General features: G+C 40.0%; 1 protein-coding gene and 1 long non-coding RNA gene across 4 annotated transcripts in view; one reads left to right on the forward strand and one right to left on the reverse strand.

The window, feature by feature from the left end:
• The first annotated feature begins 463 nt into the window (after positions 1 to 463).
• On the forward strand, positions 464 to 68,310 carry LOC110079719 (gamma-aminobutyric acid receptor subunit pi). Of its 3 annotated transcripts, none has more exons than XM_020794999.3 (10): positions 464 to 619; positions 13,923 to 14,002; positions 26,630 to 26,733; positions 34,207 to 34,274; positions 36,042 to 36,259; positions 38,443 to 38,525; positions 48,990 to 49,127; positions 55,322 to 55,474; positions 57,306 to 57,499; positions 67,130 to 68,310. In XM_020794999.3, exons 2-10 carry the CDS (start codon positions 13,947 to 13,949, stop codon positions 67,436 to 67,438), a joined length of 1,323 nt encoding a protein of 440 aa, XP_020650658.1. In that variant the 5' UTR covers positions 464 to 619; positions 13,923 to 13,946; the 3' UTR covers positions 67,439 to 68,310. The 3 variants fall into 3 exon arrangements, with proteins under 3 accessions (XP_020650658.1, XP_078247392.1, XP_072851473.2); XM_072995372.2 differs by having other exon boundaries at positions 565 to 947; XM_078391266.1 differs by lacking the exon at positions 13,923 to 14,002 and having other exon boundaries at positions 492 to 619.
• A 74,759-nt stretch (positions 68,311 to 143,069) lies between these two features.
• The window catches only part of LOC144588401 (uncharacterized), a 3,844-nt gene continuing 2,734 nt past the window's right edge, over positions 143,070 to 144,179 (reverse strand). Inside the window, exon 2 of the long non-coding RNA XR_013543945.1 lies at positions 143,070 to 143,318. This is a non-coding gene — a long non-coding RNA (uncharacterized LOC144588401). The remainder of the gene's footprint in view (positions 143,319 to 144,179) is intronic.

Below are 144,179 nucleotides of genomic sequence, written 5' to 3' on the forward strand. Positions count from 1 at the left end.
GCTCCCTGCCTGCGCTCCTGCGCTGCTCAAGGGATGTAACAAGAAGCCGACCGGCCAGCAACGGGCTCCGGGCGACGACTTTTCCTTCTTTCGTCCCCCCGCCTCCCAGTCGTTGAAGGAGGAGCAACGCTCCCTCCCCTCAGAGGCGCGGAAAGGGAGAACGCGGTGGCGGAAAGACCAACAACGGAGACCACACGGGCGCCCTAAGCCCACTCCAACTTGGGTCCCGTGCGCCTCCGTTTTCCCCACCCTCCGCCCTTCGTTTGGGGGGGTAGGTGCGGGTGACTTTCCCACGCCACGTCCTCCCGGGGGCTTGTAGGTCTGCTTCTTCGGCCCAGGGACTGGCTTGGACCGAGCAGATGGAAGTTGCGTCCGGGATGTCAGGCCGGGCTCCCCCGCCCCTCTCCTCCCTCCCCGCGCGCTCTCGCTCTCGCTCTCCCGGGCGCACACGGCGGCACCGAGGCACAGGCGAGTCGCCTCGCCGCAGCTCCGCGCGCCCCTGAACCCTTTGCTTCCTGAACTGGGACCGTCGATCCGGATTCCTGCCCCTCCGGCTGGTGATCCACCTCCCTTCCCTTTCCTAAAAGGAGGCAACATGTCCAAGGCGTCCGTTTCATAGGTGAGTTTCACTGCCGGCTTTCCCCCACTCCCAGTTCGCTTCGGCGTCAGGGTGAGATTGGAGGGACGACGCGGCGGTATGCGTGTTTACGCGGAAGTTTGCTCTCAGTTTACTGCTGCAAGATACAAAATGATGATATTTTTCAATATCAAGTTTTGCGGCGCTCGCCGTGGAGCCCTTTATCTTCTCTCTCTCTCTGTGTGATGGGAAAAGAGGGTGCGTCGATTCCAATGCAGCCCAGCGCCTATGCATGTTTATTTGGAAGTCGGTTTTACTACGTTTAAGGAGATTAACTTTCATGTTAAGTCCCTACAGAGCAACAGTTTTGGTAAGTTTATATTAGTTCTGTGTTGTATTGTAAAAACAATAAAGGCAGACAGCTAAATAAGGGAATGTGGTTAAAAATCATATGGTACACTGATGATATTTCTTTTGCAAATGGGAGAAAGAAAAGTCGTAATCAGTGATGATCTGAATCATAGCGTCTTGCGTCGGCAATTATATGACATTCTAAAACCATAAATACAAGCAGAAATTAGCAATCAGAAAATTCCTGGGTGTCAGAGTCATCTGATGTGAACGCACAGTTTTGAAAGAAACGGAAAGCAGAGTGAACATTTCTAGACATGTTTTATATGAAAAGTTTTTTGTCATCATCATCTTTATAGATGTCGTTAAAAAGAATCATTTCACAGCCATTTGAAATTGATTACTGGAATTCTTTCATTGCTGCATTAGTATCGTAATTGGCTCCCCAGTGTTAATATTCAGGCCATTGTTTTACCAGCATTAAGTTCTTTCTTCAGCTCAATGCCTTCTAGATGTTGGACTACTACTCCCATAATCCCCAGCCACCATGGACAATGGGAATTGCGATCCAATACCTTAAGTGGGCACCAGTTGGGAAAGACTTAAATACAACAATAACCTAATCAGGATGACACAGACTCTGTTAGTGTTTCAGATACATTCTGAATCCATAATTAAACAACTTTGTTAATTGAACCAAAAATCACATCTCGAAATCTTTTCGAAAGAGGAGTATGTGGGGGGGGGGGTGGAGGAGAATCTGAACAGGTGGTGATATATGGAGTGGGAGTTGTAACATGGTATATACAAAGGCTATGCAGACCTGATAGTGATGCAGACTTTATATTGCACCAAGGGCTGTTGAAACAAAGAAATACAGTAACGTCTCATTCTTCCATTTTTAAAAATATTAGACAAGGAGGTTCACTGACATTTTAGTTTTCAAGCATGAGACAGGTTTTCATGCAAAAGACAATGTACCCTAAAGGAATCCACTTGCAGTTGTCACGCTGGTGACATTTTTATTTACACACTGTTATATTTTTGTGCGCCTTGTGCTTCAACTGTTCAGGTCAGCCATTTTTATTCAGAAGGTATATCTCTTAGAGTCCAATTCTAAGTGTGGATAGCTCAGTGGTTTCAGTGCTGGGCTGTGGAGCCAGAGGTTGGGAGTTCTGTTCCCCACTGTGCCTCCTTGACAGGAGCTGGGCTGGATGATCCGTAGGGTCCCTCCCAGCTCTGTAAGTTCTAAGATGATAATTATTATTACGTGCCAATGACTTTTGGTGCATATTGGATTAGTTGAAAACCACTTAAAGGTTTATGCAGATGTATTTATGGATGCAAAAGAACATGCTTTCCACTTCTCTCTCACTTCAGTATGTCTAAAATATACTAGCTGAAAACATGTTGCAGTAATCTGTGCTCCTTACCTGCCCAGTGTTTTAAAGCCACCCATTTCTACTATTTTTGGCTACATAATTAGAGAGCTCAGTGGCTTAGATCTCTGGCTGTGGAGGCAGAGGTTTGGAGTTCAGTTCCCCACTGTGCCTCCTTGAGAGAGGCTGGACTTGATGATTCCTAGGGTCTGTTCCAGCTCTGCAGTTCAAAGGTGATGGTGGTGGTTATTCCAGTGGAACAGGGGTACAGTACACCCAATCATAATGTTGTTATTTTGCCCAGATCTCTAAAGGGGAGGCGAAGAAACAAGCAACCCACGACAGCAATGCCAAAGGAGACAAGTATCTCAGTGAAACGTTTAAAATATAATGTGTGTGCTAAGCTGATCCTCAAACACTTTGGTTCGCATAAATGCTGTAAAGAACTGTCTGCCCCACGTTCTATATCATTTATTCTGCTTTTATTTGTCAAAGGGTGGGCAAAAATTCTAAGAAGGTGATGAAAGCCATTCAAAGGACAAAAAAGCTTTCGAAGCCTGCAGGAAACGATAATGGGCAAAATCCTCAATCGTGGGAAGGGCAACCTTGCAAGCACTTCTGCCTGGTTAGCAGGCCATCTGCTAGAGTGCAGACAGACAGCAAGTGAAACTGCTTGAAGACCTGCTCTGATATACGGTTGTTCCTCAATAGGATTTTGGCCAACGTGTTCCAAATATGGCAGCTAGGCTACATCCTAACCAGAAGATTTTACTAATTTTAAATCAATTCCACCGGCTTCCTGTCCGTTTCTAGTCATAACTAAAAAGTTAGTTTGCAGTTAACTTTCAAGAGTGGCTTGGGGCCACCTTGCCCCCATTTGAACATTATCTGTTAACATCATAATCTACAGCAGAGGTAATGTCAAGAAATACCTGAGTGTTCTCAACTATCAGATGTTAGGTGGGAGAGAATTGAGGTCACATCCTGACTTTAGAGGGCACACCCCAGGATGGCTTGCTTTCTGCTTGCTTAAGTCTTCTTGTTTGCCCAAGCTCTTGATGGTAGTAGTAGTTGTCTTCTGCTCTCAAAAGTCTTATTTGTTACTACGCTTTGAACTGTTTCTGTATTTGTACAGATTACTGTTAAATTCTAATTTTTTCTAATCATCATTTAATCCTGCTCAGTGCTCCACTCCAGTTCCTGCCTTTTGCAGCTTTAGCTGGCATTGCTTTTACAGCTTATCTCCATTTTCTGTAAGAACAAGATTTGCTCTTTTATTTTCTTCCCCTCTGTTGGATTCCAGTTTATGTGGCATAGCTTCAGATTTCTTAAATATACACCATCCATTCACTGCCCGTGTTTATCATTTATCTCATGTGCTTAAGGGCTCTTGCTTGCTTGTACTGCCTTTTGGCATGCTAAATACAGTCGCTGTGTAGCGTGCTAATTCCATGCAGAGAAAAGGGAAATTGAATAGCCATAGTAGGACACATGCTTTTGTCTCTCCAACGACGACAGAACAGTGATTAGCATTTGTCTTACTGTTTCACTCTTCCTTTAAGAAGGTCAGGTTAGGATACATGAGTATATTCCATTTTATCCTCCCAACGTCATGACAATGAAAGTTGGTCTCATCTACTAACCCAAGATAACCCTGTAGTAAATGAGTAGATTTGAATCTGCTTCTGCCAGGTCAAAATCCAGTGCCATATAAGGAGGCTTTCTTATACAAACATTTAAGTCCCTTGCCACTCCTGAACTCCCTCAGTGATAAGGACAGACTATGGAAAGTCGCACCATGACTTCAGGGTCTTTTTTTTAAAAAAAGCTACATGTGTTTGAGCACAAAATATGCTGCTTGACACCTGAAAGGTGTGCCCTTTGAACAGATGTGGAGCAGAGATGAAACCCATGTGTTGTATTGGAGATAGAATATTGGAATGGACATGTGTAACAACCTGAGCATGCCAGGTACTTCAGAAACACTCTAGGGTTGTTGTGGAAAAATGTAGGAATGCAACATTTGAAAGATGTCTGTTGAGACAGAAGATAGGTAACTCTGAACTATGACAGAATCAGGGCTTCGCTGGACTGCAACACCCTTGGTTCTTCAGTGTTGGGTGTGCAGACTAGGTGTGATGGGAGTTACAGTTCAACATTTCTCCCCAGTGTCTTAACTAGATCACCAAAGTGTAGTTGATAAGAACCATTGATTCCCAATGGAGGAATTTATACAGATACAGTACTAGTTATGTGCAAGGACCGAAGTACATGTTGTGTTCATCTGTATTATTTTTTATTAGAGTTGTTTTAGAAAAAACTTTCCAATTGTGCAATAGAAAAATGTAGTCTATATTGCCAATTTCAACTGGTATAGACTCACCACTCAGTGGGATTTAAATGAGTGTTGACATATCATTGTGTAATTGCTTCAACAGGTCTACTGTCTAGTTGAGTTTAGCAATAGGATACTCGCTTCTGTTTCCAAAGTGCTCTTCTAGACTGAATAGACCTTCCAACCAATATGAAAGAATTCTCATAAGAACACAGGGAACTGTCTTATACTAAATCACACATTGAGGGCATCTAGGACAACATTGTCAGGAACGATGGATTGATGGCAGCTCTCCTGGCTTTCAGGCAGGAGACTTACCAGCCCTACCTGGAATTGCTGAGGACTGAACCTGCGAACTTATGTGTGCAAAGCAGGTCATCAGTCCTTGACAGTCCTTTCCAAGCAGTCTGGAACATTAGAAGGCACTCCACTCCAACATTCCACCTCCACACCCCCATTAAAACTCCTCTTTGCCTTATCTTTCACTTGAGTTGAGTCAGTCTGTTAATGGTTGCCCACCACTTCACAGCAGGTTAGCAATACATATTAAAAGCCATGTTCAGTAAATTGAGTGACCAGATTTTTCATCAGTTCTAGCTAAGATGCTCCCTAACCTAGGAGATAAGCCTCTTTGAACTCAATCAGATGTACAGAATGTTTGAGTACACTTCTACAGAATTGTGCTGTAATCCACCTGTAAGAGGTACCTAACATTTACTATTGTTAATCATGCCTGGTACCTCAGCCAATATGGGCATCAGCTCATTCTTGTCAAGATACTTGTTCTGAGTGCACAATGAATAAGGTCAGAATACTTGGGGCTGTGCTTCCACAGTGAGTTAAATATGTCAACTGGAGTTTGCACATGTAGTCCTGGAGCTCTAATCAGCATTCCCACTGCACTTTGGGAGTGATACCAAAAGTAATGATAGTAAAGTTTGGCCATATTACCCAGAAGTTGTTCATCTGGAGAAGTCATCCAAGAGGCTTAATCCCCCAAAATTATCTTAGCAAAGAACATATATTTTAGATAACAATGGGTTCAATGCAACAAAATGTTACAGGGTGATATGCTCTTCTTCAATGTTCCAGTTAGTCAGTTCTGTTCTTCTTTATCCCATTGCACCATACTCTCTCTCTCTCTCTCTCTCTCCCTCCTTCCCTTCCTTTTTGTCCCAACACAGAATTCCTGCCCATTGAGCATGCTGAGTCCTCACTGGATTGTTTTGTGATCCTTCCTCCTGGAAGACCTTTTTCATCACGGGTGGATGGGGTGATAGGTTAATTAATTTATTTGTTGGAAGGGAGTACTTTTAACAAACTTTGTAGAGCTCATAGAAACTTATGTAGATAAATAATCAAAATACTGTGATAGGTACAATGTGAGAGCAAAGCTTGCTACTGTTGCAGAATGTACATTCACAGCAACCAATGTATTCAAGTTTTTACACCCATGGCTAAAATTGCCTTTGAACCTCTTTGCATCATTGGATGGAAAATGGAAAGAGGTGATATAAGGAGACCACAAAGCTGATCCTGAGGCCTGTAGTGATACACTGCAATTTTAAAAAGGTTTAATGGAATAATAGCATTCTAATCAGCTAGGATGCATAGATTGTTGGTCTTTGACCAGAGAGACTTTGGCTAAAATAGTATCTCACCCTTGAAAATTCATTGGCTGGCCTTGGGCAAGTTTTGTGTCATAATCACTGTTCACCCTCTTCCGATTTCAGCTCTCAAACATCTGTTCTGGAGGCACAGCGATGATACACATTAACTGTGCATTCATCTGTCTGCTAGCATACACTTCTATGACTCACTTTTTAACCATATGCAAACAGACAGCATTTTCTTAATTGTTGATTGAGAATATAGGAGTTCATTAACAGATTCAGAATATTTTCATAGGTAAGATTTCCTTTATTAAATGCTTACTTCAGTATGGTTTCTAGAATGAACGTGAAACGCAGTGACTTTCAGGTCATAACACTCCTTTGATTTCTCTTTCATCAGCAATGTTCAGATACAGACATACGAATTCCAAAAAGGCATAAAAGTGATTTGGAATGTATTATCGATAGATATTCGAAGCGATACATCAAACATAGCAATATTTCCTGTTACCAGGTTACTTCTTTTTAAGTGCAAATACCCCCGCTGATGTTGTTAGGTTTTTAGTGTAAAGAATAACATTTCTTTGCTCCTTCTAAAATGTTGCTTTGGAGAGATCATTTCCGGGAATGTTTTGGATACATTTGCATTTTAAGTTATTTTTAGAAACAAGAAACGAGTTAAAAACTAGTAGTAACAAAGTAGTAATATCCTACTCTTGAGATAACAGGTAATGGCGATGAGAAGGCTTTCAAATAGTACGTGAGTGGTTCCCAACAGAGATGGGAATGGACTACTGGTTTGGCAGATTTATGCTGATTTGTCCTTTGGTCGAATAGGTGTTAAGCAGTTCCCAGCCTCGCTCCCTCCATCAGGTGCCCACTCAGAGGCAGTACCCCAGCTTCTCTGGCCCGCCTTCTCTGGGCACTGCCTCTGAGTGGACACCAACCAGAGGAGGCAAGGCTGAGAACCACTGGACACCTGTTTGTCCAAAAGGTGAACTGACACAAACTGCTGAACTGGAGGTTCATATCCATCTCTAATGGGTCCCCAGATCTTCTTGGAATAAAATACCCAGAAGCCTTCAATATTGGCAGTGCTGGCCAGGATTTCTGGGAGCTGCAGTCCAAGAATATCTGGGAACCCAAGGCTGAGAAGCAATGAGTTACATAGTGAATCACATTTGAAATTTTATATTCCAAACTCTGGACAGATGTGGAAAATAAAAGGCACTCGTTGTTGGTGCCAGGAGTATAAGGCCTGCAAAACCTCACACAAGGCTTGGTTGTTGTTGACTAATCATCATACACTCTCGGATATCTATTAGTACTAATGCTCATAGCAGTTTTAAATTTACTAAAAGTCCTGCAGCTAGCTCCCATCTGAAGGATATGGAAGGGTGCTTCTTCAGATTTAGAGGACTAAATTAGAGAGATACACTTATCGCTTTTGGAGGGAGGGAAGGAGAAATGCTTCCTCAGATCTGAAAGATGTCTGTCATAACATGACAACTTTTCTCACCTATGTACCTTTCATGATGTGTTTTGTGATTTGCAATTGGAAGGCAAATAGGGGTTTAATTTGCAAGTCTGAGGAGGAAGTCATGTTTCTCTAAAGGCATCCTATTGTGGGTGGAAAAACAGATCAATCATAGGGAATTGGCATTTCCCTTAACATTTAATTTGACTTCTACTCATCATGGCAGGTGACAGGTGCACTGAATAACAGCACCTGCTGCCCGCAAGACAGACTTACGTAGATTTTGAGTATCTCTGTCTGCTAGACTGGAGAGTTCTGTATGGGCATCATAATAACGGGAACACCAAACCAGCCACCATTACATCAAAAATCAGAGAAGAAAATGGTTAATTTCTTGATGTAACCTGTCAGGCTGAGGAGGTGACGATCTCCCCTTTTTTTACTTCACTGAACCACTCTCCATAGTTTCTGATTTGTTTTCTTTCAAATGAGGACAGTGCATAGGAGGGAGGGAGAGTTGTGGGAAGGGAAGAGTGCTCTGTTTCCCCTCCCCTTTCTCCAGGCCCAGTGTAAGACATTTTGCTTTCTGAGGTAGAACAGCAAGTATCCACTTCCCAGTCAAGGAGCATAATAACCAGAGTCGAGCAGGTTATTTTTGGCCCCCGAATCAAAAGATCCCAGAAGCTCCTTTTCCCATTACTGGTAGTATAAATATCATTAAAATCAAATAAGAGTTCATCCTAATGGGAGCTCAGCAGGGCAGCCAATGCTGTGTGCGTGAACATGAACCCTTTCCAATGGAGGGATATCAGACATGACTTAAGAGATCTGTCCAGAGGTTATTGTATTGTCACTGTTCTCGTAAGGTTCTTGAATGGTATCAAGACAGGAAGGATTTTGACCAGTGTTACATTTTCCCAAGAAGAAGATACAGAACTGCTGCTTGTCATGTGGCAGGTAAAGGCCCAAGAGCTTTGTAGTTCACAACATCTGGAAGGACATATGGGAGTCAGGGAGGGATGGTTTATATTGGAGGTTAATGGGAGCAACCCTAGTTACATTGGAGAAGATGAATGTTTTTGCATGTGGAGGAATAGCCAATGAGATAAGTGCCCTCACTGGTTTTCATAGACCAACCTTTACTGTCCTTTGTTGACCCTCCTTCAACCTAGACTGATGATATTCTTGGGGGTTGTGGATATCACTTTCTTTCCCATTCACATTTCCTTCTTGACCTTCTTAGAGACAGGACGGGGAGACATTTTGCCTTTGCTCTCAAGAGGTGAGGGGACAGCCATGACTCCTGTCTCCTCCACCTTAGTTGGAACCAGGGTTCCTTTTATCTTTTCTATCTCAGTGTATTACTAATGTTCATACAATAACAAATGTAGATGTGCTTTTTGTATTCAGAGGTATTCTCTACTATAATAAAATTATTGGTGATCCTGATGTGCTGCCAAGTTGCTTCTGACTTTTGGTAAACCTTTTCAGGGTTTTCTAAGTAGAGAGTACTCAGAAGTAGTAGTCTTTTCCTGAGGGCACCCTGGTATTTTGCAGCTTGTCCAACACTACACAGGCTGGCTCTTGTCCTGGGATGCACAGTAGGGAATCAAACTCTTAACCTCTGGCTCTGCAGCCTGATACCTAACTCACTGAGCTATTCTATTATTCAGGTGCTGAATCCACATGTTAATTTAGCTACTGCTTGGTGCTGCTTGTTTTGCTAATGTTGCAATAAAGATTCTCTGTGTTGAACTGGGAGCAGGTGGAAGGCATCTTGGCCTTGGTTGCAGAATGTTTGGTCTTGGACCTGGCTGTTTCACATTCATCAAAGTGCTCTTTCTCTTTCTTTCTTTCTCTCTCTCTCTAGTTCTGTCTCTCAAAAACTAATTGCAATTAGAAACTAGCTTTGTTTGAGTGTGCAAACATAAAAGCCTTGAAGCAATATTTATTAGGAGAGAGGATGTTTTATTGCCCTCTAACTGTGAAGCAGGTATCTCCTTATATTCTGCCTTCACCCTCTCATGTACACATATGCAGGATTATCTATATTTTCATCCTCGGTTACCTAGAACTCCAGGCAGAAGCCTCCATATATTAACCTCATTACTGCTTCCTTTCAGGGTTGTTACCTGTTTATTTGTTTTCTGGAAATGGCACAGTAGCTACTGCCTAGATTCTGGGCCCTAGAGCAAATCTTACTTTTTAAAAAAACTACACCTGCTTCTTCAAATAAATAACACAGTCAGTAGCATTAGTGTAGATAGTAGTGGTCAAGTAAGCAGGTCACAAGGAATACCATTCTGCCCCAGCGGAGAGGCTGAAGGATGGTCATGTTCTGTCCAAGAATGCCCAGCTAAACAGAGCCTCCCTCCCCCCCTTGCCCATGTATGTCTCAGCTGTCTTTCTGAGCTGTGCTTTTGGTAGGCAAGATTTCAAGTGCTTTTAGAAATTAGAAGTTGGCTGACTGGCATGCCAGGAGCGAACTTGTCAGCCAAATGAAGGCAGCAAAACTGCAGCTCCAAACGGAAAGCAGACATGACTTCTGGCTTGCTCTCATCAATTAGTTATATTCAGAGAGTGAATCTGGCAGTTGGAGCTGGAAGTCCAGTTAGTCTGGATGCCTGCTGGGTTTATCCCCCCCCCCTTGCTACTAGAACATCTCTCTCAATTCTACCTGTTGTTGTCATAATTGGCCAACATAACATATTTATATCTTCAGTTTTTCTCCCTACTGTACACTTCTTTCCCATCCACTCCCCTCAACTGAATAAGAAAACAACAATGGTAGCCACTGTTACAGGCAAGGAAGAAATTAGCTATATGACTATTACAGTACAAGGTTTTTGTATCTATGTTTCCTTGTGGAAATGTCGCAAAGCCTAACTTCCAGCAGTTCTTCCAGTGACATTTCTTAGAATCAAGCAAAATATATTTATTCAGCCTTTCAGGGATTATAATTTGGCTTCATCTCCTCACATTTCAAATTATAAGCTATAAAAACCTTGCCTCAGAATAAGGGGATTTTATTTTATTTTGTTTCATTTTAAGGGGATCTTCCTTCCTTCCTTCCTTCCTTCCTTCCTTCCTTCCTTCCTTCCTTCCTTCCTTCCTTCCTTCCTTGTAGGTCAGAGTTCAATCCAGAGTGACGGCCAAATATTTTGGAGTAGGGCAGTGTTCCAGAATCTTCCCTTCCCAGATAATTCAGAGCTTCCTCCCTGCTTCTCTGTTGTTGTTTTTTCGTGGAAGGAGACCTTATGACCTAATTAAGAAAAACATATGGAAAGGCTGAGGATTTTAAAAGTCAGGTATTTGGTGGGAGGATTCTAGTACTGGCAGCTGGACGTTCAATGGAGATCCTGCCTGCCCAGGACTAGTCTGGACAATACAAGGATTGTCTTTTGTGTCCTGCAATCAAAACAATTTTAATTCAAGTGATATACCTGCTAAGGAGTAAAGGCATGAATACCTGCCCAGAATAGACCTTTGGGTGGGGTAGAAGGCCAATAAAATAAATTAATAAAATAAATACCTGCTGTGAAAAGGTTCTAATTCTTTCTTCCAAGCACTTTCTGATATGTTCCATATTACCAACTGAAATACAATTATGTTCTGCTGTCAGCCCATCAGAGGGCTAGGATCCTATATAAGGTCTCTATATGTGTACCTCATAATTGGTGTAGCTGAACCCTGCCCTGCCTTGTGGTATATATGTGTGGGTCTAGAAATTCCCAGCCAGCCATGATTCAGAGAAGAGTATGGAGTAGTGGGGTGTGAGGCATTGAAGGACAGAGCTACATAGGCCCCAGAGTCTACCCACAGATATAATTGCCGTTCAGGGCAGCTTCTGTGCATGCAGTGGGTAAATGTGTGGGTGCCATCCATTTTGTCCTTTGCCTTTCAATGTATGAGGTATCATGAGGCCAAGTCCCTTTTCCTCAATAGCGTTGTTTAAGTCTAAGCAATCTGATGAAAGGTAGGAAAAGCCTGCAAGACATCCTACCAGATTCTTGCCCTGAGCCACCAAACCCAGAACAAACCATAGTGAACTTGACTCGTGTGGAAGACTGATGGGAGGTTGGAGGATCATTGTGGTGTAGTGGTTTGAAGGCTGCACTAGGACTTGGGAGGCCTGGGTGCAAATCTCCACTTGGCAGCAAAACCCAATGGGTGATTTGAACCAGCCATGCTCTCTCACCTTGACCTATTTCACAGGGTTTATGTGAAGTGGGGATATGGAGAGCCATGTATGTTGCCTGTAACTCACTGGAAGAAAGTGAGATGTAAATGTAATGATAATAGTGCAATCCCATGCATGTGCAAGCCTCAGTGTACTGCTCAGGGCCTCCTTCTAGCTATAAATTGTATAGGATTGCCCGCAACTTGGATAAATGTGGCAAGGGATGAAGTCTTTAAGTTAAAAGATCAATCAAAACAGCTTGGCAGTGATAAGACCCTGGCAGTAAAGGACCTTCTGCAGCAGTTCCAAATTTTTTGACCTTCAGATTAAAATAGCTCCAAATTATTTCAATGCTGCCTTATTTTTTTTTTTTACTACTATTTAGCTTTCAGTGTGTTCCTTTTTTTCCATTGTGATCAAATCTGGGATATTTTTGTTGCTGGTCAGTCTATGCATATTATTAGTCGGGTAGTTAAATATACCAGCCCAATGTAGACTTGTGTTTCTCAGTTACATGAGTGCCAAAAATGGTGATGTTACAGAAAGAGTAGACAAGAGGGAAAGAATTAGTGGCCTTCCAAATGTTGAAGCACATCAGCTGTCATAAGTTTTAGCCAGCATTTCCACTGGTGAGGAGTCATTCGAGTTGCAGTCCAACAGTATTGGAATGACGTCCTGCTCTGTTGTTTTTTGTTGTCAGGTTGCCTCTTAATGGCAACGCAATGAATGAGTGACTCCAAAATGTCTTATCATTAATAGTCCTGCCTTCGGCTTTCCCCATCATTGTCTTTTCCATCAAGCACTGTCTTCTCATGGGATGTCCAAAGTACAATTGCTTCCGTTTTGTCATTTCTGCATCTAGAGAGAGTTCAGGTTTGATTTGATCTAGGACCTTCTCTTTCTCGTGGATGTACACCTTAACACAGTAAGGGGAGTTGAGTATGTCAGTGAAGCTGAGAGCAATGCTGTGGAGGAGACCAAACTCTATTATGAGTCTCTGCTTTTAGCACAGTCATCCAAGGTGGAATGGTCACTGCTAAGCTACCAGGCTAAGATGCATCCACCCTCTCTAGAGTAAAGGCTACATCAGCAGAAGAGAATGGATAATTCCAATGGTGATGGGGTCAGAGAAACTTCTGGAGGGCAGCTACTATGCAGCAGTAGTAGAGAAAGGTGACACTGGTGGAAGATCTTTCACAACGGCAGTGACATTCAGGCTAACTTTTGTTAATATTATGCAGAAGGCAGCAGTGGTAAACCACTATTGAGTATTTTGGACCTTGAAATCCCTGTAGTGGAACCCACATTTTTGCTGATGGAAGTGTTTACTGCTTCTGAACTGACAGGAAAAAAGTCCTGTAGAAAGGGAAGACCATGGGACTTAAGGGCCACCCTAAATGAACCAGTGATTCCATATCTAGAAGCAATGGTTCCTGAAGAGGAACACATTCTCTCTTTATTCAAACAGGAACATAGCTCAGTCTTCAATGGGCAAATTAGGTTGCTTTGGTTTTGCAGCTGGTGAATTTTTACATAGCATAGCTTTGTATGTTTGATTTCTCGGGCACCTTGCATGTCTGGAGGGGTAAGTACTCATTTAGCTTAACATGTGATCTGGTCCTAAAGGTGAGCGATTTTGAATTACACTGAATTACATTTCTTTGTCAGAGCGAGAAGCTACCCAGGTTTTCCAGCTTGTCTGAAATAGGATTGCACTCTGCTGGCAAAGCGTTTACTTTTATTGCTAGCATGATTGCATGGGGCCTATATTTCTGTTGTCACTCAAATAAAATGATATCTCATGTGTTTAAGGGCTGGATATAAAAAGACAAAACTCTAAAACCTGATCAGACCCTTCTCCTCTGAACTCTATCTGGAGTATATTAAGGTGTACAGTTTCCCAATGATGCTTTTGAAGATGTCCTGGATATCTTCAGGTAATCTGTTAAAACTGAGACTTGTATTTCTCACAGTATTACAGAAGTAAGGCTTTGCTTCATTTTCTTTTAGGAAATAATAGGATTTTTGGAGCCAATGATGTGCATCTTGAACTGGGGTTTCAAAGTCCTTTTTCTAATGATATTATGCAGGTAAGAAATGCTGTATACATACTATATTATATTATTATTCTGTGCACGTGGGATGGTTTTAGGTGGTCTGAAAGAAGTTCAGGAGGGCATTTCAAGATGATAAAACAACATAAATCATTATATAGGTAAATCAGCCCTAATCCGATTTTATCAATGTGATGATACCCTTGTCTATGCAGTGGGACTTAGGGCTTGTCTAAACAAGGGGATTTGGAGTGGTTTGGTTTCCATACCTTTCTCCTCAGTTGGGGCTCTGTTGGAGATGTGCTGCCTTGTAGGGGTGGAGCCCAAGGAACTGAGAGACCCTCCATGCCTTTTCTTTCAGGTGTTATTCAAGGAGCTGGGTTGACTTCCCTTTTTTTGTTAAAAAAGTAAGAGGCCTATTGAAATAGCAATGCATCAGCCTACCATGTATTAGAATTGTGCTGCATTAGTTAGGGAAATATAGATATAACCATCCCCACAGGCTATCCAGCGAGCTAATTAGGATTGTGCTGAATTGTACCAAAAAGAATGCATGCCGTAGTGCAGTGGCAAAAAAGGTGCACATCAGTTCTTAAAGGGACAGGATGGATCTCTCTGAGTAGAAACACATGTGGACACTGTCATTTGATTTGAACCAAATTGATCCATATATCGAGCTAGATGCGAGTCTGGACAGGCCCTTAGTTTGGCCTGTAGCTTTGCAGCAGGCAGTAGCCTGTTCCCATCTCTGCAACTTTTGAAATCAGCTGCAGCCTCAGCTTGCCATGGTCCTTCTTGGAGTACTCCCTACCTTCCTCTCGACCTCTTGAAACAAGGGGGAATCTAGATTTGTCCCACAGCAGGCAGATGTAAAAAGATGGAAGACAGGAGCCAGGAAAAAAAGCAGTGGCACAATTCCACTCGATGTGTGTGTATGAGGTGGGTTTCTTAGAGAAAATGTAGTTAGTTCTATAGGCGCCGAACAGTTTTATTATTTAGTAGGAGAAGTGTGCTGAAAACTCAGCGTGCCAGTTCAAAAAGGAAGGTCAGGAAATCTTTTTTCTCAACCACCAAGGTCATAATTTATTCCAGGAAACTGGGTGTGGCATTCAGCTCTGCTCTCACCTGTCTGTCACAGCTGGGCAGGGGAACCTCAGCCAATGAGAGGATGGAGGGTGGTGCAGAAGTGGGAGGAGCTGGGTTATATAAGGTGTGTGTGAGGAGTTTGGAGAGATCAGTTTGGAAGATGAGTGATTAGAGAGATTGACTGAGAGTGAGAAAGAGCCTGTCAGTGAGGGAAAAGTCTGTGTGAGCTAGTGTCTGATAAACAGTAATTGACAACTTGATTCTATACCTGTGATTTACTACTTTTATTTCTTGTAATCAATACACCTTTTATTTGTTTGAGAGAAACCCTTGTCCTTTTGATTTAAAGGATAGGTTGGTGGCAGCAGTTTTTGGTGAGGGGGTAGTGAGCACTCTTATAGGCCTGGATTGGTAGAGGCTTGAGAGTGGCCTGCTACACTGGGCACTATTTTTGAGGTGGTGGAAGGCTCAAGATTAGCATGCAGGCCATTATGAATTTTGCCTTCCTGCAAGTGCATTTTTACACTTGTTTATTTATTATTTATTTATTTATTTATTTGATTTTTACCCCGCCCCTCTAGACCATGTCTACTCGGGGCGGCTTACAAAAAACAAAACAGTATAAAAATATATAAAATCATAAAATTACATATTTCAATTTAAAACAATTAATTTAAAGAGAGGATTACCAAGATGGAATAGCCAAAAAAGAGAGAGAAACAGAGAAAAAGACTTAATTGACTGGAGGGAAGGCCTTCTTGAATAACCAAGTTTTTAACTGGCTTTTAAAAACACCCAGCGAGGGTGCCAGCCGAATTTCTGTTGGGAGGGCATTCCACAGCCGAGGGGCCACCGCCGAGAAGGCCCGGTTTCTTGTTTTTTCCTTCCGGGCCTCTCTCGGCGTCAGACCCCTCAGCCGCCCCTGCTGGCTATATCGGGTGATCCGGGTAGATCTGGGTGGGAGAAGACGATCTGCCAAATATTGAGGTCCCAAACCGTTTAGGGCTTTATAAGTGATCATTAGCACTTTGAAGTCAATGCGGAAACGGATGGGCAACCAGTGCAAAGCAGCCAGGGTGGGGGAGATATGCTGGTGTTTTCTCACCCCACTAAGGAGCCTGGCTGCTGCATTCTGGACCATCTGAAGTTTCCGCGTCAGCCTCAAAGGCAGCCCCACGTAGAGTGCATTACAATGGTCTAATCTCGAGATTACGAGCGCATGGACTAGAGTAGTGAGGGCCCCCCGATCAAGATATGGTCGCAGCTGGGCAATCCGCCATAGATGAAAATAGGCAGAGCGGACCACGGACGCCACCTGGGTTTCCATGGTAAGCGCCGGGTCCAGATGTATTCCCAAGCTGCGGACCTCACTCTTTGCGGCAAGGGTCGTCCCCCCAAAGGAGAGGGAGTCACCTATGCCGCTGACAGAAGGGCCGCCCACCCTCAAGACCTCCGTCTTGTCCGGGTTCAGCCTCAATCCATTTGACTGCATCCATTCCAGTACAGTGTCCAGGCAGCGCTGGAGGGACCGGACGGCATCCACTGAAGTTGGTGTAAAGGAGATGTAGAGCTGTGTGTCATCAGCATACTGATGACACGATGCCCCACACCCCCTGATGACCCCGCCCAGCGGCCTCATATAGATATTAAACAGCATTGGGGAGATGATCGACCCTTGTGGAACCCCACAATTGAGATTCCACGGGGCCGAGACCCTCTCCCCAAGCTGTACTCTCTGGGGGCGGTCCTCCAGGAAGGAGCGGAGCCAGGCAAGTGCCAGGCCACCGACTCCCAACTTGGAGAGCCTCCCCAGGAGGATACCGTGGTCGACGGTATCAAAGGCAGCTGAGATGTCGAGGAGGACCAACAAGGACATGTTGCCCCCATCGGCCTCCCTCAACAGGTCATCCAACAGTGCGACCAGTGCCGTCTCTGTACCATAGCGCGGCCTGAAGCCCGACTGAAATGGGTCCAGAGCATTGGTTTCGTCCAAGAGCGCCTGAAGCTGATCTGCCACCACCCTCTCAACCACTTTGCTGAGGAAGGAAACATTGGCGACAGGCCTATAATTGCCAATTTCATCCGCCGCCAAATTTGGTTTCTTCCTAATGGGCCTAATGAGTGTCTCCTTGAGGGCGAGGGGGACCTTGCCCTCCTGGAGAGACCCATTAATTATTGCAGTGGCCCATTCAGTTGTTACCGGCCTGGCTGCTTTGATTAGCCAGGCCGGGCAAGGGTCGAGAGAAGAGGTGGTGGCCCGACAGCGATCAAGCGCCTTGCCTACCAAATCTGGTGTTACAGGCTGAAAGGAGTCGAGAATAACCGGGCAGGACGGAGCGCTGGACATCTCTGCTCGATCCATTGTATTTAAAAAAGGAGAAAGGTCACGGCGGATGGCCTCCACTTTGGATTTAAAAAACGCTGCAAATTGGTCATTTGTTGTGCTAAATAAATGATAAATATTTATATATGCTATTTGATGTTGTTAAACTGAATATTACAACAAAGCCCAATAAAACTGATTAAAGTGTAAAGGAATTATGTCAAGCAGAGGAAGGACCTCACAAGGCCCCATTAAATGAATGGTATATAAAATGTTATATATTGTTACACAATTAAGGGCAAATGTCTATTCATAATGGCTGTTTTGCATTCATCTGAAGAAGCAGTCTACAGCCCACAATAGTAACAATAACAACTGTGTGCCATCAGATTGTCCCTGACTTGTATCAACCCTTTCGATAAGATTATGTAACTCCCCTGCAGAGCAATCTTGTGAACTTTTTACAGTTGATGTCAACAAATATTTGCAATTCTTTTGTGCCTGAGCACTTCCCCATGGAAGCGCTCAAGTGTGATAGTGCTGCTTTAGAAAGAAGACAGTATCTAGCATCTTTCTGGCTACTCCTTTCCCCTGCAGCAAAACCCTATTATTTCTGAGCTAAAGATGTGCTGCCTTGAGTAAACATACCTATACCCAAGACAGCAAATGACTAAAAATGAGATCTGCACATTAAAGGGACTGTCTGAAAATGAATTCAATTAAATCTCAATTTTCAGACAGTTGTTTCACTGTGTGTCATAGATCTCATTTATGGCACAGATTATGTTAACAGCAACAGAAATTCAAATTGTGTTGCATTTAATGATGAGATTTCTGTCTGATTCTTTCTCCAAAGAATTTTGGGGCTGCAAGTGTAGTTCTTTCCCAATCCCTTTCTTACATCTTTCACTATCCTAGGGTATGAGGTATGTTTTAGTGAGAGGTAATAATCGGTGGAAGAACAGCTGGTGAGCTTTATGACTGGAGGAGCCCTTGAATGTAAGCTTTGATGGCTGAACAACTAGACTAGATGTTCTCTTTTTACTTTTCCTGAGTGCTTCTTGGTTTGAATTCACTGCGCCAGTTGCTATAGAAACATCCCAAGGTGGCTCCCTAATGCATTTGACTATCTCATTTGGAAACAAGCAAATCAGTTCAGTCTTGCATTCTGTGGCAAAGCAGGATGTGGGCATGGAAAACCCCTTTGCTAGGTACCAACATGAGCTTCAGTGAAGAAATGTGTTCTAATGCATTGTTTACCAGCCAGCTATTTTCATAAACTATGGGAGGTATGGTGTGTTGTTTTTTTAAAAACACCAAATTTGCATTCCTGCTAACAAGGAATGTAATCTTATCTGTATTTTGTGATTGGGAATATAATCCCTCCCCAGACACCTTTTGGGAAGGGTTATTGGGAAAACAATAGGCAAGGCAGCATATTGAGTAGATCCTTATATGTTGAAGATAGCTTGGAAACAACATGTTAGAAAGAACATTCTGCTACTTCTTTGGGAAATTGAGAGCAACCTAAATTTATTTGTTTAAAAATAAGTTAGCCATGAATAACACAGTTTCTTTCTAATGTAAGGAGTAATGTTTAGTTACTATTTCTAAAATGTTTTTGGTGGGATTTGTCACCATTTTTGTATATTCTGGCATATTTTAAATAAACAGATACATCAACAAATAAAAAATTAACATATTGCTCTATATAGGGAATAACGAGTTACACCAACATATTGGCTTGAAGCCAATAACCACAAATAACAAGTGATGAATTGCTTTTTTTAAAAAAAAATAAAGGTGTAGTGGATAGAGTTGAAATCCGTTTGGCTATGGAAACCCACTAGGAAGGGAAACTGGTGAAACAACTTAAATATCCCACTTATCTTAAAAGCCCTATTAGGGATGCTGTCAGTGATTTCTGACTTGTTGGCGCATAATTAACAAGAGTCCTGTTGCTTATTACTAGAGATGGGCACAAACTGCTGGTTATACTGGTTCGGCCTTCAGACAAACAGATGGTTATAGTGGCACTTCCCAGCTCCACCCACTCAGAGGGAGCACCCAGAGGAAGTGGGGCAGGGAAGCTAGAATGCTAGCTCTGAGTGGGCACCCACAGGAGGAGGTGGGGCTTGGAACCACCGAACACACGTTCATCTGAAGGACAACCCGGCATATACCGCTGAAGTGGCATTTCGTGCCTATCTTTACTTACTACTGCATGTGGGAGGAAAACCACAGAAATAGCCAATTAATGTGGTGCTGGTCCTGTGTTAGTCCTGTGGCCACTGTCTGACCAATTACTTGCAGCCACGTCTGTGATTTCTTTTCTTTGTATAGTAAAAAGCAAAAGGACCAGCTCCCTTTTCCAAGCCCTAGTATGACATCTACTTTTGTTTGTAAAGCGGGTTTTTAAAGACCAGTATTGTTATTGCAGGATAGCCTTTGTCATCTGGTGGTCGGCCCAATTCAAATATAAAATAAGAGTGATGAACACTTGGCCCTTCGGATGTTTTGGACTTCACCTTCCAGAAGCCTCAACAAACACTGTTGGTGGTAAGGACTTGTGGTAGAGATCCAAAACACGTGAAAGGTCAAAGGTTTTGTGAAAACAAGGGCATATTTGCACATTCCCATGATGTGCATCACTCATTTTGCTGTATGTGTGGACATTAATATACTTTTGGATCATTCTTTGGTTGCAGGCTCAGATTTTGCAGCACTGAAACAAGGACACAGGATTACTTAGAATGATTCAAAATGACATTTTCTGAATGTACTAGAGAAATCAGAAGTCTTGCAGCACCTTTAAGACTAACTCGTTTTTATTTTTCATAAGCTCACTTCTTTGGATAAATTGGTGGGGTGTGAGAGATGGAAGGTGCAATTGACCTCATGCTGTACTGATGGTATTTGCAGAGGCAACTAGCTGGCAAATTTTGTGGTAAACTTCTGAATTTCTTCCAGTCTGTGATACATTTGCAGCATTTCTGTGACCAAACTGTGTACTAGACATTTGAATTTTTGTTCATGTGTTGTGTTATGATTGCTTTTGTTGCCACTCCTCTGCAGTGTGTGTATTTCCTGAAGTACTGTATCCATTTTTTCTGCAAGGAAGACATTCTTTTCTTCTACTGTTATACAGGCACATAAAACAGGATCATTGTGGACATTCCTCCACCCATCAGGACTTAGCTTAACAATTTTACCCTCTATAGCTGTTTCACATTTCCCCATTTCTCCATCATACACTTTATCCAGCAGTTTGAATGCAATATCTGCTCTGCTGGGTGGACTGTATCCTGGGCTCAGTGACTGAACCATATTAATAAAATGTGAATTTTCAATCAGATGGGAAGAAGAGTTTGCCACATAAACAAACTGGGCATTTGTAAAACCAATTAACTATTTTTCTAATCTGCTGGTTTTTAACCACAAACCTATCAATGGTGGTTCCTAGATGGTTGGCTTTTTTCTTTCTTTTACATGATACAGTGGGGTCTCGACTTACGAACGGCTCGACATACGAACGTTTCGACTTACGAACCACTCTCATAGGAATATATGGACTCGACTTACGAACTTAGATTCGAGTTACGAACTCTTTTTTCCTTTTTTTTTAAAGCTAAGTCATCTTAGGTTAAAAGGAAAAAAAGAAAAAATATCCCCCTCTAGTGGCAGAAGGCGGAATAGCAGCTTCCCATTAGTTTCTATGGACGAAAAGAGCAGATACGGATTAAATGGTTTTCAATGCATTCCTATGGGAAATGCAGATTCGACTTAAGAACTTTTCGACCTGAGAACTGCCTTCCAATACGGATTAAGTTCGTAAGTTGAGACCCCACTGTACTATATGGATCCGTAATGAGATGTGATTGAAACACATCTCATTTATCCTGAACAGATAACTCTGAAGCTGTAGAACAGGAGGATGGTGATCCTGAAGGTGGATAGTTTCCAGAATCCTTTACGTCGATGATGGATTCCCCTAAACAAAAAAGTCAATGCTTGTTGCTATTTTATTATTATTATTTATACCATCTTTGCTTATGTAGTATTACGCATTGTATTCATTGCCACTCAGTATTGCCAAAAAAAGAGGAATATTTGCTTGCTTCAGCTCTTTATTTCTTCAGAATGACTGCATCAAAATGACAGTAACTTGTGGTAATAATAATAACAAATATAATTTTGCTCAAACATGATAGTTCTTCAAGGCAATCTTTAAGAAATATGATGAAATTAAAATGTTTGCCAACCTGAAAATCTTGCCTGTTCAGACATGTCCCCTTTTGCCATCTTCATCAAGAGCACTTCTAATGAGGTTCTTTCATTCAGGCCACCAGGCCTTTCATTTCTTTGTTGCAGTGTTTGCATTTTGCATGCCTTCCTGCCTTGCCCATAGGTAGAGGACCTTCATTAAAATATTGCCAAACTGGATCTCTTTTATGACCTGCTGTCATTACAGTGGTGCCTCGCTAGACAGTTACCCCGCATGACAGTTTTTTCGCTAGACATTGACTTTTTGTGATCCCTATAGTGATTCGTAAAATAGTGATTCCTATGGGGGAATTTCACTGGACAATGTTTGGTCCCTGCTTCGCAAACCGATTTTCACTAGACGACGATTTTGACGCCTTCCTCCGCGCTTGCAAAACAGGTGTTTTCGGGACCTAAGTTTCGCAAGACAGCGATTTAAACAGCTGATCGGTGGTTCGCAAAGCGGCTTTCCTATGGCCGATCTTCGCTAGACAACGATGATTCTTCCCCATTGGAATGCATTAAACAGGTTTGAATGCATTCCAGAGGGGAAATGCTTTTTGCTAGACAATGATTTCGCTAAACAGCGATTTCAGTGGAACGGATTATCATCGTCTAGCGAGGTACCACTGTATAGGTTTTCTCCTCCATGGAAAAATAATATGATACTGTACTGTAAACCTCAGACTATGTAAAAAAGAAACACCATCAAAGTGGAGCATTTGACTCAGAAAGTTTCACTTTCATTTTTAATGCTTGTCTTTTCTCTCTTCGCACTTAGCTTCTTGTGAAGATTTATTCCACTCCCAACAATCTTCTTCTATTCATTGACCTTTTTGAAATTTAGCACTTAGGATGTAAGGGTTTGATTCTGTCTAAATAGATTTGCCATGGAACAATGGGAATTTTTCAACTCTGTATGTTTATTTTATAACATTTTTTTGTGCTGAGGAAGAGGCATGTGATCTCTGCAGACATAAATTCACAGTTTTGAGATCTGTAAAATCAAGCATCTGTGATAATACCTCTGAGATGGAAAAAGTGTCCAGTAATCTTACAGAAACGCCTGGAAGAGCATGAATGGCTTAATGGAATTCATTCACCAAAAAATTTAAACATTGCATGAATATACCGCCTCAGACTACATAATTAAAAATGAATCCTTATTTCATGATGGGCTATTGTCACAATAGACTAATCCTTATTTTACCTTTGTATTATAAAGTATCTTAAATAGAAAACTATGTTTAAATAGATTTTCCCCTCAAAAAGCATTTTATTAAAAAACCCCAATTTAAATTAAAAATATCTGATTTAAATACAAAATCCAATTTTTAATTATTATTTCTTAAATTATTGATATTTATCCACCCTGGCAAACTATTTATGTTTCCATGGTATGCATGTACATGTTTATATGTTATGGAGAACTTTGGAAAATTGACCCCTCTTCCCTAGCACTGTGTAACACTCGTATAAATACTTGTAACACTGGTTTTACAATGAAAAGAGAGCCAGGGATTGGCATAGGGTGGGACTGAAGGAAGGTGGGTTGTGAGCTGTGGTGTGGATCCAGCTGCATCAGATTGAGGGGCCAATGTTTTGCATCACAGCAGTCTCCAGTCTCCATGTGATTACCTAATCTGAACAAATACCTAAAATAGGCTGCTAATCAAGCCATGGCAAAGTACCAAAAGAAAGAGAGAGAGAGAGAGAGAGAGAGAAAGAAAGAAAGAAAGAAAGAAAGAAAGAAAGAAAGAAAGAAAGAAAGTTTTCATATGCATATACCAAGGTTTATGAAGCTGGGATTGAGCATAAGGGGTATACATCCAAACCAGGCCAGTTTATGCTTCTGTAAAATCCCCCATCTTGTTAGACAACTAACAAAGAGATGTGAAGTGCTGAAACTGCTCCTGATGTTTGAAACCAGACTCCAAATGACATACTCATAGCTTAAATTGTTCTAAACCCCTCACGTTCTTAAAATTGTTTTGTATAGTTTTGTAACACGCCCTTAGACTCTGTGATATAGGGTAAGCTATGTATTACGATACGATACGATACAACCTTTCTCAATTATACTACATTCAGAACTCAGTGAAACTGGATTGAACTATACTGAGCATAATGTGGATCAATGCTAATGTTGCAATCCTATCTATGTGTCCATGGGAGTAGCCCCTGTTCACCTCAGTGGGACTTACTTCTGACCATACATGGAATTCTATAGGTAGCAATTTTACATTCAAAAGGCAGATGTGGGTGGTGTGGGAACTTGTTCTTTTTTCTCTCCCCTTCCAGAGACAAAAAACTACAAGGCTACCTGTACCACCTATTGGTGAAAAACACCTTGGATTCCATGTGATAAGAATTATGTAGAAAGATGAAAATGGGGTTATATAAAGTGATCTTGGTTTATGGTCTGTATACTGATCCTTCTTTCAATCTTTTGGACAAAGTGTATGGTACCCATTTTAAAAATGGAAGCCTTTTGGCCTTTCGCATTGGAAAGCCCGCTTCCAGAAGAGCAATTGTGAATACAGAAGTAACAAGGGGAATATGCTCAACCCTGCCTTCCCATACTATCATCACCCTACTCCAAAATCCCCATTTAACTTCTCAGTTGCTATTTGGAAGGCCAGTTTGGAGGAGAAATAGCAAGTGGGACAGGGTTAAGTACTCTTCTCTGCTGCCCTGATACATGGGCACTCATTACACTTATTTCATGCTAAGGGAGATGCTCTCTTCATATCTGTTTAGGGGAAATCTAGAACCATTCCTTGCTTCTGACATTCCAGTAAAGAGGGGTGGTGCAGAAAACTGAAGTCGTGGTTGAGCTGGTATACATTAAACCATGAATAAACTGTGGCCCTTCAGATGTTTTTCTACAGTAACTCTCATTAACCTTCCCAGTTGGCTATGCTTGTTAGCCAAAAACATCTGGAGTTGTCTACCTACACATTAAAGCTTAGACAGAGCAACAGCATATAATTACAAAAATTCAAGATTGGTTTCACTGTTTTCTGTTTAGTAGAGAAACTGCTCACTATTAGAATACTGTGTGTCATTTTCTGGAGCACCCAGAGGTTCTTAGTTCAGGAAACCTTTGCCATGCAATTTGTGGGTCAAAACTGTGAATGTAGTTCAGTTTGTGCAAAGTTCTAGTATGAGCCAACGTTCAGATCCAACTCAGTTCTATAACATGTAGATTAATAACAAAGGAGAAAGTATATATTCCACTGTGAATAGAATAGTAGAATATTCATCTTTCCTTGAAATAACAAAAAGCCACTTTACATATGGAATTAAGGGGGGAATTTATACGAGCATGTTTGTTACTTGATGACATTAATGTGTTACACCTACTTTATAATAACACAGTACTACAGGCAGAGCTTTTGTTATCAGCTCACTTCAGATAATATCTTCTACGGAGGCAGTGAGTGTACACATTGGTCTAGAAGCAACTGAGTCACTGATAAATGCTACACACAGAAGAATCAGTCCTGCAGTGTAGTGCAGGCCTATAGCTGATGTCATCATTGGCAGCATTCTTGAATATTGTCAGAAGATTTCTAAAGCATAGCAAAAAGGTGTAGATGAGCACCATGACCACATATCCTTCCTTTTTCTCTTTTTCTTGTCCCTTGGCTTCACTGGGAGGAGACCAGTTTGTTCCCTGGCACTGCCACCGTTCCTCATTAAGATCCAACTAAGCAGTTCTGGCTTGATTCTGATTGACAGACCAAAATGATAAGCCAGGCTTGCACTGAACCTTTGAAATAATAGAATCATAGAATTGTGGAGCTGGAAGGGGCCTATAAGGCTAACCTCCTGCTCAGTGCAGGAATCCAAATCAAGGTAGATCTGACAGATGGTTGTCCAATTTTCTCTTGAATGCCTCTAGCGTTGGAATGCTCACCACCTCCCAAGGTAATTGGCTCCATTTTTGCACTGGTCTAACAGTTAAGAAGTTTTTTTTTTCTGATATTCAACTGAAATCTGGCTTCCTGTAGCTTGAGTCCATTATTACGTGTCCTGCACTCTGAGATGACTGAGAACAGATCCTGCCCCTTTCAAGTATTTGAAAAGTTCTATCTTATCTCCCCTTGGTCTTCTTTTCTCAAGATTAAACGTGCCCAGTTCCTTCAGTCTTTCCTCATAAGGTTTGGTTTCCAGTCCCCGGATCGTGCCTGTTGCCCTCCTTTGAACTTGCTCCAGTTTTATAATTGAATATACTCTTCAAATAATCCTTTTGTTCTAACTTTTGTTCAGTTTATGGGGGCTGGGAGGAGTAATATTTTAACCATTGTGGAGAAATCTATCGTTATGGAAGGGTGAATGAATCTTTTGCTTTCAATAATGTTCGTACTATTTAAAGCACTCGATCCCATTTCTGCATCATTTTGCACTTATTTTTTCTTACGTAGACATGAAAATCAATATTTATTTTTGTAAGTGGTTACCTTTAATATAGTATTTCCTATAATATCAGCTCTTTTGCACAGTTTTCTTCAATGCCTCCCTTTTAAAAAAATGTAGTTGAAAATTTTAAATTGAATTTTTTTAATTTTATTTTTGGAGTGAAGGTATTCATCCCAGTATTCAAGGAGATGCAAAAGCTGAAGGGTAATGGTGTCTTGGTTTCTATCTTAATTCAGGTAGTGCACATCAGGCCAGCTTGTATTACAAATGCAAGCTGAATAAATGTTTCCCATCTTCCTGTACCATGATCCTCACAATGTCAGTGACAGAAAACTGAACCATATAGCTATTTGTGTACGTATAACAAATCTGGGTAAGCCATAAGACTGATAGATGATAGTGCTGAAAGATTTTATGTTCTTATTTAGCAGGACATTCTGGGAATGATAATTTTGGTATCCGTAACTACTTGTAAACTGGAACCCCCCTCCCAAAGAAGCTTAACTTTACATCTGCTGCAATAGCCCTTGAGTAATCCTTCTGTCCTTTTTTCACCCCATGATTAGGTTAACAAAAGTCTCTCCAGCTGCAGGAAAAGGTGACATTCTTCCTCCAACCATACAGAAGATTATGAAGGGATATAACAAATATCTACGGCCATTTTTTGATAGTAAGTACAAAACTGTTCTAGCAGGGACAAGCTCTTGGCAGCAGGTAAAGAATGAGAAATATCCCAGCGAGAAAAGCTTTCTTGAACCTCTCTTCTTGACCGCATCATGCCATTTTGAGAAGTTAGGATGAGCTATATCATGAACAGCAAAAATTGTAAGGTACAGGAACATTGGGTTCTACCTCTACAAGACATAATGGTGAGACTCTATATCTAGCTAAAGTAACAGAGTGCACAAGCTAACCAAACTCAGAGCAAGCATAGAGTCTACACTACAAGGAACATATTCTTTACAGAGGGTCAGGCACAGCACACATCCCCAGCTACTTGGGGGGTGGTTCTCTGCCGTTGCCACACTGCTGAGTATACCATCTTGGAGGTTTCTGCATGATGCTACTTAAAGAGAATTAAGTAACCTGCTGTCTATGCTACAGTGGGGTCTCGACTTACGAACAACCCTACTTGCGAACAATTCAACTTACAAACCCGCCCTATAGGGGAAATAAGGACTCGAAATACGAACTTCCCTCGAGTTATGAACAGGAAAAAAAGTGCCCCCTCCCTTCCCTTAGAGGCTTCTGGAGGGGGAAAAAGGGTCAGAAACTTAAAAATAAATAAAAGAAAGTCACTTACCAGGCCTTGGTAGCCCCCAAACAGCAGGAAAAAGAGCAGGAAACAGCTAAAAGCCCACACCAGAAGGGAGCCTGGCAGCCATTTTGTGCTCCCCCCCCCCCCCGCTCCTGCACCCTCCTCTCTCTGCCTATCAGCTGATGGGCTGGCTCTGAAGAGGCTTGGGAAGGCTTGCTCAGCACTTAAAAAGCCTGCCTGTGTGTCTTTGTGCTGAAAAAACCAGCACAACATGCTTTAAAACATGATCTAAAATTGGCTTTGTTGAAAAAAAAAGTTTTCTAAAGTGCTTTGCAAACTGTTCCCTGCCTTCCTCCTCGTTTCCTGAACCTAAGGGGAAAAAAAAAAAGAAAAAATATCCCCGTCTAGTGGCAGAAGGCGGAATAGCAGCTTCCCATTAGTTTCTATGGACGGAAAAGAGCAGATACAGATTAAATGGTTTTCAATGCATTCCTATGGGAAATGCAGATTCAACCTACGAACTTTTCGACCTAAGAACCACCTTCCAATACGAATTAAGTTCGTAAGTCAAGACCCCACTGTATATTGAACATCATTTTGGGATGTGAAACTGATACCTTCACAGCCTTCCCACACTAATAATTACATGTTTTATAAATTGCATCGATGGCTTTACATTGGTATCCAGGCAGTATTAGTGGCTCTTAGTGCACTATTACAGAAGTCATGTTGAAAATAATAGAAATGCTGCTGCACCAGAGGTTCCTCTGTTGCTTTCTGAAGATTAATCCATTGAAAAATATTTTTATTTAGACTGGAGGAAAATTAATTCAGCTGTGTAGTACGAGCTTCAAAGAAGCAATTGCTACATGTTTTCCCTTATGCATAATTATGTATAATCAGATTTCATATATGCACATCAGATGTTAAGAGTTGCACATTTTTGTGTCATCTGCTGGGTTAGTAATTTATAGTGACATCTTTATATTAAAGTAGGTTACTGAACATCATTTATAGTTACTACAAATCAAAGGAATGCACTGAGCTTTGCATTAAACCCCTCCTTTTAACAATTCTGAAAAAAGTAGAGACAGATGTTTTGGTGCCGATGTCTCTACCTCTTGTTGCCTAGGGAGACAGATGCTTTGAATACCAAGAATGAAATATGGAGCATCTAAACATGCCACATGATGAACAGGGTACCCCTCAGGGCATGAGACTGTAGCTGAATTAACTTCCAAAGCTGTGGCATTCCCGACTCCATTGAGCAAATTTTGAAACTGGAACTATATGCCCTTCCCCACACTGCTCAGGTTCTTATCACTACTCCCTGATCACTCCAGACTATTCTTACATAAAAGGAACCATCTAGAAAGTGAACTGTTATGACACGCAGCCACTTGTTAGCCAAAGCTGTTTATATTGCCTGCCATATTGTTAAAGCTATTATGTCAGATATTGAAACAGAATGCTATGTGAGAGATTAAATATTTTATCAGTCCTCTTTTTGCTCCCAATTATTCAAACGTGGTATAGATGAATGATAGTCTCCAAAGCATCAAAGGGTTGTGTGTTAATATAGCTCTGTACTTACTACTTCACTAGTGATCCTCTGTCTGGGTTCTGTTGGAAAGAGGCAAAATGTGTGTTCAGGATAAAATATCTGAAGCTGGATACTTAGGGTCTGTCTGTCTCTTGCACTCTTTTCGTTTCCTTTGTTCCTCCTCTTGAAAATGCTACGCTAACATTGTTGACTAGACTTCTAGGGTGAGAAATTTATCTGCACAGGAGCATGCACCATGGATCTTGGAGCTACACCAGTGTAGTCTGGAATGAATGTCATTATCTTTCCAGATGAGCGAGTGAATTCAAAGGAAATGCCATAATAGAAAAAGAAGTTGGCCTCAGTGTCAAATCAGTTGACCCCCACTTATCCTGGAACTAACTCCCCACATAAAGACCCTATACTCTTCCTGGCTTGAGGTTGCTGTGCTGATGTCCTCTGAGTCCAGGAGTATGGCTGAGAAGCTCTAGTGATGTCACAGTCCTCTGTGTGTCTCCAGAGCTGGTATAACAACAGCAAGTCATCTTTTGATTGTTCCACTGGAGGCAAAACCAATCATACAGGTTGATCTGGAGTCCTATTTTGATCCGAGTCTGAAACTGGCTATTGCTGAAGCTATATTTAAGATACCATGTGTAAAATCTCAAGTCTAAGTGCCTCATGGAGCTGTCCAGGGTGCTGCCTGCAACTTGAACATTTCCTTGTTGGAAACTAAGAATAGTTTTGTGCTAGTGGAGGAGTGAGCAAATTGCAGGGTTGTTAAATCCCCTCCACTTGCTTCAGATGGCACTGGTCCTATGAACTGAGGACCTCCACGAGATCCTGTCATTATCAGCCCTTCTCAGGTCTGAAACTGAAGGCTGATTCAATAGTCTTATGTTCTCCTATTGGTTCAGCTTTTTGTAGCAATGCTGTCTCTTCTAGTAAGTTTTGTCTTCACAAAGTAAGGCCACAGTCACACCAGAGAAATGTTCTCCACTTCTAACAATACTTTCCATATCTCTGTTTTAATGCATCACGGTCACATGGTGTATATATATATACCTGGAGGAGCGTCCCAATGTGTTTTAACATTACTGATTCATTTTCTTTAATTTGAATTGTTATGGCCGGCTACACCATGGTACCAATTTATTTTCTCTCTTGTTTTATGTGGCACTGCAGCCCCTTAACTTTAATTATATGTATTATATTATATACGTATATTATCTCTCTCTATAAAATTAAACAGTACAATGATATGTTGGGTACTGTTTCCTGATGGGTAGATTCGCCTCTGTTATGTTGGCACCTTCTGAAGCAATGCATTGCACTCAATAGACCCAGCACCCTCACTCTGGGTTATTCCACTTGCCAGACAGTAGGCGGAGTGATGTTACACCCTACCAATGCTTTTAAAGCAGTTGACATAAGTTTACCAATGTATCGACATTCTGGCCACAGAATTTTATTTATATTTTTAAATTAGAGAAGGGTAGCCGCAGCAGTAATGGCGGCCACCTTCACATGTGAATTTGCTTTAAAAAAGTATTGATAGGATTGTACATTTATGCCATACCACTAAGGAATATATCTATCACATTGTGTTGTGTCTGCAAATTTATGCTACAATCTAACTTGGGTGTAAGTAGGGAACAATTCAGCTGTGTAATCACACCCTGTGTCACAACTAAAGTAGGGCCTTTTGAATTAATAGAACTTCTGGAGGAGCTGATATATCAAATCCCCACTGATTTCATGGGCCAATTCTGGTTGTGATTTCCTATGTTGAACAAAAGAGTTTCAGCTAATATGTCAGAAATGCAATACCCTCAGCTTAGTTGTTTTAGGCTGTCCTGAGAGTTCAGCCTTTATTTATTCAAGAACTCACTTCTCTATCTTTCTGGTGTAAAACTCTCTTTCAGCACCACATTTTGAAAGAGTAATTTTTTTAAAAAATTACAGTGTAATAATTCAGTTTAAGTACAAGTGCTGTTTTATTGCAAAATTGAATGTTGATGTGAGTTGGTCGATACGTATTTATTCTGTATTGGTTTTATGCCATGGACAAGCAAAGTAGGAAAAATAGATGGCAGGAATTCTCTACTGCCATCTATTGGAAAGAAGAAGGAACGACTTCAGAAAGGTCAGAATGATGCAGGGGCTGAGGATCTTGGGATCTTGTTTTTGTTGTAATTTTTCTTCCTTTTGTTGGACCTTCCAAATGGAGGAAAAAGAAAGCAGATGTTGCTTGCATACTTTATTAGACAAATGGGATTGCTATCAATTAAAAAGAGTCTTGAGTAATTGCATGTTTAGTCTATCTTTAATGTATTGCTCAACGCTAGCTATGTTTGAATGCAATGATAAGTTATAAACTGAATAAATAAATTATATGTTAAATGCTGGCTGGATAACTCAGTGAGTTGGAGTACTTGGCTGTGGAGCCACATGTCAGTAGTTCAATTTCCCGTTGCGTCTTATGGGAGGTGAGCCGACCTGTGTAGCCTCAGGCAAGCTGCACAGTCCCAGGGTTGTAATCCACATCTGAGTACTCCATACCTTTAAAACCCTACAAAAAGATAATCATAAGTTGTAATCAATTTGATGCCATGTAATTATTATTGTAATGGATATGGAAATGGATCTAGGCAAGCTCTAGGCATATGCATTCACTTTCCCTTCTCCTCCATGGCAGAGCACCAATGAGGACCATTTGCTTTTGATTTTTGATTAGCTATAGTATCAAAGGCTGGGGAATACGTGAGCCTCCAGATATTGTTAGACTGCTTCTCCCATCATTGCTGCTTTAACCTCTGCCACAGCTGGGGGCTGACTGCCCTTTTCATAAATATAATGTTTGTGATGAAACATAGCTTTGTTTACTTTGGTGACAGTACAGAAACGATGTGTCACAGCACTGACCAGTGGTGTATGTGGGTACAGTATCTTAAAACTGCTAGCTATAAAACAACAAACAGGGTTTGTAAATCAAAATGCATTATATTTAAAAACACACCTATAAAATATTGAGTTTATAGGTAAAGAAAGCAAATTATATAAGAACAATATCTCATGCTTTTAATTTCTGCTGTATATCATCCTAAACTCTTTATTTTTCTTCTTTATAGTTTTGAACACTTACTGTCCCATAAATAGATAGATAAGTACATTGACACAAGTACTAACAAATGCATACTTTTTACTTATAACTTCTTCAAAATCATTCATTCTCATTCCAATTCCCAAATTCTGACTCCCAAACTCTGACAGCACGAATTGACTCTGTCCTTCACACATACCTGTGTATATAAAACAGAATCTCTCCAGCTCAGAAGCATACAAATGAATTAGTTTGCAGTTCTATTCATAAAACCTCCCAGCTGCCTTAACTGTCACTCCAGGCACATAACCCACATACAGGTGTCAATCAGAGATGGGCACAACTTCCACTGTGCAGTGTCACAGGTGCGGCATCTTCCCTCTGACCACTACCTGGCCAGCTACCCCACTCACAAACCTTTGTGCACTGCCCAGGTCATCCTCTGTCACCAGCTGCACAGTTCTGGAAGGAGCTCAGGCTGCCCTTCCCTGCCTCCTCTAGCAGCTGACCACTGAAGTTGAGGGGGGTGGGATGGGGACTCTCCCTGTGTAGCCATTGAGTGGTTGGCTGCCGGAGGAGCTGGGAAAGGGCATCTTGAGCTACTTCCCAGACTGGGCAGCCAGTGAAGGAGGACAAACTAGGCTGTGCTGAGAGGCTTGTGAGTGGGGCAGCCAGCCAAGGGGTGGTCAGAGGGAATGTGGGGCAGCTGTGGCACCACACAGTCTGAGTTGTACACCTCTAGTGCCAATCAACTCCAGTTACTTAGCTGGCAAGCCAATACAAACCTATACACCAAATATATATACAGTGCAAAATCACCCCAGATGCTAATGTTACTACCCTTCTGGATGTAGATATCAACCAAGATGTGAAGTGTTTTTGCCATGAATTCATATCCATCTTCCAACATCCAAGTTATTTTGTTCTGTCATAATTAAATGTCGCGGGGGCACTCAAATCTTACTCAGCCTTAAGGTAGATTTCTGTGACTAAATTTAAAGAAGCTCTCTTCTAGAATAAGAGGAAACTCTTTTTAAAAAAAAAATGCAGCAAATGATGTAGCAGATCAAACACATTTTCAGATTTACATGATATACCCAGGAGCAATTGTACCATCAACTGACATCTGGAGGAAACAGAAGGATGCAATGCTCTGAGGGAAGGGGACCCTCACTGCATCTCTGCCAATTTTTTTATTGCTGCCATAACTGCAGGGAAAACACACACACACACACACACACACACACACAGAGAGAGAGAGAGAGAGAGAGAGAGAGAGAGAGCTTCTTAAAAATTAATTTAGAATATCCTTGCTTAAGTTGCCGCAAATATGAAGGAGGAAAAAAGAGGCGGCCTTTAATAATATTTATTACAATAAATGGCCACAATATAGCTTTGGTTGCACACAATAAATTCCATATCACAAGTTACTGTCATTTACATTAAAAGTCCATTTAACAAGTTCTTCAAGAATTGATAGGGTCCAGATTCCAGCTATACTGACGGGATAGTGACTGATGAGCAGATCACTCTTGCTTATTTGGATCACCTACATTCTCCCCTGACTTAATTATTATTCGATTTTAGTATTGAAATCCATTTATGCTAAATTAATGTAATTTGAATGTACATTTGAGAAAATTGACAATTAATATTCTTAATTTACATTCTTATTTCCTAATGGGCAAAAATATGATCCTGCATTTTGCCTCTGTAGTCTCAGTGTTACGGGAATTTCTTCTGGTTTTCTGTCCAGGAAGTCCTGCTCTTTGAGATAGCTAATCCTTAATCAGTGCATCCACATTGTATTTTTCCTGTTTTTTTAATTTCTGTTGTTCCTCTTTTCTGATCCTGCACAAATCTCTTGGATATAAAAACCTTCCATCTTGGAAATCCATCATGTAACTGTGACAGTCTGCTTTTCCCTTCAACTCCATTTGGTCTGCCAGCATATAAAAAGTCAGATACTTTCAAAACTTGATTAGGAAAATCCTGAAATCTTTAAACGAGGTTGAAAAATATAGGTAAGCACTCTTGTTACTGTGCCTGGTAGGCAGAGTTCTAAACTCTTGTTTGGATTAAGCATAGTCTACAACTTCCTTTCAAGCAGAATTCAGTTACAAACCATCTTTAAGCTACAGACATCTTAAATATTCTTTGTTGCTTCAACCCCAGCCCCACCATACAGGTGATTATGTATTTGTGTTAATTTGTGTGTATGTTTGTGCATTTATTTCAGATGGCCCTGTCTCAGTAGGAATGAGCATGGATATCGCAAGTATTGATACAATATCGGAAATAAACATGGTATGGCAATTTTTGAAAAAGCATCTTTTTCTTGTTTCACTTCCCTGTTGTATTAGGTAACTCTAATTGGAAAAGCTTCCATTTGTCTTTTATGTCCAATACTTATCATGTGCCTTGACTTTCAGAATAGGGATACCGTGGTGGAAAAAACAAGAAATTTACCCCAAGACCTTGAGACAGTGGTGGAAATCCTCTTGCGTGGCATAACTGGAGTAGGCCTGTTTGATTCAATGGAACTTAAGTTGGAATTGACTCACCAAATCCCCACTGATTCAGTGTGCCTGCTCTAGAGTGACTTACTACATGAAGCAACAGGATTTTGGCCCATGTGGACCATTTTAAGTTATGATCCTACAAATCAACTGTCATGGCAGCCCTAACTTTCCATCCTGTGTTGATTGAAGGAAATTAGGCCCTAATGCTGGTGGCTCTCCACTGACCGTTGCTTGCAGAGTGAAACTCTGCCACGTGGGGCAGATCCTGTCAAGCTGGAGGCCTTACGCAGGCAAAAAGCTAACAATTCCTCCTGCATAAGTTCCTCTGGTGGCTTGTACAGCTGGGGAAGACTCCCCAGGGAGCATTTGGTGGCAAGATTAGAGCTGGCGATAGGCCCACAGCACCCAGAACCATTAACTGAAAAGGGGCCCGATCCAAGTCCTCACCTCTACCAAAGTGGAACTTGTGTCCTGTTTTAAGCAAGATTTAAAAAATCCCTTCATTAAATTCATGCATCTTCTACCCTAGCCACCCACTTATTTATCCAAAATTTGGTAGCTTTTTCCATCTTAAAATGGCCTAATAAGAAATCAGATCACATCAAATTCTGTGAAGAAGCCAAGGTTATAGCCATCGTTATGCTCCCTGTTTTGTCAATGGGAAGACAAAGCTTTGCATGTCTTGAAGCAGAGTTCTGATTCAGAGTGAAAAAGGTAACCTTCTAAATCAGCCCAGTCTCTTTTAAACCCTTTCCAAAAAAGAGACTACACTAAATCTTGTCTTCAGTGCAGAAACCCACTAATGTTTCAGTGGCTGGTACTGCTAAACCGTTCACGTCACTTAAAACATTGAATGTAATAGTGTAGATGTACTTACTTTGCATGGTTTGTTTGGAATTTCTTTGTAGATTTTCTCTGTAGCAGAAGTGTGTGGGACAGCAAAATGTGAAGAACAGATAGCTGGTAGTTATATTTAGACAGGCTAACAAAATAAAGAGGGGAAATGCTCCTGCTGAGGAAGTAAGTTGTTTATCTGATTCCTCTTTCAGCTAAGAGATACCTAGGGCTCCTCTCACCCCATCACTACAAATATTTTTGTATTTTCATCCATACACTAAAGTGCTTATGGTCTTTCTTTTTAGTATTAACACTGTCATTCTTTAGATGCAGGGAATAACGTATGTTGAGAGAGCTGACAGAAAAATTCTGCACATATTTCTTCAGTGGTCTCAGTTTGTGAGCATGCATAGGGCCAATCCTTAAATGCCAGATTCTGTGAGGGAGTACAAAAAATTAGCACTTGCAAAGGAGGCTGTCAGTGATTGTAGCCTGTGTGCAATGATATCACACAGAAAATGTGATAGTTCTATGCCACCAGCTAGATTCAGAAAGATATGTGCATTAAGCAGGTTATACTGAACTATCATCAATGAATTCACTCACTGATGAATTCACTCTACTGTAAGAAGAGGTTTTTTAAAAATACATTTGGCCAATCAAAGAAGGAACAACTTGCCTATTTCAATTTTTTTAAAATCATCTCTTTTCCTAGGATTATACTTCCACTATTTTCCTGAGACAGCGATGGACTGATGAACGTCTTTGTTTTGAGGGTAATAAGAGCTTAAGCTTAGATGGTCGCCTTGTAGAAATGCTTTGGGTACCGGATACCTTTATAGTGGACTCGAAAAAGTCTTTTCTTCATGATATCACTGTGGAAAACCGTCTAATAAGGATATACCCCAATGGAACGGTCCTTTATGCAATACGGTACGTTTAAAGCTAAGATGGTGCTTTCTCGAGAGCTTCTGTCCCTACTTTTGAAATTGATATTAATGATTCATTACCATTTTCAGTTTGTTTCCTCTTCTTTCACTGGATAAGTCAACTGCAGTTGTTATTCTAAGGCAGTGTCCCTCCCAAATATTGGTTCTGTATATTGGAGCTCTGACATGCACATGAAAACCTGCCCCTGCCCCTAAGGGCTACACTAGATTTCAATTTCACTTTGTAATTAATGGGAAAGCTTGCTTTGGGTAGAGCACTTTGTTCTGGTCCTGCTCTCTCACTCTCTCTCTCTCTGTGAGGGACACAGAATGTCCACAGTATAAAACTGTAGTTTTAAAAAGACCAAAATCTATCCACACACCATCTCTTGCACCCTGTTTTTCTAAATCAAGACTTTACTGCCTGCTTAGTTGGTCACGAGGCACTATTTTATTTAAAGTTGTAAACATGCTATATGAGTGATAACATCAAGGCGGAATTATGTCAGGGGTTCTCAATGTGTGCACTGTAGCAACCTGCAGCCCTCGCAGCTCCCGGTGCGCTGCCAAGCCGGCCAGGAGCTACACAGAAGTTTCCATTTGTTTTTTCTCTGAGCTGGGCCTGCTGCGGTTGCTGCTCTTCTGGCTCCAGTTCTGGCTCCTTTGCTTCCTGCTGTACCCCACACCCCTTGCCACTCCTTCTGCTGCCACTGCTCAGAGGAGCCACGAGTCCAAAAAGGTTTGGGAGCCACTGAATTATGATATCATAATGATGGTACAGTACAATGGTGTCAGATAGGCAGTTGGCAATACCATAAAGCTAGTCTGGAGAGAGGACAATGTTTCCTGATGCCAGGGCAGAAACAGACATTGCAGACAACCTGTTAAAAGTTGAAAGTGTATTAGTGTTGGAGAAATCTGACTGAGCAGTCTTTTAGGTTTGAGAACTCAGACTTGGAAGGAATTTCTTGCTTAAGTGCCGAGGACCGATCACAGAGAGCAATTTGGAGACTCCAGGCGATGAAGGAACCCCTGCTGTGACATTTGCTGCACAATCTTTCCTTATTTCTGCCCTGCTCAGAAGAAGCAAACACTTTCACACCTATTCGCAGCTCACCTGAAAAACCACCAAAGGAATCTCATCTTTTGCAACTTGAAGCAGCTTTTATGAAAAGATAGAAAGCTATCTATGCTATTTATGCATGCATTGGCAGAAAAACTGAACAGCTGCACGATATATATAGAGAGAGATAATTTTTTTAAATCATTTAATTGCTTCTTTTTAAATGTCAGTATTTTCAGGAAGAGGCGAAAGCTGTGCAGAACAAATAATAATAACAATCACCTCCTCCTCCACCACCATCTTAGAACTGCAGAGCTTGAAAGGGTTTGATCTAGACATTATTGATAAAGCAAGAGCCAATGTCCTTGATGCTATATTTCCATGCAAAAATTAAAGGAACAAAGAATGGGAAGGGAAATGAAAGGAGAAGAAAATGGGGAAAATACATTTGCACTCCATATAGGCTTAGTAAACAGTAGGTTGTTGAGACTTGGGATATTATATGTTAGTCGTGTGCAGCTCCTCTGTTGTTCCTTTCTGTGTCTACTGAAGATATTTTTATTTCAGTACTCCAGTTACTGTTTACTACTCTTCTTCTTCTTCAACATCTTTATATGTTCACTGGTTGCCACTTTTATGTTTCATTGCCCAGAATTCTACTGGTGTTTGTGTAACTGGCTGTGGCTAATTGTAGCTGAGATGCTGGAGCACCTCTTAGTTGTGCATTCAGGCATGTGACCAGGCATGACTTGGCACCTCATCAGTTAACTACTATTAGCCATGACAGGTTCCAGAAACCTGATGCAAACTCTAATAGGATTGTGGCCATCGTTCGTCTTATATTATTTTATGCACTGTAATTATTTTAAATTTTTTCATTGCTTTTGTTGTTGTGTTTTCACAAGTCATCCAGCTCATTCTGTAGAGCAGCAGGCTACACATTAATAATTCTGAATTTCTCCCCACTTCAAGTTTTGTTTTCACAAAACATCAACTGATCTTTTCCCCCAGCCATATGTTTTGATTTTTTAAAAAAATAGCTGAAATAAGTAGGATAATTTGTTTCTATTTTTGATGCACAGTATTATGCATAGACAGTAACCATCTGTACTTTGCTTTTAAAGGATAACGACAACAGTTGCCTGTAGTATGGATTTGACTAAATACCCTATGGACAAACAGACGTGCACCTTGCAACTGGAAAGCTGTAAGTGATTTTATTGCTTCCGCAAGGGGGTGGGGAGAAGGAGAACTTGAATCTCTTTGCTGGGATACATTCATCAGGCAGAGGATGCTGTAGGCAAGATCCCAGATCCCCTTCTCCTTTTCTCCCGAGCTCTAGTGTCATCAGTAAGAGTTGGTGGTATGGTATGGCTGTGGCTTAAGATAATGCCTTGTAGTCGGGATTCCATGCTGTAAATAAGCAGCAATTATGCCAGTTGCCCAGATAATTTGATTAGTTTGCCATACCAGTAGAGGTATCCAGTGAGAATCTAGGTGATCCGCGTGGTTACCATTTTGTATGCTTTAGTACTGCAACTAAAAGTCTGGTCTCATAGTAGCAGTTTCTTGGCAATAGTCAGACTTTGGGAGTGATGCTTGAAATGCCCCCCTCCCCGAGAATACCTCTGTATATGTGTTGTTGTTGTTGTTGTTGTTGCTCTGTTCCTTGTAGTCCTGTACTGCTCAAGTAAAAAATGAACAAACAAACTGTTCCCCACTGGTAATACAATCAAATATTCTTGTGCAGTACATTACAGTATAATAGATTGTTGCTGTTTCCACCTGGCATTTAGGCATATGAAGCCGATAGACGCTAAGATAATTCAGACAGAATGGGGAACAATGTTATGGACCCAAACCTGCCTGAACTGCAGGCTTGTGTGGATTTCTCCCTCTCTGTTAGGACAGTATGAGAATGGAATCAGTTACCTTGGGAGGTGGTGAGCGCTTCAGTGCTGGAGGGATTCAAGAGAAAATTGGACAACTTGTTTGTCAGATCTGCTTTGATTTGGATTTCCTGCATTGAACAGGGGGTTGGACTCAATGGCTTTATAGGCCCCTTCCGACTCCATGATTCTATGATTCTCTCCTCCAGCACGCTACAGCTAATCCAAAGCACAGTGCGAGTTTTCCTGCTTTAAGCTAACCAGAGTTTGATGTTAAGTCTAAGCATTGGGCACTGAGGCTACTGGGAACCCAGACCTAAATCTGGTATGGTGCCTTTGGTAAAATCGGGGTTTTCAGTCCTTTCCCCCACAGTGCTTCGAAAAACACTGCTCTGGAGGAGATTTTTAGGACATGATGGAAGGGGCACCACAAGGCGGTGGCGGAAGATTGTTTTCACTTGCGGGTGCTGTCTCTGTGGCAATAGTGTGTACTTCCTTCTGTGACCTCCACGTGGGGAAATGGCATGGCCTGAATTTCTTGCAAAACCAAGATTAAACCTTACTGGTCTGGAGGCAGTGCTTAAATGAGTTTAGGTCTTATGAGAAAAAGTCAAGCTAGTGTATGAGATGATGAGAGAAGGAGAAGCTCACTGCCTTTTTTTTCCCCCCTGCTCCAAGAAACTGTGGTTTGGGAGTTAAATCTAATCTGGGCATCAGAATGTCTCAGAGAAAATAGTAGATTAAAAAGATGATGAAGTATTTAAAGCAGAAAAGCATTTCTTTGCTGAGTTGCTTACATAATCCCTTCGTGTGGAAGGAAGAAGTCCAAAAAGGGGGTAACTGGATAGCTTATTGGCAAGGTCCCATATTCATATTGTAGATTTCACAGCCAAGCAAAATAACTTCAAGTACTGTTCTTGGCTGCCATCCTGTGCACAGCCAGATGGTGGCAGTCCCAGTAATGAATGGGAAGTGAGTGGTACAAATCCATGTGGGATTAGAGCTGTAGTCATTTAAGGCAAATGTGCATCCTGCTTCTTCCCCATCCCCCGAGTGTCATTTCTAGGCTTTTGACCTTTAGATCAACCTAAAAATCCCATATTTTGTGACAGGTCCTTCTTTCTGTCAAGCAATGTAATCTTGTATTACACTAGCATGTACTGTATTTTGTTTTTCACTAGCTGATAGTAGATGAGTGTGCCAGCATAGTCATAATTTTTGCCCTCACTCAGGCAAGTAAAAGTTAATTACACAATATAATTCAAAAAGGGAGCCACACATTCATTTTGTGAAAGCAAACAAATATTTTTCCTTTAGAAAGTGTAAATTCACTCCAGTTCTAGTATAATCCAGCTTCTTTATACTTAAAATTCTAGACAGGTCAAGAGAAGATGAAGGTTGTTGATTAAAAAAAAAAAACTCAGTTGATTACCACCACCACTACCATCCTGAAATTGACCAGTTTTCTAAGCATAGCCATCTAGTGGGCAATATAAAGGATGTCCAATATAATAAGGAAAGCTTCAAGTAAGAAAGAAGTGAGCAAACAGTGTATCCAGTTAAATGTTGAGTTGCTTTCCAAACATTGAAATATCTCTTTTGAAGTAATTTGTTCCATAACACATTATAGTGTTTAAAAAGTAATCCATTACTCACTACATGATTCTAAGAATATGTTTTTACATTGTTTATTACTTTTCTGTCCCTTTTCTGACACCACGCTTAGATTTAATAAAAGCAGGGGATAAAACTTAAAAAACTCATGTCAAAATGCGACTTTATCCTCAACTGTCAAATTACATCTGAAGTCTACCTTGGCTATGCCTCACTTTTTAAAAATCCACCCAATAATTCTAATCCTAATCTGCCAGAGAAAAGTTCCATGGATGGAGATTTCTTGCTACCAGTGTTTGGGCTGGCTATGGGCCTCAAGATCCTGTCAGAGAGCTGGGGGTCATTGGGAGACAGCAGAAGATTGAAGGCTCCATGACGGGGCCCCACACCTGTGACAGATAGGCTAGGGCTGGTGTTAAGTATTTTCCTAGCCAACGAAAGCAGTGTGAAGGGTTAAAAAAGAGAAGAGAAGCATATTAACAGCAGAATTCTACTTCTATCCTCTGGGGATATTAGGACTTATCAGCCTCATTTTTCTTGCATTTCTCTGAATCCCACTGGCAACACCTTTTCTCCTGTTACCACAGTTCTGTATTAGGCTGCAAGACTTATTTTTGCCTTTCTGTGTTGAAATTTGTGTTTACTTGTGTATATATTTTGCATGGATTTTTCTTAAAGTATACACTTTGGTGCCTTTTCCCATTGAGTAAAGCCTGATTGTGGACACTCTGAGGACGTGCTTTCTTGTATGCATTTTTTCACGTAGTTTTATGCACTTTTTGCTTTGCCAAAACGCATCATAGATTTGCAAGGCAAAAATCTACTTGGTCTCCAAGGCAGTCTGAGAAGCCTGTTTTGGTAGGAAAATGTGAATGTAACAAATTATTTTCCGTTTATACATCTCCCATTACCCTGGCAAGCATTTGGAAGTCAGTGGATGATCTTTAAGGTGCCACCAACTGATTTTGTTGTTGTTTTTATCCTTCTCCAGGGGTATTTTTAATCAAGTGGAGCTATATCATTATACATAAAGAGCAATCTTGCCATGAAGAACTGTTGCATTAATTAAATAGAAAAGCAGGTCTATGTCAGTGAGTTTCACAAGGTCTTGCTCTCAGAGAGAAACCAAGTAAAACCCCTCCCCCCACATTTGATTTCACAGTGTGAATTTTTCTTTTCCCCTCATAAATTATTTGAGGAATATTGTAGAATTTCTTGAAAACTTTATCATCCTTTTTTTTTCTGGAGGAAATTTCAAGCTACATAGGATTATTACAATTCTGGCAGAATGATAACTTTCCTGTTTGAGATTTACTTGGAAAGGGCCAAAGAAAAAATGAGTTGCACAGGATTGTTACATCTACTGCACTGGTCAGAATTTGGCAGATTTCTGTATAGAAAAATGGGTGAAAGATAATTTTAATATTTAACTTATTGTGTTTTTTAATTGTGTTGACTTTAATGTTGTTAGCCGTTTTGGGTCCCTTGTTGGGAGAAATGCGGCAAATAAATAAATAAATACAGTGATGCCTCGCTTAACGAGCACTTCGTTTAACGACAAATTCGCTTAGTGATGGCTTTTTCAGAGCGATCTTGCGCTCCATTTAACAATGTTCCCTATGGGCAATTTTCACATAGCGATGTTTGGGACCATGCTTCGCATCGCGATGACAGTTTGGATCCCCCTGTTTCGCTTAATGATGGTTTTGACAGTCTCATGTTGGCTGTTTTTTATATGTTTAAAAATGTTTAAAAATGTTTAGAATGCTTGAAATCATAAGTGCACTTAATAAACCCTTTGTTAAACTAATTTGACTTTGTTCCAACTCTTTTTAAATTTGTTGTAATCCCCCCCCCCCCCCATTGAGATGTATTGAATAGGTTTCAATGCATTCCAATTGGGGAACTGCGTTTCGCTTAGCGATGTTTCCTATGGCGATTTTCGCTTAAGGACGGCAATCCATTCCCATTGGAACAGATTATCCAGTTTTAAATGCATTTCTATGGGAAACCGTGTTTCGCTTAGCGATGTTTTCCCATAGTGATGCATTTTTTGGAACCAATTAAAATCGTTAAGAGAGGCACCACTGTAAATGAAAAATGAGACCAGAGTCTTATTTCTGAGGGAAGACAAGACACTCCATTAATGCAAGGGAGAATCTTAGTAGGAAACCTCAGCAGGATGAGACTTGAAAAATTGCTGAGAATGAGAAACATTGTGTGTTGTCATCATATCTCTGATGTGCTTGCACTTAAGGGTTTAATGTAGTTTTCCACTGAAATAAATGGAACAGCCTTTGGGTGGCAGAGCATTGGCAATGCACATGAGCGCAAGATGGCCCTTTGATTTGGAGGGAAAGTAATCCACTCTGTGATCTGCCAGTCTCCAAAATTGTATTCCGTGACACTTGGATAGGCAGCAAACATGCTACAATAAGTAATCTGTAATTATTAGAAGTAATTGTTATTATTTTAAAAAAATTAATTAAAGCTTGCTCTTAGGTGATATACAGTGCATTCTACATCAGCAGTTTCTACACAGATCAACAGAGTCCTGTACTTATGCATTTCCCACAGGATTATCATTGGGGAAGTAAAATAAATAAACCAATCCCAATGCACCTGAAAACAAAGGAATGATACCATCTGTCACTCCAAAACTACACACAAGTGTTTTCTGATTAAATGAAAGCAAAATGTAATAAAATGATCAACGTGTGTCACATGATGTTGGTTGCTTAGCTTTCTAGGGCACTAGTGAGAGAAAGAAGGTCAAGGGGGGGGTGAAGGAAACCGATTATTGCATCCATAATTCTTCCATACTGTTCTGTCTCTGAGTGTCTCAGCATGGGGCAAAAGAGAAAAAAAGCTAATCTTCCTTTTAAAATAAAAATAAAATAAAAATTTTTAAAAAATCTTATTCTGTTTTAACAGTTGCTGACAGATTAGCAGTCTCCCCTTTTAGAAATACACTGTGCATGACAGTGAAAGCTTGCAAAAACATTGTATATGTATGAACAGAATTTCTGGTACTTAAGAAACGTGTTAACTGGAAACAACATGCAGGTTGGTAATACTGCCAAATAAAAAAGTGGATTATAACTGGCTTGGGAAGGACCATAGCTAAATCTGTGCCGCCTCTAAGTGTACCACTTGATATATGTACTCAATATTGTAGCATTGAATGCAATGATAACTGTTGGGGGCTAATCTCTAAAGTGACAGCAATAAATCCCAGTGGCTTTCGGTGGAAATGTCACAGAACCTCTCCTAATTTTACACATGTCTGCAGTAAGCAGAGTTTTTGATGTCTGCTCAATGCAAATGCCTGCTGAGAATGAGAAAACAATGGCTCATTTGCCATAGTGTCTGCGATGAAGGCTTGAGTCTCAAACCCATAATTAACAACAGAAGCAAAATCTCATTGATTTCAATGAAACTGTCATTTGCAATTTCAGGTGAAAACAAGATTTGTGTGGGTAGTTTCCGCTAGTTGTGCTATTATTGCAGGTGCAACTGCCTCTCCTTTTCTTGTAGGATATAGATGAAGAGTACAGTATTTTATTCTGCAAAGCTATATATAATAATACTGAGGCACAGTCAAAGGCAATTTTTAAAATAAGTGTGTTTAGCTTATTAATAACCATAGCACACTCTCAGTAGCAAGACACTTTACAGATATGCATAAGAGAAGTACAACTTACAAACATTTTTTCAAATCTTAATGGTATATCATTCACCTCAATGGTAGCTTTTTAGTATTCTCTATGTAGCAGCAATAATAATATGTAACATTGCTATCTTTGCCCACAGATTATATCACTCTTCATTCATATTGCCACCTACAAGCACTGTTTTCTTTTTCTTTCTTAAGCAATTAGCAATAAAAATGAGAAAACACAAGGAAAAATAACAGCATTTCTTTTTCAAAAAGTCTGCTTCATAAATTGTATACATAGAAAATGTAATTGTGCCCCCTTTAATTACTGTCTCTCTAGTTATCTGACCAAAGCTAGATATTACTTTTCTTACATTTAAAAATACATTGTATACCGTATTTTAAAATAATTTAAAATATACACTTAAAATCATTTTAGACAGTTTAAAATAAGATATGGATTATTCATTGAAACTACACCTGAAGTTGTGCTACGAGTCCAAAGTGTGAAGAGACAGTAAAGGAGAACCTCCTCAAAGAAAAACATGCTGACCAAGGAGTTCCTTCCTTGAAAACCTTATAATTAAGCATGTAAGGTCTTGATCATAGAATGTGGTTACATAGTGCTCATTAAGTGCTATGTGTAGATATCTGTTGTTGTTACGTGCTGTCAAATTGCCTCCAACTCATGGTGACCCTATGAACGAGCAATCTCCAAAATGTCCCATCCTCAACAACCCTGTTCAACTCTTGTAAACTTGAACCTGTGGCTTCCTTTAGGAAATCAATCCATCTGGCATTTGGTCTTCCTCTTTCCTTACAGCCTTCAGCCTTTCCCAGCAGGGGAGTTTTTCCTGTTGTGATTCACGCAGCCACTACATTGTTGTGAGCTGGTAGCAATAAAGACAGTGGGAAGAAGTTGCAAGGCTGGAAAATACTTGTTTCCAGTAATTAGTTCCTTTTTTTTTTTTTTTTGGCGCTCAGCTTTTATTAGTATGACATCTACAAAAAGAATTTCAGAGTATGGACTTTATATTGCCCATGAGTCTAAAATTGCTTTGTAGCCACAAAGGGGATTAGTAGAATATTTTTTAAAAAAAAACCTATTCATTTTCACAGCAGAATATTCTTTAAATTCCGCCTCCTTATTCTGTTTGTCTTTGCCCTTTGGGATTTTATTTTAAAGGAAAGGGATTAATAAAGCAAAGCATGCTGCTTATATGCCCACCCCATAGCACTTAAAGCACTCTCTGGGCAGTTTACAAGTTAATTGTGCAGGCTACACATTGCACACACACACACCCAGCAAGCTGGGGACTCATTTTACAGACTTGAAAAGAATGGAAGGATGAATGAACCTTGAGGTAGCTACATGGGATTGAACCCTGGGTCCTGAGCACAGGTTTGGCTTCAGTACAACAGTTTAAGCACTTTCTGTTAGCGCATAAAGCTGACGTCTCTGGAGCAGAGTCTTGTCCAGTCCAGGCAGTCCAAATAACTCACACGTACACAGGCAGCTTCTCCCAACACCAAAGTATATTTACAACATATACAGCAATTCCACTGCCAGCATGACATCAAGCAATGGATCAGTCGTGGAGATACATCATCAGTTCAGCTTCACATATATATACTTATACATAATAGCATATAACTAATCATAGCAGATGTTGCATCATCTATGATTTGGCATATGTTGCATCGTCCATGACTCAGCATTACTCAGCATTCTTGCACACCTGTACAATCATGGATGCTCATTAATACAAACTTTGTTCTGCCAGGTTAGGAAATTAATCTTGACACTTTCTTTGGCTTCTGAAGGTTTAAAAGTATTCTTCCTTTTTCAGTTATTTGCAAACAAACAGTAAACATTTAATCATCTGCTTAATGTGGCACTTTCAAACATCAACAGAAATGTCATGGAATCATAGTATAATGGAGTAGGAAGGGATCCATAAGGCCATTCATTATGGATTGCAGGAATCCAAACCAAAGCAAGTCTGACAGATGGCTGTCTAATTTTCTCTTGAATGCCTCCAGCTTTGCAGTGCTCTACCTTCTGAGGTAATTGGTTCTGTTGTCATAGTGCTTGATCAGTTAAGGTTTTTCTTGATATTCAGCTGAAACCTGGCTTCCTGCAACTTGAGCTCATTATTATGTGTCCTGCAGTCTGGGATGATTGAGAACAGATCCTGCCTCTCCTCTGTATGACTGCCTTTCAAATATTTGAAAAGTACTAGCATATCTTTCCTCAGTCGTCTTTGTATTGCAAACAGAAATCCACGCTCCAGGCTGCGAAGTATAATGGTAGTGATATTTATATTCATGATGAACATTTATAGCAGCAGATACCTTTGCACATTACAGGAAAATGTGCCACTACAACAACATGAATATCAGTGGATATCAATAGATATGAAATGATATGACAGCAGATCAGATTTATTTTAGGGGGAAGTATTTCACTGCAAAGTAGGGATGGAGAAAGTGTGGCCAGATAACAAATCCCATCATCCCATCAGATCTGGCTGTGCTGGTGAGGACTGATGGAGCAATCCAGTAGCTCCTTAGAGAGCCAACCACTCACTAACCCTGCTGTAAAATTAACAGTATCAAAAATGACACTGCTCTTTGGGAACAAGGGAAATGGACATTTTATCAGAAGTGATGAAGGACTTTGTATGAAGAGCATACAGTGAAATGAGAACTTAAATCTGGAAGGCAGAAAATAGTAAAAAGAGCAATTTAGAATTTTGATATGGCAATATGTATAGAATGGATGTCAGTATGTTATTGTTTCTCCTTTTCCCCCTTAACTTAAATTCCCTTTTTCCTTTCTGTCACCCCTTGTTAAAAATAAGTTTTTTAAAAAATGACACTGCTCTTTGGAGCTTTAGCACTGAAGCATCTTCATTACAACAAAGCTGTCTTCAGCTGATCTGTTATATGGTTTAACTAAACACGTGAGGAGAGGAATACATTAGCCATGTCCCTATCGGTCTTTGCTGCCCACTCTCTGTGAAGGTTCTCTGTGGGATGTGAAATCCTGGAAAATCAGGGTTTCTACATGCATAGCAGAGGCTTTTCTCTTCAAAAAGCCTGGGGCTAATGTGCATCCGGCTCATGTGTTTATTTGAATTGGACAACAAAATGTTTGAATGTTACTTTACTTATTCAACTATGCTATGCTGAGGACCTATAGCATTTGGTGGTGGCCCTGCTATGACTGATGAAATTCAAGACACACTGCGAACTGGAAGGATAAACCTGGAGAACTGTCCCAGCCCATCGGTGGAGTATTCCAATGATGCAGCTGTTCTGGTGGAAAAGAAAGGCTGGGAGAACAGCCAATATATAGCAAAGTCACAAGTGGGATGTGGGTAGCACAGGGGAGGAGAACACTTAAGGTTTAGGGTTACTTAGGACTATTATTTACAGTTGCCCTCGCATTGATATCTCTCCAAACCACATTGCCATGTAAAATCACATTATACGGTGTGACTCAGAGCTAGAGTGCAAAAAAGTTACTTTGTTTAAAAGAACTTCAATTCTCAGCCAGCACACCCATTAGACAATACTGCCTCTGGAATTCTGGGAATGGCAGTCAAAAAAGTACAGTAACTTCTATGAGCTGTCATCAGTTTAATCACAGCATACCACCACAAGCCATGTATAAACCCCCTGCCCCCCCCCCGAGACCACCGTCTCTCTAGCTGAAGAATATTTGTCCCAGTTTTTCCTTCTAAATTTCCTAATTGTTCTTCCATACACACAACACTTTGGAGGGATAGTGGGGTGGGGAGACAAATACCACATGTGTTTTGCTTCCTGTTTAAACCCTCTTTCAGATGGCCATTTCTCCACGGGAGTCAATAGTTCTTATCTAGTATACTGTGACCACTCATTTATGAACATGCCTTAGTTCAGTAAACCATCTACCTACTCCTTCCGCCCACCAGAAGTGATACCTTTCAGTCAGCAAGCTCTCTTGTTCTAAATTCACAGTAATTCACAGAACGAATGTAAATCTTCCACAAGGATGTCTGTATGCTCATATTACTGCCATGCATTTCTGGTCCACTGAGGTTTCTCCAGTGTAAATCCTGTGCCTAATTTTTTTACCTTTCCCCTCAACTGCACATTGATTCACTTTCCAACTGCACAATTTCACCTCAGCCCACTCCCTACTGCACACTTGGCGTTCAACTGCACATAAAAATGAAACAAAAACAGCACATAAACTGTTCACTCATAGCCATAACAATCTGTTACACAGCTGTATAAAGCACGAAATACCTAGTTTCAAAGCTGCGTCTTAAAATATTCTTCCCTGTTGTTTAAACATCTGCTGTAATCCTAATCTTGAATTCTCTGGGCAACTCATAAAACCAAGGGAGGTAAATCAGAGCTTCATTAGAGTAGGTAAAATGTAAGACAAGTTATGTGTACACATCAAGCTAAACTTTCATGTGTAATCAAATATCTTCTTGTTGTCTTGTCCAAACAGGGGGTTATAACATTAATGATGTCATGTTTTACTGGACAAGAGGAAATGATTCTGTTAAAGGCTTGGATACTCTTCGGCTGGCACAGTATACAGTAGAAGACTACTATACCTCTGTCTCTGAAGCTGTCTATGAAACAGGTAAAAACATAAAGCTTTATCGAAATCCTCTTCTGTTTTTTGCCTGGGCTGGGCAAAGCACAGCCTGTGTTCCCCAGGACCTCAAATGCAGCTTGTAATACCATGAAGGGTTCCCAATCATCCTGTTTCAAATTTCTTAATCATCCTGAAAAAGTCTCCTTGCGCCCTCTAGGAGGTGTGGGAAACCATCCCCCCCCCCCCCTCTCTCTCTCTCTCTCTCTCTGAACATCAGAATTATGGAGATTCTTTTTCTCTCTCCCTATCCTCTCAATTATTTCATCATGCGTCATTGTCTAAAAGGTACACAATACAGTAAGCAAGCTCTGTAGCCAGATGGCAGGCTGCCTGAAAATCCTAAGTGTAAGACCTTGAGTTTGTGGAAGAAAGTCAGGATATAGATAAATGATCCAGTAAGAGGGATTAGATGAACTACACAGTGTCCCTGCCCTCCAAAAAATTGCCTGACAAGTACATGTTGTATGCTGTGAGTAACTGTAGTGCATTTCAAGTTTGTCGTAAAATTCAGAAATTACCTGGATTGTGAATGAGCACATTTGTGCTACCAAACAGTTAACACTGACAAAGGATATTTCTTTCTAAACCCATTTATGTTAGTAATATGTTCTTTTATTATTATTCAAACAGAACCAATACAAACTCTCAAGGCCAAAAATATCCATATAATACGAAATACACTCTAATTGATCAAGAATAAAATCAATTAAGGCTTTGAAACAACAAAAGACCAATCTGGAGGTCATCAGTTTAACACATAATGGAACAATCAGTAGTTGATTTTTTTTTTCCAAATCTATATTTTCAAGAGCAAGTAAGTACTTTTACGTAGGAGAAATGTCCCATCCCTTCTAGGAGAGGGTTCTCCTTTGATGAGTACATCATTTTTCAGCTTCCCCGGCTTCCAAAGCCACCCCGACTGCCGCGCTGGGTGCTGGTACTTTGGAAGCCCAGGAAGCCTCCGCAGCAATTTTTTTGGATTTGTTTTGTTTTTTGCAGCCCCAGGGGCTTGCAGTATTTTATTTTTATTTTTTGGTGATTTTTTTCCTTTGGCTGGAACGGATTAATCATTTTCAATGCATTCCTATGGAAAATGGTGCTTCGACTTATGAAATTTTTGAGTTACAGTACAGCCACCGTTCCAATACGGATTGATTTCGTAAGTCGAGGCACCACTGTATTGAAGTGTGCACTGAGTGACAGGAAGATGGGATTGGATTAATCAGAGGACAAGTTGCACATTCAGAGTATAGTCCTGATTTATGGGTATAAAAGACTGAGTGAGCCTTAGGGTAATGAGGTCTCTCTCCCCTTTTGTCCCCCAAGACAGCTGCAAGGAGAGGATCAGAAGCTTCCGAGTACAAGCTTTTGTGTAGTTTGTGATTACATTTGGAAGTGACAGATTAGAGGTAGTTTAAACTTGGGATGAGGTAACCCTCTCAGTATTGTTAGTGACAGTTCCCTTACTGGCTAGTGCTGATGGAGGTTTGCAGTCCAGTAATTGGTTGATGGACATCCATTTTTTCTCAACCCAGGTTTATGCTACAATTTATTAGGATGATGCAAGAACAAACTGTGGTTTCTGATCCTGGCTTGTTCCAATTAACTTTTGCTAAGCTAACCTGCATTCCTGGCTGAGATAACAAACTGCTTTCAGTGTAAGATAAGATATTGCTAAGTGTCACTGCTCACATGACATTTTGTCATCCAACCACACAGATACTGCAGCCCTATTAGAGGGTGAGCGAGCATGCACATAGTATTTAAAAGACAGCTAATTTTAAAACTGTGTGTAATAATAAAAAGACACAGTAAAGCAGTCATATGCACAGCAATCAGCATCAAAATTCGTATTTTAGTTTTTTTGGTTCAGTTGTTAAAAGCCAGGTTAAAAAGAAGCATCTTTCCCTGCCAGGAAGATAGCAAGAAAGGGGTCATTCTGGCCTTCCTTGGGAGGGCATTGCATAAACTGGGAGTAGCCATTGACAAGGCCTTCTTTCACTTCCTTGCCAAGTCTCTTCAGCTTTGCCCAACAGGGAGAGATTATTTAAACCCCCTCCTTCATCCAGCTAGGTCTCTGAAACACAAACTAGGTCATTACGTCCATCCAGGATCCAGTCTCTAGATGTTGTCTTGTCTTTCACTGACCTGGCATTTAACTGCAGCATTTTCTACTGAGGGGACTTGCCCCCAAGGCTGTCCAGGCTATTTAACCAGGGAGACCATTTGAGGCAATAAACAGCCTGGATTTCCCCTCTGTCCCTGGATAGCATAGTTGTCTCTGTGCTTTTTATCTCCCTCCTGCCACCTGTTGTTCCAGTAGTATTGCAGCTGAAAGCAATCTTGCCTACATGGTCCTAGAAGCCAACAGGGTCAGGCAGCTAAGCAGACAAATAAATTTGGTCCCTGTCTCCTCCCCTCTCATAGGCTGCAACTGTACCGGCAAGCCAATTCATCTTTGCTGCAGAACTATTTTACCCTTGTTTTCAGATTAGGTGATCACACTGAGACTGCAGATTGTTTCAGGGCCACTCAGTCTGATGGGATTTGATCTGCGTTACATCTCACAGCCCTTCTTCCTTTGATCTCGCCCTCTGATGATTCCTGGCTTTACTTTTATAGTTCATATTAAAGTCGGTGGACTGTTTAAATTCTTGCACAGTGCTAGAGAAAAGGGCCAGTTTTTCAAAATACTCAATAATGTGCGAACACATACACACAAAGCACTGAAACAATACTGTAGTCTGCTGTATTTCATCAAGGTTGTTTCTATTTCATATTGATTTTTATCTTTTTTTTTTGGTCTGTGCTGAGATGAGCTAGTGCTAAAGTAGTATATCAGTGTAGTGACAAGGTGATCTAGTGCTAAACCCGTAGCTTGTTTTGGAAAAAATATAAAAAAATACTTCAGGATGACTGCGGAGAAAGATTGAGGGCTGTGTGTTCCCACTGTCTAAAACATCGCACCCTGCTTAGTATGGCATCAGACTGGGACCTACCATGAGGCCCCCACATCCTATAGGGCAGTGGTTCCCAACCTTGGGTCCCCAGATGTTCTCTGACTGTAGCTCCCAGAAAGCCTGAGCAGTACAGCTAGTGGTAAAGGCTTGCGGGAGTTTTAGTCCAAGAACATCTGGGGAGCCAAGATGTTGAGAACCACTGCTTTAAGAGACCAAAACAACTGCTCACAAAGGGAAAAGTTTGTTTGGCTTGTTTCAGGTTGAAAAAAGTAGACACTCCTAGCAGTAGAGAAAAAACCTTCTGTGTCAGGATCAAAAAAGGACTGGGCTGATTTGAATTGGCCTTTGCGTCAAATGATTGAAAAAATGTGAATTCCTCTGTTTTACACCAGCAGCAAATTGCATGGTATCTGACGATGTAGTTGCAGCCTTAGTTGGGGGTTCTGGTCCTCGGCCTCATGTCCTCTCTAAGTGGCAAAGAAGTAATAAAAGTTGATAGAATGGAAGCATGAGCCCAGAGTCTACAAAACAACTGGCTCACAATACATGAAGGACCTGAACCTTTATAGAGTTGATGTTTCACTAGACCAAAGTTGTTCTGGAGAAGCAGAGGCAGTAAACAAGCAAATCACTAGATGTCCCCCAACAGATGTACTCGTTTGCCCTGGCAGAGGTTAAGTGGAATTTCCATAGTGTGGACATTGCACATATTTAACATTAAGAAAAAATAGATACATTATAAAATTAAAAAGTAAAAATGTGAAAGTCACTATACAATCCCCAGGATTCTATGTGAAAAACTGAACTCGGTACCCTTTAGCAAGGGGCTAAATCCAATTGGTAGTTCCACCTACAGCAAACCCACTGAATCAGTGGGGCTTGTATTATATATGTTGACTTACTAAAGACCCATTGATTCTGCTCTAGCAGTTGGATTTAGCCCAATATGTAGAACAGCAGGACAAACAGCAAGGAAACTGGGGCAGTGGTAATAGCAACCTATCATTCTCACAGCATCCAACATTACAGGTGAGAGGTTAACAGACTGACAAGCAATTTAAATAGTATTCACAGTCTTCTGAATCCCCAGTCTTTGATCTGTCAATAAGGTGTGTCAGATTCATGGGCATCAGGAATGGGACCTCTGTGACAGAGGCCTCCATTTGTGGAATTTGCTCACTTAGGAAAAAATAAAAGTTCCACTCATTCCTGGTCTCTAAATGAATTATCTGGTCATTTTTATTTCAATGCACATTTGACTCATTGCTTTACTCTTCATCAATTATTACTACTGCAGATTTTTCAGGTCTGTTATGAATTTTAAGTTGATGCTTTTATATGCTTAGATGTTTTGTTATGGAATCTTCTTTACACAGCCTTTTGAGAGCAGTTTACACTGAAAGGCAGTTTTGATTTTTTTTTAAAAAGTAAATATAACAAATAGTTGCATAAGATAGGTGAGAACTGGCCAGAAAGTAGCATGAAGAGGAGGAAAAAACCACCCAGGGACAAATGTCACAAAAATAGGATAATGCATTGCTGAGACTGCACTGTGTACTAGGTATGGCTGGCAGGTTGTTCCGAATTGCATATCACAGCGTGTTGGAGGAATCCGAAGAGGACATAGCACTGTAGGCATGTGACTTCTTCGTCACAACTCTGGAGATGCCAGTGGGTCTTCTAAAGGGCAGAGGAACTGTCACATACACTTAACACTCTGCAGGGTTCTTTTCCCAATCCTCCCCCCCCTCCTTCCACTGCCTTTCTGGACACTACAAACATTTTATCTTCTGCACAAGACCTCAGGAGAAGCGCCTTCTACATAAGAATTTGTGATGGTGCTGTTTAATTTCTGCTTCCTGATTCATGAACTCACTTGTATGTTTCTAATTTCAAAGGACGCAAAGACGTTTTCCTTGCTTTCTTTGCAAAGGGAGATACTGGACAGAATCATATTGATCAGTTATGCTGGTGTAATTGCAGTGACATAACCACATGCAGCAAAGGGCCATTTGTTAACCTGTTCTCTCCTGCCTCCCTTCTCATGCAACATGCATGTCTGGTTTACAGTGAGAGATACAACCTACAAGTTGACCAACTAGTGGCAATGCACTGCAGCCGTTTACTACCATTGTATTTATGCCAGCCTAACTGACCAATTGGATTCTGGTCAGCATGGCAGATGTCTTGAAATACTGCTTGGAGGTACATTATACAGCCAGGGTACATTATACACCCTTGTAAATAATCTTGGAATTTGCTGTTTGATTAGGTACTTAGTATTCTCTTCTTGGGGGCCTCTTGTAAAACCCTTTGAAATGCAGTAGAGAATTTTAATTACCTCATCAAATGAAAAAAAAAATCCCAGAATTCTATAGAATGGATATGTACGAGATAGGTCTCTCTTAAAATACTAAGCACTTATAAATAGGCAAAAAGTACAGGTTTACATTGGCAGATTTTGTGATCAGAAAGTCCCTTGCTTCTTATGTAACTAACATCTGCTTGGTTTCCTCGTTGCCTCTGCCTTTAGCTAGCCCTCATGTTCAGAAGGCTAATGTCCTCTACTGCCGTTCACCCGCAGAAAAATCAGAACCTGATCATCACCCATCAAAAAAAATTAAATACATGTTTGCATTTCCATGTTTCAAGGAGAAAAGATATAAATAACTCTGGAGGAGCACACTGTTGTCATTTAAACTGAATAATATTCACTAATAATAAATGAAAGAGCATAAAAATATAAGGATGTATAAAAATAAAATCCTCTCAGTTTTCATTTCATTGCTTCATGTACTATGACATGTTTCACTAATTCATTTAAACCCAGTTGCTTCGTTTGTGTCCCTGATTTGTGGAACAGGGAAAGGTTTTCTTCATTTTTTAATTTTTATTTTTCCCCCAGCTGTTCTGTTTCTCTATTGCTTTTGTATATTTATTGTAGTTTACAGTGCTTTATTTGTCAAGCACTTAGAGACCAAGAGGATACAGTGACGAATAATTATGGGAGCAGGGGGAAATGGCCAAACTGACTTGCTGACTGACACTAACTGAATAATTGTAAATGCCCCATTGAATTATTCATATGCAAAAATTATGCAATGGTACATTCATAATTTACTGTGTAAAAATATTTAGATCTTGAAGAAAAAAATGTTGGCTATGTTCCGGTAATTGGGTTGTTGAACTTTCCTTTTATTTTTATTTTTTTTAACATAGGACGTTATCCAAAGTTAGTGTTCCACTTTGAGCTGAAGAGGAACATTCTGTATTTTATCCTTGAGACCTATGTGCCATCCAGTTTACTGGTTGTTCTCTCCTGGGTTTCATTCTGGATAAGCCAGTCATCAGTTCCTGCTAGAATCTGCATAGGTGAGAAATAAAAATAAAAATAAAACATGTGTATACATGAGTGTGCACAAATGTATTCAAGTGCACCTTATGTTTGTTTATTTATAGCTTTTTATATTGCTCATTAAGGATAAATTCTGAGGGTGGTGAACGGAAACAAACAATTAAAACTGTAAAGTACGGAATAATATAAAATGATATATTCTCTGATATATTCTCCCTATGTGTTAGTACTTTTTTGTACTTTGGGTACTGCCACCGTTAGTTCTATTTCTGATGCTGTTTTATTTTGTTTTAAACATATATGTTCATGTTTAAAACAAAATAAAACAACATCAGAAGTAGAACTAACAGTGGCAGTACCCAAAGTACAAAAAAGTACTAACACACAGGGAGAATATATCAGAGACTCGTTTGCATAGGGGCAAAGGAGTCTCTGAGGAGTTTTTCCAAATTCAGGATGCTACCACTGAGAAGTCCCTGTCACCATCTGCCTCACCTCATTTGTCAGGGGCATCTATCATAAAGCCTGTGAAGATGATGCTGAGGATATCATCCTTTAGATAATGTGGCCCCAAACCATTTAGGGCTTTAAAGAGAAAATATCATTTTAAATTGGGTCTGTCAGCAGACTGGAACTAATGCAGAGACTTAACATGGTCATACTGGCCAGTTTATACACAATCTAAAACTGTGTGAAAAGTATCAGTGATTAAAATTATGAAGAAAAATAGGGGGAGAAACTGGTTTACAGTAATGATGGATGTAAACAAGCAATATCTGCTTTAATTAGTATTGGATCTCTAGGCTTTCATGTACAGTAACTAGATGTTTGTATGAAATGCAGCCAACACAGAAGGGACGTGTTTCATTTTATCTGATTTTACTTGGCTTTATCAGAATTTGGCCAAAATGTTAATGTTGTTGGAAAACACTACTAATTGAACTGGGGCTTTTAATAAGAAAAGCATATACTCACCCTCAGTGTGGTGGCTAATATGAAAATAAATCACATCTGACTCATAAATCTAGAAATGCTTCTTCTTGTAATTGTCTCCACAGATAGTGAAAGCTTGTAGTACTTTCTGTTACATGCTGTCCAAAAAGTAGATAGTCTGGCAGATAACTAATCAGACAGAGCTCCAAAATCTTATAGTTATTACCCCATCAAAAGCACATTGAAAAAGTTACACATATTTTCAGCCTTTCCAAAATGACATGTGTGATGAAACATGAAACAATCGGGGAAATAGCTACAAGCCCCAAAGAACATACCTTGTTCTTTGTGTTCCCTAACAAATCTCTGTTTTATTTGTATTAACAGTTTGCACTTCCCCCCAAATTACCTAGTGATGAGTTAGATGAGTTTCTGAGAGATGAGCTGAGAGAGCAATTCCGACGTTTCATCTCCACTTTTTTCATCCCTCTTTTTTCCTCTTCATCTTTTCAACCACGGAAAAGAACTATTTTCCCCGAACCTGACAAAACTGGACTTCACTTCTTGTGCCCCAAGTACTTCGAATTATAAACCGCCATAAACAAAAGGAAGATGGGTGGACATGGGACTATGGAAGAACTCAAAAATAAAGAAATGCAGAGGAACTGGTATCCAAAGGCAGAGCAGGAGGCACAGGGCTGGCCTAGTAAGACAGCCAACTCAAGTATAAGATCCGGAGGATTGGGAGTGGGATTCAACTCCAGCCAGTCCAGTTGGTTCTGTGTGTGGAAAAAAGAGTGCTATCAAGGCCTGTGCCTCTGGCAACAAAATGTCTTGGAGCACCCCTGTGGAAATGGCATTATGTTAATCTTTCAAGAATACCTGTTTTCTTCCCTGTCTTCTTTTTTGTTGTAGGAGTTACCACAGTGCTTACTATGACAACACTTATGATGGGAGCCAGGACATCCCTTCCTAATGCTAATTGCTTCATCAAAGCAATTGATGTTTACCTGGGGATCTGCTTTAGTTTTATCTTTGGCGCGTTACTGGAGTATGCGGTGGCTCATTTTTGTACCCTTAATCGGTCTGGTGTGAAAAAACTCACAAAGGTATTTGTTCTATTTTAATTCCTTCATCTTCTAATTCTCCTGGCCTTTCTTTTCAGCCCTTCTCTCCATTGCTTCCAATACTGTGAAGGCACGTCCGATTCCAGCTTTGAGCTGCTTTTTACCATAACATTCCCTACCTCCTGTGGCACAATTTTTAAAATACTGTAATTGTGCAGGCTCAAGGCCAAACTAAGCATTGGTTACAACTCATCCCAGAAGATGGAATACCTAAAATCTAGAGAATACATGATTGTTGAAGCCAAAGTTTTTCATACCTGCCTTAGTTTATGAATTATCTTGCTGGGTTTTTTTGTGACTGGAAATCAGGAGGTAAGTACAGGCTTTGTCTGCAAACCTGATTGCTCAGTCACAAAGGATTGCCTGAATCATCTATTTAGAACCCTAATAGGCTGTGGCTTCTAATGAGAAGTTATCTCTGTAATGTGTCATTTGGTGCTGGAAAAAAACAAAGCTTTGTGTTCCTTACACAATACAAAATCAAGGGCAGGTGATACCTTTATTAGACCACAATGATGATGATGATGATGATGATGATGATGACGACGACGACGACGATGATGATAAAGCTACCTTTCGACCTATACTTGTCTTCATCAGGTTGTGTGCCAATGTTTTGTGGATGATACAGAAGAAACATAAGAAAGTTCCAAAAGTCATACCAGATATTGGTGCCCGTTTCTTAAAAATGAGTTCCCAAATGAAGGCTGCAAAAACAAATCAGGATTGTAGGTTTCAGATTCCGCCCTCATGGGCTTTGGTTGGACTGTCTCTCCCAACTCACCAAAGAAGTGCTGCCAAGTATTCAGTGTTTCCTGTTCGCTTCTTTTGTACTCCAAGATTCCTGCTTACACAGAAATGTGGCAAACCCCCTATCAGAGAATTGGGAACAAGATTTCATCTGTTGCTTACAAGCACCACATTGTTTTTGGATGGCAAGGAACTGCAGCAGTGGCTACAGGTGGTCTTGCACTGTTTGGAGTAGTTTGCCAGCTATGGATTTCCTGGAGGAAAGTGATCCGGCCCCTGTTAGGCATCCTTTTATTGTGTCCAGATTGGACAATTGTAACATGCTCTGTGTGGGTTTGTGTGAGAAAAATGTTCTAAAACCACTTCTGCTGCTTTTTTGGATCTATTATTTATTTCTCTATTTAATTTTTATCCAACCTTTCTCTCCTGGCGGAGAACCAGGTTGGCAAATTAAAACATTTAAAATCAACATTCAATTAAAACAAATTGGTTAAGCCTTAAAATGATAATATATACATATTTAAAACATCATACTAAAACTATAAATTTTAAATCTGAAAAGATCTCCCCGTCTCAGTTGCCTCCTGGCTTCCCCAAAGCCTATCTAAAGAGGTACATTTCCAGCTGATGGCAGAAGAAAAGGAGGAAAGGGACCAACCAGACCTTCCAGGGGAGGGACTTCCATAATGTGAGAGCAGCCTCTCTCAGGTCCTCAAAAGATGTGTTTGTGAGAATGGTGGAACTAGGACTGAGAGAAGGCATTCCCCATACACATAAGGCCTCATACAAGGAGTGGTGCCTCGCTTGATGACATTAATCTGTCCCAACAAAATTGCTGTAGAGTGAAATCATCGTCAAGCGGGGGAAAAAAACCCATTGAAATGCATTGAAAATCGCTCAATGTGTTCCAATGGGCTAAATGCCTAATCGTCCAGCGAAGATCCTCCATAGGGCGGCAATTTTCCGGTGCCTCTCTTGAGAAAAATCCATCCTAAAAACAGCGGGGAGCCATCTTGCACAGTGGGTGGCCATTTTGAGAGCTGCCGAGCAGCTGTTTTCAGACCATCGTTAAGCAAAAAAAAAGGTTCCTGAAGCAGGGAACCGATCATCGTTAAGCGAATTTTACCTCATTGTCAAGCAGATTCATCGTTTAGTGAGGTAATCATTAAGCGAGGCACCACTGTAGGATGTTTCAGACTGCCTGGATCTAAACCATAAATGGCTTTATAGGTCATGATCAACACTTTGCAAAAGGTTTGGAAATGAACTGGCAGCCAGCAAAGGTAGAATAACAGAGGATACACAGTCATGGAAACCAGCACCAGCCCACAGTTTGGCTGCAGCGTTTTGCACCAGTTAAAGTTTCCAAACTGTCTTCAGAGGCAGCCTTATGCAATTCAAGTGGAAGTTAACCAAGGCAGATGTCACTGTAGATCAAGTCAGGTTTCTCAAAGAATGGCTATAGCTGGCACAAATGCAAAGGATGAAAAAATAAAAGGCAAAAAAAAGAGGTAAACATGAAAGAACACATACAAAAAAATCATCTACCCATCTTCTGTTAATACAGATCACTCGTGTTTTAGAGGGAGTCAATGAGAGAACACAAAAACAAAAGGCAAAAAAAGAGCCTCTTTTTTGTTTTTCCCCAAGACACCACTGTTGCCAGTCTGTTGTAGGGGTGATATTATTTGAGATGTTTCTTAGTAATAATTGAGCAAATAGCTGTTTGGCTCTCGGTTTATTTCCAGGCCAAATTCATAGTGCTGGTCATGAAGGCCTATATGGTTTAGGAGCCAGCATATCTAAAAGCCAGTTTTGTTTTTATGCACTGTTAAGTCAAAACTCACTTTTTAAAGCAACCTTTCAAGGTAATTGAGATATTCAAGGAGTGCTTTTACCAGTTCCCTACCCAACAAGCTTCCATAGCTTAGGGGAGATTTAAACTTAAGCCTCCACTATACCGGGGGTTCGCAAACTGGGGGTTCCCAGATGTTCTTGGACTGCAGTTCCCAGAAGCTTTCACCACTTGTTGTGCTGGCTAGGATTTCTGGGAGCTGCAGTCCAAGAATATCTGGGTATCCAAGTTTGAGAACCACTGCTCTATACCACACTGTGCTATAGTGTGCCAGTGTGCTCATGTAATTGTGTTGTTTGCTCCATCATCTCACAATTGTGAACGGCTGCTAGTCATTATATCTATACATTCCAGTATCAGAGGCAGAATGTCTGTGAACACCAGTTGCTGGGATAGTTTTGCTATACCCATGTCCTGCTTATGATTTCCCCAAAGGCATTGTTTGGCCATTCTAGGAACAGAACAATGGATGAGATAGGCCTTTGCTCTGACCTAACAGGGTTCTTCTGCTGTCTGAGATTAAGCAGATGGGCACACAGGACATTCTTGGCCATATAAGCATTAGGAAGTCAAATCTGATTTGACAAACACATTTGGATAAAAAGAGGATTGAGTAAAAAAGAGGACTGAGATAAAAAGCGATCAAGTATTGGTCACATTAAGATTTGTGTTTTTCATTTTTCCATTGTGTTTCTTTTCCTGAACTTTCTAAAACATAGATGAGAAACTAGGGGCCTTTCAGATCATTCTGCATTCTAGTTCCCATAACCCTACCTGGCCAGTGATGGGAACTGCTGTGCAACAACATCTGAGAGGCCACAGTTTCTACATGCATGGGAGAGAAGTGCTGTGCAACTCTGAAAAATCACAGTTCTTCATCGTAAGTTCATAGTGTATGTTCACACTAATATGTATGTCACGTTGATGTAGTAGATCATTTTGCAAATAAGGGAGGTTGTGTGAATAATTTGTACGTGTGTGTGCATGCACATGCAACAACACTGTAAAATGTCCATAAAGAAACCAACTTAAACAAATTTCTTTGGTAGATAGACTAGAATTTACGATTGCCAAAGAAAAACGATTTCTGCTCAACTCGAAATTAAAATATTTCTATTAAGGTTTTGTGCTTATTTTTTAATTTTGAATATTAAACTGAAATTTTGTTGAAAGGGGATGGTTGTTATGTGACATCAAGTCACATCTAAGTTATGGCAACCCTTAACAGGTTTTTCAAATTATGTGAGATATTTAAGAAATGGGTTTACCAGTGCCACCTCCTAGTAAGTTTTCATGACTGAGTTTCGAATCTTGGATTTGAATCCAAATCTCCTAACTCATAGCACAACACTCTACAACACCACACACTGGATCTCAATAGGGGGTATAGGTGTAGAGCTGTGAATGTGAACTCAAAAAGAGGACATGATGTTGAAAATTTTGGGAACCAGTGTTCCAGAGCATTACTGGTAGGTGTGTAGTTGACACATACATTTTGAATGGACTCTGAGAAATTTTAATATGCACTCCTCTGTTACAGATAATGCATGTAACAATAATTATCACAGTATGATATAATATGGTCTTTAGTAGCAGTATGAGGCAATGCAAGCTTGCTCCTATAGTTGTGTTGTGTATCATAATTAGCCCAAAAGCAAGAAGGAAGGTAAACAGGAAAGAATGTTCAATCTTATAGTAACTCAGTTCTTAAATATTCTAAAGAGCCTAATCTGAGAAACATATTTAAGTTGTTCCTCATAAATTGGATTTGGGAACCCCAGTAAGAATGCCACCGGAGATTTCTCTTAGTGTCAACTGGGCTCCCTGTCCTTCTTGATCTTTGTTAAGCTTCCATTAGCCCCGAAGGTCAGGGTGCTACACAGTGAAGTGCTGAACTCTGGCTTCAGATTTAGCTCAATGAACATTTGTGGGCTTCACTGAGGTCTCTGAAATATTCTTGGATTATAAAATTGGTCAGTGACTGTAGTCCAGTGCTTTACTTTAAAGCACACTAATGTGCTCAGAAAAGAGAGAAAGGTAAGCTAGGGCGGTGGGACAAGCAGCAAGGAAATGTTTTAATTATGCTAGAAATTTGTATTATTGCCTAGTTTTTGTCTGTATCTCTATCTCTGTCTGTATCTTTTCTCCCTGAGCATCCCCAGCCTGCCCTCTATGAAAAAAGTATTTTCTCATGCTTTCTGGGGGTGGGAGAGTACATGATTTCATATGTGAGTCTCACCAGTGCCAGTTTCTTGACGCTGGACCCCACCAGTGTGTATTTTGTTAAAATGGATGTTGCCCAATTCACTCTTATAGTGTGACATAAACAGAGGAATGGAAAAGGTGTGCTGGAGACTTTTGTCTTGTGCCAAAAAAAGCTTTACAACAAGCTTTATAGTCACCTTCATGCATGTTGTTCCAAACCACATCATGTTTCCATGTATCATGAAACCTTAAGCCATTTAAACATGGTGTTCTGCAGGGATTCTCAGACCTCAAAAATCTCATGCTGCTGCTGCCTACTAGGAAATATACATCCTATATGTCTATAGCCTTCCATACATGCAGCTTCTTTGTCCTATCCTCTGGGTTCCTGAAAATTGAATAGATACATTCATTAACAAGAAGTAGTGACAGATGCCATTTTCCAGTAGCCTTCAGCTGTCATACAGTTGCTTCCCAGAGACTGTGCAATTGATTTAATGTTGCCATCTGCCTGCTAGTCTCACCTTGAGAGCAGGAACTGGGAGTAGAACTAATAGCTTTATTATTTAAAAATACATTCAAAAGTTAAGTTCCCTCCTGATATATAAGGTTGATTTCTATAATCTGAAATAGTCTAATTTTCTTCTCTTGCAGAACCTTTCAGAAGTCCATTAAATGTCTGTAGACATTTCCAGATTCTATTACACAGACAGATATTTGTAGCTCTACTATACATCCTCTTCCCCCTTTCTACTAGGGCAATAGGATAAGCAAACACATGCGAGAAACACACATTTCAAGTTCCCTTGGAGAAGAGAGTATTTTAAACCACAATTGATAGACTGGGGTGCACCATGTCAGATGCTATATTTTTCATACACAGTTTAAGTCCCTCTTAGGGAACATAAAGGAGCTAAAAGCAATCTGAGAAAGCATCAACCATCTGCAAACAACTTCAGAAGGCTGCAGAAGAATCATAATATCCTGCTGTGTAGTAAACCTGCTGCTTGGTACAAACTTTCCATTTTTTATTGTAAAAAATGCAAATGTAAACAAAAATGCATTCCTGCCCATCTGCCTCTCTTTTTTTTAAGTTTAGAGATGATATATCTTGATGGTTTTCCTTTATAATAAGACTTTTGGAGTGGTGATGTTTTTTTCTCAGCTTTCTGTGTTTTCAGAGGAACAGCTGTGCTTTCTAAAATGTAATCATGAATGGAACACCACCAATGAAGACCACTGGCAAAACCAATCCCATTCCTCCACCACCACCCATAAAGCTTATTGTAATGGAAGATCCACACATTACATCAATCTGATCCCTACTCTCACTTCTGAATGTTATAAGCTTCTTTCTTCTTCTTTTTTTATTAGCCCATTGGCTTTCCACATTGAATATAAGCCTTCCCTTTTTGCTTCCACACATTTCTGTTTTCCATTATTCTAGTCCATGCCAATCCTGCTGATTTGTTAAAAAAAAAACTCGCTGTCTATCTAGTTTCCAGTCTTCCTCTACTTCTTTTTCTGGTCCAAGTTTGCCACTGACATATTCCATCGCCCATCTGTTTGTCTTATGCTATGGTATATCCATTTCCATTTTAATTCTGCTATTTGTTCCTTTACATCTATTATTTTGGCCTTTTGTTGTATCATTTGACTTTTTTCTTCAGCTATTAGTTTGTAATTTAGCACCTGTTTTTGAGTTTTTGTGAGCTTTTCCCCTATGGATTTTTGTTAGAGTTCATGTCTGTGCAGTGTGCGTTAATAATAGCAACATAGATGTATTGCAAACTAAAAAAAAATTAAGTTTAGATTAATTTTTAGTTTCTAAGAATTTTGCTTTGTTTACCAACAGCTGACAACGCAAGTGTTAGTCATTGCTCCAGCAGATTTCTTACACTATATTATACTATAAAAACATATAATACCAACTCAAATAGAGTAGTATTTATTATTTTAATGCAAAAATGGTTAAAAAACAAGAACCTAGTGAAGAAAGAGTTGGAATGTTTGGGTTAGGAAAAAGGAATGAAGGGGTCCAGATGTTCATACCGTTCCTTGATCAGCAAATGTTTTATACTTTGAATACATTCTTTCAAAAGGAAGCAAATGGAGAGTAGAGATGGATGAGCCCCAACAGAGAGTACACATAGAATTTTGGCTTATATGCTGCCCACAGGCAGGAAAAAAATGAAGGATGGAATAACATCGAACAAGATTAGTAAAGGAAGTGATCATATGTGCAAAATTTGAGAGAACAAATCAATGGCCATTATACACCAGTCAACAGTGGTTTAAATATGGCAATGTTAGAAACAGGCCAAAAGGTAGCTAAAGCCCCCCCCCCAAGGGAAAAGAGAGCCTTGTGGTGCAATGGTTACGTTGCAGAACAAATAAAATTAAAAATTATAAATGCATGTGGAAACAGTTAATGACTAAAGTGCAGAATGAATGGTATAATATTGCAGGCACCCAGATCCTGAATACATTTGTTGCTGCTAAGAGGCTCCCGAACAGTTTCCAAAGTTGTTGCAAATGTGGTTGGTTTCATTAGTATCTAGCATAAGGACTGGATCAATGTCTGTAGAGCAGAAGTGAGAAACTATGATCCTCCAGTTGTTGGATTGCAGCATGATTCCTCACAATTGGCCACAGTGGCTAGAAAATACTGTCCAACATTTTGCGTGTTACAGTATCCCACATAAATTGGCCTTTCCCATAAACATGAATGCAGGAGTCTTGTCAAAAGTTGTAAACTATGTACCAACATCTGGTACATAGAGGGAAGTCATCTGTGTAGTTGAATTTAATATGCATTTAGTATATCAGTAGGCACTGAACTGCATCTGAACACATCAATCTTAAGCATATTCATAAGGATATTACAGAATTAAAAATAACCTGGACTGATCTAGAATCACAGTGTTTTCCAAGTCAGAGGATGTAAATGTCAAAGAAACAGTACATTTGGTCTTCTTTTTAAAAGATGGGAACTGTTAAATAGAAAATAGTAAGGGCCATATTCCAGGAAGCAGTGGAGGCAGAGGAAAAAGTGTACCAAAGCATCAAAAGGATAAACTTTTAATTTAAAATATTCATGCCCCGTCTTTCTCCTCAAGAGGACCCAAGGCAGCTTACAACTTTAAAGCAAACAATTCTAAATACTAAAAAACAATACATTCATACAATATTTAAAAAGAATTAAAGAGATATCAAATTAAAAACTAGTGGATAAAATGTTTTAAAGCCATTCTAAAAATGCATTTTGAAAATGATAGTAGTTATAAAAATATAAACTAATACTGTATTTTAAAAGTGCAGCAGCCCAATTTTTAAGAACTCCCTCATAGGCAACCAGTTATGGAGAAAAGGTCCACTAGAAGAGAAAGCTCTTTGCCCGCTTGCAGGAAGACAACAAAGAGGGGGCTAACGTGGAGTAGCGACTGATAGAGAAGCCCTATCTTGTGTCCTTGCCAAACGGAGCTGTGAGGGTGGTGGGATGGAAAGAAAAGTGTCCCCTGATGATTATAAAACCCAAGAAGGCTCATAAAGGGAGATGTCTTTCAGGTAGTTTGGATCCAAGTCTTTTAGGGCTTTATAGGGCGAAACCAGCACTTTGAATCATACACAAAAACAGACTGGCAGCCAGTGGAACTGCTGTATAATGATGGTGGTTATGGTTATGGTTATGGTTATGGTTATGTACTCAAGTGACCTGGAATAAGCTTCAGTTTATTCACTCCAATCCAGTCATCAGACACCAATTTAGAACTAAAACAGCTTCACTGGAATTAGATGAAAAGGAGGGATAAAGTTGGGTGTCATCCACATACTGATGACAGCCCCCAAACCCCAGGCTACCTCAACCCACCAGTTTCATGTAGATGTTAAATAGCCTAGGGACAGAATGCAACCCTGAGGAACATCATAGGCCAGGGTGTCAAACAGGAGTCCCTGAGTCCTTCAGGAAGAACTACAGCTACTGTAGAGAAATGTTTCTAACTCCTATCCCAGAGAATTGGCCCAGAAAGATAACATGGTCAATGGTACTGAAAGCCGCTGAGAAATCCGGTCAGAGTCAACTGCCCCATTCTGTTCCCAGTGTAAGTCAGCCACCAAGGTGACCAAAGCAGTCTCCATCCCATAACCAGGACTGAAGCCAGATTGAAATGGATCTACTCAACATTTGCTGTGTGTTAATGAAAGGTTGGCATGCAAAATATCTATCTGGGGAGGGAGGGTAGACACACAAATCAGGGCTACAGTGCAAATGTAGAATTAAATTTATCAGATAATACTGTCACAATCTGAAAAATTGCCATGGTTGAGCAGACAGAGAGAGAGAGTTCTTCAAATCAATCTAATGAGTATTGTGGCTTCATTTGGATCTGAACTTGGTTTTCCCGTGTTTAAACTTAATCCTCTAAAGACTCCACTGCATACTTACTGTAGAATACTACATTTACTGGACAAAAATGAGTTTCAAGAGGTATGAAAAGGAGGCAAGCTACAGAGGAATGTCTAGAAGGATTCAAATAACAGCGTACACACCAAATGGGCTTCTACTGGCTTGTGGTTTTTCAGTTGTTGTGATAGGCTTCCCACAAAGATGCGTCAGTTTATAACATGGTACCTTCCTTGTCGTTCCAGCTCAGTACGAGCTCTGGGTCCTTTTCTTTGTGGGTTGTCAAGACACCCTTCTTTTGTTCTGTATCTGCACCTGTTTGATGAAGGGAATTGTCCCCCTAAATTTAAGGCATGTGATAGAATTTGTGATCAAATCTAGTTGTGTTCTTTACTAGGTAGAGGATGAAGAGGCTGAGGAAGAGATCAATGGTGTCCTGTCAGCAATTGCCAACAGCTGCAAGGCAGAAAAGGCACACAAGGTGAACTCGGACAAACCCCCTCAAACCTCTGGCAGTGAAAAGGAGGAGAAAAGTAAACACAGCAGATGTCACTCACCAATGACAGTGATGAAGAGACTCTTCTGTATATTTGACTGTGTCCATGTTAAAAATCCATATCACATAGACAATTATGCCCGGCTTTCTTTTCCCTTATCATTCATCATTGTGAATGTTTTTTATTGGGTGTACTATTTGTATTTTTAAGCTTTTAAAATCTCTTGTGGAAAGGAGGAATGAGTCTAGCCAGGAGAAGGGGCACCAACTTCTGCCAGAGAGAAGCTTTCACCCTACAGTGTGTTTGGCTATCAAAAGAAGACTGTATTTTATTGAGTAGCATTATTGTTGTGTTTCTGCTGAAATTACTGTTCATCTGTTACACTGGTGTGGTACAAAATATGTCCCTGGTCATCCGTTAGAATGACTGTGTTTTAAAAAATTGACATGATTTTGAGCATGCCAGTCAAATCTTGTTTGTAATGTTGAATGGCCAAACACATTTTTTTAAAAAAAAATCAATGTAAGATTTTGTAAAATGAGAGTTCCATAACATCAGTCTGAGCTGTGATTAATATGTTTAAAAATAAAATGAGAAAGCTATTATTTCCTATCTACTCCCCACCCTGGTGCAATATCAATATCACATTACCTTTGGCATTGTTGATAATATATAGCCTTTCCAGAATAGATAACAAACTCTTACCACATCCAGTAGTAGTAAAACATTTTATTACTCTTCTCACCATCCTTCCTTCCTTCCTTCCTTCCTTCCTTCCTTCCTTCCTTCCTTCCTTCCTTCCTTCCTTCCTTCGTTTCATTGGTAAGCCACTTTTCTCCCAGTGAAAGCAATTCACACTAAAAACACACAAAAAATTACAAGGCTAAAAAACAGTTGGACATACAATAATAAATTTAAAAATCAGTTAAATAAATGTTTTAAAATTCTCCACAAGAACCACTGTTTCACTGTAATGTCCTGGGCTACTTAAGTACAGATTAGTGTAAAGCTGTACACAAATTGAGTAAAATGCATATGATGCTTGCTTATTCCTATTATGAATAAATTCTGCTGCACTTCAGGTCTTCAGAGTGTCTTGTCAGTTTGAACTGGTTCATCCTCAACCAGGCTACATGACACAAGAAAGCAAAGTTGAAAAGTGCTGAGCAATTCCTTTATTACATAGACCACCAGCATTTGTGTAAGGTGTCCTGCTGCCTGTTCCTGCAACATTCATCGAATTGTTGTAGGGCTGGAAGGGACCTTGGAGGTCTTCTAATCCAACCCTCTGCACCAGGCAGGAGACCTCATACCATCCGGGACCTCCTACCATCCTGGACAGATGGCTATACAATCTTTTCCTGAAAACCTCCAGTGATGGCGCACCCACAACATCGGGAGGCAAGCTGTTCCACTGCTGAATGCTTCTCACCACCAGGAAATTCCTCCTTATTTCCAGATTAGATCTCCCTCTGATGAGTTTCCACCCATTGGTTCTTATCCTACCCTCAGGCACATTGGAGAATAAACTGATGCCCTCTTCCCTGTGGCAACCCTTCAGATATTAGAAGACTGCTATCAACATTCACCAAGAGTGGGGAAGACGAAATGAAGAAGGAGGGCCGTGGTGGCTGTATATTTCTCCATGATATCCCTACTCACTTGTACAGTCCAGGTGATAAATTTGTCATGAGTGAATCTCAAGTGGAGGAGAGACAGTAAGAAAGCTATTAGATAATACTAGTATCAGATAGCGAATGCTCATCATATTATCTAGTTCCAGGATATTTATGTCAACGTAAATGTCACTACCAATAATTCTGCTCCTGAATTTTCTTTTTCTCCAATCTCTATAGACTGTTCCCAAACACATGTAGCAGCTGTGGGTGAGCAACATAATCACATACAGTAGGCTCTGTGCTTGTGAGGAAGTATGTTCATGAAAACGCACACTACGATATATCTGATAGATTTACAGGTACCAGCATATCTATTTGTTATAGTATTGGAAACAGTCTGTTACATCTTTACCCATATTGGATGGGTAATTCAATATGTCCCCTTTCTGGTAATAAATATTTGTTGTCTTGGTTGCCGTTCCTGTATGTCTTTGGAAATATGTAACATGACATGTTAAGCTTAACTGATGCTGTAAAATTGAAAGTCCAAGACTGAGAGCCCTGGTACAATTAAACCAAATTATTTCCCTATTTTTAAATAAAACAAATAGAAATAAAAAGAGAAAGAAGATAAAATAATGTAATATAATATCCTGTTGCTTATATGTCACACTATAGTTGGTCTATTTAAGTATGGATTTGGTGAGTCCACTCCGCTGTAAATTTCATTGATTCCAGCAGTCCTACTCTAATTTGCTTCACAGCAGTAACTTGAATTGGCCCATTTGAATCAATGGAACTTACGGAGGAGTTAACTCACCGAATTCCCACAAATCCAATGGACTTACTCTAGTGCAATTTACTGTGCTAAGGAACAGGATTTCAGCTGATAATAATACAAATATAACAATATGAAAGAACAATAAGCTGCTCAGAGACCACTGATAAAGGTGGTCTCTAAAATCTTGCAAATAAATAAATAAATAAATAAATAAATAAATAAATAAATAAATAAATAAACTCTTCAGATGCGTAGTAAATAGTGTACGTATTAACTAAAGTCCCATTGCTTCTGGTGGATCTACTTTACATATATCTTAAGTCTAGAACCTCACCCATCATTTGTATGTCACCTTTTCCCAAGCCCCTTTCTGCAAAGGTAATTTGCAATAGAGTCTCAGAGATATGTCACGGAATAAGTACAGTACTGTTCCTTTGCCTCTAAGTCCTGGCACTGGCATAAGAGTAGGCTATTATGTGATGGATGAAACTGGTGTGTGAGATATGTAATTACCTCTCTTGTTCATTGTATTAATTTAAATGGTCTCCTTCCTTCTGCCTGTACAAATGCAATAAGCTCCTTAAGAAAAATTCAACATAAGCCTTTCTTTACTGTTCTTGGCATTATACTTTACATAAAGCCTGGCATGTTGTATTGTGAAAAGAATATGGGTAGCAGGATTAATTACTTGTAAACATCATCACAAACATAACCGCACTGAAGTCTCTAATAGGCAGACATTAGTAGGATCATGCAAGTCTTTTGTGGGATCTGGCCTGAAGAACTTCTGAGTGAGCAGCAGAAGATGAACTGCTGAGAGGACTGAAGAGGTTATTCCATCAACTAAATTGTGCTGTTAATAAATATTGGGGAGGAGTTTTTTTTTTACCATGTAATGTGAGAATCACGACTCCTTTCTTATCTTCAAAGAAATGTAAGTATTTGAGCTTCCTTGTTTACCAGAAAGGACGATACTTGCTGTATACAGAGGGTGAGAAATCTGTATCCCACAGATGTCATTGCACTCTAGTGCTTATTAGCCTTAGCCAGCCAAGGCAAGGGTGAAGTGTGATGGGAGTCACAGTTGTTCAACATCTGGGGGACCTAAAAATTATGATCCCTGCAATATACTGTACTAAGGACTACTATTCTCATACAGAGAACATCGTTTGTATAAAAGGGCTCTGAGCATTTCATTCCATATGGGGGCAGTCTTATGCTATATACTTCTACAAAATTACATGTGAATATATTTCAGGCTCCTATAGAAACACACTCAGATATGTGTTCTGCAGCAGTATTTTCCCACAATGGCGTCATATAGATAGGAATGTATAATACTGTGAGAAAATCTGTAAACAATCAGCTTGGTGGCAAGACATGGATAATTTTCCTTTTTGTGAAGGTGGGTAGAGAAACTAGCTGTATGCATTATGACCACAAATGTGGTTTTACCTCACTAAACTAGATTCATTCTTGATTCTAGTGGACAAAGTACTGAACCAGAACACTAGAGAGGAAGGTGCCAATCAGGTCTTCTCCCACTTTCCCCCAAAATGGATGAGCTTACCTTGGAAACACAATTCAAAACTCCAATGTTATGTTTCATCATGTCTCAAAAAAGCTGCAGTTTTCTCAAGAAAGCAGAAGAGGGCGCTCTCAGATCAGCTGTTGCTGGGTTGATGTGGCCATTTTTCATCTTTCATGACATCTTTGTAGAATTGTTCTTATATGAGATGCAGCAAATTGCCTTCTTTTGATATAGTACATGTTGCAGCCTCTCAATTTAGTCTACAGAGTGACTGGAGGATTAGATCTGACTGAATTTGTACTACAGCTTTGCATTGCTGTCAAAATCATTAGGAAAACTCACTTTTAAGAAATAACAGTGATCCAAGTCTGTCATGATCACAACTAATTTGCAATTTTCTCTTTACATTGATTCCTTTGTGTGATCACATACATGGAAGAGCAACAGCTGTCTTGGCACAATGAAGCTTAATAGGGATCAAACTGCTTTTTAATTATAGTCAATTTTGGTTTGTGTTTCTACAAGACATTGACCCTAATGATGAAACAGAGAGCATATCATCTGTTTTAACAATAGGTTTAAGATCTGATAGCTAGATAAAATACATACTGAATAATTACTATATGTGAAATGCTCATATGGCTGCAAGGAGTATTCATATACTGGCTAGCAAATGTGAAAAACAACATTTTTTAAAAAAAAAATCTACCACAAACCTATTGTTACGTTCCTCCTGTTACTATTGCACCTTGAAGGAAACAAGATCAGATTTCCATTTCATTTATTGGTTTGACTGTCTTCACCAGCTCCCATTTGTTTTCTAGGCACAGTTGCTAGTTTATAAAAAAAACAATAGGAAGGCTGCCACGCTCCAGGAAACTTATGTGACCCACCACCAAGGGTGTCCTCTTACGTCCAAACGACAGATCTCATTAGAGCTCAAATCATATTAGAGACATGACTCAAGTAGGCCCTTAAAGGAATAACTTCCTTGTGGCCTGATGACCAATCACAAAACAAAGCAAGCTAACCTGCAAATTACAGGAGACGATGCAAGGTCTAGAAAATCTTTCCATGTTTCATGTGTGCTGTAGGTAGGGCCACATGCTGTAGCTTGGGTACCCTTTGACACCTGACTTCCATACTACATAATTAGCTGGGTTTTATTTGTCTTTCAGGCCCAAAGGGTGTCCACATGTATTCTTTTAGGGAGGACAATCCTCCATTTGAAGACCTGGCCTCCTTTCTGGTTATGCACACAGTGGTGCCTCACAAGACGAGCGCTTCGTTTAACGAAGAAATCGCATAACGAAGAAGTTTTTGAGATTGCAAAAGCGATCGCAAAACTATGTTTCCTATGGGTTTTTTTCACTTTGTGATGATCGGCTACCTGCTTCGCTAATCGATTATCGTAAAACGAAGATTTTCACACAGCTGATCAGTGGTTTCAAAATGGCTGCTGGGTAAAAAAAATGGCCACCCGCTGTTTTCTGGGACGGATTCTTCGCTGCACGGGCAGCGAAAATGGCCACGATATGGAGGATCTTCGCTGGACGGTGAGTTTCAAGCCCATAGGAACACATTAATCGGGTTTTAATGTGTTTCTACGGGCTTTAAAAAATCGCTTTACGATGTTTTCATTCTGCAGTGATTTCGCTGGAACGAATTAACATCGTAATGCGAGGCACCACTGTATCTCCTTTTCAAATGGAAAGGAGATATGCATAACCCCCTATGAGTTTTCTTGGCCAAGCAGGAATCCATGTCTCTGATTCTATGATCAACACTCCATGCACTACATCATACTGGCTGTCAGGTGACACATTTATTAGACCAATACAGTCTCAAAAAAGAGGCTACTTTTGAGTCAGGCAGAATGCGTCATTAGGCTGGGCTTTGCAGAGCTGGAGAGGTGGGGGAGAAAAAAAAAACCCTGAAAATCAGAACTTTTGTGGTAGGCTATTATGAATAATGAATTTATGAACTTAGATGAATTTATGAACTTACGTGTAGCAGAGGCTTTGGCTGGTAAATGTGTCTCAAAGAACCTCATTTGGGGTATGTGTCATTTTTTTTAAAGACACAGACCAAGCAAACTGACATCAGTACTGATGCACACCAGGAAGGATATGGCACAGCATGTCTATTCTGTATGAATTTCAGAGGCGAGGCCAGTCCCAGGAGTGGACATTCTGAAAGCACGGTCGAGATCATTCCTCAGAGACCCCATGGTCTCAAGGTTTTGAGTCTGAATAATATTAGGCAGGGTGTCATGAAATGACGGGAAATGGTTATTTAATTTGTCATTATTTCATTTCTCCTTCCAAAGATTTGGAGAGGTGCTTATGGGATTTTTGTGCCAAAATAACTTTGCCAACCTTCGGTGTCAGCATACTATCAGGAGTTTAAGACTGGGGGGTACCATAAGGTAAATAACCTCAGACAGCAAAATGTATTGAGTTGTCTCTGCTCTGGCATCATCCCTTTGGTAGCAACTCTAACTTTATCTGCTGGTGATGGAATTTTCAGGAATTACTATCTCTCTAGATCTTATGGCTCTTTCTGATTTACAGTGTAAGCATCACGAGCAGGCTGGCCATTGACCTGGCAGTGTCTGAGGCCAGAAAGAGGTATCAGAGACGGCCCATAATTAAAGCCTATTAATGGTGACTGGATCCAGTATTTTCACATTTGTGCGGTCCTCCAGATGAGAGAGGCTCATGACGAGGTATTCAGGTGCTTTCATTAATTAAAGAATCCCATCTTCTAATCATGCGCTGTCTCTAATGTCTGTTTCTCATCTGATGGAATGGCCGACAGGTGCAGCCCTACTTTCTTCCTAATCCACTACTTGTTTGTATAGAATTTATTGTAAGATACAATCATTTGCAAATATACATGAGAATTGGGATCAGGCTGCTCAACAGAAATGACCTTTTTTTTCAGCTTTACGAAAAGCATTGTGTAAATATAACACCTAGATCTGAAGCCACAGGTATGAAAGAAAGCTTTAGGATATACAGTAAAAGCACCTGGGTTGTTTAGTTAAGATTAAACAGGGAGGACCACCACACCGGTTTCCCCAACTAGGAGACTTCCAGATGTATTGAACTAACAGCTAGGCAGGGCGAGAAACGGTTTCCAACACATGGGAATTTTCTATTGTGTCTAATGACAATAGTTTTTCCAGTCTCTTTATAACAACCCCCACTTCTCATAGTCAAACACAGATAAGGCTTGAATAAATTCTAGTATGTTCTAAAAATGCTAACTGTTACCAGCAGTGGCTCTTAACACAAATTTAGAAAAGTTACTTTTGGGGAGTATACTGTCCACACTGGCTGGCTGATGGTGAGAGTTTTATTTCCTCCAAGCTCTGCTCTTATCTTTGACTCCAGGGGTTTCCACTATTGCAACCTGTGGCACTGAAAGTATGTTTTATGCATGCATGTGCAAAAACCTATAGTAGCTGCCATAAAGAAAATATGTGATGTGATGTCATTCCACAGTGGAGATCTCTACAAAAGTAATTGCTGGTGGGGATCCTTTTTAAGGAGAAAAGATCAAACAAGCAAGCAAACAAACAAATAAATAAACAAACAAACAGGGATAGCTTAAGTGCAATCTAGAGCCATAAGTCAAATCACAACAAGCTCCTTCTCCTAAGTAAAGCCACCAATATATTGAAGTATGCCCCTGTGCCTAAGTCATACATATATACAGTGGTGCCTCGCTTAATGAGCGCACCGTTTAACGAAGAATCCGTATAGCGATCCCTTTTTGGGGATCGCTATACGGATCTGCCCCAATCGCCGCACTCGCTTTGCGACGATTGGGGCGTCCGGCGGCCATTTTGGAGCCGCCGAACAGCTGATCGGCGGCTCCAAAATGGCCGCCGCATGACCCGAAATGGCCCCTATCAGTGTTTTTGCGCCCTCCCCTTGCTTACGGAGGTTGCGAAAACGCTGCGGGGGGGGCATTTCGGGCCATCCGCAGCCATTGGCCGCGGATGACCCGAAATGTCCCCCCGCAGCGTTTTCGCAACCTCCGTAAGCAAGGGGAGGGCGCGAAAACACTGATAGGGGCCATTTCGGGTCATGCGGCGGCCATTTTGGAGCCGCCGATCAGCTGATCGGCGGCTCCAAAATGGCCGCCGGACACAAAAACATCACTGGAGGGGTAAGTTTGGACGCTTATTGGAACGCATTAAACTAAGTTTAATGTGTTCCAATAGGCTTTCCTTACCCGCACAGCGATGTTTTCGTATAGCGAAGGTTAATCCGGAACGGATTAACCTCGCTATACGGGGCACCACTGTACCTCTGTGGCGTTCAGTTCTGCTCTCACCTGTCCATCATAGCTGGGCAGGGGAACCTCAGCCAATGAGAGGATGGAGGGTGGTGCAGAAGTGGGAGGAGCTGGGTTATATAAGGTGTGTGTGATGTGGGAGATCAGATGGAGTTTGGAAGATGAGTGATTAGAGAGATTGATAGAGAGTGAGAAAGAGCCTGTCAGTGAGGGAAAAGTCTGTGTGAGCTAGTGTCTGAGAAATAGTGATTGACTAATTGATTTATACCTGTGATTTACTCCTTTTATTTTGTGTAATCAATAAACAATTTATTTGTTTTGAAAGAAACACTTGTCCTTGTGATTTAAAGGATAGGTTGGTGGCAGCAGTTTTGGTGAGAAGTTGTGAGCACTCTTAGAGGCCTGGATTGGTAGAGGCTTGAGAGTGGCATGCTACAACCTCCTTAATAACTTTCACTGAGGATACATTAAACCAATGCCCAGCTAATGCCTGTCGCTGTCTTGCATTGAAGGGGAAGCCACACCTGTACCCAGGAGACTGAATTCAGGCTCAGTCTTGGTTACAACAGGAAATCAAAGACTAATTTTACTCATGTTGGTGAAAATACTGTTGCTTAGTGTAGAGTAGCCCAAATGAATAAATGGGGATTTGGCAAGTTTCATTGATACTCTAACTGCAACTAGAATAGGCCCATTTAACACAATGGAACTTATGGAAGAGCTGACTCACTAAATCCCAATTGCTTCAATGGACCTACTTTAGTGTGATTTAGTACACTAAACAACTGGATTTGGGCTGCTGATTTCAAAGATACTGTCCTAAGTCTTAAGCATGACTAAGGCCGAATTTAGCTGATAACTTTGTTTCTGATTCCTGAGATATGTAACTTGGCCTTGGAGCTTATATCCCTCGCCTGTGACATGGTCAAGGTTGAGGACACACTTGTGGCATTTTGGTGGTCTTACTACAGTTGAGCATGCTGAAATGATGTGACCTAAGCTGTCAGGCCATGGCCTGACTAGAGAACAATCATCTTTTTCACATCAGTATTTCCACCTACATTTGTCTCTTAACTCCTATACAAGGCAAGAAGAGGGTGGTGGCAAAAGGCATAAAATGACATACTAAGGCTTTTCAAAGGCATTTTAATAGGAATTTTTCAAGTTTCATGCCATTGCCATCAAAAAGTAATGCAATGTGTTACTTTTTAAACATTATTTACAATATGTAATGACAATGGGCTACGTTTTCAACACTGCAACAAGCAGCAGGAACAAATTACTTTTAATAAGCAACCAGAGTTCCTGTTGCTGAGCGTAGAGTAGGCCCAAATGAATAAATGGGGAATACATTGAAACTCTGGGTATTCCCCTGTGTCATGTTCTGAACTTCCGGTGCACACTTTCTATCTAGAAATCTTCGTAAGTTTATTAAACCACTTGCGAATTGTCTCTTCATCTTATTTCATGCTCTTGAAACCCCCATATATCAGAGTCATCCTGGAACAGACAGTATTTCTACTTCTTCTTTACCAGCTGTTGTTTCACAGCTGTTGTACACCATAATCAACCCCCATCATCTTATTTAGTGGAGTCAGTCTTCTCTCTAGAGATCTTATCCTTTAATGTTCTGCAAGGACTTAAGAATGCTGGGGAAAGACAAAAACGCTATTCCAATGTTAAATAATCATGCACCATCATGTCAACTCTCACTTATGGTGACACTTTTCAGGGTTTTCCAGGTAGAGAATACACAAAGGTGACTTACCATTCCCTTATTTTGGGGGCACTTTGGCCCAACAGGCTATTCTTTTCCCAGGAGGCAGAGTGAGGGATCAAACCCTCAACCTCTGGCTTCTCAGTCATACATAAATCACTGATCCTTGAATATAGACCATGGATCCTTGAATATTCACATATTTATTAGTCAGGTATTAACTGGCAGCAAATAATATGCACAAATTAAAAAAGAGAAGAGAAGACACTATACCATTAGCATAACATATTTATTGTTTTTTCCAGCGCTTTTGGAGATTAATTGTAACAATAAAAGAATCCCTCTCTTTTTCAACTGTACCTTTGATTATACAATACATTTAAGAGTAGGTGTCCCGTTTCTCTTGTTAGTTCCCTTTCACCTTCTCTTAAGGTCATTGAGGTGTGCTTTGGATCTGACATATTAGACTATCAGAAACAGAAATAAAAATCATTTTAAAAAGCCAGGAAAGATGGAAAAAAATGGAACAGAGCATGGTATGGGGCGGTGCAGTATAAGGGCAATGAACATGTCATTCATTTCTGCATTCACATGTAGGTATTATTTTAATAATTACCAGATTTTTATAATTTCTCTTTCCTTCCTGTTTTTAAGTAAGCTGTAATACATCTTTCACTGATGGGAATGCATCAGTTGACTTGGTGGCTTTTTACCTCTGCAGAACGGATATGTTTGGTAGATCCCACAGCTTTGTAACATTTTGCAAAATCAATAATTTCTTCATGATACTGTCTGAGAAAAACTGCAGCCAGATATATATTTGGCCTTCAAGTGGAAGAAGGAGCTTAAATTAAAATTCCCTTCACACCTGTCTCCATAAACCTGTTCCGGGAACTATGAAGATGTTTGGCTTAGTTCTCTGTCTCAGATTCATCCCTCCCTCCCTGCACTCCAGACTGTTCTTTCTTTTCACCTCTCCAGAAACACAGTGCTTATTAGAGGTGTAAAGTATCACATGCTGATCTCCCCCACCTTAACTGGGACTGTCTTGTTATCTTTCAAGGAAGAAGTAATTATAAGAACCAATACAATCAAAGCCTATCCTTTTCAACTTCTCCAGGCTGTTACACTGCCTGAAAAGTCACTGGCCAAAATCCAGCACTGTAGTTCACACCATCATAAAGCTGATGATGTTGTCAGCCATGGCAGTTTTTTTTTTAGAAATTAAACATTTCCAGCCCCCCTCTCCCAAAGTTCCCAAGGATCTTTCATTATGGGATAGCTGTTGGGAGCTGCACAATGGGGAGAAGTTGTTAATTTCTGAAAATCATTGCTGGTAGTAAATTCTTCATACTGGAGGCAATTTTTGGCATTGAAAAGCATCCCCCACCCCATGTTTCCCACTAGTTTCATTGTAATGAAAGGGATCTGAAGGGAGGCTAGTAATGTGTGTGGGGGAACCCAACATTTTAAATGTCATCCTCAGTCTTATGCGGTAGAAGTTCCACTGCTACATTTCCATTGTGTTGTGTTTATGCACAATAAACCGCTATCATATACAGTATAATTGCCAAAGTCAAATTGGGTTGAAATGAAATATTAATTTGATTTAAATATTTGCTGAGTAAGTAGAGAGGAATTCCATGAAGAATACAAGCTATACAAGTTCTGTATGTGTTGTCTGCTAACAAGTTGGAATGGATCTATAGTGACCCTAATAATGCTTTCAAGGGAAGTGAAATATTTAAGGAGTGGTTTTATTAGTGTCAACCCCCCATATGTTTCCATGGCCTAGGAGTAATTGACTCCCTATTCTGTCACTGTAACCACTACACATCAATCCTAACCCAAAGATATCTCAGCAATTTATTTATGAAAATTTTGTTTTATCATATGTGAAATCTCGAATAGCATCTGGGCACCATTAAAAACTGCTAGTCAGCAAACATGACCTATCCTGTATTCCCTTCCACTAGATCAGTTCTGACTCTCGCCAGTTAATAGAATTACTGGACAAATGCCCAAAACTATTAATTTCCTTTATTAACATTGGAACAGAAGACTGAGGTTCAGAATAAAGAACAAAATAACATTTTAAGTACAGATGTAAATTCTAGATAATCATGAATAAAACCATGCATGTCACAATCTGTCTACTGAAAGAATCCAAGGGTTCCAATCATCAATCAAATATCAGAGGAGGAAAAGGGCAACCTCATCTAACAACCCCTTCAAGACTGAATTGTGCAAGAAAAAAATGTATTATGTGCCATCAGATTGAATCAGATTTATGGTGACCTTAATAAGGTTCTCAAGGTATGTGAGATAGGCAGCTTGGATGTATTCTTTGATTTGTCTCTGAGCCCAGATGCTCAGGTGGCTAGGACTTTGCAGTTAAGACTAGTGTGCCAGCTTTGCCCATTCCTGGAGACGTCTGGTCTGGCCATGGAGACACATATATTAGTTGCATCCTTGTTGGATTACTATAACATGCTTTACCCGGAGCTGCCTTTATAATTTGTTTAGAAACTTCAGTGGGTCCAAAATGCAGCAACTAAATTGTTAGCTGGGGCTAGTTACATGGTTCACATGACCTCCCTGTTACAGCAGTTTCACTGGCTGCCAATCTGTTTCCAGGAACACTTGAAAATGCTGGGTTTAACATATAAAACCCGAAATGACTTGGGTGCAAGTTATCTTAAAGACTGTGTCTCCCTCTATGAGCTTGCCCAGGCATTAAGATCATTGTGAGTGGCCTATTTCATGCTCCCACCACCCTCACAGGGGCTTTGGAAGGGACACACGAGAAGGCCTTCTCTGTCACTACTCCCAAACTCTGGAACTGCCTCCCATGGAAGGCCAGGTTGGCTCCATCTTTGTTGTCTTTCTGGAAGCAGGCAAAGACCTTCTCTTCATGCAGGCTTCCCCTTCATCACCAGCTGTCTAAGAAGGAGTTTTTAACACGGGACTATTTGTACTGTTGTTGCTTTTAATGTCTTTTTAGTACTATTTTTTATCTACTACAGTAGGGTCTCGACTTACGAACTTAATCCGTATTGGAAGGCAGTTCTCAGGTCGAAAGGTTCTTAAGTCAAATCTGCATTTCCCATAGGAATGCATTGAAAACCATTTAATCCGTATCTGCTCTTTTCGTCCATAGAAACTAATGGGAAGCTGCTATTCCGCCTTCTGCCACTAGAGGGGGATATTTTTCCTTTTTTCCTTTTGACCTAAGATGACTTAGCTTTAAAAAAAAGGAAAAAAAAAGAGTTCGTAACTCGAATCTAAGTTCATAAGTCGAGTCCATATATTCCTATGAGACCAGTTCGTAAGTCGAAACGTTCGTATGTTGAGCCGTTCGTAAGTCGAGACCCCACTGTAGTTATAATATATTTGGTTGACTTGACTTCTACTAAAACTGGAGATTGAGCTGGAACATAAGCTTGACATTGTCACCTAGGAAAATCACAGTTCTTCATAGCTGCCTTGGAAATTCAATCAGAAGAAATTATAATAATTTTAGCGATAACCCCTGCGTTTTTTTTTTCCACCTGGAAGAAATCTGGCAGTAGCACAACAAGAAGCTCATAAAATGGCAGTTATGTACTGCATTTTCTAATTAATAGAAAGGTTTTTAGATTGCCTTAGGAAGAAAAACAACATGGTATGTGAAGATGAGAGAAACCTGCTGCGTGAAAAGCCTTAACAGTGGCTTTTGAAGTGGATGAGGCCATTGACTGCTTCTTATTCCTCCTTTATTGCAGCTTCATATGGACTTAAACTTTGAAGGCCTTTAATGGTTATCTTACTGTAAATTTTTTTAAATTTTTTTTCCTGCTTACTTAAGGTATATGTATTTGGGTTAGGCTTTTGTCATTCTAAATTATATATTCTTTATTCAGAATTACCCTAGCAGTGGTCTAAAATCTACAAGCTAATACTGAAATATATATTTTTAAATATAGCCCCTTATCTATTTGTACATCTGTGTCCCTATCTGGTTGTCTGTCTATCTAGGTGGCTAATTCATTTACATATTCTGTTCCATATATGTTCCAGTGTGCCTCCTTGAGATAAATTTTTTGCATCCTCCTCTTCAATTCTGTGGGGATTTTTTTAATCCTTTATCATTCCTTTCCTTTCCTCCTTTCCTTTCCATTTTGCTGTTTGGGCCTGACCTGCCTGGATGGTCTGCCTGCTGTGGTCAAAGAAGAGAAGACAAGAGAAGGCTTCAAGTGGTGGTGAGAAAGTGGTGGGGGGGAAAGATTTTTTTTTTGGAATAAACAAACAAACAAACAAAAAACAAATCAAAATTCTGAAATAAAATAGCCCTCAAAAATCTTTCCCTTTCTTGTAAAACTAAAAGACTGCTGCACAAATGAGGTGCCCTCCAGAAGAACCCAAACTGAAAGAAATACAAACATTTTGATTGTGCACATCATTAATGATAATGTCAAAACTCTGGTGGGAAAAGAAGAAGAAGCAGCACACCTGAGGTGGTGAACTTGGCATTTTTGTATGCTGTCCTCTCTCTACACACACACACACACAGAGAGAGAGCTTTTTGGCACCCCTTTTTACTATATACAGAAAGATACAAAACTCATAGTAGATTTGTGCTTTTCTGTTTGATCTTCAGGAAGCCAAAATATTTGATTTAACTGCTTAGTTTCAGTTATTTCAAGAGGGGAAAAAGTTCATATATCTGAAATGGAATAAAACAGCATGAGAACAACCCATTCTATAGTAACAGCTAACTAAACACACTTAGAGACATAGTGCTTTCTCTGAGATAGCTGGGATGAGTTGAGAATGCAATAACAGACACACTTTGAGATTTGCTTTGGTGCAATTATCTTGCACTTCCAGTGTGTTTTGGTTATAGTGCTCACACAGAGGTTGAAACAAAGTAAAATCACCTTACATATTTATTTATTTATTTATTTATTTATTTATTTATTTATTTATTTATTTATTTATTTATTTATTTATTTATTTATTTATACATACATACATACATACATACATACATACATACATACATACATACATACATACATACATACATACCCCACCTGTCTGGACTACCATACACTTTGACAGATTAATACAAAAATATATTGAGTGTTATGGATACAGAATGAAGCATTATTGTTGCTGAAGTGGTTCTCTTAGCAGTCAAAACAATGTGTATCTCCTCTAATTGAGGACTAGCTATGATGAACAACAAAACAACCCTTGTTTTCACACAAATGTGCACACAAAGAAACAGTGCCCTTTCATGACATTTTATCTGACTTTCATATATTCTATTAATCTGGAGTAAAAAAAAACCTTTGCTAACACCTTTCAGGAGTGTTTAACCTACAACTTGCTGTTGCACAGCTGAGCAAATCAACATTCTAAAAGACAATTCTAAAGATGAGGACAACTCAAAGAAAACATTGTAGTATTGAAACTGGATTTCTGATCAACACCAAAGTCTGTTTTTGCTCTGTGCCAAATTGGGGGAGGTTTGGACAGAACATTTTCAAGTTATGATTTTTTAAAAAGTAAAATTGGTTCCCCCGGTTCAAAATTAAATAACCACAAATGACTCTAGATTTAAAACAGATGACATAAATAGAAAAGACCAGTCTTGCTTATTTTGAAAGAGAATGTTTGGCCACACCCACTTTTTTAAGTTGGAAAGAATACAGTGTGCAGAAATGGAAAATTTAATCTTCCCCCCAAAAAGGGGGGGCTTTCAAAACTGAAAACAGCCATTTTCTTTTAAGACTTACCATGTCAGGTACAGACTTTCCAGCAGGAGCTTTGAAAGATAAATTTTGCATATATTGGACGAGGAAAATACTTGGAGAGAAAGGTCACAGAAACAAACTGAAAATACAGGTTTTCTTTAAAAAGTGGGAGAAAAAAATAGATTTGCTTTAAAAGAGACATTCCTCCAGAAAAGGAGATATTTCACCATGTATCTTTAGTAAACATTTTGAAGCATTTTGGAGAGCAAAAATTTTGAAATTGTGAATCAGGATGCAATTTGTTGACTCTTAGAGCTAACTTTTTAACTCCTTCCTGGCCAAATAGGCTTATCAGAATCATGTTTGCAAGGAGATTTTGTGTCTGGTTGTAAAAAGGGAGGCACAAAAAGAATATTTAACAGATATATCTATTGAAAATATTTTTTAAAATGTATTAAATATTCAGAAGCTCACTTGTTTAAGCTGTGAAATTCCTGTTATTTGTTTTGAGGTTGTGGATGGTCTTACCTGATGTTAGTAGAGCTTTGATGCCCATATTCTGTCACAGTCTCCTTTCACAGCCTCCATTCCACCCATCTTGGCACTATACAATTGCTTGGTAATTTTTAAAAAAACTCCGAATATATTATGTGCCACCAAGTCACTTCTGATGTGTGGTGAATAAATGAGTTAATGACCTCCCACATGTCCTATCACTGACAGCTCTGCTCAGGCCTTGCAAGCAAACAGGATCTCATGTTAGCTTGTTTTCTCTTCTTGTCCCCCACCCTCCTAACAATATTGTTTTTTCCAGCAGGTTTTGCTCAGGTCTTGCAAACAACCCACTTCATGTTAGCTCTTTTTTTCCCCTACTGCACCCTCACACATACACGCCACTTCCACCAGCAATACTGTATTCTTATTATATGGGCAAAGAAGGATAGCTCCCGTGAGAGTTCAGATTTAACTTGATTAAGCACATACTAAGGGACGTGATGGCGCTGTGGGCTAAACCGCAGAAGCCTGTGCTGCAGGGTCAGAAGACCAAGCAGTCGTAAAATCGAATCCACGCGATGGAGTGAGCGCCCATCACTTGTCCCAGCTCCCGCCAACCTAGCGGTTCGAAAGCATGCAAATGCGAGTAGATAAATAGGTACCATCTCGGTGGGAAGGTAAACAGCGTTCCGTATCTAAATCACACTGGCCATGTGACCACGGAAAGACTGTCTTCGGACAAACGCTGGCTCTATGGCTTGAAGAGCGGGATGAGCGCCGCCCCCTAGAGTCGGACACAACTGGACAAAAATTGTCAAGGGGAACCTTTACCTTTTAAGCACATACTTCCTTGCCTTTCTGGTAGTGTGTTGTATCTGTAAGTCTCACCTCCAACACCACATTTCAAATGAGTTGATTCATTCCTCCCCTGACTTTCTCCACTGTCTTTCTTTTACATAGCATGGATATCTTTGTCCTTATTTTCAAGCAACAACCTTTGATAACTTCCAGCCTCTGGTTTTCATTTCAAAAGGGGGCATCTTTTGGGAAATATGCACGCAGCATGTACATAGAGCAATGGTTTGGAAAACGGACTTCATATTCTAATGTGCATTTTGTGGAGCAGGCATGGCAACATTAGTTTTCCTGAGAGGTTAAAGGGTATGCATGCTTCTTTGTTGTATGTGTTGCACTCAAACCTTTGGTTCACCAATTCATTAAGTCCTAGACATACTGTACCTTCAAAATATTTTGGCACAGAGGGACTGCAGCCACATCCCAGCTGTTCTTGCTTCTACCATTCTCCAGCAAACACATTACAGATCAAGTTATCATCTTCTGGAATCATCTAGCACAGGGTAAATCTACATGACGAAAGTTGCTGTTGGAATTTGTATGCAGTTTACATATACTTACACTTCAGTTTTAAAAAAAGAGGAAATACAATTTATAGAAGAAGAAAAACCTCAGGTTTATGAATGTGGGATATCGTGCTTCTCTATTTGTGATTCAAAATTCCAGGAAATGGCTCAGTATTGCTGCACAATATCATGCCTGTGTTGACAGCAGGGAAAAGGATGCCAAACTTTATATATCAAATGATAGCCTTAATGTTGGCAAAACCCATGACAGCAGTCAAAATGGTCTATAAGATACTCTCTTGGAACTCTCTACCATTCTCTTAAATGATGGATGTGCTTTGCTGCACTCTTGAACATAAAATAACTTTTGCTCTGAAAGAACAGCTGAGACTTCTTTCCCAATTCAGATGGTTGGGTGTGTTGTGTACTGGATTGCATAGGGCAGAAGCACTCAAAATTCATGTAAGTTCCTTGGGGATTAACAATTTAATACCTTCCAGCTCCATAGATGTTTCTTCTAGGCATTTTGATTACTTTGTGGCTTCAAGCAATAGAAACCTAGTGATTGGTGAAAAACAGCCCTGACAGTTGCTTTGTGTTTGGGTGAGATATAGTTAACTCATGAAAAAAGGAGTCAGATATTAGATTTTCCCCTGCTTGGTGTCTCTTTCTGAATGGTTGTGAGCAAAAGATGGTATCCTGTAGACCATCTTGACTGCTGACATGGGTGCTATTAATATTCAGGTTGCCCTTTGCTATATAACGTTTGACATCCTTTTTTCCTGCTGGCAACACAGGCCTGATATTGTGCAGCAGTATCGGGCCATATCCTGGCATCTTGGATCATGTACAAAAAGCACCACAACCCACATTCATAAACAAGATTGGGTTTTTTAAAAAAAGAAATGAATCACCAATTTAATGGTCAGCATGTATTCCAAAAGTATTGGGAATTGTGTTTGGCAATGCTATTCATAATTTATCATTAGAGGACTTTCAAAATTGCTGTTATCTGTGGGAAGAGATTACTATTAAGCCAATTAATTTTGCAGTATGGAAATCTCTACTTTCTTCCTTTTCTTTCTCTGGAGGAAGAAGTAAACACTTGATAGAAGTTAGGTTCAAGGAAATAGTATTAAAAACTCTTCATAGATGGCAAGTGTGGCCTATAAAACTTCATAAATTTAATAAGGATATACCAGACGTGTGTTGGAGAAATTGTGGCCCAGAAGGATCATTGGAGCATATGTGGATCTCCTGTCTGAAGGTCAAATCATTTTGGCATGGAGTTATAAATGGGATGAACAAGTTAACATGGCAAGAGATAGTCCCTAATGACATTTTGCTATTGTTCTCATTATTCACTGGAGAGAATGAGAATTTATCTGATAAAGAGTTGGTTGCAGTACTTACAGGGACTGCAAGAACTGAAATTGCTAGAATTTGGAAAAATGCTCAAGGACTCTCCTTTCAAAGATATTTGGATAAGGTGCAGCTGTTGCAGCGATGGAAAAGCTGACTACCCACTATAGACTGATTAGAGGAGAAATTAGATCAGATAATTTGGTTAAGATTTGGTATCCTTTGTTGATTTTTGGTGGGGAGTTAAATGGGGAGGGTCAGATTTTCAAAAATCGGATTTCTGGTATGTAGAAATAAACTATAAATAATGTTAATAATATTCTCTCTTTATTCATATCAGAGCATTGCACAATATAAATTATGAACAAAGATGAAATATAGGTAAAATTAAAAACAAATTAAAATTTTAAGTTACTTACACTGTTTCTGGCCAGAAGCAGGCTGCTTCAATAGCTTTATCTTAGCCATTTGCTTGCTTTTCTTTTGTACATGTGGTGGGGAATAACTTGCATGCACATAAGTGATTCGTTAATTGAATTTCTCCACAATTACAGAGAATGTTTCCTGGAACCAAGTAGCCCCATTCTACTTGATTATTCTTCTATCTTCCTACTTTGCTTAGAAGTCTATTAAGTGACTTCCAGGTGATCTAGTTAGCCTTGTTCTGGTGAGAGATACCCTTCAACATTCACCCATTCAAAAAGGTGTGTTGTCTTTGTTCATGGATTTAGCCTAACCTCTACTGGTTTAATATTTAGAGCTTGAGATGTGTGCAGAAATTTTAGCCACTGTCAAGGGAATTGGTGTCCATGAGGTGGATGGGTTCAGTGCTGTATTACCTTATTTTACCTCTAGAGGGGTAATGCCAGCCAACTAATAGACTTTTTCAATGGGAGTAGATTTCAGGCAGCCAGTAATACTCTACACTGCTACACTGACTTGTTTGGCATGTGTTGATTTATACCACGTGGCACTAGCCTATTCCTCTGTGGAGTAGCGCAAGGAGAAAGGTATTATTGTTTATGAGTGTGCATCCTACTCTGACCCAGCCAGTTTCTTAAGTATGTTGTTTCTGAGAGTAACTTTCTTTTTGCTGTTTAGACAATGTTTTTTGTAGGTCAAGTTCAATCCAGAGTGATACCTAAATACTTTGGAACAGGGCAATATTCAAAAATCTTGTCTTCCCAGCTAATGGAGGTTCTTCTCTGCTTCTCTGTTCTTTAAGTGGAAGGCAGAGATATGTGTTTTTAAAGGGTTTAGTTTTGGCTGGTTGTTTTTATACTATTGGGGAATATATATAATAACTAAAAAAGGAGTTTTATTAATTATATTTAATTGTCAACCATTATGAGTCAAATTCCTGAGAGAAAATTGACATATAAATTGTCTGAATGATTGAATAAATGGATTGGGTTAGAATGAACAAGATTAGAATGAGGGTTCAAACAGCCTTGCTACTGTTTAAAATGACATAATCAATTACGTAAAACTCCTCATCAGATGTGTGGTATAGGTCAGAATATGACAACAGCTATTCACTCATGACCTGAGAATAGGTTAAAGATAGCAAAACAAAAGAATAAGGGTGAAACTGCAAAGCTAAAGGAAATTGGAGATGATATAGATTAAAAACTAAAGTATAAGGGAGAACACACCAAAACTTCTAGGGTCAAGGACTGTATTTTATTTATTTATGTTCCAACAGTTTTATTATGTTTCCCTGGCAGATATCCCACAGCTCTGAGAATTTTGGGGGAGAAGGTTGACAGAATGATGGTGCAGTGGGGACTTCCGTCTTATTGATTTATACCATTACCGTTAGATATGCTCCTTGGTTAATGGATCATGCATTTTTAAAATGACATCTTGCAGAAGCAGGTAATATTTCCCCCTGAATTCCAGTGGTTGGTTTGGGAGCAGATATGTTTTCCCTTTAAAAGAAAAAAGTATATAGGAAAAATGTCAACAAAAGTACACAGGCAGGTAATAAAAATAGCCCAGGCTGAGTAGAATGACCATGCGACAATGGTCCTATTCAGTCGTTCTTAAAGCATGTGTTCTGAACATGTAATGAAGGGAATGTGCTGGCCTGACCCCCCTCTGTTGTCAAAGTGTGAAGGCAAGAGTCTGAAGAGAGAGAAGCTGTTGTGTCCAACTCTAGCTCACATGGAGATACCATCCAAACACAACAGCCTTCCCCTCTTCAGGCCATCACTTTCATGTGGAGATGGCCAGGGTTAGCATTGTCCCCTTCACTGCATATGAAGAACACATATTTAGGGATACCTGAATAGGACTAGTGTAGCCAGCACAGAAACATAGTACCAAGATGGCTGTCTTGCCAAGTCCTTCAGTTTATAAAAAGACCTTTCTTGCCTTCACAAGATATCAAAAAAAGCAAACAGAAAAGAAAAAGAAAAAGAAGGGGTTCAGTTTTATCTCAAGTAGAATAGATGCACTGAAGCTATGGGATTTATGTAGGTGTGGAGTATCCATTCAACAGCTGATTCAACCATTGTTCTCTAGCTTGGACCATTAATTGAATTTAAGCCTTTTCTTTGTGGTTGTACATTCTGGATAACTGTGATCAATTGGCTGTTTTATACAGAATATTTACACCACCACTATCTGCATAGGAATACTCAGGCTTGTGTACAGGTTGAAACCGTACAATAGTATAGGCCTGAAAATGGTAAAATTGTACTAATCTAGGCAAGGGACAAATGTGCAGGAAAAAGGTGCGTCTGCACCTAGTTGGGTAAGAAATCAGAAGTGCAAACTGTGGTGAACCGGACTCCCTAAGGAGCAAGTTGCATTTAGTCAGAGAGTTCAACAGGCTGCTTACCTATCACCTTTGCACTGGGGTAAGTCTCAGGACCTCAGCAGTGCATAGCATAAGCCCTTTCAACAAGTCTGACCTAAAAAGAAAACTTTACTCTTAAATAGTACTTTGCAAGTACAGACACGTGGGCTTTGTGATTCCTTAGAACTCACAACAGGTCAGCATGATAGCTAGTTTGTTGCCCTCTCCACTCTTGGATTTAGCCAGACCCTGCTGTTCAAGAGACCGGTTCTTTTGTAGAATTTTTATAATTAATTTTATTAGAAAAATAGAGTTTCATTAGAGTCAATTTATATTGCACAAGCTTTAGCATCAAGGACATATTCAAAGATCATTGCAGTTAAATAAAATAACCATTTCCCATTAAAATAATAAACACTAATAAGCTAACTAAGGTGGGCTATAGCGGACTAGCCCAACCTCCTTCTTTCTCCTTACTTACATTCTCTCCCCTTCTGGTTACATACTCAAAACCATCATCATGGAACGAAATCCAGGACAGAACTCCACTGAGCATTCAGATCCTTTCACATAACCCATCGTCCATTTTTCTACACTCTCTAACTCCTCCCTTCTTCTTGACAATTCTGGCTGTTAACCAATTAGCCTCAAGACGCTGTACCACCTTCCTCCTCCCTTTATTCCCATGAGAGTCCAGGTGTTGTTTATCTCTTCTCCAATTAGCTGGGAATGCTGAGCCTTCCACAGGCCTCTCAATTTGGCCTTCATCGCTATCTCGAACCAGGCTGTAACGGTTTTTGGGAAAACACTCTCATGGCATTTAGAAAAACACGTTCCGATTTCTCTCAAATCATTTTCACACAGAACCTGTCTTACCCCATCTTACCTTTCTCTGACTACATATCCCATCATCATGACACAAACAATCCCAGTTTATTGTCTTGTCATGCTAGGGAGATTTAGCCATAGTCAGAAAACTCATGAAGGTGTTATCAAGTGTTTAGTCGATGAAATGGGAGGGGAAAGGAGGTGATCTCTGCCTACTTGCCAAGTGGTTTCTCCCCGTGATTACTGTCTTATTTACACACAGATTAAATAGTTTGCAGCATGAACAAGCAGGAATCAATTGCAGCAACTCTTGGGTTTATGTCCTTTACCACTCCTCTCTTCGTTCTGCATGGCCAGGAGTAGTTTGGGCATGTTGTCTTCTGCTTTGGCTTACTTGTAGTTTGTCATGTTGTCAGACAGACAAATTCTGGTTAACAGTAAATATAGGATGTTCTGACAAACCAAGATTTGTGTGGTTAATAGTGCAGATTAGCCACACTTCTGAGCCTAAATAACATGGCCAGCTGTAGTTTTCCAACAGTTGAGACTTACAAATGTTTTCTCCTAACTATGCAACAGAAAGAGAAGAGAACAGTGAAGCATGTCCAAAGCTCACAGTGATTCATTCTGTATAATGATGTGGAAATGTGCCCATTATTTCACTGGAACTATATACATTCTTCTGTATGGTCTTGTTTCCTAGGGATCTTGACACATAAATTCCTTGTGAATTCTTGAATTTGAATGGTCTGTGTAATCCACATCCAGCATGCTATCCACTACACCAGCCAATTTCAATCTTTTTTTTGGCCACAGCCATAAACTCACAATGAAAGACCTATAGGCTGAATCAGGGCTGTATAAGCCACTCCTTTAACTATTTTAACACTAAACTTATCTGGATGGTTTCTTTAAAAAAATTGAGTGAGTTCTAGGTATTTTCCCACTCTTCAAGAATTCTAGTCTATTGAGGGTTAGGATAAGGGTTATATTTCAGTGGGTGGTTAGAATGTGGGTTAAAAGTACATATGTATATTTTGAAATCCACTGAGAATTCCTGTGTCCTATGTCATTTCTGTTTCTAGGCACCATACTTCACCAAAATCCCAGCATTGCCATTTAATTTTATCCCGGTACATGATACTGTTGCTGTTACGTTCTTTTCATTCACAATCACCCTAATGAAATTTTCTAAATTAAAAACTTTGAATGTCCAAGGCGTACTCTACCATTGCGACCTATAATGAGCTTCTGTCACTGAGAAGGAATTTGAACCCAGGTCTCTTGAGTCATAGGCTAACACTGAACCTTCTAGAGTTCATTATATTGACTGGAGCAAAAAAAAGTACCCTATTGCCAAAAAGCAACAGATTTGTCAAGAAAATTTTTGTCCTGGTTGTTTTTGTTAGTAGAACAAACTAGCCAACAAACCACAAGTATACAGGGCAAGTGGCTGAGGCTTGAAATCATTGTTTACAACTTATAATGATGCTTCTTATAACAATTCAGCAGACTACCTACCCAGGAGGTTTTAGAAAACGCAGTTGTTGCATTAATCTGTGCTAGCATGTCAAGCAAAACAAAACACATAAAGAGAAGTCAAAGGCATTGTGGCACCTTAAAAACTAACTGCTATCTTTTAATGTGAGGTTTTGTAGATAAGTCTGCTTTAAGGTACCACAGCACTATTGTCTCCTTTATTTTTGTTTCATTTTTGCCTGACATACCTTGGAGGTCTGCAAGAAAATGTGAAGCTTGGTGCACAAGGTGAATCTCTTGATGAAAAGCAATATGGTTTCTAAATGGACGGTGGTTTCTATTTAGGATTTCAGGAAGTTTTCTTGTGAAAGATGACTGCTGTTATTACTCAGAACATGGCCTGGTTCACACCCCAAAGATTTATGTGCCTCGGCCATTTTGAATCTTACATCCCTAATGCACCATTGAACATGAAATGTGCCCAAGGGAAACTTTTTCAACCTTCTCTTTTATTGCTTTTTAATTCCTTCTGTGCACAAACGCATAGATCATGATACAGAGTGAACCCTCACATGCATCCAACTAGTTCTGACACACATCCCCTGTTTCTTTCTTCAACTAGCTTTATTATTAGCTGTGGAGAGATTATTTGGCTTACTTAGGCACTGAAAGGATTTCTCTCTTTCTTCTCTCTATGCGAAACTGATTTATTAGACCTTTTAAAAACCCCATAATGTCCCATAACATGTTACTCTCCTAAAGCAATTATGTGTTTGGCTCTACATGGGAAAGTGTTTGCTGGGACATTAGGGCTGGAGTATTAATTTAGGGCTGACTGACACTGGTCAGCTACACCTCTTTAACAGAGAAAAGAGCTTCAGTTTTTAGCATATTGGAGATGCTGATGCTCTCTGCTTTAAGCTTGTGTTAGCTGTTCCAGCTGCAAATGTGCTCAGACTACCTGATTTATCATTAATGCAACACTTAAATTAACTCCTTGGGAACTAGCTTCTGGGATTTCCAAACACTGAACAATCATGCAGTGACATTTCCAGCAGTGCTGGGGCAACCCAAGCAGCTGACTTCAAGTGGTTTACAGGGACATGTTTCAAAAACATTGCTCCCAAGACATGATATTGTGCAGAATAAATGCAGGTTTAATAAATTCTCAAATGTTTCTGGGCTGAAGAGCTAATATTTAATTGCACACTATTCTATAATTCTGCCATTTTATCTAGACTGGCAGTTATTTTTTTGCTCTGAATGACAAATACTTTAAAGAATTATATCAACATTGTAGAAGCAACTGTCTCACAAATTAACAACAGTCAATAGATAAGAATCATGACCATTAATTAGTTGTCAGGCTGCATTATCCACATTTAATGAGACAGAGACTGTTTCCAACATAGTTCAAAAATCATAAAACCTACCTACCTGAAACTTGGCATGGATATTAGCAAATGAAAAACTCAGAACTATGAAGCTGAAAGGGACACAAAGGGTTACATAGTCCAACTTCCTTCCAATGCTGGAACCCACAGCTGAAGCATCCTTGACACACGACCGCCACATTCTGAGGTACTCCACTCCACTGCTGAATGGCTGTCACCATCAGAATGTTCTAAAAACTCCATTTCTTGTCATTTGAAACTACAGTATTGGATTAGGTCAAGCATTGGATTGTCAAGCATCTGAAGATGGCTATTATATAACTTTTCCTTTTTTCTTCTCCAAACTAAATATACCCAACATCTTCAATCATTTCTTCTAGGTCTTGGCTTCCAGAACCTTTATCACCTCAGCCATTTTCCGTGAACATGTTTTGGCTTCCTGATTAACTTCTACTGTAGTGTCCAAACACAGACATAGTATTCCAAGTGATGTCTGATAAAAGCAGAATACAATAGCAGTGGTACTGTTACTTCACTTTATCTGGAAATTATATTGCTGATGTAGCCTAGTATTGCATTCACTTTTTTAGGCACTAATTTCCACAGTGACTGACTTATCCCATCAGGTTTTAGAAGTAACGATGATATCACTTTTGCTTTCCTGTATTAAAAGTTCAAGTTCTTTTTTTTCCATACCAAGTGGATCGTGGAACAGGATTATTTTGTTTATTACATGGCTTAATGGTATTATATTGCAAAATAAATTCAATATCATTTAAGACACTAGGCATCCATAATTTCCCTTTGAGACTAAGTACATATGAGAGATTTATTACCATGTGCTGCTTCATTCTGACGGGCTCAGAATTCTTCAAACAGTTTGAAGGAGAACAATTTCTGCTCCTAGATAGACTGAAAAGGGGAGGAAAAAACAATCAGAACTAAGAAAATGGAGGAAGAAGAGCAGAATGAATGAGGAGGAGCAGATGCAAAAGGGATTCTAATCCACAGGAAGCTGGTTCTTCTGCTGATATATGATAAAACAAAATTCTCCATGTTTGATGTGCATTGTTTTGCTTATCTCAAAAGGAAAGTCCTGTACCCGTATAACAGTGGCTCATCTCAGGCAACTGTATATTGAATGGTAGGTATATCTCTGTCATTTCCACATCAGTCATAGCTTCCACCCATTGAGAAGCAATGACTTTTTTTTTCAGCCCATCCACATAGACAAGATATCAGAGAGGTTTCTTATCAACAACAAAGGGTTGGATCCCAAGGTAAGACAACTTATTTTCATGGAAGGAATGTTTCCCATCTCCACTCTTCACATACCAACATGCAGCTGTGATGGATCAATTGGGGGCTTTGGCCCAGGACACCAACTTTTAGAGGAACAAAATTTTGTTTCTAGAAGGACACAGATCCACCCACTGGTAATAGGTGCTGGAAAGGTGCAAACCAAATATTCAAAAGGAAGCATTAAACAGAATGTTTCAGTTTATTGTCAAAATGAAAATGTTGAGTTTCTTGCAAGTCATGTCTACGGATGAGACTTCTGCATCAACATAGATGGAAAAACACATGAAAGACGTTCAGACTTTCATTTTGGGATTCTTTCACTAATTTCTGAAAGACAGCCTCTGAAATCTGAATGCTCCATTTTTATGAAAGAGAGAATCATGAAAACTTTGACTTATTCCATGTTTCCATCTGTCATTTGCTACCTTCACCTCTTGTCTGTCAAATCACCTGGGAAAGGTTTCATCAAATAGTGTAGCAAGGGCTGCTGTCAGCATCTAATCAAAACATCTGATGAGAGGAAGTTTTGAGTTGTAGAAGCAGCTGGATAGATTGGAACTCAGTGAAGAATGTTCTTTGCTTCAGTCCTTCTTGGATCTGTGTGCTTCTGAGCTCTATGCTGTCATATCTTGTGCTCCCTGTCTGTATTTGTGGATTCTTTCTCTTCCTTTGGATTCCTCCCTCTCCACTTCTTAGGATTATAGTTGCTGCCACTGCCAGTAAAGCCACCCTGTATAGAGCATAATGGACAGATTATTAGCCCACAAATGCCTTACAACTCCCACAGAGCTTAGCCATTTCCTCCATCTATATATACTCAGCAGCTTGATAGAGAGGGATCCTCCAGTCTCCACATGTAAGTGATTAAAAACAGCTGTGAGGACTTTGATTTCTCAGCTAAAACTCCCAAAAGTCTGTTTTGATGAATTTCTGCAGAACTTTGGGGGCAGTAGTCCAAAAATTCTAAAAGTCCCATGCCTGTGTATCACTTCAATAATAGCTATTACTTGCTGTATATTCCATATAGCAAATAAATAATATTAAAAGGAAGTTGCTTTCAGAATGCAATGAGGTACCATTTAGGTGCTACTAGGCCACACTAAACCAGGGACAGGAGCTTATACAAAATATTCAAAGCAAGAAGGCAGGGAGGAAATAATTGCAGGCAATGTATGGTATTGAGGTCAGAAGACAAACCCTTACCAACCACGGTAGATGGTTGTGTTTAGTTAAGCTTCCAACAGTGTACTTCTTGAAGGGAAACTAGGTATCTAGATCAGTGATAAAATATGAAACCTGTTTGCAGTGTGCCTGATCACTAGATGGAGATATAAGACATAACATTATGAGGGCTTTTGTAAACAGTTGTTTAGCATTAGATTTCCATTTGTAGCCTTATGATGATGTGATGTGTTTATAATAAACCCATTGTCCTCAAGTACTGCTGCTTTTTTGGGGGAAAAAGTCAGATAGATTGAGCCGTTCTACATGAATGAATTCACCTTGGTTTGAGATTCATTTTCCGCCTAGCTCTAATTACTGTAATTACAGGTATGGTGCCAGAAACTAATCAGATTCAAAATGAACTATAGCCTTTTTACATTAAAAGGCATTATGAAATCCTTTTGCTCTATTTGTATTTTAATTGGAACAATTATACACAGTTTTATTCACAGAAGGTGTACGGAAACTGAAATGATGTATGACTTTCTGAGGACATATTAGTAAGAGTGAGGATTGCCCTCCCCCCCCCCGCAAAAATGTGATGCCCATCTATTTGTTTGGAAAACAAAGGCTGAAATCCTATTGAGCAGCTCCGCTTGCATAATTCAACATCACACAAGTGGCAAGGACTAGTTGCAACCAAATATATTCACAAAATGCCTCCACAGGTACACTGTACAATCAGTTGCAGTGGGAACCATGCATTGCCTGGGCATAAACATGAAGACGCATAACTTTGCTACATGAAGACAAACAGTATTTCAGCCAAAAATCAAATAATGGAAGGTTCCATGGGAAAAAGGATAACTGAGAGGCAAGCAGTTCAGAAATAAGTCAATTTAAAATATGGCTTTTCTTTTAAGATAAATTATTTAATATTACCTTTTTAAAATATTAAACAGAAGTTTAGTATGTACGTTGTGGCACTTTTATTCAGTTATATGCTTGAGGGTGAAACTGTCTTATCGTGGTCACCACGCACAGTGGGTATAATGCATATGAGGGTTTTCTTTTGTGCAAGCCCAGTTGAAATGGATGGATGCTGCACAACGAAAGGCTCCCAGTGGCTCTGGTCCCACGTCTTGTCTAGAAGACTAATGAGAAGCAGATTGTAGGCACAGACTGAAGGGTGAAAAGCAACTGTCGCACAGCTAGAAATTTATTTATTTATTTTTATTTATTTATTATTCGATTTATACCCCGCCCCTCTAGACAGAGACTACTCGGGACGGCTTACAAAGAAGAATAAAACATTATAAAATACAATCAAATAAAAACCATCAGTATATATAAATCAGTGACATAATAATATCAACAAATTAGAAAATCAAGATGGAAAAAAACCTAAAGAAAAAAGAGAATCAGGTGCTGACTGGAGGGAAGGCCTGCCTGAAGAGCCAGGTCTTTAAATGACTCTTAAAAACACCCAGCGAGGATGCCAGGGTGATTTCTGGCTGCAAGGTGTTCCATAGTCGAGGGGCCACTGCCGAGAAGGCCCGGTTTCTTGTTCTTTCTTTCAGGGCCTCTCTCGGCGTTAGGCCCCTCAGCTGTCTTTCCTGGCTAAAATAGGTGACTCGGGTAGATCTAGGTGGGAAATGTATGATTTTTCCCACAGGGTCCCACTCTGCAACATTCCAGAGCCAGATTTACTTCTATAACTTCTGAATCCATGTATTTAGGTTCTTTTTAAAATGACCCTATGGAAAAATTCAGACATGTAATGCTATAACAGCATGGTTCTTTAAAAAAAAAAAACACCACAAAAACAAAAGCACACAAAAAAACCCAGGAATGGATACAGTTCTTCAGTTTTCATGCAGAAAGTAGCTATCATGTGCCCAGTTTTTCAGTAGCCATAACATAACACATACCCAAGAGAGGTAATCATCATCAATTTGTAGCATATCATGTTTTCCACAATCCACTGTGCTCAAAGAGGTTCACAAAAACATATACAGTATCAATTATTGCAATTATGATGCATGATAACATCAATACATCAACAAATCTAGACTATACAAGGAGATTACAATTCATATATAGAACATTACAAAAATTAAATAAGAACAACATATACCAGTAGGTCAAAACTAATATTAGCAAAAGTATATTGACATTATAAGATTCATCTAGAATTCGTCCCTGAGATCTCCTCCCAAGAGAATTCCCTCCTCTCACCATTTTGCTTGTCTTCTCTGTCCTCTCCCTGCCCACTTCACTCTATCCACCCTCCCTCCACCCCTTCCTTGTTTTGCCTATTTAACTATGGCAACTTCTCTCCTGGCAGCATCTAAGCAAAAGAGGACTAACAAAAGCAAACTAGAGAAGGCTGTCTCCAGGCAGATATCTTCAATTACAGCTGCACAACAGTGCAACTGTGTTGACTGTACAGCAGGGGTGAAAAACATTCTACAAGGGAATTCTAACAATGGGGGTGGCACAAACCCAAAATTATGGATTTGAAACTGCACAGGTCTGTGTGAGTGTGAAATACTCAGCCCAGCCTGTGTCAAGACTCACTTACAAAACTCAAAGATCCCTTACAATTGTGTCTTCAAATATATGTGGGTTCATAGATGTGCTCTGAGAGCATAGCTCGTAACAAATGCTTGTGGTGGAAGAGAGACAATTGGTTGTGTCTTTCATGTTCGTTCATTCGTTCGTTCATTCGTTCGTTCGTTCGTTCGTTCGTTCGTTCGTTCGTTCCTTCCTTCCTTCCTTCCTTCCTTCCTTCCTTCCTTCCTTCCTTCCTTCCTTCCTTCCTTCCTCTCATAGATACCGGTAGAGAGTGTTTCGCTATTACTGAAGCTGAAGACTCCCATGTCTGTGTGTAAAGATGCAAGGCAGGGGGGAAACACAAATCAGTGTAGTTGACCATTCCAACCAAATTGCTTCTGTCTTACACCACACCCCATCGTAATGTTGTATTTGGACTATAGAAAATGTTTTGTTCTCGTTCATTGTTGTAGCTGCAGGCTTCCTGTGTTTGTCTTTGTCTACAGAAATATAAGTTAGGAACCAACACAAAATGCTGTTTATTTCTTTAAATGTGCATATCCCAAGTTTATATGGTAAGGGCACTCAAGGTGGCTTAGAGAATAACATACTCATTTAATCAACACAGACCTCTCTATGAATCATTTTATCCATGTTGTGTAGATTTATTGTATTGCAATGGGGAAAATGTTAAACAACAAAACAATGCTTAAAAGAAAAAAGAAAAAAGAAAAAGAAAAGTCAGTGCAACTATCCATTAATCTTCCTTAAAAGTTGTATCTACCCCTGTTCACAATGTGCAAATAGAGCGAAACATTTTCTTACTCTTAACAAGCTCCCCCAAACCCCATGCTTCTCATCTTTTATATAGAAATCATAGCAAACTGTGGGCAAAACAAGTCAAGGACCTCATGCATCGCAATGGGAATCTAGTATTCAAATTGGGCTCATAACCTAACGCCTCCTTTTGACCAATGTCTGACAAGTTACTATAATACATTTGTGCTAATCTAAAATAAAAGGTATATGGGCTGTCATATGGAAATAGCTCAATGATAAGGCAAGGAGAAAAGGGGCTGGCATGGTCAGAAGGTTGACACTGGCAATTTTGTGGCCAAAGGTTCATCATACCTTTGCCCATGAACCAATATCCTGTAGGCATAGACCAGTGCTTGAGAAGTTTACTTTCTTGGGGTATAGATCCCAGGGTCCTCTTAATGCCATAGTCAAATGGGGGGGGGGATTCGGAGAGCTGCACTTGAGAAAGATAACTTTTTCAAGCTCTAAGTTATATTCATTGGGAAAATTGGAGAGATAGCAGAATTCCGCCCCCCCTCATAGTAGCTTACAGTGGATTTCATGAATTCACAAAGCAAGGGGACCATCTGTTCTCCATCACCTGACCAAAGGCAGAAGCCAATGTCACCATTTGCCTATTTAACTTTCTTATGAGGCACGCAAGTGGACAAGATGATTCTGAAAGCTTATAATGTTGGTAAATATCTGCTGTTTACCCAGCCCAGGGCCCAATGATGTGCTGTACATCCCAGAACTAACAATGTCCTCTCCTGCTTGTGTATCCTTTTGCATGCTTTCCCCTTCTTATGGAAGGGGAAGGAGAGGAAAATCCTATTTATGCTGGTGTTTCCTCCCTCCTGTTAATAATTTTTTTACTTATATACTTGGTTGTTTAAAAAAAATCAGATGCCATGGTATTGTTTTCCAGGGCAAATTAAAAGCCCTTTCCTCTTTTTTTGGTAATTTGTGGCTATCCTTGGGATGTCGCCAAGGTTACTTAACTAGGCATTGCTGACAAGCATCTACATTGCATGGTACGTTTGCGTTGCCATTCTCCAAAATGGTGCAATAGAAAAAAAAGTCAGTTGTCTCTGTCAGATAACAGATCTCTCAAATGAAAGGGAGACCGATCATGAAAGATAGTTTATTAATATATATTCCAGTGCCTGACACTTCCATTAAGCTTTGGACCAAGTCCCTTGGCTGCTCTCCTAATGAAAAATTGCATCCTCTTCTGTGACTTTCAAATCTCACTCACAGATGTGCCAACCCACTCCTAACACAATTTAACAAAACTTATTTGTTGAAAGACTAAAATCAAATGTTTGGCTTTACTAAGGAAGATAATGTTGTGTTTGACAGCTGTCAAAGGGCAAGCAAGAAATCAAGCCCATGTCCTAAGAGAGCTTCATGCCCCTTATTATATTGCTTATTTGGAAATTTTAATCTTGCTCAATCCCAGATGTGTGCATTTACTTAGTTTATATCCTAACGTTGCTAATGCAATGCTTAAGATAGCTAATGCTGGTAAAATAAAATAAAAACAAGTGCAATGTTTAAAAACAGATTAAAAACTCCATTTAAAATGCATCAATAAAAACAATGCTTACTATCACAGCACTTTTTGGAAAATATAATCTTAGCACTCCCACCCTCTCCTAAACCATTTAGCTATCCAGGAAAGCAGCCATGTTAATCTGTTTCAGCAAATGTAGCAAATACAAAAGCCAAACTAAAACTGGAACAAAAATATTGTGTCACCTTTAAGGTCAATGTAAATGTTTTCCCATTTAAGATGCCACAGTTCTTCTGTTTTACTTCAGCTTTGCTTTTGTCATACATCAATAAGAAGAAAACATCACCAGGGAGCTACTCAAAGATGACATGCCAAAGGCCTGTATGAAGAAAAAGGTCCAGTCAGAAGGAAAAGGCAGAGGACGCCAGCCTAGGTCCCTTGGCAGAGAGTTCCAGTGACTAGAAAAAGCCTCTGGGAAATCTCACTCTCAGCTTGCCATCTCTGTCCATTGAGACATCTTTGGGTTCGAGTCCCAAGTCCCAATCGGAGTCTTTGGTGCCAAGTTACCAAGTGTGACTCCAAGTCTTTGGTACCAAGCCTCAAGCCCAAGTCCCTGTGACAAGCAAGCTTTTTCCCCTAGGGAGGGAGTTGGGTGGGTGCTGAGTTGTGAATCAAATCCATGTCATTGAAAGAAAAACCTGAGTCGTGTCTGGGTGTGACTTAAGTCTGACTTGACCGTGAGTCCTGTAACTCAAGTCCCCTTCCCTGTTGTCCTGGATTGTTCTGGTGACTGGACTGATGGAACAGCCTCCTCTAAAAACCTTTTAAGTCCTGGATAAGGTCATCCTCAGCACTTTGAATTGTGGCTAGAAAACAGACTGGTGGAAGGCAGTTGTTAACAGAGGAGTCACATACTCCTTACTATAACAGGGCCTGACTGAAAGCATTTGGGACTAGCTGACTGCTCCAAACCCTTTTCTCAAAGGCAGCCACACATAACAGTGTGTTACAGTAGCTGAAACAGAATGCTAACTACGACAGGGGTCAGATCTAGCATCTCCAAGAATTGGTTTGAATTGGTCAGTTGGCCTTTCTTTGTAAACACACCTATGGCCACTGTTGAAATTTGGGTGTCTAGCCTCAGAACCGAATGAAATACACCCGTGCTGCTAAGCCAGATCCTTCAAAGGAAATGTGACAGCACTCAACACAGTTCGAGGCCCTATTCTCTGTTCTCTCTTTGGACTGAATATTCAGCAATAATGAGCAATGAAAGTATCACAGGATACATTTGAGAATTAAAATTTTAAAAGTCCTGCAGGTATTGTGACAGGGTGTATTTCATAAATGATTTCACTTTTGCAAACAATGTGACTACATTGAGAATTTATTTATTTATTTATTTATATTTATTTATTTATTTATATTTATTTATATTCCACCTTTCTCCTTGAAAAGGATCAAAGGTGGCTTACAACAACGAAAGACAATATTTAACATTGAAAACAACGAGTATACAATGGTCGTTAGCATCCTTAAAAGACAATATTCAAAAACTAAAGCAGGTGGCACCATTGCATAATTATGAACATAGTGAGGATTCTGATCTTAAAGCCACAGGACTAAGCACACTAATTTGGAGATATTTTATCAAAAGAAAGAACATTGTTTGATTCAGATGCTTTTGCTAGGTCTTTTTCTTTTTAATATACAAGGATGCATAAATAAGGATGTGTTCCCTCCTTTTTTTTCCCTCATGAGTATATTCACAATAGCATGAATTCTACTCCACAAACAGGTTTGCCTATTTGAATCTCATGACTATTGTATTAATAATAAGAGATGCTTCATGACTGCATTCTACCAAAAATAATGTGGAGAATACTCAGTGTTTAATAGAAAAACACCCTTGGTAGGATTAGCCAGAGACATTTCCATACTTGTGCAAAACAACTCTTCCCCAGGTCCTTGTTTATTAAATATAACATGCAGAGATGGAGGTGGAAGGCATACAAATGAAAATCTCACAGGCATCTACTGCTCTACTTCACCTTATAGTAAGGTCTGACTGACTCTTGCGACTCTGTAGGGATTCTCATCACTTCGCGTAATTACAGAATTGTTATCGATTGTGCAGGGTGGAGACAGTTGTCTGCCGGGTAACTAAATAAATGCATAGAGAGAGGTTGGGGCCCACCGTAAGTGCCAATGTTATTGCCAACACATATCTAAAGAAAAACACATTCCATATGCGTTGCCTCCACTGTATTTTTGGTATCACTTGGTAGGACAAAGTTCCAAACAGAGTAGTCATAGAACGAGCTGGAATTTTTAGCATATATACATTACTGAAATAGCGACGTCTACGTTGGCTTGGGCATGTTGTGAGAATGGCTGATGGTCAGATTCCAAAGGATCTCCTGTATGGAGAATTGGTGAAGGGAAATCGGCCCAGAGGGAGACCACAGCTGCGATACAAGGACATCTATAAGTGGGATCTGAAGGCCTTAGGAATGGATCTCAACAGATGGGAAACCCTGACATCTGAGCATTCAGCCTGGAGGCAGGCAGTGCATCATGCCCTCTCCCAATTTGAAGAGACCCTAGTCCAGCAGGCCAAGGTAAAAAGGCAGTTATGAAAGCAGCAAAATCAGGGAACTGGACAGGGGACAGATTGGATTTGTCTTCAGTGTGGAAGGGATTGTCACTCTCAAATTGGCCTTCTCAGCCACACTAGACGCTGTTCCAAGTCCTCCATACAGAGCACGTTATCATAGTCTTTCGAGACTGAAGGATGCCTAATGATCTACAGAAATGTGAAAAAAATATATAAAATATTCTTCAAACAAGCATTATGCTTCAACGGTCTTCATAGACTGTGGACAGGCTGATTCTCTGCATATTACAACAGAGGCATTTCCCAATAATACCAGTGGGACTAATTTTTAACTAGTCAGGTTTGGCCAATGGTCCACGCAGGTCTGAGTCCTCTATGTCAAATATCAGTGGCTTTCCAGGTTTTCAGATGAGCCTTTCTAACCTGATTTGAAATGCCAGGGATTAAACTTGGCTACTATCTGCTTGCAAAGCATGTGGTCTACAACTAAGTTATGTCCCTCCTTTAGTTAGGTACACTTAACAGTATACATTCAGAAAGTACCTTTAAATAAGCGCTTGCTGATTCAAATTATATAATCATTGTCACTGGAGAAGAATATATGATATTCAGATCAAGCAAGGCAAAAAAGATCCAATCTGACAAATACCTTGGAATATGATTAAATGAATGCTGGGATAAAGGTGGTTCATAGTAGCAGCTTCCTTAACATGAAGAATATGCTAGCACCCTCCTCTTCAAATTTGTCTTTGAGAATATACACTGGGCAATGCTATATAATTTCAGTATGACTGTGTGGGCATGGAATCATAGATTTCAGTACAAACTATTATTTAAAAAATAGACACATCTGAAATGTAGATATATTATTGGCTCCAGAAGGTGATTAATGAAAATAGCACCATGACAAACAAATAAAGACCCCGAAAATAATAAAATACATATGTGGGGATGATCTGACAGGAGCAGTTGTCAGGCCAACTCTGTGCCAAAAACTCTTGTCAACCACTGAATTAGTTCTCCAGGATCTTCTTATCCATGGCAGTTGGTCTTACTGGACTACAAGATGCAAGCAAACCCTGTAGCCTCCCCAATGGAAATGGATACCGTATCTCCATTCACAGAGAGGGGACATATCAGAGAGACCAGCCCACCTACAAATATTCTATGATACCCTAAGGAGCAGGGTGTCTGGAATGGGTTGACCTCTGGAGGAGGGTCCTGCAGGGATGAACTGGATAATGACAAGCCCATGACCAGGAAGGGGGAGAGTCTCTGGAATATATAAATGGGGCATCAGAAGAGGGGGAGGAAAAGACTTAACAATGTGTTTGTTGAAGTCAGTATACCTATGGTGATGTCCAACTTTTGATAGGAGAGAGGAAGCGTGTGGTTAGAACTGTACATTTGTTTATGTTCCTTTTGAACTTACTAAGACAAGAAGACTACTCAGAAAATATAAATCACACCTTCATCAAATACCTTTTAATACTATCCCAGGTTAAAATCAGTCTAGTCAGATAAGCGGTGCATTTCTCAATATTGGCCAAAATTCTGTTGACATACGTGGAGTGTGAGGGCTCCATGAACAAGCTTGAGCAAACAGTGGGGAGTTCTGCTAGCACAAAGGGTGAGTAGATTCCCTCTTGTACAAGGAATGGGAAAATGATATGGGATACTGGTGATTCTTTTTTGGCAGAAAATAGTTTGAGCAATGTGGCAACATCTGCTAAATAGTTCTAATTAGATCAAACATATTGATTTGTCTGCTTTTTCTGCTATTCTGCTACTGTATGATGCATGGTAGCTTTTACACACAGGTATATTATATTCTAATGTTTATGTACAGTAGGAAATATATAGGCCTCCAGAAATAACAAGTATAAATGGGAAGCAGGATATGAGCAATTTATAGCATCTGTTATTTATTTTTCCACTAAGTAGAATAACTCAAAATGGCAGCGATTTATGTACTTCATTGGATTTCAGTAGTATTAATAATGAGGATGCAAAAAACAAACAAAAACATCTACCTGCTGTTTGTTATTTCACCTTTCCTGGTCCTAAAACAATTCCATTGGATTCCTGCAGACTGAAATAATTTACATTATGTAAAGTAGACATAATATTAAAAGCATTTGCAGATAATTTCACAATTGCAACTCAGCATTTAAATGGTCTTACAGAAGACTAAACTTCTCAAAGTGATATATATGGGCCATAATCAGTTGCTGATATATACATGGGTAAGTGACATGAAATTAGCTGAATTTACTGATGGGGCTTTGGTGTTTACCTGAAAGAAGAAAAGAAATAGAAGAGGCTATTTCTTTTGTTTTTATGTTCTTGAATTGATTCCTGAAATGGCACCTTAATAACCCAAATGATTCAACGTAACAAAAGGGATGCACAAACATTTCATGTTGTTTCGTATTTTTCCTCTTTTGTTTAACCTTTCTTTTACCCACTGTCTCTCAAGTTGCCCAGGAAGTTTTTCATCCAGTGGTATCATAAGGGTTGCAGTGATGCTGCAGGAGTAGTAGAGGTACTTCTGAATCTGTAAAAGGTCCACTCCTGGGTTTGTTGGAACCTAGTGAGAAAAAGGCCTTCTTTGCTTTATAGTCTTTCCTTGTGCGTAGAAATACTGTTTGCTGCAGAACTTTTGTTCTGCTGCTCTCCACTTTGGATTGTTTGTCTGCTGTTACCCATGGGACTGAGAAAGCATCATCTCATAGAGGAGATTTAAAAAAATCTATTTATATTCTTATGGTTTTGGTTGCTGGTTGGCTTTGTATTTTTCCCTTTGTTTGCTTGTTCATTTTTCTTGGTTTTGGGGAGCGAAAGGGTTTTTCTTGTGTATGTGCATTATTGCTTTTTTATTTTCAATGTTTTCCCTTGTGTGTGGCAGTGAGTTGGAATGGGGAATGCTTTATTTGTTTGACTGATTTTTTAAAATTGTAATTTGGTCAATTTACTGTATATTTATTTTGTTACAGGTGCATATTTTTGTGAGATTTTGGAGTGATTGTTCTGTTTTGTTCTTAGTGGTTGCTTCACTGTGTCAGGCAGCTAGCTGGTGCCTGGGTGACTCGCTGCTTCCTTGCGTTTTTCGGTTGTGCTGCCCAAGCCCAGATGGTCTCTGTTTTGCTTAGTGGTTAGAAGTGTCACTGAATTCATACTACTGTTTGTCCTTTTCTAATTTTTGGGTGCTTTATTGCTTTTTCAATTGGCTGGTGGGTGAATTAGGGTTTTTTTGGTGGGGGTTTGCATAGGTCTCATGATAGTTCGTCTTACTTATGCACTGTCGCCTGCTTTGATAGTAGATTTGTTCTCTGCTGCCTCGCCTCTCTACTTTTTTTTAGAGTAGTTTTTAAGGATTGTGTAGGGCTTAATTTGGATTAGCATGAAGAAGCACAAATGGGAAATGTTCCCTTCCATATTGAACTAAAGGACCAGCAAAAGTAAAACAATCCTGACCACTGAGCTTTAAAAAATCCACAAATAATTGATATTAAAGCCACATAAAAATTAAATAACAAGACATAAAAAAGAGAAATGTCTAACCTTAAGGATCCTTAAGCAGGCTTTACTTATTCTGCACCATAAATAAGAATGTTAATCATATTCATAGATCCAAAGCCCCACTGCTGTACTGATGTTTAAGAAAAACTAAGCACTTTGTTTTCAAAACAAGCATTGTGTTTTGTCTTTCTTTCTACCTTGGGAGTTCTTAGATCCTAATAATACTCTGAATGGAGTGCCTTTATGAGTCATAAAAGATAAAGATAGTATTAATAACCCAGGAAGCAGTTTGTCATAATGTGAAAGAGAATTCACAACAGGGTACATAAATTTGTACTGCTTTGGACATTCATAAAATGCCATCACATATTTTGAGAGAGAAAAAAGGTGCACTGTATGTATAGTAGAAAGGCAATTAGGAGGATGATTATTTTTCTGTTTGTTTAACTATCTAGAAATTGCAGTGTAAATATTATTTGTGATCTCTGTAAATTGTAGGATTAAAAGGTATGGTTGTTTTCAAAAAAAGGCAGCTATATTGAATGAAATTCAGAACAAACTCTCTGACCACACTGTGGAGACAGAACTATTTCTCCACTTCTTTTCCTTTCACATGTCTTGAGTTTTATTCACGGCTTTTATGCTGGCTAAAAAGCTCAATGAGTTCAGTGTCTGGCTGAGGAATCAGAAGTTGGGGTTCCCCACTGTATGCCTTAGAAGAAGAGCCAGCTCGTGAAGCCTTAGGCAGTTTGTACCCCCAGAAAAAGCAGCACATGCCTAGAAAACTCTAGAAAGTGTTGCCATACCATAAGTCATCTTTATGTCAGCTTTAACACATAGTTACATTATAATGGCATAACCATCACAGAATGGCTCTTGAAAGTGGCGGATGATGGATGTATTTAGCTTACACCAAGTAATAGGCTGCAGTCTAGTAGGGAGCAAAACCTAACAGTCACTCCAGTAACTGGAGTCAGCATGGGCAGACACTGATTAATATGAAACCTCTGAGAGAGGTTGTCCAGATTTCAGGGGTTGGCATCAGTATACTGATGACACCACCTTCTTCCTTCCATCTTATTTCAAGGAACCTGATTTGGTCGTAAACCAATGTCTGGTGCCAGTAATTCAGACAAGACAGAAGTGCTCATGGTCAATCAAAAGGCAGATCAGGGAACAGGGATATAGCCTGTGATGGATGGGGTGATAGTTCCTCTTTGAAAACAACTCAGGTTCCTAGCATGGGTTTATTCCTAGACTCACCCTGGATGTCCTGATTGTAACAGTGGCTAGGAGTACTTTTGCACAGTTAATATTAGTATGCCAGCTGTGCACTTCAGCTGCTGACTAGTCCTTCTTTCTCCCTGTGGAGGAAAGCAGACCATTCTCCCAGCTAACATTCAGAGACAGGACATACCCTAAATCTTTAATCATTCTTAGTGATACATGGTAACATCCACAAAATTCCATGAGTCATGATTTAACATGCCACAAACCGCAAACCCTCCCCCATGAGATCTGTAATTAGGAAGGAATATGAGTTGTTCCTCACTCTTCTTGAAACAATTGCATATCAGACTCAGGATGTTTCAGTATAGCCAGTGGGTGTGTTTTATTCCGCAACTGCTGAAGGCAGTACAGTAGTAGGTGTGGCTCTTCATTCTACTGTGATCAGATTTGTCCCTTTGCATTTTAATTTGTATTCCAGGTGCCCTCTGCAGTTCAAAGGGAAGCAAACAGGGGCGAGTGCTTGGCAGTTTGGAAATAAAGCACAAGAAAATGTAGTACTGTACAGGAAATGTGATGAGAAAGAAAAGGCATGTGAGGAATATTTGGGTTGCCTATAACATTTGTACACTGCCCATCTAGTGACAAGCTATTACTCTGGGAGGTTCACAGCAAGTAAAAGAACACCTCACTCTACACCTTGCCAATAGCAAATGTATAATTCATACGACAAAGAAAAAAACCCAATGGAAACAACTAAACGAAGTCACAAATGTAAAAAGAATGGGTCAAATGACTCTGTTACAGGTGGAAGATATTCTTAAAAGCCTCTTTAAAAGCTTTCTACAAGTTAGGAGGGAGGGAAATTTGAAAGACTACAATGGGACAGAAAGCACTGTATCAGTCGGGTGGTAGTGGAAGAGGGATGGAAGTGATGAGGGAGAGACACTGAGGGCTAGAGGCCCTGAGTCATGGTGGGATGCTACTAAGAAGGACTAGTTTATGAGGGAAAATGGTAGCATGTGTGCCGGTGTTGTTCATGAGATGTATAGGTGGCTGGCCCCTGTAGTAGATGGTCCAGCTGTAGTGCTGCATAGGGGTTCATGCATCACTATAGATAATTGAAGTTGATGGAGGGTAATCTCTTCCCCCATTACTATAGTGAGATCGGCGTTTTGAGTCATGGGAACCGCTTTTGTGTGTTGGCAACATGTGGAACGTCATTGTCAGCTGCTGATTGGTAGGCTGTGACACTGATCCCAAGGATATGGCAGGGAGGGGGCTGGGGAGGTGAGATCTGTCCTTTTATGCTATTTTACTGTCTTCTGCTTGTGTGTTTTCCCTTCCTCTCCTGAGAGTTGATCTGATGACAACTCCATCAATGCAGTCTGTAGTCTCTCTCTCTCTCTCTCTCTCTCTGTTCCATGAAATATGGGGATAAGATGGCTCTGTAAAAATCACCATTCCTTCAGGAGGATGAACCATTTTTAACTCAAATGCAGCTGCAGTCGCCTGCCAATTAATTTAGTCCATGAGCAGAAGAATGATTAACCCTTCCACTCCCATACCGTTCTCCTCTCATTACTCCATCCCTGCTGTTTGTTTTGCTGCTTTCTTGTTGACCTTTACTATGTTTGGGTTAGTCCTTTCAGTCTCTTTTAAAGAACTTCCTTGTTTCTTTCTCCTCCTCCTCTGGTACTGTGTTTCTTATTCTCATATTTCCCTTTCTATGTACATTTCCAAATCTTTCAGCTCTTTTTTTTTTTTTTTTTTTTTTTTTTTTTTTTTTTGGTGTTGTGTTGTTCAGAAATATAAGCAATTCAGGGCAGAAAGCTGGAAATGAATATCTTGATCCAGGAAGACATGTTTGTTTCCTTGGCTTCCTTCCTCTTTTCACATTCCAAACTATTGCAATCAAAAATGTTAATGGTTTTAGTTATTGAATTTATGCAGGTTTGCAAGAGCTGTTCAGAATTGTGCTGCTGCTTTCAAGACACGTAACTTGTTCCGTTTAAATCTCTGCCAGCAAAATGTGTTGGGTTGGCCCTCTAAATAATACCATGTAGGGATTGGGACCTCTAAATTGTGCTAACAGTTGTGCTTGCTTGGCGTGTCTCCGTAGTGTCCTACAGCTGTGGCAGAAATTGGAGGGAAATACCTGATTGTTGCTGAATAAATGTCACTTGGCAATTATTGTATTCATTCGAATGCATGAATGATCCTGAGAGCCATATACTCTTTCTCACACACACACACACACTGTCTGGGGAAATAGCATGATGGATAAAAAGATGAACCCGTTCTAACCTTATTTAGTTATATAGATAAATGGCTGTTAAGGAAAAGGGATTCTTATTCTGTTTCTTCTTTGGTCTTCAGTGTTTGTTGTTAAAAGATAATATGTGAGGCACCTCCTCAAATGCTCTTTTGTTGCTCTGCAAAGACATTCTTGTGCAGTGTGCCTGCATATTGTTTGCATCTGAGTAAACATATGCCTGGTGGCCATGTCACATACAAGTCTGTGGGCTACTCTCTTAGAATTTTAATAACAACAGTAACACAGGAAGATACAATATGCTGCAGTGAAGTGCTATAGTGTATAGGTTTTCAAGAGATTCAGTGCAATGTGGTATCCATATTCTGAAATCTGATTGTCAAGCTTCAGTTAAGGAGAATAGATTTTCCCTACATTTAGCCCATGTCGTTCTCCAGCAGGATTTCCTCAGAGATATACTGTATACCTTGGCAATCAAGCTGGGACATCAAGCCTATGTTTACCTTCCAAAGACCAATCATAAAACAAACCATCCTAAATGCAAGATGTTCAGGTAAGGGAAATCATGTGTGATGATAAACAGATATCTTTTATCACCTGGTGAAACACTTCCTCTAAAAACATCTAGTTTGACTCTCAGAGTACCTGTTTGATATAACCGTTGTCAATCTGTGATTGACCTCTAAATGATAGTTGTAATTCCGTGGAAACATTGTACGTGGCTTACAGAAACATTCCACTTCAAGATTTAAACTTATGCTTGTTTCTCCCTGAGAAAGTAAAATGGGAAAAGTGAAGGAGAATGCACTTCCTTTTATCATGAACTGCCAAAAGGAGTGCACATAATGGTACCTTCAAGTTCCATAGGAAAGCTGTATTTCAAAGATGAAGAGAAACAATGAAGAATACTTCCACATTTGGATGGTCAATAAAAATGGAGTGCTCAAATAGTTCTACTAGCAGAAGACATGGGGGTTTCCAGTCACTTAGAACCAATAGTATTATGTATTCTGCTTCTCATTTCTCTTTTGTTTTGTTCTGTAGCAGCAGCAATTCTTCAGGTAAAATGACTGGGGAGTGTGTGGCCCCATGGCTGTACTAGGTGAACAGGAACTCTCACCAGCGCTTGCTGAAACAGCCAACGAGGAAGGATGTTAGGAGGTGCAATCTCACAGCATCTGGAGAACCACCTTAAGTTAAAAGTTTCATGTGACAGATGAAGGACTCTGTCAGGTTTATATATCTTGAAAATACTAGTCTTAGCAAAAAAATAATAATAATCAGAGCTGATATAATCCAGACTCCCATGATTCTGTGCTGTTAAATATATCTTTAGTACTCTCCTGCATCCACAGGAAGCCAAATAATGTTGTTGCCTATGGAACTTCTTACCACTTGGGAAGTGGCAAACATGTAGCCATACATATTTTATTCTTTTAATCTTTAGAGGCTGAGCATCCTAGCATGCAAGCACAACATTGCATCATTTTCTTCTCTGTCTCTTCTTACAGCAGTCCTTAAAGTAATCTTTATGCTTTGCAGATCTTCTAACTTGGTTCAGTTTTGCCCTGTCCCCCCACTGAAAGCCTTGTTGTTCTATTCATTTATAGATCCTCTTTCTGGCCCAGAACAACACAGTAGTGGCATTTAAAGAAAGCGACGTATGCGTACCTTTCAAGTCGAATTTCAATAAGTGGAGATAAAAAGTAAGGAGACCTGAATAATGCATGGAACAACGCACTTTAAAAGGTTTAAAAAATGAGTTAGTGATACTGTAGTAAAATATGATGCATAATAGATAATTGGAGGTCTTGTTCTTCTTTTACTAGGTTATAATCCTGTAGTGCAGTCATTACATGCTAAAAGTTAGAACTGGATGCTACCAAGCTATCCTCCAGTTCTCAAAACAAAGCCACACATGCAAGGAAAAATACTGTATACCGGCATGTGGTAACTGACTGACAGAGATGTTAGGCCTAAAACTGTGCCCTTTGAGGTACAAGTATATAAAGCTCTGGGCATACTAGTACTGTGTATCAACCCATACTAAGTAAGTGATGAGTAAGTGATGTCTCCTGGCAGTGACCAGGGCACAAACAAGATGTCTGCCTGTTAATCCATGGCCCTAGGACAGGGGATGTGAAATGTTGCCACTCCAGATGTTTTAAATGACACCGTCCTTTACCATTGACAATATAGGTTTGCCAGCCCTGAATAATTCTTTATATGATGAACACCAGCGATGACTTTTAGTAAGAGCTACATCACAAGGATCAGAAAACAGGTGGGAGGCCTGCAGCAACTACATGATTTGGGAACATTACAGAATCTGAAAATGGTTAAGATCAATAGCTCTCCATGTCTTCCAAAGATTCTGGGAGTTGTAATCTGAAAAGTAACTTTTGCAAGCTCTGGTGTGCAATTTCTATTTACACAAATTGCATCCCAAGGCTGGTTTTGCCATACAGTAAGGGAAATAAAATTACCTTTGTAAGGCAGTGCCAATTGGAGGCAATGGGAGATACAAAACCCTGAGTGCTTGGTCTAAATCACTGTCCTCTGTGAGCCACCACACAAAATTTTCCAGAAAAGTTAGAAATTAAATAGTTGATGAGGCAGAGTATAGGTCAGAGTAATTCTGTTCTGGATACAGGCAATAAAGAAAAAAAGTCTCATGGTTGTTGTGGGTTTTTCGGGCTCTTTGGCCGTGTTCTGAAGGTTGTTCTTCCTAACGTTTCACCAGTCTCTGTGGCCGGCATCTTCAGAGGACAGCACTCTGGCCACAGAGACTGGCGAAACGTTAGGAAGAACAAACTTCAGAACACAGCCAAAGAGCCCGAAAAACCCACAGCAACCATTAGATCCTGGCCGTGAAAGCCTTCGCGAATACAAAAAAAGTCTCCTTTACAAAAGAAAAACTGCACCTAGTGCTTGTGTATCCTTGCCAGCCCTAAATAAAAACAGAGTTAAGGATGAAATAAAATATTCATTTAAACGTTGGGGGTTAAATATTAAAGGTTTCCATGATCATTTATCATGGCATTCATTTCTGTGTTTTGCTTTATTCAGGCAGTCCAGATGGGCCTTCATCAAAAGAGTGAGTTTTAGGGAAAGGTTCATTCAAATCAACCTAGTTTATCCAGCATAGAGTCTACTGGGTTGTTGTTTCACTCAAAAAGCATTAACTTACAAACCTGATCCATAAGAGACAGGTACTTAAAAATGGTTGAACAATTGTGTTGAACTGATCTGATGTGTAATAGGAATTGTGCACCCTTTGTGCAGTTGCTTTACATGATGGCAAAGAAAGGGAATGATTGTGTCTACTGTATTAATAATTTGGAGTAAAAGTTCTTGTGGCTTCAAACATTAAGTCTGGGTAGTTGTCTTTTATGGAGTGGTGGTTTTTAATTTACATGTTTTGGGATGTTATTCTCACTCAGAAAATTTGGAGATGATTTAGAGATGTACAGGTCTGTCTACTATGTGCTCTGTTTGAAGAAGAAAGTACAGTATAGGTTCCTGCCTTCTTGCTTTTTGGAAGGGGAATGTGAATTTTCATCCCCCTCCCCCCGGAGAAGACACACAACCTAAGCTTTTAATCTATACACATTATTTCTAAGTTTTGTTATCATGTCATTAATATGTACAAATGAGTGAATGTAGTAAGTATATGCACCCAAACTAAGTATAACTGAGTGCTGTGCAGTTCTATACCTATAGACAGGGAAGTATGTCCTAACAGTTCAACAGGCTTAAATCTTGATTGGGTTCATAGAGGACTGCAGCTTTATCCAAGCCATTCCAAATTTCTTGCCCTCCTACTTCTACTTCTTCTCCTTTGGTGACATCTGTCACCTGAAGCATGTTTTACAAATATATCATGAAAGATAATTTCAGAAGCTCCGTGTCTGGGTATCAGTCATTCTTTCAATAATGTCTCGCCAAAATATTAATCTGAGCTTGCACTTGTTATTCTTTTGCTGATCAAATAGTCCATTTTTCCAGTCACCTCAGCTTTCTCCATCAGAAGATGGGTTCACTAAGATGGAAATATTTGTGGAAAAGCTGTGTGGGGGAAAAGAGTTTTTTAAAAATAGGTCTCAACATAAAATGAACTCAAATAAAATTCTGAGCTTAATATTTTCTACTGTGCTAGTAGCTTTTCAGGATGTCAGGCCCTTGTCTTTACTACCACTTGTTCCCAAATTCTATTAACCAGACATACCAGGCACTGAACCAGGAAGATTTTGCATGCAAGGCATGCATTCTAGCACTAAGCCGTCGGCCCTGATAATTTTAAAATGCATTTTTGTCATCTGGATTCTACAAGCAATGTAGCATATATCCCAATGTCTACAACTTAAACAAATAGCAACCCCTCTGGCAAATCAAATTCACAGCAGCCCCAAGCTTTGAATAATGCAAGAAGAATTTAGCAGATATGACAGATCCACAATATCACCTGCTTTTCCACAAAACAAGTTCTTAGGAAGAAAACTTCTCTTTACAGAAAGACTCTAATTCTTTTGATAAAAATAATAATAGGAATTCGATTTTTAGTCAGTGGGGCATATCATTTGAGCTTTTCCTCCAGCAAAAGATAACCATTTTCAACAGCGACAGCTTCTGCTTGATCTACATGACCTGAATGAGAATATAAAAGACATATGTTTTCACATTTTAAAAGATTTTCACTTGATTTCTAGCTTGTTTTTTAAGCCCATAAATGATTGCATGGAAACAAGTTTTCAAAAGGAATATAAACAACTCACTTTCATAAAACAATTACCTGAAATAAATCCTGAGCTGAACAGGCCAGGATCCTGTTCAGATCAAACCATTTGCATGGCTACAGTCACAGGTACATTTCATTATTTATGGATCTTGTCCAGGGACATACATGGGATATTCTTAATAATAATCTTAGAACAGCAGAGCTGGAAGGGACCCTATGGATCATTGAGTCCAGCCCCTGTCAAGGATGCACAGTGGGGAATTGAACTCCCAAACTCTGGCTCTGCAGCAAGATGCCTAAACCACTGAGCTATCCAGAAGTGTAACTCAACTGTTTGGAATGGGTATCTTGCAGAAGCAGATATCTCACGTTACTATACCAGAAAGGATTGACACTTGGCTGGTCCAAAGCAGGATTCCAGCTTAACAGAACAATCCTACATAGGTGTTTACCTAGAAATCCTGCTGTGATCATCATGATCCTATAAATATTTTCCTTTTGTTCTCATTTTAAAAGTAACATTTTATGCAACTCAGTTTCAGGTTAACAACAAAAAATCAGTTAATAGAAATAGCTATCAAATGGTATTAAAATGCAGCAGCAAAGCAGAAAGAGCACAGCTAGACTGATTAAGCTCGCTATTCTATCACCTATGTAATAATGAACTTGAACTGATACATTAGTCAGTTTGGGTCAGTTTCCCAGGTTCAGTTTGTCCTGTCTCCACACCATTCTGATTTTTTAAAAAGTCTACATGCAAACTTGTACAAAATTTCATATGTAGATTTTCCTAATACAACTTGTTTTGGCATATTATTTTAACAGATCTGGCCAGTTTTGTGCATTCTTTGTGTGATACGCACATTTTGGCACCCATTTTGTATTGACAATGTGCTTTGCCAATTTCACAAAATTGTCTCATTTCCTTTCTTTGTCCATCAAGATAAAGCAGCTGAAAGAAATGCAAATCCAGAAGCAGGCAATACCTTTCTTAGACCACTGGAAAAATCAAGTAGATTGCAAGCTATCGATGGTAACATACCCCATCTTCCTCAGACAGTTTCAAAAGTTTCTGGGCATGGTTGTTGTAGTACATGCCAGGTAAGCATTCTTGAGCAACACACAAACAGCTTGTGAGGTGGATGGGTGGGTGGAAATCCCCCCTCAAATAGCATCAAGTAGCATCTTAGAATTCGTATCCCATCTCTTCAAACAAAAGGTTACCAAGCGGTCTACATCCCCCCCCCCCTCCACTATAGCCGTTCCTTTGAAGCTCTAGGTTTCGGTATGGCCAGGGTGAAAAGAGAAGCTGAAAGAATGCTTATGATGATATCAGAACTTTTGTTTGGGTTCATATAATTTTACAGGTAGTATCTTTTCTAGGAGAGCACGAACCATAGGCATCACACTCTTTTTATGATTAAAGTAATAACAACGTGGCATTTCAGCATGACAGTGAGTTGCAGAGACATTTTTTAAAAATAAGCCTCAAGTTTGTTCTTTTCCTGTTTCCTTGTTACACAGTTGGAATCAGGAAGCTCTCTCGGGGTTTTGATCTACAATAATTCAGAGGATATCCTTGTCTCTCTCCACCTTCCTATAAATAAATCGAAGAATTTCACTATGTACTGAGAAAAGCAGTATGCACAATGTTGCTTGTAGTTTTTATGCAATTATAATAGCAGCATTTGTACTTATGAGATTTCTACCCTGTTTCCCCCCCCTGTAGCACATAAATTCAGATGACCAAATTAATACCCTCTCTCCACATTTTGGGCTTCAGTGGGTTAACCATTCAATAGTGTGCTATAACTGGAAAGGAGAGGTAAGGAAGTATAGCCCTCCTACCAACAGTTTCTTTCCCCCACTATGATATGGAATTACAGTACTTGGATAAACATTTCTACTCATGCTCAAAAAATTCTTAGTTTCCTCTAAGCTCTTTCTCTCTCTCTCTCTCATTGTGTGTGTGTGTGTTTCACTGAGGCTTCAAAAGGAGTACTTAGATCCTGTCACCAGCACTCAATTTCCTTTGTAATCTGGCAAATTCAGTTCTGTGTTTTCAAGGCCTCTAATACCAACTCGTGTTCCAGTCACCTGATCTCATGAAGTAATCCATGAGGCCCTATAAACCCTTAAGCATGGTACTTGATCCTTCCTTTTTTCCAGCATAAGGAAATGTCACAAATGTTTTCTAATTTAAGTATGGATCTTGGTTTTATGACTTTACAGCTGCTTCTGGTTTCTACACTGACTCTTTGGATCTTTTGATTCCTTCCTGTTTTGGACAATATGTCTGCTTCTGGTCAAAGCTGGACTGCTATGAAGAAGCCAGACAACTTTTTAGTTATATCAGCCTTGGTATTTGATGAATTACTGCAAAATAATATTAACCCAGATAGTTTAATACTGTGATAAAGCATATTTTACTTATCTCTGAAGTGAGCAGCGCTAAATGAACTCAGTTTCACAGCCAGGTTACATGCTAATTTATAAGCATGCAGCTCATATAGGAGGTTGGGTGGGTGTCCCTCTGAAATTTGAAGGTGAGGCACATTGCATTTGTTTTCTAAGCTGTACTTTCATGCAGGTGCAACTGTTCTTTGGGCTTTGATGCAGGAAAGCATGGGGACCCAATAGTGGAGGGTGGGGGAACAGTAACATTCTGCCCCTGTTGAGGTCTTGAACTGCTGGATTGATAACTGGCTGAAGGGCCAGAGGTTGGGAGTTTGATTCCCCACTGTGCCTCCTTGACAGTGACTGGACTTGATGATTCATAGGATCCCTTCCAGCTCTGCAGTTCTAAGATTATTATTATTATTGATCCAGACTAGAGATCCTGCCCATACAACCTGTACATAGGCAAGAAATCCACAGCTGAAGGAATGCCTAGCAGGATTAGTTTAACATGATTTTTCCATGTTTGTTTATACATCAAGGCAGCGTTCCCCAACCTTTTTCGAACTACGGACTGGTTGAGGGGTATGCATTAAGGAACGACATAGCTGTATACTACCTATTAAAGGTAGCATCTTATTTGCCTGTTTCGATTGTACCGTTAGAATGTTACTGCAGGAACAGGTCTTTGTCATCTTCTGAAGAACTGAGGCACAGAATTAATCACATAAAACATTAGTTGAAAAAATGAGAAAAGGAATTGTTGTTTGTTTCTGCCATCAAGTTGCCCCAGAATGATGATGACCCCATGAATAAGCAATTTCCAGAATGTCCAATCCTCAACAGCCCTGCTCAGCTCTTGTAAACCCAAGACTGTGGCTTCCTTTAAGGAGTCAACCCATCTTGTATTTGATCTTGCTCTTGCTTTCTCTTTACGTTTTGCTATGGATCTGTCAACTTTCCAGTGACAGCATTTTTCCTTGACAACCAATAGACACAATTTCTCTCCTACAAAGCATCTAGGAGGGACACTGGTGATAAAAGATCATGGTAGGGAAAAGTATATAATCCAAGTCTTCAGAAGGTTTACACACAAACACACACACACACATTTCTGTAGTAAATTGTAATTGTCCATCTTGTTCGCCTGAGGTTGGGAGAGGAAAGAGGCAAAGGAAGAAAATACCAGAAGAGTCCCTTCAGTTTATTTTGAATAGTATCTGGCAGCAAGCAGGGTTTTAAAATTATAAACTGTGTTCACAAGCTAAGAAAAGGAACAGAAGAAACTGCATTAGACATTTAAACAAAGCTATTGCATGCACAATATTTCTATGAACAGTATTGCGGGCAGGTCCTGTTTGACAAACTCCTGAATACATTTGACATCTTAATGGAGTGAATAATATTTCAATTTGTACTTTTCATACTCAGAAATCCCTCGTGAGTTGTGTACAGAAACGTTTAGGGAATAGTCTCACAGAGCCACTGAGGTGTACTCATTCATTTCTTCGCCTTCCTATAATCTCTAGTCATGCAGATAGAAACATCAGGTACTGAAGTTCTACAAAATAAGATGAAAATGACAACGGGTCACCAACTGTCTTACCCCTCTCTGTCTCTGAAGGAACCAGCAATGCACATGCTTGGGCAGGAGACAAAGTGTCATCCTACCATTCCATGTACAGAAATAACCTTGACTGGCATATTAGTCTTTTCAAGTTTTGGTAACTGGACTATCTTTTTCCCCCCATACTTCAGAGCAGCAAGCTAGAACGCGAGGTACACATAACTCTGTCATCCAACAAAGTAGAAGGGGTTCAGGAAGATAAGCTGGAGGCTGCCACTGTTCCCTCCCACCCCAGCATCCTGCTGCCTAAAGCGTCGTCGTCATTTAGTCGTGTCCGACTCTTCGTGACCCCATGGACCAGAGCACGCCAGGCTCTCCTATCTTCCACTGCCTCCTGGAGTTCTGTCAGTTTCATGTTGGTTGCTTCACAGACACTGTCCAGCCATTTCATCCTCTGTTGTCCCCTTCTCCTTTTGCCCTCACACTTTCCTAACATCAGGGTTTTTTCCAGGGAGTCTTTTCTTCTCATTAGATGGCCAAAGTACTGGAGCCTCAGCTTCAGGATCTGACCTTCCAGTGAGCACTCAGGGTTGATTTCCTTTAGAATTGATAGGTTTGTTCTCCTTGCAGTCCAGGGGACTCTCAAGAGCCTCCTCCAGCACCACAATTCACCCCTTTTTGCCTAATATTGGACCGGCCTTCATCCAACCTAGTATATAAGGATGGAATATAATGCACTGCAAACAGAGCTGAAAAAAATTGCAGTAAATACATAAATAAAGTTTATTAGTGCATAAGATTAAAAGGAACAATTAAAGAATGGTAGCAAGTAAGTAAAATGAACAAAGATGTTCCTTATGAATTTTTAATAAAAATTCCATATCTCAACATTTTTAAATAGGAAAAATGATATAATTAAAATATAGTCTCAGTTTACACCGAAATTCTGTGACAAAGCTGGTCATTTTACGTCTGGCTGGCTTTGTAGAAAATCATGCTGTAATACGCAACAAATATGTGAGACCTGTTGAACTACTTAAAACCAAGTTATAGTTGTGTGCTGGTGAATAAAGGTCCAAAACATCCAAAAAGATGAAAACCCAGCAGGACCTATGGGCAGCACGTCCACATCTTTTATTGTTGGGAGTGGGTGCTGGGAGACTACTCTTACCTAAATTATTTATTTCTAGTAGCTTTTAGCAATATTGCTTCAGTCAACTTGATCCATTTGAAAGGCCTCTTCACATACCTTTCTATTGTACAAAAGGTGCTTCTAAAGGTGCTTCTATTTACACTTGTTTCTATTTACACGTTCATAAAAAAATCATATCCTCTGGGTGAAGAATGTTGTGATTCTTCTTATATAATGCCTCATAGGCACCATTTGCTTCCATTATGGCAGGTGATTCATTAATACAAGAAGATTTCTATTAGAAGGGTACAAAAAGGACAAGGACATAAGGAGCACCATGAGTACGATGAAAAAGAAACTAGGCACAATGCCTGTTTTATCAGATATATAGAAGATCCAGCATTCTTTGGATCTTTAGCTACTTATACAGGTACTAGTGAGAACAATTAAAAACAGCTTACTGAGCATTAAAATAATAATAATTGCATGCTATCAAGTCAATTTTGACTTATGGAGACCGTTTCTGTGTCTAGGTATACAGCACTCAGAAATGGGGAAGCCTTGAGACTGTGCAGCTTGTCCAAGGCTACACAGGCTGGCTCATCTCCTAGGGTACATGGTGGGCAACTGAACTCCCACCCACTAGCTCTGCTGCCAGGTATGCAACCCACTGAACTATCCAGCCCATTAAATTACAAATTTGGGCATTCCATTGATTTACAAACCTAACTAACCATTCCATCTGGTCCTTATATAACCATTATTCAACACTAAAAGTTGAGTGGAATTCTGTATTTTACTCTTTTAATAGCTCTATGTGATTTCCTGTCTCTGTTTCACCTTTGCATTATGCCTGTTTCAGCTTCTTCACTTAGAGATGCATTTAAGGTAAAGCAGGGTCACATCACTGGCTCTGACTCCTATGGCCCATAACTATCCAGCCCTCCTCAGCATTTGGACATGTGCTGAGCTTTGAAGTGGAGAAGCTATTGTACTTTTAATGTCTGTGTATGAAATACATGTTGTTGCCCTTGGGAAGGCATTATTGTGAGTAGCATAAGGTGGGGATCAGCAAAAGGAAGCATGAGGTCAAGTACACACCATTCTGACTAACAAAAGCAATCAGTTGTAAAGGCAGTGGAAACATGTGGAGGAAGTCATAACTCCACAAGTTGAACATACTAGAAATTCAGTATGAATTCAGTTCGCCCCACCCACACAACTGACTCTTTCAGAAACAAATTGTCAAAGACTAGCAGTTGAAAAAGATGACCACAGATATCGTGTTTGAAAACTTAGTGACAAAGGTCACACACATAAAATTCTCCAAGCTTCTCCTGGGAATGAATTGAAATGTTGATCCAACCCACTTTGAAACTTGAGGTGCAGAAATGTAAAGTGCAGTCTGTAATCGTTTTATATAATATATTAAAAGTTTGTCATCTAAAAGTCTGCCATCAATTAGTTTGTGAAGGTATGTAATTACTTATAGTTATTTTAACTTTTACAGTCAAACAACTGTTGATACTTACCTTTTACAATTACAAAAATACAAATCAGAACAGGTACAAATTATTGTTGGTTTCATTTTCATGAGAAATTCAGTATTTTTACATTTAAAGATTATTGCATCTAACTAGTTTTGCTTTGCTTACTTAAATGTACAAGATAAGAATAAAATATACCATCTCATTTACTCTTTAAGTGGCTGCATAGTCATGCTTTGAGTATTTCTTTGATGATAAAACATACTCATTAAGGGACTGTCTACACTGGCATATAGATATGATATATGAATCACTGAAGGTATGGTTTCAACCAGAAAAAACAACCTTGTCTACTTAGAACAATCCATCTTTCCCCTTTTAAAGCTGTTGTGCGTCTTTCTGGCCCAGCAGAAGGGCATGCATTCTTTTTTGCATACCCATTACCTAGGAGATAGCAGCCTCCAGTAGCTGCAGATTCAAAGTGAGAGTTAGAGAGAGAAAATGGGAGGAGGACAAAGGAAAGGAAGCAGGGAGGGGAGGAGAAAATGGAACAGCACTGAAAAGGGAGAGAGGAGCAATGTAAAAAAAAGTTTTTCCTCTGCTGACTATCAGGGGAAGCGCTTAATTGACAGCTGATTGGGCTATAAGGGGCTGTTTGTTGTTTGGAGGAGTGGAGCGTGCCAAATGGCACATTGCTCCTCTCCAAGACTGCAACAAACCCTTTGTATCCCAGTCCACCCATCCAAAACAGCCAGTCTGGAAAGGACCTACATTTCTAAAGAAGTGGGATTATGAAACAATCTACAACATTATATGTTTACAAGTTTCATCCACAGGAACTCAGGCATGAGATGAATAAAGAGGAGAGAATGAAGAAATGTAGAAAAATAAAACACCAGCTGCTTAAAAAAGGGCAACACCATGGTTTTCTAAGAGTGTGAGGCAGAATGTTTCAAGGTAATGAGGAGCAGAGAGCAAATATCAGGTTTTGGTTGAAGAAATGCTGGGGAATGACATTTTCCCCTTTATAAGAATGTAGGTAGAAATAGTAGGAAACCACATACAAAAGCTTTTTGTTTTTGTTTGGGGCTGATGAGAATTTTATTTTTGCTTTTTGTTGATCAAAATGTACTACAATTCCTAAAATTCAGGTATGAGAGAAGGTGACATGAGAGAAAACAATCAATTTGCTCATCAACACTTCCCATTGTTCATTTGGATTCAGGAACTTCTACACTGTGGTATTTTTGCTCTTTATTTTTGTTCTCTTTTTTTTTGAGCCTGGAAATGCTCACGAAATAGTCATCATCTTTTTCTTTATTTAACAAAAGCATAAACAAACTAAATCATATAAACATCTAAGAAGCGATTAACAAACATCTATTAAACATAGTGCTCCCCTCCCCCCCGGGGACCAATTGAGAGTTTCAGTTGTTTACCTCCATGAAGCCACAATCCTTTCCAAAACTGTTATAACTCTTATGATAAATTCTCCCCATATATCTGTAAATTCATCTTTACTTGACATCCCTTCTTAACTTTAATATTACGTTAGTTTATTATTAACACTTATATCCCAAACTTTCCTAAACCAATCATTTAACTGGAAATTGTACATTATATTCTAGATATCAAGCTATAATCAACCCTGCTGCTGTTAATAGGTTGGAAACCAATTCTTTAGTTGTCCAATTACATTTCTTTCTTTTTTTTTTTCAAATAGTGATAAAAGCACTGTATTAGGACAGGTTGTTTTATCATGTTTTAATGGAAATTCTATAATTCTGCCTGATTTTACGAAACTACAATTATATGTATGTATTTTACATTGCTTTGGTTTTACTGGTCTTTGACCGTTATAAAGTATTCATTCATTCACTATATTAGGACATGTTGCTAAATTTAATGCAATTATTTCATTTATTTTCATAAAAACCTATTGCCAATAATTTTATATAGTCTCACAGTCCCACCACATATCAAAATAAGTATCTGCTTTCTGGCAACCTCTTCAGCACATCTTAGAATAACTGGCATTTATTTAATTTAATTACACTGAAATTAAGTAAAAACTACTCCAAAGTAACAGGATTTTTAAAATTTTATCCTTAGCAACATAGATTTCAATATTATAATATTCCATATATTTTCCCAAACATTGGTACTTATTTCTTTCCTGATATCATAGTCCCATAGTGTTTTAAGTAAATTCTCCTAATCTTCTGCTTCTAATAATTTTTTTCCCTAAATTTTACTTTCTGTCCCTTTCATTACCTTATTTCCCTCTGCACTTTCCTTTTGTATTATAATTTCTTTGAATTTCATATGTTCCCTACATTTACCATTTCTTTTTTACACATTCCTCTGTCCATTGCTCCATTTGAACAATATTATACCATTTTATATTTTATCCATTCATATAACTTTTTTAATTTGCTATTTATTCCCCATTTTAAAACAATTGTTTTTCCTAACAACTTGTCTCTTTCTTAATAAATACTCATTATATCATTTCAGTTTTTTTGGGGGGGGGGAATTGCTCCAACTTTACATCTCCAGTTTATCTTTCATGAGATTATACAATTTGCCCCTATCATTTTTAACTGCTCCGATAAGGCTCTTGGCTTTTTAAACTTATGTGACTTTGGCCAGTATTCAAGGAGTTGGTTACCATTGCTATCCAACTCACTCAATTTCCACATCTGAATGGGGATTTGAACCCAGTTTTCCTGAGTGCTAATCCAACACTTTACCCACTACAGCGCTCTGGCTCTCAATGTACTTTTGCCCCCATTATTCCTGGCACAGGCTGATAAGAATAGGAGTCCAACAGCCTCTGCGGGGCCACAGGTTCACCAGGTTTTCCCAGACCGGACTATGAGAGAGTGTTGTGCAGAATTGCAGAAGTAATATGCTAGGGGGAAAAACACACCCAGAGACCTGCAGAATTGCATCAGTAAAGTTAGATTCATCTAGGTCATGAACCTGTGTCATGGCAGCAGAGACTTAGTGAAAAGGATACATTGAAGAAAGATTGGATGGAATGGCTCAATAACAGTCTAAAGAACGGGGGAGATGCTGCAGTTGGCTGGAACTGTTGCACAGCTGTTCGCACAGTTATAATAGGCTGTTGTACTGTCACTTCCAATTTGTTTGCACAATTCTGATCCACCCTTGATACAAGCAGCACCAGTCCAAAAGCCATTAATAGAAGCAGCAGTCGAGTTCCATCCCAGTCATACACCGGCAACTCTCTCCTTACTTATAGAGCACAAGTATTATGTATTTTTGGAGTCAGTATGGACTTGTAGCCTATCCCCTTATAAGCACTTACCACAGTTTCTAATATTATGACAGAAAACCTTCTATTTTAATTTTGAAGTGACAGCATTATTAGTAGCTAACAATAACATCAACACAAACATCGTCGTGCTGTTGTCGTCCAAACCTTGGCTCAGGGAAATAAAGGAGCAACAGCTAATAGTGTCTGGGCCACGGCTTGATTCGGGGCTCATATGGAATGATTTTCATCATTGTGCATAAGAGCAACTTCTCAACTTTAAAGATGATTGCCTTTCATTGTTGTAAGCCGCCTTGGGTCCTTTTCCAGGAGGAAGGCAGGGTATTTTTTTTTTTAAATGTAAAATAAAAATAAATAAAATAAATGTTGTTATTGTTGTTACTGGGCCACTTTTTGCTATTTTCATTTAATATATATTATCACATCAGCCCTTCAATGATTTGTCATTATTTTGTAGCTTTTTTGTCGGTCCTAGTAATAGCAATGCCCTGTCAATATTTTGGGGTTTTTTATTTTACTGGTTTGATGTGGCTTCAGATGTTTCAGAAACAGATGTTTTAAAGCCTTATATATATTGCCCTTTTTTATAGTAAATTAGCAAGAGTCTCTCCATAAGCTGGGGTTGTCCCATCCAAAAGTAGCATTTGCATTAAGGTATGTGTGTGTGTGCAAACTCAGATGCTGATGTGTACTTGTGTCTTTCATATCCTCACTCGTAGCAGTGACATTCACTGTTCTTGGCGTCAATGTCCCTGATTAGTGAGATTATTTGTCCCCTCTATCAGATATATTTTTTCACCCTGCCAATGCACAAGGAAATTGGTCTACTGGATTAGTCAGTAACTGAGGACAAGCTCCTGAATTTGACATAAATGAGAAAAAGTACGAATCCAGAAACCCAAATGTGCATACAAAGGTGATTCTGGGGCTGATTTGGACAATGTTGGAACATCTCTCATCCTAAAATAATGCTGCAGCTTGAAGGCATGAGACTGGATAGGAGCTCCCAGATGAAGCTCTCAGGTGTGGGGAAAAGACTTCTCAGGAGAATAAACTTCCTCAAGAGTAAGGGTAGCTTTTCCTCCCAAGGAGACTAGTGGGTCAAATTCTGTCGCTGAGTTTTCCTACCAACTGGCCAAATGGCTGCCACAAAGCTTCAGTGGCCCAGCAATATATGTAAATCTCATCTTGGAATTGTGAGTTTCTCCAAGACATTAGCCCTACTCAGCTATTATTCAACCCAGTGCTATGAACATAATTTTGAGGGGAGCACCTAGCTCTCCGTACTTCGTGATAGCATTGTTCACAGTTGCAGTGCTGGATCTGAAGAGGAGAGATTCCTGTTTGCATGTAGACTCCATGAGAACAAGACCCCTGGAAAATCTGGGTTCTGTATATGAGCAAGGCTATTCTGTTCAAACCCAGCTGTATAGCAAAAAAATACACATATGATGGTGGTGGTGGTCACTATGAACTGAAGAGCTGTAAGGGACCCTACAGATCATTTAATCCAGTCCATCAGGGAGTCACAGTGGGGAACTGAACTCCCATCCTCTGGCTCCACTGCCCAATGAAGGCCATAATGCATACATGAAAGTAAGTCAGAACGGGAGTGCTGTTTCAAAGACCTTCACAAATTAACTATTAGGTGTGCAATACTTCCAATTTTTCATTTTTCTTTTACATTTTACAGTAAATATTTGGATAAAAAAATTACAACATCTGCATGACTGAGTGTGATACGAAACTAATAAATAATAATCTTCTAAACAAATCTGACTTCCACTTTTTAAAAGTATGGGGAAAATGATCCAAACAGTAATTTCTCCCAAACTGAAGATGGTGATAAATTTAGTGAGTTGTGCTTCTAGAAATTTAGTTCAATTTGAGTATTTTGCTCTTGATAAATTTACACTTTATTCTAACTTCCAAAATTTGGGGGCAATAACATTGTTTGCATATTAATAAACATTAATAATAATTATTTAATAATAAGCTATACTGTATGTTATTCATTTTTAAGTTCTCATTTTCCAGCTGTTCATTTATTTATTCCAATAAAATCTTGACAATTTCAGTTTACAATTAAAACAATTGATTTTAATGATTAAGTAACATGATTCTAAAAATCAGCATGGCAAATGATAATTTATCAGCTCAGCCATACAGTGACAGTGGTTATTTGTGCTTACCATACATTCTGATTCTGTGGACTATTTGTGAAGTTTTCCACTGCATAATGAAGAAAAATACCACAAAGCCATGTAAAATCACAATGAAATGATCTGACTGGTAGTGGTAGTTCCTCATATGGAAGTTCCACAAATGGGGAGTTTTGACATTTGAAGTACACTTCAAAAAACTTAATTCTGGTTCAGGAAAATTAGCAAATTTTAATTTACTATCAGAATTGTGAGATATAAATTGTGAGAGCTCTCACTCACAATATTTGATTGTAGCAATTATGGCTGCAGTCACATTGGCCATAAGAACCATATTCTAGCTTTATTTCAATTGATGCAAAAGTTGCTGGCTACATACCGCGTATGTAAAATTGATTTATTTGGCTATGAAAGTAAGTTTTTTTCCCACCCAACTGGCAGGGACTTTTTAAATTAATTCCCTAAATCGCTTCTATCCAATTTGTTTTGTGTATGTGAACATTCTTATTAATTTAATACATGCCCCAAGACGTGGCCAGGAGTGTGTAAGGGGCACAAGGGGGAAGTCAGATCCTGCAAATGTTGTCAAGGGGGTGGGGAGAAAGGATCTGAAAGCCACTCCTTATAAGGTAAACCCCTCCCCCAACCACCACAGTGCCTGGAGATTCAATGCCATAAAATGTTCAGGACCACATCTGTCTAGTATAAAAGTGAAGAGCTCTTAACTGAGCATCTAAAGATGCAGGGAGCCCCTGCCTCTCCCTTGGCAAAGCTGCACTTGGTTATCTTCCAAGAGAGCAGTCAGGGAGCCATGATGCAGATGTCCTTAAATGGCCTCATTACTTTCTGTTCAGCATGCTTAAAATGTACCTGTTGCCTTGCACTCCTCCTTGGCAAAATGAAAACACACCCAATATTGTAAATGTCTCCAGTCAGTTTCACTTTGGGAAGGAGGAGTGAGTGAGTTCTATCTTTCTCTCTACTGGCTCATAAATTTCTGCAGTCATATCAGACTATCAATATCTCCCTTGAGTAGGAGGGAATTAGACAGTGTGAGGGCAGGCAGATGCAGGACTACGCTACATGGTTTATATGCCATGTGACTTTATATCAATGTCAACATGGCTGGAATTGAATTGGATGAAATTGCCAGTGCGACCGCAGCCTATTTTAACAGAATAAGGAATACAGTGGACCCTCGACTTACAGACTTTTCGAGTTACAGACTTCTCTGGCCGCAAAATTTAGTTTCGACTTGCAGCCAGAGAATCGGCCTACAGACCAGAAAAAAACCAAAATAGAATAAAAACGGAACAAAAACGGCCGGTTACGGATTAATCGGTTTTCAATGCATTGTACGTCAATGGAGCCTCGACTTACAGACTTTTCAACCTGCAGCCACCGTTCCAATACGGATTAATTCCGTAAGTAGAGGGTCCACTGTACTTAGGCCTACCAACATAATTGCCTATCCTTGCTGAAACTAGAATATTAGTGGAGTCTCTTGTTAAATAAATACGTCCATCCTCAGATTCCATTCTGTGGTGGTAGTGAAAAGGTTGAATTTACAAAGGGTATCAACATTACTCCGTAACTATTCAGCATGAAAATGCTAGCACAGAGAGAAAGTGACATACAGCAAACTATTGCCAGTGATTTAGTGGCATTATAGTTTATAACCCCAACAGCCATACAAAACTGTACAGGGTTGTCACCTCCAAGGCCAGAGCCCCAAGAAGGAAATAGTGATTGCTCATTGTGTAGCTTTGTTTCTGCCCAACTAATGTAGAGAACACAAAAGAAATGATACAGATAATTCATCTGTTTTCAAGGTGGCTGATCTCAGCAAAATTTACACAGCTAATCTCAGAGAAATAAATGCTGACAACACAAGCAAATTAAAGCCTCACACATTTTGAAGATGAACTGATTGCATTCTGATTGTGATTGTTGGAGAGGAAAACACCATAATGTAGATTTTTGCACATTAAAGCACATTTTAGCGATAGTGGAAAGTACTTATAATCAGACATAGTTAGGCAGTTTTGGCCAAAAAGAATTCATTGACCAGTAGAAGAAAATCACTGATATGATCAGAAATTCTTTACTCCCACTATCAAAGCTATAAAAAGCTGCTTCTGAGCAAAGAGACTCCTTTTTATGGAAAGCAACCTGAATCTATTTTCAGGACTGCTCATTACATGGCAATAAGGGAAAAAAGCAACCTTGAGGGTAAGGTAAAGGTTCCCCTTGACATTTTAGTCAGTCGTGTTTGACTCTAGGGGGCGGTGCTCATCCCCATTTCCAAGCCGTAGAGCCAGCGTTTGTCCGAAGACAGTTTCCGAAGACAGAATCTAAGCCAGCGCGACTTAGATTCAGAACACTGTTTACCTTCCCACCGAGATGGTACCTATTTATCTACTCACATTTACATGCTTTCAAACTGCTAGGTTGGCCAGGAGCTGGGACAAAGCGACGGGAGCTCACGCCATTGCGTGGATTCGATCTTACAACTGCTGGTCTTCTGACCCTGCAGCACACATTTGTAGTTGACATATAATTTAGCATTTGAAGATTTTTTTTATTTAGTACAAAACTTGTCATAGTGAAATGCTGTTGCAGAAGCAGACCTAGAAGTGTTTTTATTTAATCTGCACCATCAGTTTCTCCTGCTTTACTTCCTGTTGCTCATTGGTTAAAAAAATGCTTTCTGGTAGTCATAGTTCTTTGGATAGCACTTTTTATAGAGCTTAATGGACAGTGAAACTCTATCAGGAAACATCAGGGCAGTTCTTTCTTTCTTTCTTTCTTTCTTTCTTTCTTTCTTTCTTTTTCTTTCTTTCTTTCTTTCTTTCTTTCTTCAACACGAAGTACAGGTAAAAACAACCCAAAACCCTTCTCTAGAGAGACAAAATCTACAGTTGTGTTGCTTTAGGTTTGTGGGCTGCAATTCCCAGATAATTCTTGGAGAATTCTGGGACCTGTAATCCTCAAATACAAAAGAACACGTCCGTAACGCTTAACATTTGCACTATTCAAATGTTTCAGAATTGTAACATGTCAGTTTTCTTGTCTCATGCTCTGAACAAGGATTTATCTGATCTGCTGCTTGCAATAAAGATCTCTGTCTTGCTGAAAAAGGAGCCAGTGTTCCAGCAAACTGATATGGATGTGTATAACAAGCAAATAAGTGAGCAAGCCCATCCCAACAGTCCGAGGAGAAATGTGGAAGAAAACATATGCCCGTGTCCCTATTCATTGATACAATATAGTTTAGGATGAATAGAAACTGCATTTTCAAAAGACAGATGATCACAAGAAATCTAGAGGGATGATACTGTAAATCTCAGTTGTGAGAACGGGGTCTTATTCTCTCTCTGATCTTCCTTCTCTCTCATTATCTCTCTGGTTGAAATTTGTATCTTATTTTTTTATGAGTATAATAAATAATTAAGCAATATGCTATTTTATTATTTATTTGAACTATGCATATTCTGTTCTAGCTCAGTGTGTCTCACTGGTTTACAAAATACTGAATAGTTTACCAAACTTTTACCACACTGTTTTTAGTCGTAAAGCTGCAGCACTAAATGCACTCAGTAGCAAAGAAGCCTCATTGAACATAACATAATTTACTTCTGAGCTAAGGTTACGTTGTTAGAAATGCTGCTTATGTACCGTTCGCATATAACTTGAACATTTAGGCTTACCATCACATCTTCTTACAAAACATGGGGCACTCTACTTCCAGTAATACTAGATGGTAGGGAATTGGAGGACCATTAGGATAGAAGCAGATGTTAGAAATAGCCTGTGACTAGAAGACAGATATCCTTGTTACATACAGCACTGATGTTACCTGTCTGTCATGGGTTTGGAGGGAAAGTTCCATCCTATGGGGAGTGGAAGGCGGGACATCAGGAGGAGGGGCTGTACTGTATATATATGTGGAGCGTGTGTGGAGAAGAAGGAGAGCTGGAAAAGAGCTGAGAGAAGAAGCTTGAGTGGGAGTCTGTGTGTCAGACAGGGTACTACTGTGTGTCAGTCAGTACCAACCTGATAGGTTCAGGTGTCTGTATGGTTAGCCAGAACTGATAGGTTCAGGGTCTGTGCTTCAAGTTAAGTGTTCTGTGTGAACCAAACTGTGTGTATGTATGGTTGAGACTAAGCCACGTTACTGTATCTTATTCACCTGATCCTTTTATTTTTCCCTGTGTGTTATTTAATAAACCTTGTTCTTTTATTTGTTAAAAATCCATCCCTGGTCAGTGTGACTTCTTACAGGGAATGGTTGGTGGCAGCTTAGTGAAACTGTGGCATATCCCAGTAGGTCTGGGTTTGTCACATTGATTGGTGTCCAGCGTGTGGGATACGACTGGTCCAGTTGTCCAGTGGTACAGCAAAGCCTTGGCAAGTGTGCCCAGAGCAAGGGGGGTCTAGTCAGGGACAATCTGAGAGCACGTAGGTAATCTTCTAGGTGTACCTCACGGGGAGGTGCGCTAGTAGAAGAACGTGTAACCTCAGATTGGGGACTAGATTAGGGAGCTCTGAGGCAACTTGTTTTGGCGGGAAAAAAAGCTGAGGCAAAACTGTGTAGTAGCAGTGATCTAGCCTGCCTGCTGCGAGGCCTAGCAGAGGGGGGTAGACTCTGGCTCGCAACTGTTGCAAGTTAGTGCTGAAGAACAGCAGTAATCTATAGAAAGCTGGTTCTGAGGCAAAAGAAAAAAAAAAGTGGTCGCTTTATTTTGAGGCTTGACTTTTGAAAGCAGCCTGTTCTGGGGGGGGGGATTATGCCCTTGACTCGAAGCCAAATGGCAGAAATGGGTGAAGGGAAAGACCCCCAGGTAGACCAAGGTTCTGAGGATGAATTTGGCTCAGTGCAGGGTGACAGCACGGGAGAACAGAACCCAGAACTCAGGAAAATGCTCATAGCCCAACAGCATGAACTGAGGATGAGGCAATTTGAAGTGGAGGAAAGGGAAAGAGAGAAACAGAGACATTTCGAATTAGAGAGAGAGAGAATGGAAAAGGAGGAAAGATTAGAGAGAGAAAGAAGGCAATTTGAAATAGAGAGAATGGAAAGAGAAGAAAGATTGGAGAGAGAGAAAATGGCGTTTGAGTTGAGAAAATTGGAACTGATGAATCAGAACAATAATAACAATAGGGATTCTGAGGGAGGCCAATTGTCTAAAGCTGACCTGAAGAAATTCCCTGTGTACCACAAGGGAGATTGTCCTGAGGTGTTCTTTTCCCTAGTGGAAAGAGCGTTTGTGGACTTCTCAGTAAGGGAAACTGAGAAGATGACCATCATGCGATCTTTAATCAGTGGCAGCCTTGCAGAAGTCTATGCAGAGATGCCAGAGGAACTGATGAAAGATTTTGCAGAGTTTAAAAAACTGGTGTTTGCCAGACATGGGGTAAATGCGGAACAGCTGAGGCAAAGATTCAGGTCAATCACCAAGAAACCAGAGCAGACTTTTACCCAAGTGGGGGCCCAATTGGTGAGGCTGCTAGAGAAATGGCTATCTCAGGAGGGGACAGAGACCTTTCAGCAGCTCAAAGACTTGATAGCGCTGGAACAGTTCTATTCAGTCCTGCACGGGGAACTGAAATTCCAGGTGAGGGAAAGGAAACCGAAATCTGTGGCAGAGGCAGCCGAGATCGCAGATTTTATTTACCAGATAAGAAAGCCCTTAGGTGAGGAGAGATCTGTAGGAAAACCTAAAGAAACCTACAGCAAGTACTCTCAGGGACCAGGGAAAAGCCAGCAAGGGGGAGGGGCCCATGGTGAAGGGAAGCCCTCAGACATGAAACCAAGACCTCAGATTTTGGAGGGAAAACCAAAACTAGATGAGAAAGACTCCAAATACAGCAGAAAATGTTATTTCTGTCAAGGAAAGGGCCATCTAATCTCAGAGTGTGAGAAATTAAAGCAGCTAAAAGGAATTGTGCCTCAGGATTCGAGTGGAACCAAGCCAAAAGCTGTGTTCTGTGTCCAGAAAGAGCAAAGCTCCTTGTCACTGAGGGAGCCTGTTGCCATGGCTACTCAATCTGGAACAGTTACATCTGCTGATCAGGCTGAGGAAAATGGTCCTCTTGTGGAGGTCAAGCGCTGCTTGCTCGTGAGAACAGATTCTCAGTTGTTTGAAACCGCAGGGGTGGACGTAGGAATACTTGACCATCAGTATCGGGGGCTGAGGGACACTTGTTCCCAGGTGACCCTGTGCCATCCAGATATTATTCCTAGGGAATATATAATCCCAAATGAGAGCATGAAGGTGGCAGGGATTGAGGGGCAGGTGATCTCACTGCCAGTAGCAGAGGTACCTGTCAACTTTCAAGGCTGGAGGGGAGTTTGGCGGCTAGCGATTTCATCGACTCTGCCAGCAGCCGTGCTCGTGGGAAATGACCTGGCTGAACATGTGAAACGGGTGCTAGTGATTACACGTTCACAAGCCACCACGGGGACAGTTCAGGGGGGTACTGATGAGCCAGAGACGGAAGCAGAGGGGAGTTCAGAAGCTGTGGTGGAAACCTTAACCACAGACAGCCGATTTGGCCAAGAGCAAAAGGCAGACGCCACTCTCCAAAAGTGTTTTGAACAGGTGACAGACGCCCAGCTAACACCTGAAACCCCAGTGAGATTTCTAGAGAAAAAGGGGATTTTGTATAGAGAGACCCTGAGGAATATCTCAAAAGGGGGAGATGGGATCAGAAGTCAGCTAGTGGTACCTGAAAAGTATCGCCCCATGATCTTACAAAGGGGGCACTCTGACATGTTTGCTGCGCACTTAGGGGTGAACAAAACACAGCAGAGAATCACACAGAATTTTTACTGGCCTGACATAGGGAAGCAAATCAGGGAGTTCTGTAAAAAATGTGATGTGTGTCAAAGGCAGGGGAATAACCGTGACAGGACCAAAGCAAAGTTGTGCCCTTTGCCTGTGATTGACACTCCGTTCAAATGTATAGGGGTGGATATTGTGGGACCTTTGCCCAAGGCCACAAAGAGGGGGAACAGGTTCATTCTCACCATTGTGGACCATGCCACGAGGTACCCTGAAGCCATACCCTTGACTAACATTGAAACTAACACAGTGGCAGATGCCTTGGTGGGGTATATGTCCAGGATGGGATTTGCCTCAGAAATAATCACAGATTTGGGAGCATCATTTACATCGAAGCTCATGAAACGGTTATGGCAAATCTGTGGAATTAAACACAAGGAAACCACTGCCTATCACCCTGAAAGTAATGGGTTAACGGAGAAGTTCAATGGGACTCTGATGCGCATGATTAGGGCTTACTTGGCTGAGAATCCAAACAATTGGGACCAGAAGCTGCAATCCCTTTTGTTTGCTTATCGATCAGTGCCACAAGCCAGTACCGGGTTCAGTCCGTTTGAACTTTTATTTGGGAGAAGGGTGAAAGGGCCCCTTGATTTGATCAAACAAAATTGGGAGCAGATCACCCAGGATGACCCACAAGACGTTGTGACATACATAGACACCTTGATGAATGACCTAAAGAGAAACCTAGAGCTAGCAGCAGAGACCCTGCAAGCTCAAAAGGTCAGAAAGAAAGCTTGGGATGACCAGGAAGGCAGGGAGAGGCGCTTTAATCCAGGGGAGGAAGTGCTTTGGCCTAGGCTCTGCAAAGAGAACAAACTGCAGCTGGGTAGCCCAGAAATAAAATACTTGGGTCACATAGTAGGGGGAGGAGTGATAAAACCCCTAGAGGCCAAGATAGAAGCAGTTCGTGATTGGCCCAGACCCAACACCAAGAAAAAAGTCAAATCATTTCTTGGGTTGGTGGGCTACTACAGAAAGTTCATCCCGAGGTTTAGCGAGATTGCGGCTCCGCTGACCGATCCGACGAGGAAGAAGGCTGATGACCGCATCCCGTGGACCAGCGACTGTGAGGAGGCGTTCCGGAGGTTGAAGGAGGCACTCATCAACTATCCAGTGCTGCGTGCTCCAGACTTCGACCGGGAGTTCATCATCTACACCGATGCGTCTAACAGCGGGGTAGGAGCAGTTCTTTGCCAGGAGGATGAGAATGGTGACCAGCATCCAGTGTCCTACCTGAGTAGGAAACTCCAGAAAGGTGAGAGACAGTTGGCAACCGTGGAAAAGGAGTGCCTGGCCATAGTCTACGCGATCCAGAAGGCCAAGCCTTACATCTGGGGAAGACATTTTATTCTGTGCACTGACCATTCACCACTGTAATGGTTAAAGACAATGAAAACCCACAATAGTAAACTTATGAGGTGGGCTTTAAACCTGCAAGACTATGACTTTGAAGTGAAGGTGGTCAGAGGGTCAGTGAACTGTGTTGCTGACGCCTTGTCAAGAAGACCTGAAGAATGAAGACGGCGAAAGAAACATGGACTATGTATATATTTTGATGACAAAAAGTCAAATGTGTCTGTTTATTAAACATGTTGGGTTGTATGAATAAAGGTAACTTGATGTATTGTTAATGGTAAATGTTTAAATGCCTAATAGAGTGTAAGTATAAGTAAGTATGGTATTGTATGTTATTATATGACTGTTTTTGTGTGTTTTAACCAGGTTGTTTTTTGGTGAAAAGCACCTTAGCTTTCCCCCCACAAAACAACTTATAAAGAGGGGAGGTGTTACATACAGCACTGATGTTACCTGTCTGTCATGGGTTTGGAGGGAAAGTTCCATCCTATGGGGAGTGGAAGGTGGGACATCAGGAGGAGGGGCTGTACTGTATATATATGTGGAGCGTGTGTGGAGAAGAAGGAGAGCTGGAAAAGAGCTGAGAGAAGAAGCTTGAGTGGGAGTCTGTGTGTCAGACAGGGTACTACTGTGTGTCAGTCAGTACCAACCTGATAGGTTCAGGTGTCTGTATGGTTAGCCAGAACTGATAGGTTCAGGGTCTGTGCTTCAAGTTAAGTGTTCTGTGTGAACCAAACTGTGTGTATGTATGGTTGAGACTAAGCCACGTTACTGTATCTTATTCACCTGATCCTTTTATTTTTCCCTGTGTGTTATTTAATAAACCTTGTTCTTTTATTTGTTAAAAATCCATCCCTGGTCAGTGTGACTTCTTACAGGGAATGGTTGGTGGCAGCTTAGTGAAACTGTGGCATATCCCAGTAGGTCTGGGTTTGTCACAATCCTTAACTAATGAAAGCATCCCAGCACAAAACTGCAGAATTATGCAGATTAGCTTGCTCCGTTTGGTGACTGATCTTCAGGGCTGACGCATGGGATTCCTCTGAAATCTGATTTCACAAACATGGAAAGATTGCCTCAGTCAACACTCTGCATCATAAACATGCTTTCAGCAACTGCAGGCTACCTCTAACGTCAGTTTTTGGCCTAGATGTATAAGAAAGAGCCATACAGTTGGCATCACTGGAATAACAATATATTGATACGCGAAGCCTTATAGGATTGCATTGTACCATCTGGAACAGAGATGGACACAAAGAGCTAGTTTGGCAGTTCATCTTTCAGATGAACAGATGTTTGGTGCTTCCCCGCCTCCTCTGGTGGGTGACCACTCATGGGCAGTGCTCCGGTTTCCCTGCCCTGCCTCCTCCAGGTGCTGCCTCTGAATGTGTGCCTGCTGGAGGAGGCTGGCTTGGGAAGTGCTGAATACCTGTTGTTCCATCTCTTACCTGGAGGCAATATTTGGAAGTAGTCGGGAAAGAACGACAAGTTATATATTTTCGAAGTTTATAGTACCTACCAAGAAACAATCTTCTACCCACTGAATGCACAAATATGCTATCTTTCAGCAGCAGGACTTACAAGGAAGGATTAGCTGTTGTTCATATTCATGATATTTTTTTCCTTTAGAGTCTAAAATCAAAGCAATCAGCTGCAATTACTTGCTATGTAAATGCAAAATCAGGATAAAACAGGAGGGAAAAGACGTAAATACACTTTGTTGGTAGGCTAGAATAGGAAATAATGGATCATAATAGTTTCTAATGTGTTGCCTTTCATATCGTCTTACACAAGATGCTCAAGAGAGGAAAAAAATACACACTCCTCTGCCAGATATCTACCCTGTTTTGCTTTAAAGCATTTAATTATGTATATGTGTTCCTGATTAGTATTTGTGAAAAGGTGAGCTATGTGAGCAAGTTAATGATTCACTTCATATATCTCCCAAAGCAGGCATACACCTCCTACAAAAAAGAAAAAAAAGAAATATAAATTAGAAAATTAAAATTAAAAAATGATGTGGAAAAATAATTGTTCCATACGGTATAGCTGGCTTTTTTTTTGCCATTTCCCTCAGTGTTTTGGTTTTACACAAAAGAACTGAGACATGTGATTGCTGCCTCTCTTTTCTAGCGGGAATATTAGTTTTCATGTTTTTCATTGTCAATGTCTTAATGTGCCACTAGAATGAGTCTGACTCTCGCTTAGCAGCCCCCCTGGTTCCTATGGCACATCGTCTGTGTGGAATTCTGTGGTTATTCCCTTTGCCGTTTTAACCTGTAGCTAAACTGAGATAGAACAAATGCAGAAAGTGAAATACTGCTTAAGTTTCTAAACATTGCCCATGAGGGGCCATCTGCCTTCGGACTGGGAGGGAGAGCACCGTGCAAGGGAGTCTCTCTTGTTGCCTCCAGTCTGAAATCGTGGTAGGGATCCTTCCCTCCCTACTTTTATTATATAGGGGGAGAGGCTTGCATGGGTCAGAGGTTTCCTTCATTTCACATCTTTATGTCTCCCGTGTTTGTCTTCAGCATTTGGTGTTGAGAGGAATACTGCCTCTAAAAGCTAGCAGTTGTGACTAAAAGCCTTTGCCAGATCTAACCTCCATTGATTGTTAGGGTCTCATAGAACACTAAAAAGAGAGAATAATATTTTTATTTTATTTATGTATTTATTATTATTTTTATTTATATCCCACCTATCTGGTCGGTTAAGACCACTCTAGGTGGCTAACAGCATAAAACAGTATAAAAAATTTTAAATAGAAGAAACCTTAGGAGAGGGAGGAAACAATAGGAAAGGGAGAGGAGAGGGCATCAGGAATTGTCTGGAGGGAAGCCTGCCGAAACATCCATGTTTTTAGTTGATTTTTAAAGATACCCAGCAAGGGTGCCACACGAATCTCAGGAGGTAGGTTGTTCCAAAGGCGAGGAGCCACCGCCGAGAAGGCCCGATTTCTTGTCTTTACCTTCCGGGCCTCCCTTGGCTCCTCAGCCTCACCTCCTGGCTCGCATGAGTGACACGGGTAGATCTTGGTGGGAGTAGGCGTTCCGCCAAGTATCGAGGCCCTAAACCGTTTAGGGCTTTGTACGTAAGCATCAGCACTTTGAAGTCGATGCGGAACCAGATGGGCAGCCAATGCAATGCAGCCAGAGTGGGTGAGATAGACCTCATACCCCAAACCATCACATTAAATGGTTTGAGGCTTTGCTAATGGCTGTAACTGGTCTGAACATTTCAGATGCTACCTCTTGCACTCTGTCTAGGTCTGCCCTAGACTGTGTGAAGCAAAAAAAGTCCTGGATACCCACCTTCATTTCATCAACAGAAGGTCACTGGACTGACAGATGAATCTTCAACATTGGAGTTGGGATTGGAGCTGGACTGAAGGGTGGCAAATAGAAGGACCACACAACAGGGAACTCCTGGAGGGAGGATTGAGGAACTCCTGTTGCTGTCTCTCACATCTGTTCTTGAGGCTATCACCTCATTCTACTGAATGATAGGACTGGTTCTAACTAAAATTCCCCTGTAATCCCTAAGACTTTAAAAAAAAAAGCACCATAATAGCACCACATGTTTAGCAGTCTCTGGCAACAAAGGTATCCAATAAAACAACTGTATTTCCATAGAACTTTAAATGTGAACTACTTTCTAAAATATTGTGAGTGCACCCATAGATTGATGGCTCCTAGTTCTATGAAGCACAAGGAATTGTGCAGTTATTCTTTCTCTCCTTCGAAAAAATTCTTTTATGGCAAGATGGAATGAGCAGTAGGAAAACATGGGAGGGTGCCAAACTGAAAACACCACCATTTGAACCTGTGAATGAGGCAGGGTGGTTGCGGAATATAAAAGATTCATCTGGAAGTGCCGTGAGAACATTCAGCTAATCTGGTTTAATCCCTTCAGTGTCATTCTGTTTTATATAATATCAATGTTATGTTTAAAAGTCATTGTAAACCACCCTAGCTTGGGTGCAAATATAAAGATGATTTAAAGATCGAGACTTTTACGTGGACAAAGGTTAAAAAGAAGTTGCTTTTATAATAAAAAGGAAAGAATATGTTTCACTGTTAAAAGATTCTTAAAATGACTCAGAAGAAAGTAGTACAAATATGCTACTAAACACTCAAGTGTGTTGAGTATTTCTCTTGCAAAGGGGGTGAACTGTGTAGTAATTGCATAGTCTACAAGAGGACCTCCATACCCTTATAGAATCTGCTTTCTTCTTCCTATAAGGAAGGGTTCAACAAGCACACTAGAAAAATACCTGCACAATAGACATGAGAATCACTTGTCCATTTAAAAAACCTCTTCCAAAACACAGACAATATCTATGATAAGAATTTTTTTTAATTGCAAGCATCATTGATTGACTTTCTGCACACCAAGACTTCCAACACCATTTTATAAATCAAAATCCTTAGAAATTATTATTTATTTACTCTTTCATAAGTTAGGCTCTAGACTTCCCTTATAGCTCATTTTCCCCTATTTACTCAGAAGTAAGTCACACTGTATGTTCATGGGATTTAAATTCTTATGTATTGTGTCTAAAACTGCAGCCTTGGTTAGGAAAAAATTGCCACATCTTATCGCAGTGCAAATATTTAAAAGGCAAATATTTACAGAACCAGTGGATAAAGGTGAGCCAGCAGCTAGATACAACTCTACTGGATCTTCCAATGTATTTTTTCTTTCTTTCTCCTGTTTTTTAATATTAGTTGTGGGAACCCCAGTTTGGACTGGGCTCATATTTCTGGAAGATGGTTCCAGTTCTCTGCTTCATGTGAGCTAGAGGAAAATTACAGGATCCTTGGCTATCTTCTGTTTCTTCTAATTTCAAACAGAAAAGTTCTGAGGCTAAACTACCCCAGATTTGTTCTTTTTGAGGAATGTCAACAATTTTAAGGAAAGAAAACCTGGTGAGGAAATCTGATCAGGTATTTTCTGTGCCACATCTACTTTGACAAGTCAAACAAACTCTGCAACATTGTAGATTAAAATTCATCATCAGATATCAAAGAGTCTTCGTATAGTTAAATGGGTACATCATCCAGATGTGTGTAAGTATGTCTGTAAAAGAATGAGCAGGGGGGACTGTGCAATGACACCTATTTTGAACTTTTCAATCACTTCTGATCTTTCTACACCCCAGTCTTGCTGTTTGCACCCTTGATAATCGACATAGGAATTGACAAAGTCCTTCTACATCTTGCGGAGTCAAAAGTAATGAATTAGCATGCTCAGCATTTTAAAAAATGATTGGAAAAAGCTGAAAGCTTGATTGGGAGTAAAAGTTCCACAAAACTTCACAGTATGGAAAAGACCCTGATGTTTGGAAAGTGTGAAGGCAAGAGGAGAAGAGGACGACAGAGGACAAGATGGTTGGACAGTGTCATCGAAGCTACCAGTATGAATTTGACCAAACTCCCGGAGGCAGTGGAAGACAGGAGGGCCTGATGTGCTCTGGTCCATGGGGTCATGAAGAGTTGGACACGACTAAATGACTAAACAGCAACAGCATGTAATTCTTGATTCCAGGTGAGTTACCAAGGAGTACAATTTATATAATTATATAGAATTCATTTTCTGGATCCAGGACACAGCAGAATAAGTTAAGTAAGGCTTTGAGGTTGCACAATCCCAACTACGTTTGCTCGGGAGTAGGTCTTTTTGAGTCCAATACTGTTGATGCCTTGTGGGACTGCAAGGAATTACAGCCTGAATACATCAAAGAGAGATTTGATTCTGCTTCTTATAGTCAAAACACATTTGATCCAGCCCAGTCCTACATATATCTGCTCAGAAGCATGTCTCATTGAGTCCAAGGGTCTTAATCCCAGTTAACTGGGTATAAGATTACAGTCTTAATCAAAGAAGTAGCCCTCTAGGGCATAGAAACAAACTAGAAGAACTGGAAATCTTAATTCAGGAGGGTAAATATCACTTGATAGTGTGAGAGGGTTGCTGCTAGCACTCTGAGCAGGCCATGTGAGGCCATGCCATCTGGGCCACTAGTAGGCAAGTGTGGGGAAATCACAGGTGCTGGCAATAGAGCTGGCTGAGAATGGCCACCTGTGAGGCAGAAAGGATGAGGTTGAGGCTGGGCTAAAGAAGGAAGACTGACAAGATTCAGACATTTCCCAGTGTAGCCTGCATAATTAGATTGTAAACCACCAAGGCAGTGCTTTAAGTACTATGGGGTGGTACATAAGCAGAACGCTTTACTTTTCCTTTCCCTTCCTTTAGGGAAACACACACAGAGAGGAGGAGATTTTAGAGGAGGAGGAAAGGTGAGGAGAGGCTATCAAAACTTGAGATGTCCAATTCTGTGCCTTGGCTGAGATGAAGAATGATTGGGAAGAGGAGCCCTGGGGTGAAGTCCCAAAACTCCACACATAGGGTAAAGGAAGGGGCCGTGGGCAAGGGATCCAAGGGCCAGGACTCCAGGAGCCAGCTGCACCTCTGACATGACCTTGGTGATCACATTGTCCAAAAGGAACAGTGGCACCCACTCCAAACCAGCAGAAGCGCTGGCAATGAAAACACTAACACGAGAAACAGAGGAGAGCTCCAAGAGGGGCAGATAAGAAGACACCAGTACCCTCTGCCTGGCTCTACCAGCCATCCTTGAAGGGGCTTCAAACAGGGTCAGGACTCATTCACCTCCCACATTTTGAGACCAGGACTCTCAGGTCACACTGTGGCCTTAACAGGGGACCCTCTTGAAAGGAGGAGAGAGGTTAGTGCATGGAACTCAACCCTCCAGAAAGCTCCCATAGGGGATTGAGAAGAGTGTTCCTATTTCTATTAGTTCCTTGGTTGCAATAAAATCTGTTCTTGGCCATTCTCAAAACCTGGAGCCCATGGAATTATTGCTGGGAGACTTGACTGCTACCAGCACCAAAGGAGGTGGGTGCTCACAGATGGGGAATAACTGAAACCTGGTGGGATGACTCCCATTACTGGAAAATATTAACAGAAGGATATAAACTGTTTAAAAAAAGAGAGAAGGAATAGAACAGGAGGTAGAGTCTCACTATATGCAAAAAATATAAATTATAGCACAGAAATACTGGAGGATGAGCTTCCTTGTCCCATTGACAACATATGGATTAAAAATAATTGGGGCAAAAAATAAGTTGTAGTTGGAGTCTATGCCTGACCACCCAATCAAGGAGAAAATGTGGTTGAAACCTTTAAAAAACAAATTGCAAGGATTTCAAATAGACATGATGTAATAATGATGGGAGACTTCCATAGCCCTGATATCTATTGGGAGCAAATCCTGCCAATCATGCCGTTTCCAAGAAATTCCTGGCTTATGTTGTTAATCATTTTCTCCTGCAAAAAGTGGTGGAAGAATTTAGCGGATTAGACGTCCTCTCTGAATAAAACTATATGTTCAGCCACATAGCAAAACAATGTATGTTCCAATATCTGATTGCAGATCTCTGGCAGCACATCTGTTCTAGCCCTTAATTGGGGCCACCATATTACCTCATCCACCTTGTTTGCTCATCTCATTCATTCCTGCTGCCACTTCCTGAATCATTCCGGCTGTCATCCATTTCAGACAGAACATTCACAGGTTATATCAATGTGTTTTGAGTAGAACTCTTCACTTCTAGTGAGCTATAGGTGAACTTTCTTACAGCTAGTGATTAGTTAATGGCCAAATTCAGCATACGGATTTTACAAGCCCCTTGCTGAATACATTGAATATGATGCAATTGACTTCTGGGAAATGCTTGAAAGCTTCCAAGATTTATTTATTTACACAATTTATAACCCGCACCTTCAGCATAAATTTATGGCTAACAAGAGTACTACAAAACTATAAAAGTACAATTAAAGAGATGAGGCAAGTGCAACAACCCAGCTAGAACTGAAGGTGTGACTCGAAAGCTGCGAAGTAATTTTTGCTGTAATTCAAATGACACAATTATTATTTCAGACGGAATGATCTGAGCTTAGTTATATGAATTTGAAGCTATTTGTGCTTTGACCTCTGCACAAATTAGTTGTTGCACTGAATGCCATTAATCTTGCACACATCATGGCCAGGAAAAAAGAAACTGTGATAAATAGAGCACCGTCCTATATGCCTCCATGACACAAATCTCCTCATATGGAAGCACTATACGTTAAGTCTACAATGGGGAAATTTCTCCCTTCATGAAATCCACTGCTCATCTCACATTAAAAAAACAAAAGCACTTGGCAGCATTTGTTTTGTGTTTTGCCTCCTTTAGAGTGCAGTATCTTTCCTTCTATCCTTTCAAAAACATGTTTCAATATTTTATATGACTTTTTCACTGATGTAAGTGCTACAGGTATTGTATTATTTCTGAAGTACAGTACTTTGAGTATTTGTTGTGGAAGGTTGTGTGTCACTATATATAAAAGGAGCAGTTAGTATATTTTCATTTTCATAGTGGTTATTGTTTTGGTTGAATGCTAGGCAGCCTCTTTCTTTCTCTCTCTGTGTGTGTGTGTGATGTGGAGCTGGACTCCTGGATGTACAAAGATGTGAACATCTGTTAGTCTTGTTTTGCAATACAGTACATGCGATTTTCATTATGCCCATTTTTCCAGAGGATCCATGGTTCTGTGCACATTCTTCACTGGCATCACTGCAAGCCTTAGAAATGTACGGGACAAGATGTGTCTTGTCTCATTTCCAGCTTCAGGATCTGCAAAACAGGTATTTTTGTAAGAAAATAAGAAAACAAATCTATTTTCAATCCATAGTTCCTGCTATCTGTGGATCATTTACTAGTCCTACACCTCACAGTATGAACGTTGACACCCTATGGCAGGAGGGTCAAAATGTGGTCCTTCAATGGTTGGACTGCAACTCCTAGCACTTCTTTTTATTGACTCTGCTGTTTAGGTCTGATGGGAGATGCAGTGCAACAACATCTGGAGGGTCACACTTCGCTTGGATCAGTGTTTACTTTGGAAATTGGGAGACTGGCCCTAGACAATAACCTTGTTATGGGTATCTCTTGCTCTTTCATGTTGCTACTCCTGCAGCCTCCCTGGCTTAAACCAGAAATGTGATTTGAAATTTCTTAATGCCAAGAAGTGTGATTCGTGGTTTGTTTCATTGTTTCATTTGGGGAGTAGACACAAGACAGTGGCTCGTTTCTTAAAATGAAAAGAGCTAGCATTGATTTTCAGCTTTGAGGTTCTTCTTTCTGTCTGGAACACTGACCCATAATTCCCAGATGCAAAGGTGATTCATTACATTAGTCATTCATCACTAAATTGCTATCTATTAGTGAACTGCTATTAGGGGAACTGCTGGATAGCTCAGCAGTTTAGGTATCTGGCTGCAGGACGAGACATTGGGAGCTTTGAGTCCCCACTATGTTTCCTTGATAGGGGCTGGACTTGATGATCCATACAGTCTCTTCCAGATGTACAGTTGTAAGATGATGATGATGATTGTTCTTGTTGTTATTTAGAGCATGACCTTAAAGAGAGAGACGCTACAATATTCTCAGCATGGTTCTTGACATAAGAAAAAAAATGCTATATGAGGCTATTAG

The sequence above is a fragment of the Pogona vitticeps genome, chromosome 3 (assembly GCF_051106095.1).
Source record: "Pogona vitticeps strain Pit_001003342236 chromosome 3, PviZW2.1, whole genome shotgun sequence".
NCBI classification, from domain to species: domain Eukaryota; kingdom Metazoa; phylum Chordata; class Lepidosauria; order Squamata; family Agamidae; genus Pogona; species Pogona vitticeps.

Excerpts from the sequence above, each read along its gene's own strand:
- LOC110079719 (XM_072995372.2), top strand. The coding sequence starts at position 870 with ATGTTTATTTGGAAGTCGGTTTTACTACGTTTAAGGAGATTAACTTTC. Across the intron at positions 36,260-38,442 it reads ACGGTCCTTTATGCAATACG|GATAACGACAACAGTTGCCT; the intron begins GTACGTTTAAAG and ends TTGCTTTTAAAG. Across the intron at positions 57,500-67,129 it reads GTGTGAAAAAACTCACAAAG|GTAGAGGATGAAGAGGCTGA; the intron begins GTATTTGTTCTA and ends GTTCTTTACTAG.